The following is a 141,527-nucleotide window of genomic DNA, read 5'->3' as shown; positions in this document are numbered from 1 at the left end:
TGCAGGACTCTGCTGCTAACAGTCAACAGCTAACTAACTCTCTAAGGCAGAATTATTGTTCACCAGGTAGCTCTGGGGAAATAATAAGATGCGTCTTCTGTTAATCGAGAGTTTGCTGTGTTCTTTCAGACTTTGAACCTATTCTTCATAGGTTTGGCTCTGAGTAGGGATTTTGAGTAGCCACATCACTTTCTTCCTGAAGGTGTCCCACTGATGACGGGATGATTCTAATCCTGAGGCATGTTTGCAAGATAACCTCAGGCACTAAATGATCTACAGTTTGAAAGTGAACTTTAACCTCTACACAACAAGTTTATTTATTCTCCTCTCCCAGTCTCATCAAATTCCTGGTCTCTGAAAGATAAGACATGACATGATAAGACATGCTAAGTGCCAATAACACTAAATGCTCTTATAACTGAATCGAGCCAAAACTCTGCACAAAATCTTCCAAAATGAAAAAAAGGCAGCATAGAGATTCAACTCTTTTTTTTTTTCTCCCCAACGCTGACTATGTAAATTTGTCCTGCTCTCTTCCTCCCACCTTTTCCAGGAGCATCTGAAATTTGAAACACTGACAATTTTATGCACACAAACACGAAAGCTCTCATTGCTGTACCAGATTCAGGCAGGACGCGCAGATCTCCGTCCTTATAGTCGTCCCACAGCTGGTACATGTACAGCACCGGGTCCTTCTCGTAGGTGATGTAATACCAGTGGGTCATGATGGGGGCTCGGGACAGCACCATGCCTCGCCACTCGTTTTTCTCACCGTCCTCCTTCTCGAACAGATGCTCCACAGCTCGGCCCACCAGCTCCTCCGCCCCGGGAGGCACCTTGATCTTATTGTTCACTGCAGGAAGAAGACACTTTGATAAGCCCGTTAACTGGAAAACTTTATGGCGCCCACATGGCACATTATAGTACGGCATTAAAATATTATTACAATATCTTACAGTGCTGAGATAGCACCACTAAAATCCCTAAAACAGACAGACTCGACAGACTATCAGTTTTTCTTATTATCGGTTTTATTTTAGGTCACAGAAGGAAGGCACTTGTAAATTTGCCATAAAAAAAAATTACATTGACTCAAGTTAAAAATACATTCTTTCACATAAATAGTCCAGTATCGATTCGACTAAAGTGTTCACGTTGTCAGAAGTTAAAAATACCAGTCCTCAATTCTTTACAGTTTACAAAATGCACACCAAAGCAAAGCTTTAATACATCCACGATAGAAAAAGAGATGCTGTAGCACTCACCAACTTTCTCGGCCAACACCTGCAGGTTGGACACCCGGCTATCTTTGAAGAGCTCGATGCCGTATACGCAGTCGAAGCCGTCATATTTCACCATGTACAGGGAGCTGTTCACAGTCAGGCGCTCCAGAACGGTGCCTTTCCACTTAGTCACGTTGCCCTTCTCCCTCCAGGTGTGCTGAATCCTGCGGCCCAGCAGGTTGTCAGGGTCCGGGCTCAGGGTCGACGCCGAGCTTTCACTCAGCTCTCCACTGCTACGCTTCCTGTGAGCGTGTAAGGAAAAAGGTCCTTATTAGTATCGATGTATTAGCTGTAGATCGAAAGTAGGATGAATATTTTATAGCTATTTTATCGATCAATATTAGTGTTATGTGAAGTCTTAAGATAGGAGATGAACTGGTACTGTACCAAACACACAGGGCCCCAAATGGAGAGCACTCTATTCTATGGAAACGTTGAATATGCACTCGAGTGTCAGAGGATAGGTGCTACAGCTCATCCAACTGGTGTCATATTTAGTCATCATCCCACTGATGAAAACTTGCTTTAGTGCCTCTAAACATCACAGTGTGGGTAGCAAACAATCTCTGTGAATATTCATCCGGTCCAATATTACTGTTAAATGTCTAATTTAGCTTATGAAATAGTGTCTGTAGTGCTTATGATGTGCCAATGCCTAAGACCCCACAGATGCTTGGCAGATTTAGCATTGCAAACACAGCCCAATCACACATAACATTATTCTTAATCATCATCCAAGTACAGAGGCCAAATATGCCAGACTGAATTACAAAGAGTGGATCACAAAATGAAATGATGCATTTCATAAACCCATTCACTGTAATCTACTCAGTCTAAATTCAGTTTTGCTTTGGTTCAGAGCTAAAGTGCATAAAATAAAGTATGTCAAACTGCTGTGGAATCAAGTTTAACAACACTAGGCTAAGTACAGTTTTTGCATCATAAAAATACAAAAATGTGTTTGCTTTTGGTCTGAGGGTCGCATTAAAGGTGCAATATGTAAGAAATGTGTTTAGAAATAAGAAATTACAAAAATTACCACCAGAATATGAAGAAAGAGGGGTTTGACATCATGTGAAAGTCTATGTACTGTGTTGCAGAGACATCTACTGGAGCTTGCATGCTAACAAGCTAGCCCTGCATGTCTTCTCTCCTAATGCTGTCAGCACTGTTTCTGAGCTCCCAGTCAACACCGCTAACTGCTGCTAACTGTAGCTGCTGTTAACTAGTTAGCTCAGTTAGCCACTGGACGTTACAATTATACCTGCACAAAGCCATGGAGGCAAAGTCCAATTCTTTCCAATGAGAGCTGCTCAGTGGTGCACGAAGCCAAAATGATTCGACTGTCTTCCGTACTGTGGAGCCCACAGAGCGTGAGCACTAAAGATTCAGGCTAACTTGAATTGAGATATAATAATTTTATCGTGCTGCTCTTCTGGACTTTCCAAGCATTATCCGACCAAATGGCTCAAATTATGACAGTCAAACGAATTATGTCATGGGGGTTGTGACGCTAAAAACAATATATACACCGTTTTACAGATACTTCTTTCACAATGTAAGCTTATGGGAAAAAGTGTTTTTGGGACCTAGTGCATCACGTGACAAAGTAATTACACGGTTTGACTACTATTAAAACTGTCTTCAAACCCCGGCGCTCGTCCTGGGAGCCTGTGTTAGCCGTGCATCTAGTGGTTACTATGGCAATATGCTGCCCAATAATAGTTTGGAGCATGAAATCCAAAGGAGGCCAGGTCTTACATAATGTGCATTTAAGTGTTCATTTTGGTCCTCCTAGCATCAGTGGTTTAGTGAATAAAATGTCCATATGAGGCCAATGACACCTTCATTCATTCATTCATTTAATTCAATTTGTCCAACAGATCTTGCACCACCTATAAACGATGGTTTCTGCTTCAGAGGTATTTATTTAATTTGTCTTTTGATCATCTAACAGATTAATCGACTAATCCTTTGCTAGTTGAGTTGAACCCAAGGGGATTAAAGTTGTTGTCAGAGTCATTAGGATTTGTTTACAGATCAGTGCAGAGTCTTTCCTGTCGTGTCATTAAAAGGTGGACCAAAGGTCAAAAGGGTTGAATCAGCAGTGATCCTACCTGCCCCGTTTCTTTGACATGTTTCCATAAATTCACACAACCCTGTGAGACACAAAACAGACCGGTTAGTGAATATGACAGGACCACATCACCTGACAACTTCATTTATATAAATAAAATCACATTTAAGCAGTTATGAGTGCAGCAGACAGACGTGTCACACTAAACTCAGTCAGCAACAACAATGCAAATTATCCAACAGCCCGCATTACCGGATGTAAACAACGTAACTGCGGCAAGCCCAATGCTAATGCTAGCCGACGTGGCTAAATGCTAAAGAAGCATAACGTTGCAGGTTTAAACATTTGCACAGCTAACATACAGCTGATAAATGTTCAACTTCACCGAGACGAGCGGAATAAAACGCCGACGTGTCGAGTGTCGCTGGTTGTGCGTCGCTCCAGCGGGTCTATAAATGGAAGCAGCTCGGTATCCAGCGTTAATGAGTCCCTTCAGTCACTGTTTATTTTTAATGAGTTACATTTCTGAGCACTCGGCTGCTGTATTTCGACACATCAGCTAGCTGAACAAAAGGAAACGCATTCGCCATGTAAGCGCTGATTTTGCACACTGGCTGGCAGCTTTCTACATTTGCGGCACAAACAAGAACTGACGGTCAGAAATTCATTGACATCTTTAATGCGGTCGACGAGTTGAAAAGGCGGGAACCGGCGGAATAAACTGTTTGCCCTACCTGATCAATAATTTCACATGTGTTTGTCTTTGCAGAGCAGATTCCACCACCTAACGTAGGCTGGATACACGGAAACGACCCCGCTGACAACTACAACCACCAGGAGCGCCGCTTTCGCTCGCAAAGCACTCTGGGACTTGAAGTCAGTTAACGTTCTTCCCTTTGATTGAGTCCAACTCTGGAGCCAAATTATACTCACCTGTACACACGCTGGTGTTTAATGTATCTGAATCAGTTGGATAGTAGATTAAAAACATTTTGTTCTCTTTTGAATGTTTTGGATACACATGAGTTTACATTGTCGTGGAACTACATTTCCCATCATCCCCTTTAGATTCGGTCCACATTTTTCCCCTCTGTCTGACTGCCTCACATTTCCAAGGAATTTCTGTGATAAACGCCTCCCAAATACCAAGTAAGCAGTAATTAGAGTCACATACAGAGCTAGAGGCCTTTAAAGGCATATTAGTGGATTTAATTAAATAAACAAAGACAAAATTCCTCAGGCAGTAATGTTTAGGCCACAATTATATTCTTTTCATCCACATGGTTTATCCTTTATTTATACTTGTGTACCCCCAGTGCATGCATTTGATCTCTTGCTGTAAGGAGAAAACAATGTAATGTCTTTTAAATTAATTTTGGGCTTAAAAACATACAATTGATTTTTGTGTTAGCCTATGAATAAGTCAGAAAAGCTGAATAATTAAAGATTATTTGTGATTTTTATAATACAAAGGAGTAAAGAAGGTCACACCAATCTTCATGGCTCTTATATCTTCTGTTGCTCAAGTGTTACATATGGTTATATAGCAACATAACATTTATTAATTTAATCTGGTATTTAATCAATCATATGGTATTTGGATCTTTTATGAAAGGCGTGGTTATACAGTAAAACACACTAGCACTGTCACACTTGGATGCTCTAAACACTGAGGGAAAGGTCGACTTCCATGATGCTGAATTGCTTATTTCCACCACAAGATGTCATACTAAACACAAACTCTCTGCCACCGGCTGCCCTGACCGACTTCAGACGATGGACTGAGCAGTGTGGAGAGTGAATGATGCAGTACCCTTGGGTGCCTGTCTGTGTGCTTTTTCAGGGTGAAAGCTTTTGGTTTTATCTTGTGCCAAACCACCTGTATGTGTATGACTCACCTGTGATGTGGAGGTGAGAAAAAGCAGTGCCTTAACCTCCTGGTACTGGCAATCGCAAGGCAATCAGCAGCAATACTACATGTACATTTATGATTGTGGGCCCACTCCAGCGACAAAAACCTCCTGCCAGCTTTTGTTTTATTTTTATTTGTTACAGACGACCCATTATTCATTAATTTAATCACATGTTTATGTTAATTTCTCTTATTTTAGTGTAAAATGACAGGACTTTGAAACACACAACTGCCCTTTTACCAAACACAATACACACTTTAAGACAATCAGAACATTGAAAAGAAAATAACTAAATTAAGTACCATGAATATTGAAGAAAAATCAATCAAATAGCACTCCAAATAACCTAGGTTGATATGCCACTGTGTAAGTGCTTTAAAGGCAAAAACATCAAATTTAAATTGAAAAAGATCTCGACTTGAAAAATAAGAAAAAGATAGAGCGCTCCAAACCTTTTTCCTTACCGTGTGAAAGCTTTGCCACAGCCGTAACACTTTGTTTTAAACGGAAACAGACACCTTTTTCAACTTGCCCCCTCCAACTGTTCCCCTGTTGTATTACTGTTGGTGCCGCTGGCGCAAACACAGTGTTAGCAACATGGCCACCGCTAGCAGCCTGGCTACGGTCCAAAGCAGAAAAACAACTGTAAGAATCCCGATTTGACCAAGAAAACCCTGATCTCAGTGCTTTGAAAGGGCAAAGTAACACACTCGGTTCTATTAATAAGTCTGCAGGTTTTGTTGCTTACTGATCTAGTACACAGAATGCCGGTTGTGGTTGTAAGTCCTGGTTGTAAGAGAGAACACGTATCAGCGAGGGAACAAACTTTGACACAACATCGGCGCTCTTGATCGGGTGAACGCCCGTCTGCTCACTCTGTCTTGTTTCACCTCGGTTTCCGTACGTCTTTCTTTTTCATCTCTCATCTCTCCATCAGTGGGTTTCTTTTCATTTTGTAGAGTTTCCACAGTTATTCCAATTGTTCCACCGTTACCTGGGGATAGTGACCGGGGAGAACAACGCCTCTTCCTGTTTTAGTTTCCTTTGTGACGCAATGCGACCTTCATTTTTGCAGGGAAAATATTTATAGGGACCTGTGACATTTTTCTACAGCTATTAAACTGTGCAATCAGTATTAACTCCAGAATGACAAGTTAAAGCAAAAACATTGTCTTTGGCCAGTTTAAGGTCCTTGTTATTAGCATTAGGTGTTAGGTAATATGCCGTTATAAGTCCTAGTGGTATATTTATTTAAATAAATAAGACTGACTTAATAGTAGAATAATTATAAACATAGATTACATATAAAAGTCAGACATGTTTTGCTTTACAGGGCAATGTTAGCGCTTTGGATCTGGTAGAAAGCATAGTAAGTGTGTGTAGTTTACTGCTATAAAATACATGATAAATGATGTTTGTAATGCTCTTACAAGTTTCTCATCAGTTATTATAATTATGTGTTAACTATGCTTTTATTAACACTTATATAGTCATAATAATGTTAATGAGCATCTTATAAGGACTCAAATTATTAATTTATTATAAAGCAGCAACAAAAAAACAGGAAAATTGTTAATGTTGGGTTCAAATTTTGTGATTGGATGAAAGGACCAATATTTGAAATTTGTTTCAGATGTAATCTTATTTCTTTCATTACTGATGATAATGTTATTTTAAAAATTTCAGTCAAACGTTGAGTCTTTGTCATGAACCCATGAATTTCATGATATCTTAGTATCTGGTGTTTCCCCTCACACACTCACGCTGACGTGCCTCATTTGTACAAAACCGGATGACTCATGTTTTCCCAGCGTGATTTGACATCGTTCCACAGAGCTTCTTGTGTTGTCACAGAATGCTGAGATAACATGAGTGAAATGGAAATATATATATATATCTATTTACATTTAAAACAAACGTAAAAAGAGTTAAGACCAGTGGTCTCAGACTTTTTGACCCTGCATGTCTGCCGTAGATGCTGGGTGAATTTCTCTGCAAAAACAATGCAGGTAGATGTCTCTTTTCTTCAGTTGAACTTCTTGAACTTAACAATCAGCCTCACGACACTCATCTATTGCATTGGACTGTTTGTTCCCAGCTGAATCTATTAACCACATAAATTTACCACCAGACAGAAAATCTGCCGCCTGCCATTAGCAGCTGCGGCGGTCTGAGCGGTTGCAGCCCGAATTCACTCTTTCTAATAATCCCATTACGATTCTGCATTTAAACAGTTTGACCGCAGATATTAACGATCAGTCCGCCACAGACGGAATGGCTGTGAGGTGCTAGTCAGTGCTGTAAGGCTGACAGCCTTCAGTGTTGTTATCGACACAAAGCTGTCCGGCGTCCAAGGTTGCCTCCTCTTGTCCTTGTTGTTGTCACAGCAACAGAAAAGGCCTGGATGTTGGAGAAATGGGCTGACTTCTTCTTCTCTCCCCACCCCCCTTTTTTTGGTTACATTTAGTCCCATGATGCTCCACAGCAAGCGATCAGTAAATCAGTGGAGGTCACTCAGTTTTAAGGGCAAGAGGAAGTATAAGCACGCTCCCTACACCACTGTCAACACCTCTGCCACTTGGATTTGCTCATTTATACCGAACGCATCGCACTTCCAAGGCCCCGAAATCTGAAATCGTCATGTTTACTCGTCTGTGAATGACATCCTCTCCTGCTCTGTCTCTTGCAGGTTTCTCCTGCGCTGCCATCTGAGGAGGGGAGCCCACAGCGGCCCTCTCCCCCGGGACACCATGAGAATACCGTCTCCAAAAATAGAGGTCTCCTCCCCTCCTTCCAGCTCTTCCGCTCTTCCAGGTATCTGTCACTTCCACTCGCATTATTGGATGGAGGGCACGCTCGCAGATCCTCCACCCGCAGACATGAAATGATCCTGCACCCTGCTGAGGAGCGCTGTTGATGTTTTTTTTTTTTCGTGAAGTATTGCAGGGAGATTGCGTAGCAGACTGGTAAAGTCAAGTCAAGGTTAAGCGTGTGAGTGTTTTTGTGTGTCTCCATTGATTAGATACCGCTATTATTAGCAACACACCAATGCAACCTAAACTATGGTAGCTTTAAAGGGAGGGCATATCATGGCTGTATCATGCATGTGTGGAGCCGAATCGAAGTTGACTGTGATGTGTGTGTGTGTGTGTGTGTGTGTGTGTGTGTGTGGTGTCGGATCTAAGAGAGAGGTGTGCTGCTGTTGACTGTTTCCAGCTCTAATTAGCAGGCTTCTGTTTCCGTCTGGCTCACCAGCTCACCTTTCCCCTCTGAGGACAGGATGGCAGATATTAACACGTTAGACAAAACCCTGCGAGCCAAATCAAGACCAAACGTGACGAAACAATATCTCGAGTGTTGTGATTTGGATCATGAAGCGCTTTAAAGCGAGTCTGCGGGATCAGGACAACAACATGAGCCTGTGTGTTCGGCTGGCTGCCGGCTGGTTTCCCGTTTTTCTTTCATGTTCGGATGAAAGCTAATTCCCCTTCATCGCCGAAACTCATTCACATGTTTGATTTTTGAATATATATTTTTTTCAAAGTGAATCTTTGGACGCATCCATCCCAGGAGAAATGTCACCCTCGCTGAAGTGTCTAAATATATTTTCCTAGACTTTGCGCAGGGAGCCCGTCTTCGTATCTTCAGCCTAATAAATTCAAATCCCAAAAGTCCAAAATTCGCCGTTCCTGGGGAGAGAATGAGTCACCTTTCGATTGCACGCGTATAATTAAATCTCCTGGTATATGTGATGATGAAGTGTTGTATCGTCATGTTGACAGTCCGGGCCTCCCCGAGGTGTCTCTCTCATCTATTCTTCACCCTCGTCCGCAGCCGACACGTGAACTCGCGAGCCTACAAGATTTATTGGGCCTCGTACCTCGAGGACGGTGCGCTTGTTCGTATTTCCATCCTGTTCTTCCTTTTGATTACACATGCAGGTGATTTATCTAGTGCTGGCAAAGTCCGTGTCAGCCGTTTTTTTTTTGGAGTCCCAGCAGGAAGTCGATATTTGTAAAGACTGAAGCGAGACTTTATCTGTCGATCTATCCGCCGATTCATCCATCTATCCAACGTATGGAGTGTCTCAGAGACACAAACGCCATCAGCTCGTGACTGAGGCCACAAAGTGTGAGTAAAAGTGTCACGGAAATAACTTGAACGATGAACAACGGTCCGAAGCGAGCATCTGCCATCCAGCACTTAACCATAACACTAAATGATTGAATGTAATTATGTCCCGTCGGTGTGATAATAAGTAAATCCTCTCATTAATTGGGTCTTAGGATTGTGTAGCTCTTGCTGTCACAGCTAATTGACCCCAAGAATGAGGTGGAGTACATCTGCCTTCATTTGTGCACAACTCTAATTAACACCACCACCAGAAAAGGTACACATTTGTGTGTGTGTGTGTGTGTGTATACATGTGTGTGTGTGTGTGTGTGAGTGTGTGTGACATGGGATCTCTTGACCCCAATCAACCGCACCAGACCATATGGAGAATTACAATTTAAGTCTTTTTACATTCCATCCTATATGATTACGCCGCTCGTGTCCTATAATTATACGGTACTCAAACTTGCCTGTGTTTTATTCATGCTGATTTAGTAACATATTAACTGCTATATACTTTGTAGCCGCGGCCCTCAATCTTGTTTCTCCGACATAAAAACCCACAATCCTTCACTCTCGCGTCTGTTCTACTACCGCTCACTGTGAAAAAGCTGGTGTGTTTCAGCTCGCTTGTTTTTTTCGACTACTCTCAATTGCGTCGTTTGGTGTAAAAGTGTTACAGCTGATTCAGGTCGATGGCAAACTGAGTTTTTTTTTTGGGCTACAGGGACACAAGCCACCTGCATTTTATTACCTTTGAATTTAATATGCAGCTTGTTTGCACACAGAGCAGCATTACAATTCATTTAGAGTTGTGTTTCTCTCCACCTGACGAATGTACAGCGAGTCCTATTCAGGATTTCTCGGTGATGTCCAACTCCTGAGGGGGAATCTGCCTCTTAAGCTGCTAAATGCTCCATTATGTTCACCAGCTGGTTGCTAACTTTCCCTTATCTGCCACAGGGTTGTTTGGCTGCCTGCTGAAAATAATGCTGATAAGAGCAAAAACAATAAAGTTGCATTGAATTAGCCACCGGTCCAATTCATACTCCAAACAAACAGAGTAACTGCTGCAGCTGCCGTTAGCCGTTTAGCTCAGAGAGTTGTGCACTTAGGGAGAAGCTAAGGCTAGCTGGTTAGCATCTCTGCAACACAGTATAGACTTTTTTTTAATAACGCCAACACTGTTTTTTCTTCACATCCTGATCCCCACTTTAATAAAACAGCCTCTTAAAGAGCAACATCACGCTAACTTGTCATCATTTTCGCGTTCCTCTCAAAGACAAACACATGTAAACAATTATTATTTTATGAGTCAGAATTCCTCCTTTTAAAAAACTTGGTAAACTAAACTTAAAAGTAGACTTTTTTCTGAAGAACACGTGCTCTTTTAAATTAATTTGAAGGTCCATTCACTTGCCGCTCCCGTCCTAAGTGACGTGAATTCAACGGGAAGGGGTTCAGCCTCTTGCTCAAGGACACTTCGACGGGACTCTGTGTTATTGATGGAGACACCAGCAGTGGTGGAGATGTAATCTGACACTGTCTCCTTACGGGACAGCCTCATTTACCGCGACACAGCCACCTTAGAGGGCACAGAAGTCTCTCCATCCACTCCGCACACCCTAAGAAACAATTCCCCCCGCTGAGGTAATTAACACTGCTGAACATATTGATCATTTCACCCTTCCGAATGTTGATTGCGGATTATTCCGATGAGTAACACTCATGTGTTACTGTCTGCAGTCGCTCCAGCAGGCTCCTGGACTTTGTGGACTCTGTATCTGTCTGCCCACGCTTTCTCTCCCTTGTTCCTCAATCCTTTAATCTCTCCATAAACCCACTCTGACTTCATAGCCCTGAGTCATACTGTATCACATCAGACTCCTCTCCTCCCCTCTCCCCCTGGCCTCTCCCTCTCCTCTCCTTTTAAAACCAAAAAAAAAACCTCTCCTATCCTCTCCTCGCCTTCCCTCTCCTTTCGTATCCTCTCCTCTCCTCTCTTCTCCTCTCATCCTGGCCTCTCCTCTCCTCCCCTTCTCTCTCCTCTCCTCTCAGTGAATGTTTGTGTTGTCACAGTGTTTCACAATGTGTGTGTTCTTCCTGTCACCATTACACAAACAGCAGGGGGTGCTGCTCTGTCAATTGATTGCTGATGCTGCTCGCTGATTCCATAGGAGCAAATCTGATAGTCTCCCACTTCCTCTGTGTGTTCAGGGCTGTATGTACGTACGTATATATATATAAACTTGTGTGTGTGTTCAAGTGTTTGTGTTCGACACAGTTGGTTTCCCACTCATGAACTTACAGTGAAGATAACAACAGAAGCAGAAAACACTCCAGCTTCTGACAACAGAATAAATGCCTTTGCGAAAAATAAGAAGCCGATTGGAGCCTTCATCGATATCATCAGCTAATTATTTTCAATTTAATGCAAAGTGTATTGAGTCTGACTACAGAAAAATAATAATAATATCCACAAAGAGCACATTAAAGCTGCAGGATGAGGAGAAGCAGTCTGCTCGTTCACGCATTAAAGAGTTTCAGTCATGCATTTAAATCTAAATTACTTAATTGCACCTTATGTGTTTCTGCCACAAGGTGTCTCTCAGTCTAAATGTAATGAAATAAGTAGGTAGGTTGGGATCACGGGAGTTGTTGTCTTCATTTCTAAACAGCCTCTGTTGCTGATGATAGTCCTCTGAGGTGACTCACGGGCGACATAATGTTTTAAAGTTTAATTCACAGTAAATTCAATCAACTTTACTTCTTTTTTCTTTCCCGTTACTCTCTCACTCTCCTGCACGTTACGGCGACAGGCGATGAGAAAAAAACCGCACCGCTGCCTTGAATGAAATGAGGATTTTTCTGTGTTTAAACACTGTGAGAAGCGTTAGATGACGTGAGTGCACAACTCTGCAAAATATACCGTATAACAAAGGTTTGGTTGCTTTTTAGACAATTGTTTTTACAATGCATTTTTATTGAGCATCAGCATTGAAAGTTGTACATTAACAAAAAAAATTGCAAAAGAGTATAATGCTCAGGAAACAAGCAAAACAGAGAGGGAAGGAAAAAGACAGAAAAAGTCAAACAAGTCTAACAAAAAGTTAGATAAATAAATAAATGTAAAGGAAATAAGAGACAATAAAATCATATAGTTCAAACTGACTGATGTCTGGAGCGGCTATAAAAGATACAAACCGTATGCATAGTTTGGCTTAAGTTCTTTATAGAACCTCTAACAGACAACCTCAGTGTTTCCAGCTTTACGTTGTATGTAATTTCCTTGATCCGCGGGTCATGAGATGGTAGCAAAGTGTGTTTCCAGTCAAAGAGAACGAAACATCTGCGAGCAAGGAGCTGAAGGCCGAGACACAGCGAGACAACCCAGAGACCCGTTGTTAGGTGGGACACCAAAAATGGCAGATTCTGAGTTGTTGGTTAAAGATAATATCTTTAGGCAAAGGTATAAACAAGACTGGAACAGTGGAGCGTATACCTCCGCCAAGGCTCAACGGGCCCCTTTTATACTCACTCATATTCACCAGCCACCTACGTCTGGTGATTATGTCAATGTTGAAGAAGGTGAGAAAACATTCCTTGATCCGTCCCTTTCTCAAGATCTGCACAGGAAGTTAACAGGGTCTATTCCGGACTGATACCCATCCTCCATCCAAGTGGATATCTGTTCAGTAGTTTTTGTGTGATCCTGCTGACAAACCAACCAGTGGCGGTTCTAGACCAGTTTTAACAGGGGGGCCAGGTCGGGGCCGACTTTTTTGTAAGGGGGCACATACAACCCGGAAAAAAGGATAAATCCCTCATTCAGACAAAGCAGTGTTTACAATTTCAGCAATTTTGATTGGGTAGTAAACTGCTGAGACACTTTATTTCTGCCTTTCCCTTCAGAACAAAATCATTGCAAGAAATCTGTCATTGTGTTATTAATGCAGACTCACTGTCAGGGGGGCCACAGGGGGGTCCAGACTCAGAGTCACGGGGGCACTGGCCCCTGTTGGCCCCCCCCCCCCTAGAACCGCCCCTGAAACCAACCGAAGAAACCATCAACCAAACGCACACAAGTGAAGACATAACCTCCTTGGCGAAGGTAATAAATGTATATGAACTTTCAAAAGTAATCCATTACGCAGCAGAACGCCCCCTCGTCATGTAATTTATCATCTGATCTTTATTACGGATACGTGAGCAGGGCTTTAACGGCGTGGTTGTCGGAGGTGAAGCTGCTCTTAGCTGCTCTACAGACCGTCTGCTTTCGCTGAATCAGTGCGTCACGTATCTTCATCACACGCCTCTGAAAGTAACTACAGCTGTGAAATAATTGTTGGTTGCTGTTGGCACATACTACTATAAATATAATCCATCCTGACCAATCAAATAAATGCTTTCTGCCCACTGAGCAGTGTAATAGATAGGATTATCAAGCTTTGCCAATCACCGATTTGCTCACACTAATTTCTGCTCCGGAGGGCTGCAGCCTCCCAGTAAGTGGAGCATGTGAGTCTGATTTTTTGCACCATGTCAGAGGTTTTGTAGCCGCGGCACAACGTGTGGGACAGATGTGTCGGACGGGGGGGCAAATCCCACATACATCAACAATGTGGTCAGCTCGACAAAATGCCATCTGTGACCGGAGGCCTCGGCTATTAAAATGACATTACGCCTTCTTCTTTCTTTCTCTCTTCCTGGCAACTTGCGACAACGTGAGGCCCGTTTGTGATGTGATGTTCATCAGAACCAGGATGTGATGTCAAATAAACGTCACCCCGACGGCAGAGCGGGCCTCCCATCTGCTGCTGTAGTTTTAAATAAATGCATGACTTTTCTTTTTTTTTTTCCTCTTGTTTACGGCGATCTGCTTTATTTTTTATTTTTTTATGAGTCCGTGTGACGAAAGCACGGCCGACACCACGGGATGGCTGCGGAGTTAACAATATGCCTCATCCTGTCTTTCTGCCCCCATCGCTCTTTCTCTCTCTCGGGTTGTGTTGAGTGCGTAAGTGTGTGTTTGGCGGTGACGGTGGCGGCGGGGTGGGGACACAAGCTGTGTGTCTTGGTTCGCCGCTTGTGGGTGAGGAAAGAGACAGAAGGAGAAAAGAGAGCCCGGTCTGCAGCTTTACTCTTCCAGTGACTCAGCAAAATTTCAGAGAGGAATTTTTTTTTTTTGTGTAAATAATCCCCCTCTTCTCGTCGCTGCTCGCTTCGCTCCTTATCCCCTTTGCCCCCCTTTTTTTTTTTTTCCGCACTCCGCCGCCGCCTCTTCCCTCCTCGCTCAACATAATCGTTTGTGTCTCATTACTTAATTGCTTTTGTATGTAAAAATAACATCTCATCACTGTAATGACTCTCAATTAGAGAAAAGAGGGGCAGCAAATTTGAAAACTCATCATCACACATCCATTGTCTTGTTACCGCTCCTTTGCGAGAAAGAGCGATTGAGGTGGGAAACATAATCTGGTGGAGTAAAAAAAAAAAAAAAAAGGGTAGAGGCATTATTTAAATTCAGTTCTTCAGCTGAATCCACATCACTGACAGCTCTCATCTGTTTAGCGAAGAGAGAGACGTCAGTGGCACTTTGCTGAAAGCAGAGAGACGCAGGGACAGAAATAGACCATACTGGGATATCTGAGCAGAGGAGGAGGAGAAGGGAGAGGCCCTGGGTATTCTGCCATCCTAGATAACACCGACTCGTCGGCGTGGTGGGGTGGAGAATTAACGCCGACAGAGACAATGAGGAGCATGAGCGTGCACTGGGTCATGCGCTGAACTCGCGTGTGTGTGTGTGCTTCTTCTGGCCGCAGCGTCGGTGGTCTGATGGAAGACAGAGAGAGGAAGGGGAGAGGAAATGAGCTCCCATGTCAGGCCTATTAGATTAGGAGGAGAGTCTATAAGAATCACGGGGACACTGGAGGACGTCCGCGGAGCAAGAGAGCAAATGTGTCGTGGATGAAAAATGTGAAGTCAGCAGAAGAATATTGAGCAATTGCCTAATTTGGGGGTTTGACACATTTTGGTTTGAGGACTGACTGGATGCTCGCCAGTTTGACATTGTGTTGATAGAAGCAGATTTGTGTTAAAGAGGGCTGAGACTGAAGTATCTGTCAGCTGACGCTCAGTCGTCACTGAAGCAGAAGCTGTTTAGTCACGCTGAAACAAATCTGAAGAAAACAGCTAATTAAAGAGCTGTTATTTCTATATCTACAGGACCAATGATACAAAAAAACAAGATCTTTGTCAGTTAATATGGTCACTGTGTCAGATGAGACAGTTATATAGTCACAAACTCTACAAAAGTCCAGTAGGGCTGATATCTTTTAGTCAAAATTTGGCGGTCTACAACAATGCTTTTGGCTCTGTGATGCTGTATTTGGTATTTAGAAGTAAGTTGGTGCTTTTAAGTTAATGCTAATGTTAGCATGCTAACAAACTCACAAAGACAACAAGCATGCAGATGTTTAGATGTTTAGTTTACAATGTCCACCAGCTTGTTAGCATGCTAATTAGCACGAAACACAAATTTCAGGAGTTGTTGAACCGTGCTGCCAATTTTGTCATCACTTGCAGTATCACAGCGCCAAATTCAAGTAACCTCTAACCCCGAGATTCCACCAGATACGTGTCTGCTGCGTTACGGCTCCGATCCAGTTTTGCTCTGCTGTCCGCCGTCGGCAACTCCCACCAGTTGAATTCTGAGGCCGCCACTGCACAGTACGGTCGACAGCTGGCATCGCAAGACCAAGGAGTTCCCGAGATAATCACATAATCACTCATGACTGCAGTTATAGGTATGAGTAATAAAAACACCACAAAGTGTTCCCGACTGAAGGATTAGCAGAAGAGCTTGTGATTGTCTCTTTTTTTAGATTTGTGTGCTAATTTCAACACAGAGTGTTTTATATTTAACAGTAACCGGAATATATTGTTGTTCCGGTACGTGACTTCTTGTCTGCTCGGTGCTAAATTCAGCTGAATTGCTGCTTTGTGCTCCGGCATCCTGCGTATTTGTGCCGGAGAGCTTCGGACTGCCGGAGCTGGGCGGAGCAGATACGCAGCGCAGCAGACCTGGTGGAAGTTACACATAGATTGGAGTGAAACCTATCTGGTGGAATCTCGGCGTAAAGGTTGGTAAATGCAGTGAAATAGGCAAGTGACCGGCATCAAGTGGGGTCAACTAGATTTGCTGCCAGTTAGCACGAATGCTACTAGTAAGCCAAATTATGCAGGCTCTAAATCAGTGGCTACGTAACGTGTGCCGTCCTGCGTGCTCTGTATATTTTCCTGCTTGTTTCACTTTGTCAGTCACACGCCTGCATCGAGCCACACAGCCTGTACAGCTGCGTCGATCTCATTCATGCTCTCGGACATTTTTGCCCAAAAGATGAAGTCACATCGCCAAACCGTAAAACATTTGATTGTTTTGCCAACCATGATAAAATCCATCACTGAGCCAAAATTTACACAAAACGGAACATTTGCACAGCAGCACTGACGTCTGTGACCAGGCTGACGTTACACAGGAGCTCCTCAGACTGGAAATAATGTCTCTTGCCAATTTAGTCCAAAGTCACGAGGTCCCGCTACATCAGAAGGGTCACCCTGACTTTTCTTCAAAGCCCATCTCCCACTCTGTCCTATTACTCACCACTCTTTTTGAGTGATGAAGGACCGACATGATGTAAAAAGATCACATTTGGATGTGTCCAGATGACACGGGTTTCAGAACGAGATGAATAAAACAGAGATTTTCCAGCAGATCAGATGTATATAAAATGTTATTAGTAGTTTTTTTCTCGCTTAAATACTTTCTTCGATGAACATTGCAACAAAATTTCTAGCCAATTATTCGGATCAATGCATTAAAAGGGACAGGAAATCATATTTTTCCCCTCTCTTTTGCTGCAAGACTTTTTGGCTTATTTGTCCAGGTTCCTGTAGATATTTTAATATAATAAGAAATAAAACCCTGAATGCAACACTAATAACGGAATACAAGACTAAGAATTAAACAGACACAGGCCAGAAGCGACTACAAATGGTGGTTCTAGCAGCAACAGCAGAACGAAACAATTAAGAACAGAAAAAAAATAAATGACTAAAAAAAGAGTTCAGAGATTTACCTGAATTCCCCCGGACACTGTGGATAATTAGCTGGGGTCGCGCTCCTTCCAGTTGCAGGTGATCCTGCTCACCTTTCAGATGAAAGAGGTCACAGCTCTGCAGATAACATTACTGTAATGATCATAATTACAAATGTAGTGTGCAGGAGAATCTCTGGATCAACGGAGCAAAACTGGTAAACAGAAGTGTTGAAACGCGTGAATTCAAAGCTAAAGTACAGTATATTGTGAACGTGGAATTCGGCCCTACTGAATCTCGTCACGTTCACACACACATTCGTACACTGATGGCACCATAACAGGAGCCAACCCGCTCGTTAGGAGCAATTTGGGGGTTCAGCGTCCTGCCCAAGGTCGGTTTGACGTGAAGCCGGAGGGGAGCCCGGGATCCGAAACCAGTGGCCTCGCAATTACTGGACTTCCTGAGCTACAACCGCTACCGCTGAAAAACACAGAGAGCCAGCCTTCTGTCGGGTCAAGTTGACATTCATTAAAACGGTGTCTGGAGTCCACATCTCTGCTATCAACACAGTGAGGTTTTTGGTAAATAACCATCAGTAAGACAAAGCGGGTAAAGACGAGTGTAAGAACAAGCAGAACAGTCTGATAAGTTGAGAAAATCACATATCACAATCTTACGGATCCAAAACCGAAGACGATATATAGTCACTTCCATTCCTTTAGATTGTAGGAGCGCCTCCATCTAAACGTTTAGCTGGAAGTCAGACACTGCCTATAAAAACCCAGACAAACGCCTCCTCGTAAAACAAATCAAGATAAATGTGTCCCGTCACGGCGGGAGACGAACGCGTTGACAACGCGGCTTACAGTGCAGGCTCATTGGACACTAAAGCTGAGCGAGGAGCCTTCAGACATTTCTCCCACATTTGTTTGTCTTAGCGGGACTTGACCGAGGTCTGCTGACTCCCAGGTGAGCGAGAGCGTTGAGGGTACTGTCAGGACCCAGGGGTGCTCTGTACGAAGGTGATGGATGCTGTGGGGTTTCTTTTATCCTCCCGACAATTGGACCGCCGCCACTTCGCCCCCCCCCCCCTCAGACCCAGAAACAACAGTCTGCTCGAGACGCCTCAGCACACAGTAATCAATCTCTTCTAAGGCCACTTAAAATCACCACCAGAGATTATGTTTCTGCGCAGACTGCTGGAAATTCACTCGAAAATGCAAGACCTCACCGCAGCATATTAGTGATTATGGTCACATAGCCAAACACGGTGACAGAGCAGAACAGACTGGCCCCTGGGCTAATGCTCCGGAGCCCTACACAGTCAGAATTAAATAGCTCTGTTAGAGGGTCACAGCAACAAACAGTTTGTCTTGTTTATAGTTTTTCTCTGTTTTCCATCACTTCCTCTCCGCCTCGTCCTCGCTCCCAGTCATCCTGAGCGGTTGGTTAATAGTTTTCACGCACGCGGTGAATCTGCATCAGCTTTAGGAAACAGGAAACATGAACCTGTGATGCGACGACAGAACGTCCATTTCTGGACCTTCCTCCACTGTGGAAATCTGGGAAGGGCATGCAACATACGTATGTCCAGGTGAGTCTCCAAACACTTTACAGATAAACTTTAGTTTATAAATCTATCTGCAGCTCGTTCAGATAGCCAGTTAACCCTGAACGTGGATCCGTAGTTTTTATATCTGATCCAGATGGAAGATTTCCGTGCATTCCGCTTGAAATCAGACTACAATGATTATAATTGACTTATGTAAAATGTGTTTCCAGCGTGTCAGGAGGCCCGTGCTGCCCGCTCTGTTTTCAATCTGTTTTATTTGTAAGGGATGTTGTGTTTGATGGATTAGCTTAAAGCTAATTTTCATCTGCAGTCCCCTGGCAGGTGATAATTAAAACATGAACACAAGCGACCGAGCAGCGCTGAACAAATGTGACAAAACACATCAGCCTGATATGAATGAAAACACCAGAATAAACAATGAAACTTTGAGACTTTTAAGAGTCAGTAGCTTTTTTTTAATCAGTGTGGCTTTCCAGCTGCTGGTGGACCTGCAGCGTGCATCGACTCCACCGTAGAGATGAAGGAATTAGATCCCTTTTTTAGGGAAGGGGAGCCAATTTCTGTTTTTGTTTTCAATCACACGCAAAGGCAAGACAGGGAAGTATTTGTTTAACGTTGTTTCAAACGTGAACTCGACAGAATGTTGTCTTGAATCTCTACGACGGTGCCGCAAAGTTAGCATGACGCGTACTCTGAATGGACCCAATTACGGGAAGTATCATATGTGTCTACGCGAGTAGCCATGCATTGCATTCCATTAGCATAGCTTTGCATTATGATAGACGGGGCGTTGTGTTCCCCGTTCCTAATTTGCATCAAGTTGAGTTGATGCAAATCACGGGCATCTGTCTCTGGAAACTCACAGAATAAAACTAACCGTTCCGTTCCGTTTTCTTTTCCGTGAGGGTCGCGGGATGTTGCCGCTTTTTCCCCCCTAAGGGGTTGCGGGGCTTACTGGGGCCAAATCCAGTTTCACTCTAGGGGCGTAGGCCAGGGTTCACCCCGGATGAGTCGCCAGCTCATCGCAGGACCCCCACCGATGGCAGTGGCTGCCTTCACACAAGGTGCCAACTGCACATCAGGAGCAACTTTGGGGTTCAGTATCTTGCTCAAGGATACTTCGACATGTAGCTCAGTCCCGCCCTGGGGAGCCGGGATTTGAACCAGTGATCTTCTGATCACCAGTCAACCAGCTCTACCCACTGAGCTACAGCCGCCCCTAACCGTTGTTGAGTTAAAATAAAACAACAGATTCAACCTCAGGGCAGAAAATGTCACACGAAACACATTTTAAGTGAACTATTTTATAAGAGAAAGTTTCCAAACAGGCCACAAAGTTGGACCGACCTAATGTTGAAGCTCACGATTAGCAGCCAGTTAGTGTTCGTGTGGTTCTCCGAGGTCGTGGCCTGTGTGGGTCGAGCGTCCATAAACGTCCCCATGTGGACACGCACCATTAAGCGCGATCCTGACCTGATGTCCGCAGGCGAACCCGACCCGAGGCCGACACAGTTAATGTGAGAAGAAGCGCTGAGTTTGTGTTTCCATGGTTACAGACGTGTTCAGCGTAGGTGAGCGTGAAAAGTCATCGTTCTACGCACTCGGATGTAAAAGAAAAGAATATATGCTCGAGTATTTTCCATCTGCAGTCGAGCGCGTACAGAAACGGATCGCCTGCTCCTGTCACCAGTCGGCTCTTCTCTCCAGGACACATTTTGTCGGTGAGCCCTGACAAACATTCAACAAAGCTGATTTCTTGATCGTTTTAAACCCTGCGTTGTTTCCCCTCCGTGTGTACCTGCTCCCGCAATTCCTCTGCTCTGCTTTTGTTGGCGCGTTGCTAAATTTCTTGGCACGCCGCTTCCACCTGTAGACGAGTGGAAACTTTTGGCAGGAAACGCGCATTTTGTCAGCGGGAGCCCGACAAATCGGAGCAGCCAACACATAAACCGTTCCTCCGTAGCACTACAAGTGGTCAAAACCTCCTCCGGGTACCTTTTAGATTGAACAGTTCTGGTCTGTAAGTGATATAATAACACAACGCATACAGACGGTGCGCTAACTTCAGCTGGTTCTGTTGCACTTTAAACATCTGATGAGTTCATAAAAGCTTTACAACGAGGGGGAACGCTCAGATGGAGAATATTTTTGTCTTTCGTGTGTGAGTGTGTGTGCGTCTGATAGCGTGTGAATGTGTGAGTGTGTCGGCTCTGATGAATAGCCACAGTGTCACTGAGTACAGACCTTGACAGAGCAGAACAGATGAGATGATTCAGAAGCCAAAGCATTGTCCTGGCTCTCATCACTTCAGTTGGCGGCCCAGAGCAAATATTATCGGTGGAAGGCGGATGATGGAGCGAAACCACCGAGCAGGGGGGGGGGGGGCCTTCGCTTTCTGTCGCTAAACAATCACCGCCGAGGGAGCCTAAAGACCACGGGAGATTAACCGTCTTTTTTTTGCTAACGAAACGAAGTGAGGAATGAAAGAAAAAAAAGGTCATCAGCCTGGAGATTTCTTTCTTTTCACCCATCATATTTCCCGTTCTCGTATCACTGCTCTGCTTCTTTTTTTTTTTTTTTCACTCCGTCCTCCTCCATTCGTCTCCCGTTCTCGTGGCCAGAGGGGTTCATGGACGTTTCTGGGTCGTCTGTAATGGGAAGTGTTTAGCAGAGCAGATGCATGGAGTGCTGCTCGGGCCAGCTGCTCACAGAGCGCCCAGCAGCCGCCCTCCCGGCCCAGCCTGCTTTCTCCATTTTCAGCTCCTTTTTTTTTCTTTCTATCTTTTCCAGAGAATTTAGCAACGCAAAAAAAAAAAAAAGTTTAGAAGAAAAAGAGTTGCTGAATTTTCATTTTACTTTGAGAACAGCGTTCAGGGACTTTCTCAGGAAGGCTCTTTAAACAGCTCATAATTAATGTAAATCATTGTATGTATGAGCTGTATGCTGCGTGCAGGCTGTGACCTTGATACTGCTGTTGGCCTCCTCCTCCTCCTCCTCCTCATCCTCCTTCTCCTCGTCCTCCTCCTCTACCCCAGGAGACAAACTGCTCATTACGTAATTTGTAGCCGTAAGCAGATATACGTTACTTGATAAGAGATGTTGTTGAATTCTTGACTCAGTGGACAATTTGACTGTTAAGCTGAAGTCACATCTCACTACGTGAAAATAGGAAATTATTGGTCATGTAAACCAAATTCATATGGATTTAAAACCATTTAATGCTTTATGTTTTAGATCACGTGTAACCTAATATTGTTTATAAAGAATGCGTTATCACATAAGCATATTTATTTGAACTTCAGTTACTAAACGTATACTTATTGGATAAAATAAGGAACCGGATTAAAAGATATGTATTGATTCTGATGATCAGATCCGATTGTTGTCATGCTGTCGATCCATCGATGTCAAAGTCCTGAGTTTTAGTTTTTGTGATGGCCCGTTTTCTATGTTCTGCTCTTGTGTCATGTTTATTGTTACTTCCCGTCTTTGTCTTTTTCCTGCTCGCCTGCGTTCCTTTAGTTAATGAGCCGCTGCGTGTTTCAGTCTGTTTTCTCCCCTCATGGTTTCCCTGGTTCCTCTTTCTCGTTATTTTTTCTCTTGGACTCTCACTGACCTGGTTTTGCTCCTCTTCTTTTTGTCGCCTGCATTTTTTGGATTCCAGCGTTGTCAGTAAAGCTCGCCTGCAGTTTACTCACCTGCCTGCCTCTGTGTCATTTAAATATATATATAATGTAATTTCACACGTACGTTTGATACTCACATGATAAGTAAATATTATATCACACGCTTTTTTAATTTTTCTTTATAAATTTGTCTGACTTTCACTGTTACATGTCGAGCGGTTGAAGATGACGCGTGTTAATCATAAATTCTTCTATTACTGTCCGGCTCCGACAAGGAGGTAAAAAGTGTCAAAGCCGTTTCCTGTCTTTTGATGTATGCGTGCAGTAAGTGTGTCGCTGAATGGCGGACGGATTTACAGTTCGGCCGAGGGGGTCGCGTGATTTATAGGCCGAGTGTCCTTGGATTGGAGGCCGCACTGATCGGCCGGAAGGAAAACCTCCGGAGTAAAAAAACAAAGCGAAACAAACCCCCGCAGGGACCGGAGACCAAAGGGCCGGCAAATTAAATTGTTGGCCTTTTTTTTTTGCTAATAAGATGACTTAGCTTGTGGGAGATCACGTGACGCTCCCTCCTGTCTCTTACTGTGTGTGTTTCTCCTGATCGTCTCAGCTTGACGCACTTCTCACTTCCTCCCCATCAGCCGGCCCACTGTCCAGCAACTGTGATGTTACTGAGGCTGCCGGCGGCTGTAAGATGATTTACTGTATCTCCCTCTCTCCCTCTCCCTCTCATTTTCTCTCCCTCTCTCTCTCTCTCTCTGTGTCCTGCTCACTGACTCATTCATGGACTCAGAGCTCGGACCAAATGCTAATCCTGGCATTCACATTGGAGCCGTGTTCTCGAAGTTGCTCCCCAGTGAAGATGGACATGGCTGAGGCGGCTTCAGCGGAGGGGAAATGTGAGGGCAGAAGGGTGAGCTTCTGTTTCTGCCCGTGTGTGTGTGTGTGTGTCCTTTTTCCTCAGTCCCACACACACACACATGCACACATTCACATTCAACAGCACCTGCAGGTGTTACAGCGAAAAACAAACTGCACCTGTCCTCCTGAGTCGCAGTGGCTGAAAATGCAGATTCGCCCGGGAACACCCCGGGGAAACACACAAATGTTTCAGCTCCTAACGACGGACAAAACGGGAAGTTGGGCGAAAGAGCAGATACCGGAAGGAGATGGATGGGAGGGGGATGAAGATGGCAGTAGGAAGCTAAATAAGCAAATTGCCCTCTGGAGGTAAACAGCCAGGGGGGTAGCGCAGGAGATGCTGATATGATTAATTGAAGTAGGACAGCCAGGGACACGGTAGAGGACCGGCACTGCAGAGGAAACGAGGTAGAGGACAATCCTCGGCCACATACAGGATGAAACTATACGCTCGGACTACATATAGCTTCACAACTTGGTGTAGTATCCGCCTGCAGCCACTATCAGTACATTGCTTCCTCATTGAATTACAATGAAATGGATAGAGCGAGAAAGAGTGTGTGTGTGTGTGTGTATGTGTGTCAATAGAGCTGAAGAGAGAGAGAGAGAGAGGACATTATGTTACGTCAAGGTAAAACTACGTACGCGCACTGCGGATGGCCTCACCCACATTTGTACCAGCCGCATGAGGAGGCAACATGACCGGTGTGAAGCTCTGTGTCGAAACCTCACCTTGCATGTAATTTTAATCTTTCTATCTCAGTGTGCCATGCATAATCACTGAGGATCCAGACACCAGTGTGTGTGTGTGTGTGTGTGTGTAAAAGGAAAGGAAATAGACGGAGAGGGAACGGGTGGGTGCTGCTCCCAGGCTGCCAGAGGAGTGTGTCCTTGGACTGCCCTCATCTCTGACGCACACATCCACCCACCCTTTCACACACACACACACATCCACTCATGCCACCGGTTCATTTACTCTCTCTCCGTACCAGACAAATACAAAACTAGGGCTCGCATGTGCACGCACGCGCTCGCAGGTACAGGAATAAATAAACTTGCTACACACACACACGTGCACGCGCTCGCAGTGGAAAGCTCTTAGACGGAGCTCAGACATCTCATCAGGGATGCAGCAGAGCCCCTGTCTGCAGAGAGAGAGCGAGAGAGGGAGAGGAAGAGGGAGAGATCTCATCTAATGTGGGGTAGAACAAGGGTGGAGGGGTTGCTGGCTGATTTACAAGGTTGAGGTGTGTGTGTGTGTGTGTTTGTGTTTGTGTGCACATGTTTGCAGCTACAGATGTAACTCCGGGAGGTGCGTCAAGTGTTCCCACCGACAGAGAGACACGGCAATGAATAAAAATGCACACACAAAGAGATAAGTATGCCAATGCGCTCATCTTTTTATTGCACAACAATGTATCGTCTTTTTACGAACGCTTAAACGACATTGCCACTGACTGACAGACCAGCTTATTGAGAGAGACCAGGGTGTGGCTCTGTGTTCTCGGCCAGCAGAGGTGGTGGACAAGACAGCCTTTTGGACGCAGGCTCAAATCAGCCCCGCCGCCCTCGCCGCCAGCTGTGCATCTCAGCCTGAAAGGACTGGACGGCGACAAACATCACCAGCATCCCGAGTAAATTCCCCCCCCACCCAACCCCACCACCCTCCCCGATCCTTTGAGATCGATTTGGAAGTGCTGCGGCTCGGGCTGGGAGCTGATTTGTCCCTGGACTGTAGACATCAACTTAGACAGCGCTGGCGTTCTGAGATACTTTTCGTTAAGAGCAGAAGCCGAGCACAGCCTGAGATGGTTGCAGATTGGACTCCATAAGGAGAGAGAGAGGAAGAGAGAGAGAGAGAGAGAGGACACATGCTGTGTCAGATATCTGTGCTGTTGTCTACATGGTGCTGGTAAAGTGTGTCTGGATGCCCACACCGAGCCGCTCGTGCATGCCATGGAATGCTACTAAGTCTAGAGATGTGCTAGAGTCGTTTATAGGAGCATTACAGTGTCTGGGAGTTTGTTTTTGTTTTTTTTTCCTTTTCAGAACAAGTGGAGTTGTGACCGTGTAACACTTTCCAGCTTGTGCTGGCGTCTCTCTCAGCTTCACCTGGGTTTCAAACCCCTAAATGGCATCATATTCTCAAGTGGGACCAACATTATAGAAGGAAAGGCACAGGAACACACACACGCACACACAAACTCAAGCACACAATACACAGAGTCCTGAAGCAGAGAGAAGGCTTAGGTAAGCTAAGCAGGCTACAGTAGCTACGACACAAAGGTTTAACTGTTAGACTAAATAAAATCATTGTACAGTAGTTGGTACACGACAGTGTCTAGATTTGAAGGTCCCACTAAGAATCGTACACAGAACTCTGCTTAGATAAGAAAAATACGAGCATGCACTCTGCTGTTTCCTGTCAAGGTAACTCAACCGGGAGTCAAGCTTGTGACTGCTGAGGCTCCGGAGCCAAATTCAGCCTTGGAGAGATCTTTTTTTTTTTTTTTTGTCTTTCTTTTAATGGTAAAACACCAGATCAGTGTGCAACCAGCATCAGAGTTTACAGACCTGTGCAACAATACGGTTTGAGGAAGATTTTCCAGCATGTGCACATCCTGGTTATGTTTCTCTTTTGATATTGTGCAGGCATCGCCCACCATGTTGTCGATCGTTTTTCTTTGTTTAATTTTTGGCTCTGTGCAGCGAGCAGGTCATCTAAGCTAACGTCTAGACTGCCGATATCCACCAGAAGCCTGTCAGAGCTCACCCTCTCACTGTAGAAAATGTTTTTGATACAGCAGGTTGTGGTCAAACACAACAATGTGCCCCACATCTCTGTGTATACCATATGTACAGAACATGAAAGTACAGAGTACAGCGCGCATGGTGTTGGAAGGCTCAAACCAACAAAAATGTGCAATTTTGTGTTTCCCAAATCAGGGAAAATTATATATACTGACATTGTCATTTAAATTCAGCAATACTAGTCTTCATCTAATGTTTTTTTTTTTTTTTTTTTTACATATATTGCAAGTTGAAAATAAAAACACATATTTGCATTTTTACAGGCACATACATACCACAAAAATAGACTATGTGGAAACTAGATATACTAGGCACAAGGTATATACAGTCCATGTGCATGGGGCACATTGCAATAAAACAAGAACCAAACAGAAAATACCAATAAATCAAAGACACTTTTACAAACAAAAAAATAATACCCTGATTTGCTAACATATCAACACCAAGGCATTCAGTACCCTTAATATCTGGTACAGCAAGAATGAGAGGTTTGAAACTTAGAGACTCTCAATAATTGTCAGTCAGTGTCAAACATGTATGAGGGATTTCAATCCCACTTCACAGCAAGGTCCAGAAGAAGAACCGTTAAACAATCGCACTTTGAACCCCCCGTCATCAGGCAAATACAGCGCCATATCACACACACATGCCGACAGCGGCTGGGACGCCGACTGACTGAACACACTTGTGACACAGACACAAAACAGATAACCGACAGAAGTATGTGCTTTGCCCGGGCTGTATCAGCCTCATGGCCGAGGGTTGAAGCAGAGTGGTACTGATCAAAGTGTCCGGGATGCCAACCTTTGAGTGGGAGTGGATTACACACTACAGTATCTTACTTGATGGATGCAATGAAATAGAGACGGTGCCTGATATTGCCTGAAACGTTAGCTCTTCAGCTCTCCTTCCATCTTGCTCTCACTGACTGTGGACCCATTCAAATAATATCAGCACAGTCCTGATAGCAGCTTAATAGGGCAAACTCTGGTATTAGCACAAAGGAACAGGGAAGAGGACCAATTGATTGCACTGGAACAGTATCGAAGCACACAACAGCTATTGACTCAAAATGGACTCGGTTCATTCACAATCGCATTGGCATTTTGGCATGTACCTTTCCCATAGGAAAAAAGCAATACAAAGTTCCCGTGTTGCTGACGAAGCGGGTTGCAGCACTGTGACCCGGGTGTGACAAAGGACGAGGTTTAGTGCATGTTACCGATGGAACAGAACGTGAAAAGAGTGCGGCTACATCTACAGGAACAATGAACCATGTTTACAAGCCATATAATGAAGCCCTTGGATAAAAACAATCACCTACACCTTGTTTCGAGATTTAAACAGCCTCTCGGGAAAAGTGATCAGAACCAAGCGGGCGGCGAGTTGTACGAGTGACAATCTAAAGGCTGTAACTTCATTAGGTCCTCCTTGTTTTTCTAAGCCAATCAAAATTCAAGGGGAATCTTCCAGCATGGTAAAATCAACAAGTTGATTATGGGAGGAGAGACACGTCTACATAAATCGATGGAGAGCCACGCGGCGGCGATCAATACATCTCTCTGGAAAGGTAGCGAACCTGAGTGAAATGTCCATCGCATTGATTTTACAGTTTGGCTCCGGATCGATGCTCAGCACTGAAGAAGAAGAAAAAAAAGTTGGACGCCGTGTTTGTTTAACACATTGAATCAGCTGCCTATTTTCCGTCCCGATTGGATTCATTTTTTTTTTTCCCCCCGTCCTACAGTTTAACCAGATAATGGGTCCAGGACAAGTACTGCAACCGTTTTGTTTTTTTAAGAGAATAGAGCAATTGATTTTTTCATTTTTGATTACAAGGTCGAAGTGCAACGGAAGGTGCTTTAGCTGAATGTCCTCGGTGCTCGCGTTGGACCGCCGAGTTCAAAGCGGTCACGACTCGCTCTCGTTCGCGCCCCCCTCGTCGATAAAATGAACTTTAAAAAATGAGTTTCCTCTCGGTGTCGTGGTGCGAGGAGGGGGAGGTGGGGGAGTAGCATACAGGTTAAACACGGCAACGTTCTACCCAGAGAAGCATCATCGGAAACTAAAAAGATCGCACAGACATTCAGCAACACATGCGGCAAATGCCCACAACCCCCTTTTGCATCATAAAAGCCTTTTTTTTTTTTTTTTTTTCCAAATCCTCCGTCCCTTTATTTACATGGCAGTTTATATCTGATTAGCTGTCTTCCTTCTCGTATGGCATACATTCAGCAAGAGAAGGCTTTTTAGGTTCAGCAGGATCAGAATATTTAGAATAAGTGAAACCAAAGCCCGATTCCCAAAAGATTTTGAACGATAGGATTGTTTTGGTTGTGGATCTAAATGTTGAGACATTCATGAGAGTTTTTGGGGTGATACGGGGGCATGTGGAGACTTTGAAGAGTTTTTTGTTTTTTTCACAAGTGAGGCTTTTTGTCGCACCCCACCCGAACTCCCCCGTTCCTTTTATAATTTTAACATCTTCTAATGGGCTTTAAAGTGACGTGTTTGTTTTTTTTGAGGGTCTGACTTGCTGAACTCAAAGCGTGGAATCCTCCTGTGACTCTAAACCAGTTTTTATTCCCGTCCGTGTTTTTTTTTTTCTGTTTTTTTTTTTGTAGTATTTTTTTGTGGTACGAAAAATGACACTGCACGTCCTCTCATTCCCTCAAACATTTTTGGTTAAGGTAACAACATGGTCACTGGATTACAATACCTCAAGTGAAGCCACAATAGCTGCTGGATTCTTTAAGATTTCACATTAAAAAATGAAAACAAAAGGAAAAAGAAACAAGTTCACTTTCCTGTACAGCATATGTATAGATATTTATATTCATATATATTTATATATAGGCGGGGTAGAGTATTGCAGAATTATATTGCATGTGTTAATCAATAAACCTAGACAAAACAAGCAAGTATACAGTATGGGTTGTTCACAAATGTTTCCTTTCGATAAAGCTCAGATTATTTAACCACCTTTTGCCTTCAGGGTTACAATCAGTGCGCTGACCAAACAGCTGACCGCCTTCCAGGTGTTTCATGAGAACGGGTCAGGGCCACCGTCAGCGCGTCAAACCAATCACGCCGGACAAAGCAGTGTAGAGAGTGTGTGAGTCCATTCTCTGGAAAATAGAACCGAAACGTACCAACAAACTCACGCACGCAAACTTACACCCACATATACATACACACAAACCAAATATATGGCTTCTAACGTTGAATCAAGGCAGTTAAATAAATGGCATTTTCTTCTATGTTTCTTTTTTAGTTGATACAGACACAACCAGACTTTGTGTTCAAGCTCAACTTTGGTTTGGGTAGATACAATGAATATAATATCCCTCCGTACTTTTTTCGTCAACTATTTACACATCGATGTAAGATCGACCAGCGGTCTAAAACACTATTTTCACTACTATTTTAAACAATATGAAGAGCAATGTGTTCTTTTGCTACGACAGCTTATACGGAAAAATTACACTCAAAACACTTTTTGAACGCTTAAAATGTCATTGTCATTTGACCTCAAGTCCCTGATTTTCATTTTTAAGTCCAGCTCCTGCTAGATTGCATTGCATGGATTCTACACAGTATGCAATAGTTACATTAATCGTACTTTTCTTCATATCTTTACAGTAAAGACAGCGATATACAGTAGGTGTTTGGAAGCAGAGTGTAAGGGGTGATACTAAGACTAAAGGTGCTGGCACAGTAGACTAGACCAGTTCAACCTAAAGTTATACTAGTTTAATTGTATAGACTCCTCCTAGCCAAAGTGTCTCAAGACTCTGAGTTGCTCTTTTCCTTCTGCGGACACCAGCACACAGTGCATCCAGGTCGGATGACTGGTGGCGTCGGCGGTAGCTGATTGGTCGTTTAGCAGGCTGACAGATCAGCTGGGCTGACCTAAAACAAACAGATTCTCCTACAAAAAAGGCCTCTTTCCTGAACTCTACCAGGGTCACAAGTTGGAAGACAGCCGGGATCTGGCAGAGTCTAGCTCTGGAAGGCTGACAATTGAATCTTTCTTGGGAACTCCAGAGTCCGGAGGTCCTGATCCAGCAGCTGCTGCTACTGCCCCCATTCCAGCAGGTCCACCTGGAGGAGGTGTGGAGGCAAAGGCCACCCTCTGTTGAGCTCCCGCCGATCTCCCCACCCCCGAAGGCCCTGGCAGGCTGGGGTGAGGGGGCTGAGGGGGACCGATGGAGTTGTTGGAGGTTCGGGTGGATGTTGGAGGGCTGGGGGCTGCTGAGGCAGCTTGTGGTGTTCCGTCCTGGGGGAGTGAAGGCTGGGAGGCAGACAGGGCCCGGGTATCCTGGCTCAAGCTACCTGTATGAAGGGAGTGGGTGCTCTTGTGTGAGGCAGGCCTCTGCTGGGTCTGTGTGGGACTTGGTGCATGGTGCTGTACTAGGGACAACTGGGAACCAGAAGGTCCTGCGCTCGCCATGTACTGGAAAGTCCGTCCTGGAGCTGCAAGCGGGCTTTGGACAGGTGGGCTGGAGATTGCAGATCCAAACGCCCCTCCGAACGCCTGAGGGGGTTGAGACTGAAGAGGAGACATGGAGACGGGGCTGGCGATGTTCTGCATCACCTGGAACCTTCGCACCATACGGGGAGACTGCAGAGTCCCTGGACCCACCAGGGGACTCGCCATTTGAGGACAAAAGCTCATGGCCACAGCCTGCTGTAGAGTGGCGATAGCTGAGCCTGACGCCGACTGGCCGGGAGGAGCAAAGATACCGCCGATGGAGGGCGTCATAGACATGGCCCGCGGCCGCTGCAGGTCCACCAGCTTCACCATTTCACGGTCATACTTGACAATCTCCTGGATCATCTCGTTCTCCTGGTTGTTGAAGACACCAGAGTTGAGATCGTGCTGAACCTTGTGCATCAGGATGGAGTTCTTTTTACCTGCAGAGAGGGAAAAAAAAACGATTGTTAAACAGCTACAGAGAGAAACGAGAAAGGACAGGACAGAGAGGACACGGAGCAGAACAAAGCATGCATTTATGGAAACAAGAGGATTTGGAAAGGAAGAACAATATGAGTTAGATATAGCATGTGATGTCCTTCACACCAGGTACATCCTCTAGCAGAACAAGCCCGGAGGAAAATGGATGTGTCACCCTGTACTCTCATCTACTGTTACAGTGTCCTGTGTCATTCTGAGGGAACAGCACAGCTCATTTTACTGCCTATTTCAACATTAATATTCTGGAAACATCTTCAAAATCCAATATTATTTAATTATCTGTATGTTGGGTTTATTTGAGTTTGATTTATTTGTATTTTTTTAGCTGTATGACTGGTTGAGTGCATTAACGTGTCAGCCCTGTTACCTATGCGGTCCAGACGGTCAATGGCGACGGTCTCGAAGGCTCGTCTCATCATGGGATATTCTTCCAGCACCTCATTGAAGTGGTCGACAGACAGAGAGTAGAGCCGGCAGTAAGTCTCTGCTCGCACGCTGGCCGTCCGCCGACCCCTCGTCAATAAGCAGATCTCTGAAACGAGGAAGGGGAAAGTTTAACAGCCGAAAGTCGCAATCGGCAGAAAAACAAAGTGTAAACCACAAACTGTATCGTACCTCCAAAATAAGAGCCGTCGGAGAGTTTCATCGCCAGAGTGCCCTTAGTGATGACGCTGCAGACTCCGTGCTGGATGAAGTACATTTTCTTCCCGATGGTTCCCTCTCTTATGATGTAGTCGTGTGGCTGGAACACCTCAAAGCGCAGCTTGGTCAACATGGCCGTCACAAAGTTCGGCTCCGCGTTGGCAAACAGCGGCATGGACGCCACCAGCTTGCGACAATTGAAGTTCACGATTTCCTGAAAAAGGACACATTGTTCAGTGAGAAATATTTCTCAAAATTGCAACTGAGGTGCTGCACTGCCGTCAGGTGTCTCGCATAAATAGTTCGTCCAAGGATTTATGCGGTAAAGGTCTATTTCCATGTATTTTTGGATTATAAAGAAGATCTAAGTATCAAAAAGCTCAATACATGGAAAAATGCACATGCCGCATATTCAGTAACTGGCTTCAAAGCTGTCAGCACTTGGGTGGTGGGCGGAGCCTGCTCAGGCCTGTGAGAGCTGACCAATCGTAGCAGTCTGGGCTTTTTGGGAGTGGGGGGACTTAAAGAGACAGGCGCTTAAATGGAGCATTCAGACAGAGCACGAATAAAATTGGACAATATGGGAGAAATAATGTGTTTTATCAACATTAAAGCATTTAAACATTTCCTCCTAGACACCATAAAAGTAAGCACCTGACAATGAGAAAATTATGGGACCTTTAAGAGCTTGTTAGCATGTCAGGCACTGACTACAAAAATGAAGCTAAATGCAGGTGCTACATTTGAAGTTGATACTCGTCTTACCTCTCTGAGAGGCTCGCTGAGTTCTCCCAAAATGCTCTCCTCGTCAAACATCTTGCCCTGGTATCTGTGCTCATAATAGTCGTGGATCTTCTGTCGGAAGTCGGCCGGCAGCTTGTGGAAGGACATGTACTGCTCCACTTGTTTGTACTGAGCGGGAGCGAAAAGACAGAGATAATGATCTGTTAATACACTGCATGGAATAACTTTGAAAACATCTTTTCAAGTGTAACAATGTTTAATTGTATTGTCGCCGCTAGGAGACCAAAACCAACAATGCATTGATACCGACAAGTATTGTCTGCGCCGTCAAAGCCTTATGGAGCTTATTCATCTGTGGCAAAGAGCTCGATTGTTGTCCAAAAAGACACTGAAAACACATCATTGAGACAAACAGTCGCTCCGGTATGATAACAATCTGAAGTTCATCCTGTACGTACTTTCCTGCTTCTGTTGAATATCCACTAAAGAGCTAAATGTGTCTTCCTCCGCAGCTAAACAAAGTCCCCAACACACTTTTTACCCCTGTTTGAGAAACATTTGCTGCAGACTACAGTACCCGGCTCTTTCAGGTAATATTGAGCCTCTTTATAAAATGGAATAATATATTTTTGACCATCTTTTGAGGACTAACATGTTCACATGGGCTTGTGGCTAAGAGTTATGGACAGAAAAGAAAGTAATCAAAGAAAGAAAGTAAATAACTGAGTGACACAAATTGTTGGTTTGGGCCTTTACATGGAATCTGTTGACAATAAGATAAATTTAGAATACTGACAGATTTAGCCTACAAATAAACCAACAGATAAACAAAAATATATATTTTTTTAAAAGGCTATGAAGAAAAGAGGCTATAACATATGCCGAATTTACAAGAAGGCCCACATAATTAAGAATTTGTCAGAAAAAGCTCTTCATAACATTTATAAAGTTACTCATAACTCAACAACTCTCACAATCGAGCGATTCTTTAAGGGAGTCTGGTGAATTTCTGGTTGGTGTTCCAGTGTGCCGTCTGCTTTAAAACAAAATGTTCTCAAACTGATGTTAATTGTTGTTAATAACGGTTAGTTACATGTTACCCTGACCATTCAAATGTGAAATTAATATGACATCATTAAATAGATTGACCTCCCAGCAGCCCCAACTGTGTCTGACTTCCCATGTTCCTGGTTACACATGTTTTAAAACACAGATCAGATCATGTGTTCACACTTTTACATACGAGCAGGGATCGGAGTTGACATCCAGAGATCTCGTCATGTTTTAGGATGTATCTAAAAAGCACGGACAAATATATTCTTTGATATGAAATACAATGAGTAGCAACACCTTTATTTCTTAAACCCAACAGCCCTGCAATAAATCCTCCTTCATGAAGGTTAAAAAGAAACTGTTGAGGCGCTGGTTCAGATTTATGGGCATTTTGGAGGCTGTAGTTTATAGCGCTGTTGAGTTGTACAACTATCCTCAGAGGTGTTTTCCAGTGTTTTGTTTTTCGGACGGATGAAATATCATAAACACAAACTACAGCTTCCAAAAGGGATTTCGGCGTATCACTGAAAACAAACAAGGTATTACTCTGAGAATGAACCAGTGAGTCAACAAAAAACAAACAAAAAAACCTCACAAAAAAACAGTGCACGCACACGTCCTTCAGCTGTCAACTGAAATGAACACACTCGTCCCCCCTCCAAACGATGCTACCTAGAACTTAATCAATGCCGGATCGATATAAAGTGACGCAACAACAACACAAACAATCAGCTCCCGTTGTTAAAATATGCTAATCTCAATCCGTCCGGGGTGAACGCTGAGAAACCGAAATCCGCGCTGCGTGGAGGACAGAGGCTGATAGATGTGCCGATAAACAGAACCGACAGTAAAAAGTGTTGGGAGATAAAGGTTTCTCCTCGTGCTCTGCTGTCAAGTCTGTGTGCTCTTCAACTCAAACGGAAAAGCTTCAACAAGACGCACGGCTCAACATAAAACTGTCCGACACACAACTCTGAGAGACAGCTCGGCAGTCGGACGACTGTGTTCTCACAACTTCCAGGGACCGAGGAAGTCATCATCGTCCACACCGCCTCAACCCCACCGGGAACAAAACTGTACTCTGCACAGGAACTGTCAGCCGGCATCAAGCGACGTCTCCTGACAGTCTTCAGCAGGTTGGCTTTGTAGTAGCGAGACCGCCCCGAGAACCGGAAGGACCCGGGTTTACTTCTGCTTCAGACAATACTGCATCCTGTCAGAGGCCCCTAGGAAAACAACGAGGGTCCACCTGCTCAGACGCTCTCAGCAGCATCAGATAAACGCCTGAATCGGACATTGTTTGTCGGCTGAGACAGACAGACCGGCGCCTTGTTTGCAAAAGAGAGACGTATTTGTCAAACAAAGATTTCTAGTTCCACATAAGTGAATTCTTGTGTACGCGGGGAGGATCCTGCAGCACGGGGCCGATGAAATCCCCGCTCTGCTGGCTTCATTAAAGCAGCACACCAACTCACTTTTTGAGCTAAGAAACAACCTAGAACACCCGACTGTAATGTAATTCCAGCTCCAGATTTTTACATAATAATGCTCAAATTAACACCAGAAACGCAGTTAACTGAACTACAGTGTTCACAGCGCAGTCCATCAGGAATACTGTGTTGCATTGTCGGCTCTTTACCTCAGAACGCCGGATTTGATGTGAAATAAAAACCTTTGGGGGATAAAGTTGCTGACTCTCAGTGATTACGTCCACATCAGATGACCTGTATGTTTAGTGTACAGGAAGTAACAAGTCAAACACAAACTTAAACAGTCGTCCTGTTTCATATGGTGGCGAATCTTTCACTGTCACTGTGCCGGCTGGACTCTCTGACCTGTGTACATCAGCAGACGCTTGGCATCATCCCCGCTGACGCTCTGCCAGGTTTGGTACTGCAGCTTCCTTCGGTTCTTGCTTGTTTCAGGCACTTTTTAGGTTCAGTCTGGTCTCCAGCAAATGAAACATGTGCTCAGTTGACACTTGGACTAAATGTTTGGGAATATTATCCTGACTAAGCGCTTCATCCAATCCGCTCATCCAATATGAAACCAATAAAACTCTTTTTCCGTCACCCACTGGCTTTTAGACCGTTTTAGGCCTCAAAATTGGCGGTCTTTGGAGCCAGAAGTGACCATATTTGGGAGGAGGGGGCGGAGCTGGGGAGGATATCCGGATCAGATCTGACTGAGAACCTGAGGACACGACGCGGCGGGGACAGAAACCTGCTTTATGGTCAACGTCACTCTGTATCGATGAAGACTTGAAACAAGCAACTGAGTGAACTCATTAGGAAGCTACTTGCTGAGAAGTAGGGTCATTTTCTCATAAGCTTACATACAACCAGACTCCTTTTTGAAACCGGTGGCACTTTCAGATTGGTTTACAACCTCCGTCTGTATTTTCGGACAACATGTTTTCAAGGAAGTAATAATCTGCTGAACTGCCATTTTGTGATCTGTCAGTGAGAGTGGAACACTTTCGAGCTTTAGAGGAAGGTAGACTCCATATTTTCAAGTATATTTTGGTGATCTCCTGACTCACAAAACTAACCCGCTGAACTACAAACAACACTAAACACATTCCCATCAGCTTAAAGTTCCTCTTCCTCATCTCCTGCACCAACTACAAGATGTTAGCATGCTGATGTTGCCGTGGTTTGAGTCCTTGGTCCTGTCCTCGTGTGTCTTGTTTTGCTTTTCATTTCCTCCTCTTGTTTGTTTTCTCGCTCTTTTCACTCCACACCTGCGTCCATTAGTTAATCACCTCTTGTGTACAGAAGTCACTGCTTCCTATTTTCTCCTCGTCAGTTAGTCCTGTTCTGTGTTCCTGTGTCTGCCCGTCCCGTCTTCTGTTTCCTGCTTGTGTTATTTCTGTTTTGTGCTTTGTGTTGCTTTTGCTCTTGATTTTCTGCCGTCTGCCTTTTGTGGCTTCTATTTTTGGATTTTGGATTATCAGCTTTATGTTAATAAAGCTCGCTTTCTGTTCGAATTACCTGCCTGCCTGCCTGTTTGTGTGTGCGTGCAGCGTTCGGGTCCCCTTTGTTTCACCATGACGGACATGTTGAGGTTTGGTGACCGGGTTAAATACTACCTGCTAAACATCAACATGTGAGTGCTGTCGCTGTGAGCATGTTGCACTGCTGCGGCTAATGTTGGGTTACGACTGGACGCACGCCACCAATGGAAACAAAAAACAGCCTTCTGTTTGCATATTTAAACAAAACAGGGGCGGTAAAAACCACAGATGAGGTACGCATTTACACATTTCATCCTCCGGCACTTTCATACATGAAAATGTAGTTTCTGGGCTATCTTCATCAAAGATGTCGGCGTGTAGTATGTTGATAAAACAACAATTGCGGAGGCCAGGCTGGGTGGAATGAGAGCAATCTTTATTGAAACCGATCTCAAATGCCTGCATCCGAACTGAGTGCGGCCGCACGTCTGGTGTTCTCAAATCTCGCTTCGATCTTAGGAATTCTACCAAATACCACCACCTTTCTCTGGTGTGTGGGGCCTTTTTAGAGCCTATTGTCCATAACCGCCCACTTCTCCTAATTGGTCACCTTGATAGATTAAAGGTACATCTATCCAATGGGAAAGAAAAGAAGGATGGGTCTTCCTAACATCCCCTATGAAATAACTCTTGTGTGTGTTACTTAACTTTGCTGATGTCAGCTAAAGTAGACAGGATGGTCTCTCTAAACTTAGATGACAATGTATAGTTGAGTCAGCTCCAAACCTCTGGTGTGGGCTCCTTCCTGTAGCTTATCTCTGATGCCCACCTCAGAGCTGATCAGGGACCCTTGTCCTGTCGTATTCCCACACTTGTCTACAGGGGAGCATCTGCTACTGTCCCATCCTGTCTTCCCCCTACTCACTATTGTCTTAGAACCCAGGATATGTAAGAAACACACAGACACTACAAAAACTCATCTAAATATCACATTTTACAGCCTGATACAAATACACGATATACAGCCCACCCCCTCTTCATGGCTGCTGCCTTGTTTGCACTGCTTTGTCATTAAATCAGGGTTTACAAGTAGGAAGTCCGACTTTAAGTGGTGCTCAGTTGTACTTTTTTGGAGTAGGAGGTCGAACTTTTGGCTTCCGAGTCTTCTGGAGCGAATCCTCGCAGAGCCGCTAGCACGTCTACAGCTGCGCGTGTGACCGCTCTGACTGAAACGCAAAGCGCCTGAGCCGCAGATGGCTGTCAAAAGTCTACGTAATGCCTCCGTCTCACATGAGGAGCAGTAGGTGGTAAAAGCTTAAAGCCTCGTGCTTCCTGCTCTGTTTCAAATCCAATGCGCTGGATTACAGAGACAACACAGCGGAAACAAATTCTTCCCCACCACCAGAGTCGCGCCACACACTGTGTCTGCAGAGGGGATGTTGGGTCGCCACTCAGTGCCGGAACAGTGTTGTCACTCTGCCCGGTGTTTCCTGACTGATACCCGCTCTGCTCCAACATAAACATAAATAAACCCAACATGCAACATTTGAATAATTCAGCCTCCACGTGAAGGAGAAGTCTCCCCGGCGGGAGGCGGCTCCTCTGACGGAGTTACACAACGACAAAGTTTCACCTGCATGAGTGACTCTGCTTCCTGACATCTGCAGATGGAGGGTGGCCCGAAGAGATGACCCCGTGTCACAACTCTTTACCCGGCGTGTCAGAGCGAGCGCTGCAGCTGCTGCGCCTTTCATAGAAAGGAAGTGCTGATTGTGAACAAAGTGTAGGTGTGGGGGGAAACCTTGCGCTCCCCGCAGAGACGCAGCGGCCAAGCAGCTGTTGTTCCGCACAGAGCTTGTTCCGGCAGATTGTGACACGGCTAAAAAAAAAAAAAAAAAAATGTGAATGAATGAGGCAGCGAAAAGCCTATCTGATTGTACCGAGACAGTGGCTTTTAATGCCTTGACTTTGAGGGCCGTATCGATCATCGGCAGGCCAAACTCAAATCACTCCCGTGTCACAGAGGAGAGGGCAGCGAGCGTCGCTCACGGGACTGACAAACGCCAGAATGAGAGTTAAACAGACGTCCATTTTGTGTCACGCTGATGACGGCGTGCGTGCGGCAGAAAAAACGCTCTTCTGACATTCTGTCATCTAAACTGCAGCTTTGTGTCATTTGTTATTCAGAGTTTTGATTTTCACTTAGATCATATTTTCCACCTTTCATCCCAATAACTACTGACCCAACACAGACACCTGATATTTATACTACCTCCCTCTCATTTACTTCCTCCTCTCCTCTCTCCTCTCCTCCTGTCACCTCTGTTACCTTCCTCGCTTCTCCTTTCCTTTCCTTTCCTTTTCATTGCCTTTCCTTTCCTTCCATACACTTTCTTGTCCCCCCCATTTCCTGTCTTTCCTTTCCTTTGGCTCTCTTCTCTTACCCTTTCCTTTCTGATTTCATACCTTCCATTTATTACTTTTCTTTTCTTTCCCCTTCCATCCTCTCCTCTCTTTTTCTATTCCTTTCACTCTTCATGTTCTCCCTTCCCTTGCCTCTTCTTTCCTCTTCTTTCCTTTCCTTTCCTTTCCTTTCTTTTGGTTGACTCTCCCCTCTGCTCCCCTTTCCTCTCCTCTCCTGTCTTCTCCTCTCCTCTCCTCTCCTTTCATCCTATCATTTCTGTTACCTTCCCCTCCTTTCTGTACCTTTCCTTTCCTTGTACTTGACTCTCCTCTCCTCCGTTCTACTAGTATCTCCTTCCTTACCTTTGGTTGTACTCTATTTCCATTTCCTTTTTCATTTCACTCCTTACTTTGGCTTCCTTCCCTTTCCTTTCCTTTCCTTTAATTTCATTTCATTTCATTTCATTTCATTTCATTTCATTTCCTTCCCTTCCCTTCCCTTCCCTTTCCTTTCCTTTCCTTCCCTTTCCTTCCCTTCCCTTTCCTTCCCTTTCCTTTCCTTCCTTCCTTTCCTTTCCTTTCCCATCTACTCCTTTTCGTTGCCTCTCCTCTCCTTTCACCTACTTTCTTTCCCCCCTCCTTTCATTTCTTTCCCTCCCTTTGGCTCTCCTCTCTTACCCTTTTCCATCCTCTCCTCGCCTCATTCCTCCCACAGCTTCCCACCATCGGAAGGTCTAATTCGGGTTCATCCCAAACGGCCATGTGGATGTATAATTCATTCACTTAATTCGCTGCAAAGTCGCCTCATTATACTATGAAGCACATCCACCAAAGAGAAGCAGATCAGATAGTCAGAGCTCGTCTGGTCTGTCCTCGACTCGGAGATGTGTACACAGGCAGGAACAACACACTGTGGGGTCTCACGCAGTACAAAGTCTCATTAAATGAAATGGGGCTTCTGAGGGAAACACTGAAAATCCCATAACTCAGTCAAAGGGAGCGACGACCAAAGGAGCCCGGCCGATAAGGGTTTGTTCATCAGACGCTCTCCCTGACTGAGCGGCGAGTATCGCTTGGCACGACCGAACGGACGCTGTTTTTGTTGTAGACGCTGGCGGCGGAATCTCTTTGGCCACTGTGTTTGCAAAGTCAGCCTGGTCGTGGATAATTGGAGCGATCAGTGACAAGCAGTCTGGCTAAGAGAAGATAGATCACTGTTGTTGGTGGTGGCGGCACGGAGAGGAGGAGGTGGAAGAAAACAATCTTGTATCCTGTCCTGTGCACATCACGGCAGAGGGCTCAGACTGCTCTCTGCCTTGCTGACTGAGATTAGTCTCCTGACTCCCCGTGAGGCCATTAAGAGCTGATTATTGATGCAAAAGGTGTGTGACTAGTCTACCGTCTGACGCATGTCTTAAAGGCACGAGCTGGGATTTAAAGGGAAGCCTGAACACACAGCACGTGCCACTTCAAAAAAAAACATGACGATTGAACGGTCTGTCATCGTGTGCAGTGTTGAAATAATCTGAAAAATGAGTTGCTGACTAAGAATATTCAGGTGAACGCACCTTCAAGTTGGAACAACTCAGAAAGTCAGCAAGGATTTGGAAGAACTTTTGATGTCGTGTATCCCGGTCTAAGATGTGTTTTCGACCTTCTTCTCAACCAGCCAAGAAACGCCAACAACATCATTTTTATAATTTGTTCATTTGCCGGTTGAAAGAGAGACGATGTTAGTTCATGTAAAAGGTGTTTCTCCGAAGTCATACTGCACTGGTGGGTGAAACGTACGTAATTTCATGCGTCAAACAAAATGTCAGAAATATGGAATAATAAGCTGTGAGCTGCCTGAAACTTCCAGGACATCGTGATGAGAACATCTTGTAAATAAGACGCTGCTGTGATGACGTTACAGCTTTGACTACTGTGGAGAAAAATGCACAAGCTAACAAAATAAATAAAGGCCACATACGCCAGAAACATAGCGGCTGTTAATGATTTGAAGATTGGCGGTTTATATTTGTTATTGCTTTAAAAAAAAAACTTTTATCATCTGTAATGTGCGAACATTAGCATGTCGTCATTTGGGAGCCTGACTAACAAACCACATCCAGTTTTCTGAGCTGAAAGCCAGCGAACCCCGAGGAATACGATCCCAATGTGAACGTTTAATCAACGTCCGGGATGCAGAAACGTGCCGGTCGTGAGTAAATGTTTGGTTGATGGTAAGAAGCTTTTTAATAATTGATTGCATGTCTATTTTTTGCTCACATGGAACTTGTAAAACGGCGGGTTGTAACCCTCAGCTGGTGAGTGACCTAAATTGAGAAAGGTTATTTATTCACATCACCCAGATAAATATAACTTTCTTTGTAGTGTGAGTGTTTCCGCATTACAACCAAAAATCTCTTGAACACATTAAAAGTCAGAAGAGAAAACCTCCCAATTACATTCTCGCTGGGAAAAGTTTTCTTAAATTAATAATGTTGTGAATAAAATAGTAAAGTCGCCTTTATTATCAATGTTGCCACACAAAATGCCGACTTTATAATGTGATTTACAAACAAAAATCTCCAATTATGTGAACTTTACACTGATAAAAACGACCCAGTGGTGAAAGCACAGGTGTGGAGAATGAAAATGAATAAAGAGACTGAACCTGACCTCGACGTGCTTTAGTTTCACTTTAGTTTCTGCTATTGTGCCATCAGGCTTGTTGTTAGTAACACTTGTGTTTCTCCTACGATGGCAAATCAAAACTTCTGGAAGCCGGAAGCGATGCCGCATTTTTCTGCAGCAGCTTCTGAGTGACTGAATTAAACGCAGCTCGCGTGTTGATCAAACAAGCGGTCTCTGGTTGCACACAACAACCCATTTTAAATTCAGTTTCTTGAGACATCACGTTCATGAGTGTCAACCGGAATAAAGGTGCAGATGTTTGTCTTGATTTAAATCACAGTGCACACAGAAATAAACTGTGATCGCCCTGGTTGTTTCCAAATTACTCTTCCATAAAGAGTTATGAAGTGCTGATGTTCTGCGTGCTTAAATAAAACAAACACTAATTGATGTAAATGTTTGAATGTAATGTTAACACTCCACGCTATAGAGGTGTTTGGTTTGGCAGAGTATGAACGTAACTTTTTCATTTAATCAGACCTGCTGGTGGAGCAGGAACTCGTGTGCATGTGTTGTGCAAACAGTTGGAGTAGCAGCAGCAACAACAACAACAACAACAACAACAGCGACCCACAAAGTTGTGAATTATACAGCGTTTTTCTGCCATTAACCTCTGTCACTGACTGTCCTTGCGCTCACTGCAGCAGCGCGGCATCCTTCCCTCTCCGCTGCTTTTCATTACGTCGCTGTGCATTTACACAACGAGAATGTAGAGAGCCACAGCAGTTCAGTCAGGTCGGATAAATGAACGGGGAAGTTAAATCCGGCGCTGTAACGAGGCCGCGCACACCTACACGGTTGTTTTCATGTATTCTGGTTCGTATGAGCCCAAAACTTTCTTCGTGAGCTGATACGAGTGATAAAGGTGCGTCGTCTGCCTCACAAGCAGCTGCAGCAGAGCTCATCCGAGGGCCAGACAGACGTCAGTCAGGCGCAGCGCCGCAAGCCCACACAGCCGCAATTTCACATCGTGCTGTTAAAACAAAATCAGAGTCGAAAAAAAAAAAATCCACCTCCGAGTTTTTTAAGCGTTCTGACAGCGACGACTTCTCCGACTCGGTGAAAAAGAACCACATCAGCATGCCAGCTGAAAAATCCTCCTACAAAACCCTCGTCCCTGAACGCTGCATCTAAATGAAAACCAATATTAACACGATGTGAAGGGAAGGGTTTGTTTATACCGGCATATTAAGAAACGTCTTCAAATACACAGCAGCGCAGGAGGAGCAGTCGAGGGGAAACATCTCGGAATACCGCGTGAACTCGGGACGGAACAACAGCGAGGCTTTCTCCTTTTTTCTTTCTGATTCTCTGGGAGACGTGTGAATGCAGGATGAGAGGAGGTCTCATCAGGCAAAATCAGTGAAAACACCTGTGTGGGAGGACTGTGAGCGTGAAGGGCCTTTTAATGCAGCATTTTCTGGTGACGTCGCAGTGGATTATATAAAACCGAGTAATCACAAAGTCAAAATCACAGAATGCGACGCACCAGAAAAGTGTTTCCGCGGGCCGACCGTGCAGGTTTCGCAGGCCGCGCGTCGACAAAGCAGCGAACTGCGAGGCGTAACTTTTATGGAAAACGCGTGACCGAATTTGTCATTTGCATTGTTTTTTCGGCGGTGTTTCTTCCAGCGCAGGTCTATCCGCCCCTCTGCTGTGTGTCAGTGTGCACTGTCACCGTGTATAAATAACTCACAGGTCTCTGCACCAAAAGCCACCACGCAAAAGATTCTCCCTAAATTTAACCAGCAGCGGATTGTGAGTCTGACATTACTGCCTGGCCCTGAAATGTGAAAAAAAAAACCTTCCACACACAATGCTAGCTGGAGCCTCAGCGGGGCTGTAACAGACTGCCAGCAGACGTGTTTCGCTAACGCGCTCTAAATGATAAAAATGTCACTCGCAGGCCTATCTGGAGGCGTGGCGAATTCAGCCGGCAGCATCGGCATCAGCCTCGCCTGGCACGGCTGGCACTTTCCTGCCCTACACATTATAGTTACTTTATTTATTTATTTTTTTAAATAAACACATCTTCAGCTCAAATACTAATCCTCACGGAGCTGCGGAAAAAAAAGAAGAAAATGTGACAACTGGCCAGAAAGAGGGTTCTGGGGGAAATGCTCTCTCCTGCCCTCAGCAGAAAAAAATATATATATATTCTGGGATGGTGGTGAAAAATGTCTGAAGAGCACACAGCATTAATTTCTAATGTGAGAGCACGTTTCTCCTCAATTTATCGTTGAACTGAAGCGAACATACAGGCTGCTTGAGGATTAAACACACAACTAAAGACTTCAAATGTTGTCAGTTTTCCGGCTTCCAGGAAATAAACTTTCCAAACCCTCCAGCTCGCTCATTTCAGTGACCCCCCCAACGTCGGAAGCAACCATTCCTCAAACACAACGGGTTCCCCTCCATGCCTTTTAACTCCCATCACCCAGGACACAGCGCACAGACAAGAGCAGCGGTAAGCACTTTACTTGCTGATCCGTTGTCTTCTAAACCATTTATTGGACATGATTCATCCCCCCCCCGAGTGTCCGGCCACATGGCTGAAGAAGCCTCTGTGGGCAGCTCCGTGCGATGCTAGCCAGACACAAGGCCGCCCAGGACGATGCGAAGGAGGCGGCGTTCAGATGTCTCGCAGTGCACCAGGACTTGTGTCGACAAACAGGGCCCTCCCGTCTCCCACAGGTTTTCCCCTCCCCCTCTCTTTGCTCCCTTGTAGCAGACAGTTAGCAGTAGCGCTGCACCTCTCAAGGACACCAGAGAGGATAGACAGAGGGGAAGAAGAGGAGAGAGAGGGAGAGATCCAGATTCAGAGGATGGGACGGAGACGAGAGGGAAATCAGGTGGACATATTGAAGAAGAAGAGGGAAAAAAAAGGGGGGGTGAGATGATACAAAAGGGGGGGGGGTGGGGGGGTAAAGACGCATAACAGATGATACAGAGTGCAGGTAGAGTAAGAGCCAGTGAGTGAGTGATCAGAGAGAGAGAGAGAGAGAGAGGCGGCCATGTTTGCTTACGTCACCTTCAGGATGACATTGGCAGGACACACAGGTCTGCTGCCTCATCAATTCTACCGCTGCCCAAGGGGACATCATATCACACACTCTCTCTCTCTCTCTCTCTCTCTCTCTCTCTCTCTTTCTTTCTCTCTATGTCTCTTTCTCTCTCGCCCACATCAGCACCCCCTCCTCCACACACACACACACACACTTACGCCCAGCCGCTGGCGACGTGGCTCTACCTGGCCGAACACACCCGCAGCCTCTGATTGGCTGCTGAAAGCCAGCAACACTCCCCCTGCTCCCCAGCCAGCGAGACTCTGCTTGGAAACAGAGATGGCTGCTGCACTGTTACCACTACAGGCCACTGCTGCAGCGCCGCTCTGATCTCCCCCCCCCCCCCCCCCCGTCCTCGTGTCAAAAAGATGTCTGATAGGCTGTCTGACGATAATATATATGAGAGGTTGACAGCACCTGAGAGTGCGTGATTGAGGTCGTGGCGCTAAAGGGAACGTGTGTCGGTGTTGACCTCTGTGCTACACTCTCTACACGTTCCAAAATTCATATTCATCACATTCAAATCCTGCGTTTTGAATACGTGAATACAAGAGAATGCAGGAAGGAGACATTTACACTTCAGCGGGAACAAACAGTCAAATAATGTAAGAGCAGCTGCGGCCAATGAACGACGACGAGAGCGAGAGGAAGTGCGCACGAGTTAATGAGCTGCACCGCTGTTCTGATCGACTAAGAATTTTTTTAAAAACTGACCCGAGGACCAGCGGGGTCAGTCACGACAAAACTCACAACCTGCAGCGACGCACAGTTGAAATCCGTCCAACTTTTTTGGTCCCCGACAGATTCTGAAACCCAAACTGGTATCAGCAGGTACTGAGTGAGTAATCCCTCAAATCTGCAGATGTCTTCTACGTACGGTAACATGAGGCTGCGACGACATGTCAGTTGTTTTTAGCAGCATTTGCGAACCTTGCACATCACGGTCAGCACTTACAGTTTCATAGTAAACACCGACCGCTGCCAGCAGCTAACTGGTACAGAGAGCTCTGACGACACCACGGGAGGTCGTCGTTCGTCCAATCCTGTTCACAATGATCCGCGACAAAGACCATCAGAGCTCCAGCATTCGTCCTTCCTGCAGCCGAACACTGAGACTTCTGGCTTTTGCGTCATCGCTTGTGTTGGGCAAAGCGTGGCAACATGTGGTAATGCAGTTATGTGATGCCAGAAGAACAGAGAAGCACGTCGACGGCTCACGTCAGAGATCGAGGAATGAATAATTAAGAATCACTGGATCAATTTGGTTGTTTATCTTTTAAATTTATGATACAATTTCAATACTTGGTTCAATTATTAAGGTTTACTGAGATACACGCCCTTTTAGCTTCGGCTGGGCAGATTTTAGGAATATAAAGAATTTGAAGTTACTCCATGAAATGACCTCGCAATAACTAAAAATACCAATATAGGCACTGGTACATCATACTGTTTCGAGTTCATAGTTGATGTAGATTGACGCAGATCCAAAATATCACTAAAACACACGTCATTTTTTCTAACTTCTAGTAGAGAGACCGAAGTTTCCAAAGATACCAAATGTGTCAGGCTGAATCTGAGTCCTGGCTGTGAATCTTTCATATCTCAATGTTTCAATCGAGAGCTGAAACAAGCAGATCTAGTATACTTGTGATACTCAGGGTTGGCACATTTAAAAATGTTTACACTGGTTTTATATGAGGCCCAAAATCGGACCGGACCAGTAATACAGAACTCAAACAAGACAGTTTTAACAACCTAAAAGTTACTCAAAGGACAAGTTAAAATGTTTTCTTACTGTGCCTTGATTTATATTTGAAACCACACTTGTGTTGAGCTACAGGTCCTGACCGAGGCATCGTTCAGCACACAATCCCCCTTAAGACAGCATTTTTTTCATTTTCACACTTCAGCCTTTGACATGACGTGCTAATTAGTAAACTTTAGAGGTGCTGGGAGGCAGATTCTGTTCCCTTCGGATGGAGCCAGACTTGCTGTTCCCACCTGTTTCCAGTCCTCATGCTAAGCTAAGTTAGCCACTGCTGGTGGAAGCATCGTATCCACTGCGCAGACGTGAGGCCGCGCTCATTTTTTCTCGTCTAACTCTCTAAGAAGGCGTTTTTCCACAAAATGTCAAACTTTTCCTCTGAGGGTGAACCTGCATGTTAAGCGGTTAATAGGAAACAGCAAGCAGAGAGGTGTTGAGAACACGGGGAACGCAGATGATTTAATGAAGCTTCTCACCTTTTCCTGATACTGCCGTCTGGAGGAGTCCAGGGACTGAATAAGAGCTGTTGCATGGCCAATGAAAACAGCATAGCAAGTAGCTCCTACAATCATACTCAGCATGGTGAGCCAGATGTCTGATAGACTCTCCGGGGCCTGCCGGCCATAACCGATGCACAGCATGTGGCTCATGGCCTTGAACACGGCGAAGGAGTACAGCTCAGACCAGGTATCATTCTGTGGAGAGAGAGAGAGAGAACACAGGGAGATAAACAAACAGGTAAAGACATCAATGTTACATAAAACCAGTTTATGGAAGACAGAGAGTCGGGGGCTAGAAGAAAAGATGGGGGACAGCGGGGTCGTGGAATAGCACTTACACAAATGAGAACTCCGGGGACGGCGTCGCATTAGAAAGAAAGACGGCGGAGGAGGAAATGACATCAGGGGAATCCTTTGAGGCCTAATCAGTAAAGTAGAGATGCTTTGGAAATTATTTCCTCGGAGGGGAATGATAATGAGAGGTCATTAAATATGCCCTTTCAGAGCCGTGTGAATAAGAATCTACTACGGGCGGTGACAGCCGGCCGGCGGTCACCAGGCTGCTGGTGTCGGGACTCACGAAGGGACGAACCTCAGGTTGTAGAAACATCACGAAGCATTAGTGATGCAGTTGGATCACTTTGTCCACATCAGAGCAACACTCGGTATAACATCCCTAAATAGCTAAAAGTGGCTCGGTGTTGTTCCTCTAATGCTGAAACTCCCTTTATCGCAAAAAAAGCAACCAAACAAGCTGCGTCGCTCTGAGACGTTTGTGCACCGGGCCTCCTTTGTATCCCTTTTTTTTTCTTTCATTAGCTCTGAGTGCTGACTGCAGTGACCTCGGCCTGCGCACACGCACACACACACACACACACACACACACACACACACACCACCGCTGATGCCAATTAATTCAAGGTAAAGCCAAAAAAGCCAGGATTGAACCCTCCCCCCTCCCTCCTTTTTTTTTTTTTTTTTTTTTTTGGTGGGATTTAAATTAGTCTGGCAGAGAAACTAGTATCCTGTGTAATGAAACTGTATTATTAAGGCTTCTGTCCACGAATGGAAAAAAAATGAAGTTATAAACAGCATCCCAAAAAACCTTTTAGAGCCTGGTCTCCAAAGCACAACGCGCACACACACACACACACACACACACACACACACACTCTAAATTTGCACAGGGCTACACAGAGGTTACAGTCTGCACTCAGATAGGAAAGGCAATCAACTATATCCTCTCTTATGGCTCCTAGTGGTGCATTAGCAGACTATTAGTGCGTTTGCCGTCACATTGTTAAACACACTTTCCTTCCCCAGGCTTAGCTCATGTGACTAAACTCGCCCCGTCACCGTCCTGTTAAATCCCTGTAGCTCCAAAACTTTTCATGGGCTATGAGAAACAAATGTGTAAATTTGTGAAGCGCTTCAGACTCGTGTTGATGGTACAGTGTCTGTAACAGGGCGAATGTTGTCTCTGTCTCCATCACTTCATCACAGGATCACAGCGTTACACACATTTACTTCAAGATGTTTTCAACTCATAACATTGTTATGACGTGAGTTCCGTTTGCAGTTAGCACCAACATTACGTCTGACAAACTGTTACACACTTGGGGCTTGACCATTACAGAACACCTCCGTTCATGTGAAACATTCAAAGCTACCAGTGCCAGAGATACACGGACAGCTGAAAAGTGACGATATATCAAATAAAAGCGACAATGACTCTTTAAAAAGTCTGAATCTTTTGTGCTAGCAGTGGTGTTAATGTTGGTGGGGACACAGGAACACATGTTCCAGGAGAAAAAGTTGTGAGGGAACACTTCTCCCGCTCAGAGTTAATGTTTTTTTTAGGGTGGCTGGAGCTCAGGAGTAGAGCCAGCGCCTTGTTATCGGAAAGTCGCTGGTTCGATTCCCCTTGTCTGCATGTCGAAGCGTCCTTGAGCAAGATACTGAACCCCAAACTGCTCCTGGTGTGCTGGTCGGCACCTTGCACGGCAGTCATCAGTGTATGTATGAATTACCGTGAGTCGCTTTGGACAAAAGCTTCAGCTAAATTCCCTGAATGTGAATATTTCAGGCTGCTGCTGTCCGTATTGGAGAAATCCTGATATTCACTGATTAATTCATACTTGCTCTGATGACACTGCGCTTTCAAGTCTGGTTAAACTTCCCACTCGATGTGCCACAAGTGCAACAACTCTTCCGCATGTCAGGATGGAAACGCGTCTCTCTTACGTACAGATTGAGCGTTGTACGGACTGCCTGGCTCTGGTTCCTCTCTCGTTTCCACCTCCACCTCAGTTATGTTATGTTATGAATGCTAAGAGCCTCGAGCCCACGCAGAATTAACTATAAAAGCATGGAGTGATGATTAAAAATAGCCGCTAATTGTTTTGATATATGAATACGGTCGAGTTCACAGAGTCGGTCAGAAATGGTTGTTTAGAAATGCACAACTTGGCGGCTGCAGTCAAAAGGGACGTAGCAGGTTCCTGTTTCCTATAAATAAATGACATGATATTAGATCAGGGCACCGACTCGTGTTCTCGCCGATAACGATTCCAGTATTTTAGGCAGTACCTGCGGCAGTTCCGATACTTGTATCTGTATCGGAACAACCTTCGTTATCATAGAGCAGTACACAGCTGATCAGATAATGAATCGATTCGTTGATTGACAGAAAATTCATATGATCCCGGTGTCAAGTGTTTTCACAATCAATAAACGGTTTTGTATATCAAGTTGTGTTACGTAACAAGCATCGTTACATATTCGACGTATTTTGACAGCTTGGGCTCCCGGGGGGGGGGGGGGATCGTAATCGATTCAGAGACGAAGAGATCAACAAATACGAAAAGACTGATCCATCAATAATTAATCGCGAAACACATGTACAAAACAACATGCACGTGTGTTTCTGCTCAGTGACCTGTTAGAGGGACGGCGCGGTGATGGAAGGACTTCACCGTCATGAGCGGAGAGAGAAAAAAAAAAAAGTGAGGAGTCCAAAAATAAATACAGCTCCACCAAGTGGGCTGAGGCTAAATGGTGTATGTGAAAACAGAAAGAGAAACAGTGGAGTGAAACAGATTGAATAATAGATGAACGATGAGCACTTTGATTCTGAAATAGCACAGGCAAGAGAGAGGCAGAGCGCGACTCCATATCCTCATAAGTCTCAACAGCCCTCCCCGGAGGCTCCAGTTTGGGAACTATCCGTTGCATTGTTGGTAATCACCGTCTCCATTAGCTGCAGATAGTCTGTTTGAAGTTGGCTGATAACGCAAAGGTTTTTGGGTTTTTTTATTATTATTTCCCCTCCAAGCGTCCTAAAATGCCTTTTTTCGTGGATGCAGCTGCGACCTCGCCGAGCGGCCGGCTTCACGTGTCTCACACAGATCCACACAAACATACATTTCACCTGCCAAACTGAGCGGCGGCATACATGGCGGTCAGGCGCCTTCCAGAAGTGACTGAATGTGGCGGCGTTTGGCTACGGAGGAGAGTCTGAAGTCACGCTAGCAGCTCTGTGAGCCTGTAACACTCATTTTCCCACATTAGTCTTTAATCTTCAGCAGAAATAAATGTCTTTGGCAATTGTCAGGTGGATTACTGTGTGAAGACATGCGCGTGGTAGTATTACAAAGTTGAGGCTACTTGTCTAAAAGCAAAAGAGTCAAAGTGAAATGTTATGGTGTAACAGGTCGTGTTGGGTGATGTGAAGAGATGTGAGATATAGTCAGAGCTTTGTATGAACAATTATACATTGAGTAAGTTTAATTCAACCATATTAATGTAATTATTTACTCCGTTACCACCTGAGGTTAGCGTGTCAGCATGCTAACATTTGCAAAGCAGCACAAAAGCACAAAGTATAGCTGAGGCTGAGGAGTGTTATTAACTTAGAAATCGTCTGAACACAGGAAATAAACTGTATCCACGAGGTTTCCTCAGGAGGTCACTGGAGAAACAATTACAGGGGATATTTCAGATGCTCCATAAATCTAACGTGAGTAAGAGTGTATTGTGATAACCGACGCACTGGCGGCACATTCAAGGTTTTAGCAGCATTAGCCAAGTGGGCTAAACAATAGCTGTAGTGTTTTTTGGATTCACTCGATTAAGTTGCTAACAGAAAATCGCTCCATGATAAAGGATTAGCTTCGATTAGCTAGTTACCAAAGGGAACACTGGTTCCGGTTAAAGCTGCTGTAAGTGTTGTCATCATCTTAGCTAACTTCCTGTCTGGTTAGCAGTTAGCATTCCCCTCCCTGTTCTCTGCATCCACACACTTGCACAACTCAGCTCTTTCTTTTCTTCAAGCATCTAAAAGCAACTTTAACAGACAGGATACGTTGGAAACACGCCCATAATTCACGTTTATAATTGGGGGACAGGAAGAAGTTCGACAATCCTGTGATTTGCCAATTATTTCAGTTGGAATTCTCCCCTTCTGCTATCTGTGTGCTACCTTTTGTAAGGGCACCGTCACCGTCATTATGATCAGTTTAGAAGAATATAAACAAACCAGAGAGTTTTTCCCCATCGTCTCAGAATGATAACAGGTTGAGTCAGACCTTTTTCCAGCACTGGCACGGCACTAAAACGAACTGTGCAGATAGGTCTGGCTTTGCAAGTCTAATTTGAAAGTGACCATCTGCTCCAAAATTGCAAAGTTCCAATCCAATAGTTGTCAGTTAAGGGTCAGTTAAGGGCAACGCATTCATTAAGATTCATCCTCAAGGGACCATGAATTTTATGGCGATCCATCTAATAGTTGATATATTTCAATATGGATCTAAACCAGTCAAACGACACACAGCCGTCCCTACAGCCCGGCGGCTAGCATGGCTCAAAGTGCACACAAAGAGCTACACAGGGTGAATTTTGCCCCGTCACCGCTGCCATCAGTTCACACCTCGTCGCACCACGAGGTGAGTGACTGAGGCTCTGTGTCGGCCTGAGAGGTGCAGGAATGGAAGGAAAAAAGCCGAGACAGTGTGAAGCAGATAAAGGAAAATGAAGTTATATCGCCCTGAATGACTGATCATTGTGTGTGTCCGACGGCAGCCGATAAGCTGGAAATATTGAAAGAGAATTGACACACGTGTAACAACGCTGGTCCCCGTCACACACACACACACACACACACACACACATCGGTTTATTTTACAATGTCTTATCCGAGTTTCTTGTGCAGTCAGCTCTGTCTCTCTCTCTCTTTCTTTCTTTCTTCTCGTCAGCCTCAGTGAGTCCGAGGGGTCTCTTTGTAATCTGCAGGACGGGCGGTGAAATATTAGCTGCAAATTAATTAGCGAGCTGCAGAGGTGAAGGCAGGTGCACTTTTCTTTCACTTCAACTAGCTCGTTCTAGTCTTGAAGTTAAGGCAACGATCCCCCGGCACTCGCTTCACACATGACACGCGGTAATGAGAGTGGGATTGATAAAAACGTAAGAATATTTCCCAAGAATGTCAAACTATTCTTTTAATATTGAAATAAATTCAAATGAATTCACTGACTGTGAATTTTTAATTGTACTTCTCAAGTGGAACTCCAGAAACACATTTTTTTTAAAAAAGGTTACAGCAGAAGGACTTGTAGTCTCTTGAATGATTCAAGCTCCCAAAACATGGAACCCTACATTTCCAACAAACCTGCTTAATAGCTTAAATGCTTGATGAATGCCTGTGTATTTTAAGTATCATGACCTCGAGCAGAGATAAACCCAGTGACATTATCGGGGGGCCATTTTTGTAGACTTGACAAATAGGGCTGGGTATCACCAGTTACCTCACAATACGATGCTATCACGATATTTTGCCCACGATAATGATAATATCACGATACAGCGATTCTGCGATAATCTTTATATTGCAAGAAATTTCATCCACGATACATCACCATATCTGTGTCACTGAAGAAATTCAGAATTTATTGACTGCACTGAATCCATTTCACAGGAATTACAAAACATTGTCAATCAATTTCACATGAATGACAGCCAAGTAAAACAAAGTGTATACTGCACAGTGGCTCTTGTTAACACACACACTGACCGCAATTTAAATATTATTGAATATCGATATTTGGCGCCAGTATATCGATAACGTACCTCAAGACGAAATATCGCGATATATCGTAGTATCGATATTTTGGTACCCCCCTATTGACAAAGCTCCTCCAGAGCAACAAAACACACATTATTCTCCACAAGCTGAGTAGTAATGAAAATAAAACTCCTGTTCTCCTGTTAACGTCGACACATGAGGTAAGCTCATTCAGAAATGAAAACTCAGTCATTGTCTAAGATGGAAAGTCGGGTGAAGTTTTGTGGCCGATAAAATATTTCCGGAGCTTTGCTGCAAAACAGCGTCGCAGCGTTCTCTTAAACCACTGAAGTGGACGGAGAATGGAAGACGGATGGAAACCAACTGAAAAGAAACATAAAATGGCTCCATACAGCTCGTCTAGAGTCCAGAAATTGATTTGAAAAGGCATTATTTCCACGGACCAGCTGTATGTAGCCATTTCATGGTTATTTCTGTTCCTTTTTTCACACTTTAATCACACTTTAAAACAACCTTCCATCTATTTCTGTTGTTTCAGAAAACGCCGTTCTGCTGACTACCGAACTTCCCCGTCCATCTGAATCGATGATGACTAAATGTTTTCTTTTTACGTGAACGGTTCCTTTAATGTGTGAAAGGCTGACCATGACAAAGTAACCGTTACTCAGCTGCAACATTTGCACATCTGCTCTCCAACATAAGGAAGCCTGAGCACTGTTTGAGTGCGTCATGCTTGAGCAGGATACTGCGGGCCTGCTGGTCCTCAGCGCAGTGAGATCCCTGAGAACACCTGAGTTCCTCTGGGACTGAGATAATCACATCCTTCCCCCCTTTTCCTCACCCGGGAAGCAAACACCACCTAATTTTCTAGTCCATTCTCAGAGGTTAGACATCTGCTTTCACTCCTCATGTTTATATGCTCTTAGCAGCTTAGTGGGTAGTTTAAATCAAATTTGCGACGTCCAGCAGCAGACCTGTAATACTGTTTGGTTAAAAACTAGGTGTGGTGGGTAAACAGATTGTGATTTAACACCGGCTTATCTTCTCCAAGAGAGCAGACCACTGTGCTGCAAAGCCCCCTCCTGCTGATGGCAGCGGGGGATCATAAAGCGACGTCTCTGTGATGTGAATACAGTAAGGGATGGGTACACACGGTCGTAATTACAGCGTTGAAACTATACTCCCTGTGTTTGTCAGTTGGCTCTGCTGTCACTATTATTACCCGGTCGCCTCTGTACTCAGCGAGGCTCCTGCCGCCAACCTGCGCTCCGCCGTGAAAATGAAGTCGGCGGCTGCGTGAAGCTAAACGCTAAAATATAAACAAAATGAAATTAATGTACGGAAGTTGAGGTGTACTGCAGAAACAACCTATGTTCCCTGAGGTATTACAAGTTCGAGTGCATCCAATTACTGGTCGGTGGATGTCATCCGGAGTTACAGAGTGTTCTCGACGCCCTCCATGGGTCCTGCCTGTGGGCCCCACACCACCAGAGCCTCTATAGGGTGCGACGCTTGATGGATGGCCTGGCTGCAGCACAATGGCTAATGTTACAAGTTGTCAGCCACTCAATAGGGGGGCGGTCTCAGGTGGCTGTAGGCAGCCTGTACCGTGCCAGAGTGGCCCTTTAGCTTGAGAGTGACGGCTCTCTGGAGACGGACTGTCTTTGATTATCCAGAGAGAGGGAGCGCGACAGAGGAGTCAGTGGCCTGTCAGCCCCCAACTTCATCAAACTCTGCACTGTACAAAGCACAAGGATGTCCTCCTCGGTCTCATGTACGCTATAAAAGCCAAACTATTTAAGGTTTCTCCAAAGTTAAGGTTGCTGTGCCATAAAGCTTGTTCTTTATCGGGAAGGTCAGCATGGTTTATGTATATCTGCATGTCAGCATTTTGATATCACGTCTGGGAAAGCAAAGGTTTTAAAAATATATATATTATTTTAATTATCAATCAATCTTTAAATTATATTCCTTATTAATTCGCTGATCATTTAATTTACATAATATCAAATTACTAACTTCTCATGGCCCAAGATGGCTGTTTTATAAAGGTTCTTGTGCATGTAAAAGATCTTGAAAGTTAAAGAGGTCAGAGTCTGCCCCCTCTCCCACAGAAAACACAGGTCATTAAACGCCTCGCATTAGTCCCGCCTTTAATTCTGTGACTTTGTGACATCACACTACATCACAATGCCACATATTTGTGTCATTATTGCCTAGCAGCTTGTTTTGCAAGTAAGAATTGATTTAGCATAGCTGCTCTGTTGTTGTTGTTAGCGGCTCTTGGTCAGGCATGTGTGAGCCGACCAATCACAGCAGACTGAGTGCTCGGGGGGGCCTTAAAGAGACAGGAGCAGGCGTCTGGCACTGCCAACATGGCGACGACCGGAGTCATCACACTGAGCAAAATGGTTCCTCAGAAACTTACTGGTGATATCACAGAGACGACATCCACGTAAACTGAATGATTTTCAATTCACAGTGATGCAAAACAGAAAAGCAGTTAATTATAGATGTTTGAAAAATGACTGAAATAATAATCAATCAAAACAGTTGCTGATTGAATATTTGTCCATCACTGACGGACATTTTCAGCTCTTATTACATCAACATATCTCTCAGTTGAGCTTTACAATATTTATTAACAGCCTTTTTCTTTTTAAAGAAATGCACGGCTGTGAGGATTCAGCATTAACTTTGCTTTGTAACATTCACTGTCAGTGTGTTTCAGCGGAGGGTAAAGAGTTGAATGATTCAGCATGACGGCGTTTTTAATAGTTTATAACATCAAAGACTTGGTGTGGACATCCAGAGTCGGCCTCGGGGACGACAGAGCATTCTGCTCATTGTAACAGTGACGCACATGAAGCTTAAATATATTCTCTTTTATTCTCTGACAGGTTACAACTGCAGTGATGTGAATCTACTCTCTGAATTTAAATGTTTTTTTCAGCTCAGTGATATAAATAGCAAATGTCTATACCTGTTTTGCCACCATAAAACATCTTCAGTAGTTTTTTTCCTGACAGGAGCTAATGTTGATTGAATATTACATGAAAGCTCCATCCATCAGACCCAGAATATCCTCACATTAGAAACCCTGAGCGCCTGAGTCAATATTGTAATATATGGTTTTGCCAATACCATCCAGCTCTGCACACACGTGCCTGTAAAACGGCTGTACGTCTCCGTCTGAGAGAGGAATTCCTTCCCTCTCGCAGGCGTGAGGGAGAGAGGACATTCATTCTCAGCGCCACATTAACTCGCTGTAACTGGAATTAATTTCTGTACGACAATAAAAAAACAAGGGTCGGCGCTGCCATCCAGGGAATACTTCAAACCTAAACATTTACAAGTAGTCGTGGCAGGCCCTCGCGGTGTCGGGGAGCGGGACCCAATCTGTTTAAAACCCCATTTGGACCCGTGCCTCATGTCTGGGTGAGCGTGGTCTCCCCTCACTCAGTAAAAAGGCCGGGCTGACAGACAGACCTATAAACAACCAGCTTTTATCTCTCTGAGAGAGACGTGGCAACAAAGAGCCCAGCTGCCTGGCCATATCCCCCCACCTCCACCCCTTCCCTCTGTTTTCCTCTTTTATCTTTCCTGTCATCACCCCACCGTGCTGAAGAGGAGGTGTGGGGGGGGGGGGAGCTGGAGGTGCGTTTGAATCTTTCTGTTTCGCAGCTTCTTCATCGGTATCCTACGGTTGTTGTCTGTGTCTGGCACACCGGCTGAATGCTACTTCAGAGGGCAGTGATATGAGTAATTTTCTGGATTTGTTGGAACACAGTACTGACTTTTTCCGCCTGAATCCGGTGATAGCATAATTGCAATAAGCATCACTTAGGGTAATAGTGGCTCCCTGAATAGTGCAGGGCTCTGTTTTCAAAGTGGACCATATTGATCTAAATTAGAGTATGCACAACTATCACCGCTAACCTGGAGCACTCTTTCGTTCTTTTAGCAACGTTAGCAGCATCGACTCTGGGGATGGAAATGCAAGTCCAAGCTGCAATAACAACTGTTGGATGGATCGTCGTGACATCTGGTGCAGACGTTCATGTTTCCCAGAGGATGAATCCTAATGACGCTGGCGTTTTTCTACGACTTTTCGTGTGGCACCATCATCGGATCAGAATCTAATTGGTCCAGTATTTTGGTTTTGGTCCGATATTTTATGTAAACACTAATGATATTCCCCTCTAAATCTGCAAATGTAATCATGCTAACAAACCGAATTAAGATTTAAATATCATCATTTCAGCATCATCATTGTGAGCTTGGCCGAAGATTTTTTTTATAAACCCCACTCCCAAAAACATTAGGACGCTGCGTAAACTATATATGAAAACAATTTACAGTTTAATGGTTCTGCGTTTCAGTTTCTCGTTACTTCCTGGTTAATGTTGAAGGAGACGCTCCTCGTGTGTCATGTTTTGAACTACACTTCCTGTCTTTGTCTGTTTCCCAGCCTGTTTTCTGTGTTCACCTGCGTTTCATTCGTTAATTGTTAATTGATCCCTGTGTATTCAGTCGATGTGTTTAACTCTTTCAGTCGTCTGTTTAACAATGCGGTCCTGCGTTTACTCCTTGTGTCTCATCAGTGTTCCTGCTTATTGCCTGCAAGTTGTTGCTCAACCCGCCCTGGTGCATTCAGGTGACATTAGGAAATATCCTTTAAACAATCATGTGGGTCACAAAGTGGTGGCTGTTCATGACCTGACTGTCATATTGGGAGGTGGAGGGGGATGGAGGTGCAGTTACAGGCCAGTAGCCTCAGTTTGAGACCCCTGGATACTTATGAGGAGACTGTGGGACAATTTCCACGTGTGGTTGTGGTGACAAATAACATATTTTTGTAATGTAAAGTCGCGATATCTTCAGCCGTGTTTGTGACAATCACAACAGGTTATCATGAGCACATGAAATACCAAAAGAAATGTAAAGTTTCTAAATATTGTTAGTGTTCAGAATTTGCCGTCTTTTATTCTGGAGATTGCGTTTAGCTGATAGCTGTTCATTTATCACTGCTCGCCCTGATAAAGGAAGGAAGACTAGATTAATCAATATCTTCCTCCCGTGCTACAATAAAGATGAGTTAATAGGAAAATAACTACATGTTCATTCACACAAAGTTTCCAGGGGTTCCTCTGTTGATGACAACATCGTTACATGAGCGCCGGGGGCCTCCGTTTTAGTTTATCATGGTCGCAAAATATTGATTGACATTCAGCCAATATTTTCTGACGACCCTCAGTGACTTCAATCAATATTCTGTGACCACTGGTAGCTCTTTCCCAATCAGCGTCGGAGTAAAAAGGCCCAAATCCAGTTCCGCTGGGGGGAGGGATGTGACACTTGGTATGCACAGACATGACTCCCTGACACTTACCTCCATCTTGTTGAGGGACACCCAGCAGTCTGAGGGGAAGTCCTGCAGCATGGGAACCAGGAACTGTAGGCAGCCGTCCCAGTGACACAGCAGCAGCATCATGCCAATCAGGTTAAAGATCCGCATCACCGCACTGGCCAGGTCGTAGGTCATATGGAAGATCTGGAAGCGAGACGATAAGACAGGGAGGGGAGTTGGATTTTGGAATGTGAGCTTCAGTGAATGTGGCTTACGTGAAGTTTGTCAGATACTTTGAATGCATGTCTCAGTGGCAGGACTGGCTCCCTGCTCGGCCCCACGGTCTCCTCTGGACTATACCAAGTTTGATTAATGAGCAGGGGAGACAGGTTCCCATCAGTCCCAAATCAAGCACAGCAGGAGCGGCCAAGACATTTGTTACAGGGATACATGACATCAATCAGAGGCTCAAACACGCACACGAAACGCTCACGCATGCCTGCGGGCTCACGGTTACACTAACAACACGGACAGACATGCCAACACGTACACGCACACACTCATTCAAACGCGCAGAGTGATGGACAGCGACCATCATGATCCTTAACAACTGATAGCCTATGTCGTCTCACACATCAATCACTCTGAGTCACCGGACAGTCACTTAGGCCAATCATCTATCACCTCGCTGACTTGAAGAAGCAAGGCCTTGTTGGTGCTCTGACGGCATTTAATACCATAATTATGTTAATAGGGTCCAAATCTGTTCATGTTCCTATACTTTTCATAGATAACCATGAAGAAAGATCTGATAGAGTCCACTATGAAGGAGTGAGTCAGTGCAGCTGAGGGAGAAGTGATACACTGCGATGGGAGTGATGAGGAATGAGACTGGACATGAATCACATGTGCTGATCTTTCTAAATGTCGCTTTAACCTTTATAGGGTTTTCACTGTCACTTTTTATCAATCAGAAACTGACAACATAGACTCATTTGTCATATCTTTTTCACCGAGGATGGAGCGTCGGTTGATGGAGACGTTCAGCACCGTGGACAGCGCTGTGAAAGTTACAGGAGCTGAAAGCATCTTATTGTTCAGGAGCCTCATTTATAAAAATGTTCTTGGATTTATACTTAAAATTAGTCTGAAGTTAATTATAATTGTGTGTCTTCAGTGTTTTTAGTTCGTCTGCGTGTAAAATCTCTCTGCACCAACAGAAGCTCCTCTCTCCCACAGAAAACACTGCTCCTCAAACGCCTCGTCAGTAGTCCCGCCTTTAATTCTGTGACTTTGTGACATCAGACTACATCATCATGTCACACATTTGCTTAATTTATGCCTAGCAGGTAGTTTGGCACATAGGAATTGATATAGCACAGCTGCTCTGTTGTTGTAAGAGGTGCTGGCTCAGGCTTGTGGGAGCTGACCAATCAGAGCAGACTGGGTATTCAGGTGGGCGGGGTCTTAAAGAGACAGAGGCCAAAACAGAGTGTTTCAGACAGAGGGAGGAGTAGACTGATGTGTTTGAGCATGTAAACCTGTTCTAGTAGTAACACAAAATAATATCATGGACCTGAAAATGAACATCAAATGACAGATCATTTAAAAACTGGAGCAGCGAATAATGATTATTGTCATTGCCGATTCATCTATCTATTATTTTTGCAATGAAAATTTCAGAAAGTAGAAAAAATGTCGATCAGTGTTTCCGAAGATGACGTCCTCAAATGTCTTGTTTTGTCCACAACTCAAAGATATTCAGTTTATCGTCACAGAGAAGAACAGAAACCAGAAAATATTCCCTTTTAAGAAGCTTTTTTTCTTTTTTAAAAAATGACTCAAAGTGATTAATCGATTATCAACATAGTTGGTGATTTATTCAATAGCTGACAACTAATCGATGAGTCGCTGCAGCTCTGTCTGAAGCCGGGCATTTCATGTGTCAGCTGTCCACCACGTCTGCACTCTCATTCTCCATGCATGCCAAGTATCACTTCCCATCACGCGCCGCTGTGTGTGTGTGTGCGTACGTGCGCGCATCACATCATATCTTCAGAAATCCAATTATCCAAAGGTCAAGTTAGCAGCCGAGCCCCACTGCGCTGCTCACCACTGCAAAATGCCAACACCAGGCTGCCAGCACTGACATAAACGAAAAGTCGAGTGATCTCGTGACATTGTCGGACCTCCCGTCTCCCGGCCTGCTCTCCTTCGATTGAGGCAGGAGTCTGGAGGAGAGGCCGGAGCAGGGAGGGCCTCCCCTGACAAAGTGCATCCCTCACAGAGCACATGAAAGCTGAGCAACCGGGCAGGGCAAGGCTGGCTCTTCAGTCAACGCCGGCACCCATTTTCACATCCAAAGTCTGGCTGTCGGGGCCTCTGAGGAAATGCCAGCTTATCTTACCTCTTCAGTCCCTTTAAATGAACAATTAGTGACATATATAATCACAGTCAACAGCCCCCTAGCGCTGCATATTATCATCACCCTCCGCCCCACCTGCTCATCCTCCAGCGCCTTAATTGATTAACTGTGTTTGCCCTGTTAATAGGCCGCTTATTAGCCCCCCTGATGCCACCTGTGAGACTGCCAGGTCAGACAGAGAGACGGAGGGGTACGGGAGGGAGGAGGGGAGGAGGGAGGTTGTGTGACAATAACAGTAATTAGAATGCAAACTTTGTTAAAGCTCAAACATCCTGCTGACGTTAGACATTTCTCACCAGGTGGCAGGTGAGAACATTAATATGGAGCCTCCAGGCGGAGGAGAGCAGGCCGCTCGGAGCAGACAGAGAGGCAGATTGTTGGTTTGGTCACGAGCCAACAGCAACATATTGGAGGCAAATCAGTGACCTTTTATCACTGGCTAGATTGGGTGTTTCTTCCTCTGTGATGCGGGAGAGACTGTGTGATTAGGTTTCACATATTTACAGTCGGGAAATGTGCGCTCTTACCTCTTCCCACTGGTGGATGTAGCGTATTAATCTGGAGAGCCGCAGCAGCCTCAGAAGACTCAGGATCTTGGTGAAGCGGACGATCCTCAGGGCCCGAGCGGTCTTGTACACCTCCGAGTCGATCCCTTTCTCCACTATGAGGAATATGTAATCCACTGGGATGGAGGAGATAAAGTCCACAATGAACCAAGTTTTTAGGTACTTCTTCTTGATGGTTTTAGGGTCCAAAATGATGTCTGAGTTGTCCTCGATGATGATCCCGGTGCGAAAGTTGAGCACCAGGTCCATGAGGAAGAAGGTGTCGGAGACCACGTTGAAGATGATCCAGGGCGTGGTGGTCTCTTCCTTGAAGAAGGTGATGCCCACGGGGATGATGATCAGGTTGCCCACCATAAACAGCAGCATTGTGAAATCCCAGTAGAACCTAAAGCAGGCATGTGTGTGTAGTCGTTGTGTGTGCACATGACAGTGTGTTGACATGGGTACAGGAGGGGAAGAAGGGAGACGGGGGGGGGGGGAGACAAAAATAGAGTCAGATAAGAAAAGGGAGTTGCTGTGGAAAGTCGATAGACACAAGAGACTTCCTAACTGGAGATGGAAAAGCGTAAACAAAGTGGAGGAGCTGCCCGGACACGACGAGCGCTCAACTCACACGCTTATAATTGTTTGTTAGAGGCAATTTCTCCCCCATTCAATTTACACTCCTATAATATAACAAAATGAATCTCGTGATTGTCTCCGCTCAGCGAGCTTAAAGAACTTTATGTGAATTGCTGATGAAGTTTTTCTTTTTCTTGTGTCACGATAGGGTTTTCTGTAACTGAAGTGATCTTCACGCTGCATTTTCAAGGTTTAAATGAGGAGTTAAAAGATGGAAAGCTCTCTTCTTCACCCTTCTGTTTGGTTGACAGCAGGTTTTGCTTTCAGATAATCCACATCTCAGGATGAGATGATGGAAGAATTGGTCGTGGATCGTGAAAAACATGCGCAATAAGTCTTCGTTTTCATTATGGAGGTAATCGCGAGTATCCTCACATGACTGACTTGAAAAAGCTGTCTAGCTGGCTGACCTACAGACCTTTATTAGTTTTCTGAATTATTTTGAATTTCTAAGCCTGTCACAGCGGCTAAAGGCATGTCATTGTGTAATCCCCCGCGAAAAAACAGTTAAATTGGATGAGTCCGAACCAGAAACAACAAGTTTATTCGTGCGGGAAAACCTCATGATCTGATAACTTATTTAAGATTCTTCTCTCTTATCAGTTATGCAATAAAAATATTAGTTTTCTTACTGAATGTAAAGTTAAAGTGATTCCAGTACACTTTAGTACAAGAGTTTTTAGAATATTCAATAAACAATTAATATATATTGTTTATCAGGATAATATTGTGAATATTGACGGGGTCATCGTGACATGCCCGTCCACTACTGTACCTGTTTTTCTTTCACAGAACAGGAAACTTGATTTGCTTTTTTTCCAATTATTTTCTCTTCTGATGTTATTAAAATACCATTTGTAGAAAAACATTATAGTCATTCTACTTCTCTTTGCCACAAACTACAGAAAAGACCATAAAACAATTAAATATATTGTTGTTGTTGTTTCTGTCACACGTTACGTAGTTCATAATGACTTTTGTTCGGGTTTGGGGAGTAGCAGAATAAATCCAGTGGGATTATGTTATTAGGATAAAGAAAGGCTAGGAGATTTTTCTCACACAACATCACCTGATACAGTGTGTTTTTTCTTAGAGAATACAAACTCGATATTTAGATTCCTGCTGATGTTTCTTTTCTGTAAACTTTATTTTCACATGTTTGGTATTGAGGTGATCCAAAGGTAAGGGAAAGTAATCAAGTTACATTAATTTAATATTTTGTTACCTGGATTGTTTTACTGACTACATTTTTTAAAGAGGTAATTAGTCAAACTGCTTATGTTTGTGGTAAATTAGACCTCTTCTGGACAAACTATGATGATAATAATATATTTTGTTCTTCTATCATGCTGAGTCAGTGTGAACGAGTTAAACAACTAAATGTGAGGGTTTTTTTTACTGGAGACAGAAAAAACACCTTGAAAAACAAAACTTTGATGTATAAGAACACTTGAAAAACACATGATGTTTGTGTATGTTAACTTTATATGTCATAACTAAACACACACATACGGTTTATATAGAAATCTGCATTAATTTAAAGTGGTCAGACAAAAGTTGTTTCATTTTTTCAAACTGACTCAACGTGACAGAAAGACTTTGCACTGAATGTGATCTTTAAAGCTGCAGTATGTAGTTATAAAGGGAAGAAATGTTAATCAGAAGAAGAAGAACTTCACTGACTGAATTTTTATCATGTCTGAACAAACCTTTTGTTTTCACGACTGAATAAACTGAATAAACAAACTGACCTTTCAGGACAACATAACTTCCTACGGTTTTACTTTGTTTACATGTGGCGGACCCTGCCACCTTCCCAGCTCATTTTCCTCTGAGAACATCTTGTTTGTTCACTTATAGACAAACTAAATATTCCGAGTTTGTATTTCTACCTCATTAATATTGTAAAAATGAAAATTCTGATTTTTAATTTCTTCTAGAAAACTGCATAGTGCCATTTTAGAGGGTTTTTTATGTTTATGCTCATTTTTTTTCAGTGCAAGATCAAATATGAAATCCAAACAGACTGTTTGAGATGTGCCAGGGGCAGCGAACCAAAACCCTCCAGAGTCTCTGAGGCACCGAACAGAAGTCATTCTCTGCAGACTAGATCATGTTCATCCTCAGCTCTCACACGGTCATGAAGAATTAACCTGATGAAAGCATGTTGAGCGTGTTTCTGTGGGTCTAAGCCCTTAAACACATCACCAGGGTTCATTAATAAGTTGCATGTGGAGCTGTTATCGGCCCTCCGGTCCACATGGAGACCAGGAGGGTGAGTGTGTGCTGCCGGCGGTGATGTGGCACTTTGTGAGCGGGACGGAGAGCAGAAAGTGGTGGAGGTCTGATCCCGTCAGAGGAGGCTCTGCAGGACAGGTGCAGCGCTGAGTCATTACACTGCGACTTACGCAACGAGCTCTGACTCCTCGGCTCCACGGCGACGACAATAACCGAATTCACGAACGCGTGGAGCAACTTTGCCGCCTCAACTTTGCATGAATTATCAGGAGAATGGCGGCTGGAGCTCCACACAGCGACCCGAGCGGCGCGCAGGAGGTGTCCCGGGGTCTGATCACATCTCTGCTGCTGGATTCATGTCTCGAGTGTGGCCTGTGGTGGTCCACTGACTCGGCGTTATGTGATACAAATGGGCCAAACATGAATGGCGCTGTGGTGAAGGAGGAGGAGGAGGAGGAGGGGAGGAGAGGAGGAGGAGGGGGGATGGATGGATGGATGGAGGAGGAGGAGGAGGATGGAGGGGGTTTGAAGGTGGCGCTCAAACGCGCGAGCCGACTCCAAATGAGACGGAGCTGTCCACTCGTGGTGGTGCTGAAAGGCGAGCGGGCTGATATTCTGACCCAAATGCGCTTCAGCGGCTGATACGTGTCGAGTAAAAAAAATAAATTATAATAATAAAAAAAAGGGGGGGGAGGGGAGGTTGAGCGCATTTGTCACGAGGCGTCTTGGCTCGTGGATTTCCTTAAATATTTGTCAGACCATAATATGAGCTGGACGTCCAGCCGGTCCGCTCCGACCGAGCCGAGACTAACAAAGCATCCGTCAATAAGATGCGGGATCCGGGGAGCCGAGCGGGCGGACACGTCTCCAGTGAGCATGCTTGAGGTTTTCGCACACTTGGCTCAAGGTGACATTCCATTACTGAGTGCACACACACACACACACACACACACACACACTGACACACGCTGTCTCTCTCTCACACACACACACACACACACGTAGCCTACATCCCGTCAGCTCTCGTCGCAGAGCTCCTACTGGAACAATAACCAGATCTGTTGTCATTTATTTATTTTTTTAAGGAACATGATTCTCAAATCGAGCCTGAATTAGCGTCGGCGCGCGCGGTCCTCTGTGTTCGATGTGCGCGCACCGCACACGAAAAGTGGAGCTGTGTTAGCAGGCCGGGGCTTGTTGAGCATCCCAGACATGCTACTGTACAAACACACCGGAATAGGATTTGTTTACAACCTTGAAAGGACACTCTTTGCTCAAGTCCATCTGCCTGACAACAGGTTGTTGGGAGGGGGGTTAATGGCAGCACGCTGCAATGCATCGATTCAAATCTCTACAGATTGGATCGTTAAAGGGGCTGAAAAGGGGAGAAATCAGCAGCCTGAAGCCTGGAACAATGAGCACGCGTGTGTTCCCGCGGAGTCGCGGTGGTTACTCACTCTAAAGTGAGTTGTAGGTGACAATGAGGATCCAAACGGGCCCCGCATGACTTTCAACGTGCCACCAATGGCAGCCCCCAGCTCTTACCTGAAATCGCTGTAAGGGTGGATAATCCAATTTCCAGCTGATTTGACCCTCTCCTGCTCTCTCTCCACTGCTTTCTGACTACCATACATGCGTAAGGAGAATTTGTTAACTCCAGGCTGCAGCATACTACTAAACTGCCGCTGCATGAAGCTGGCTTGGCTGCCCCGAGGCTCCGCATCCTCGGCGGGCACAATTGGCGGTCCATCCTCCGGCTTCTGGAAAGTGACAGAGTTCCTGGGCTGCTGGGTCTGAGTCTGAGTCGGGCCGTGCAGCGAGGACGAGGCTTTCCGGCTTGGTGCGTTGGAGAAGGACACCTTGGAGTCCTTTTTCTCGGGGACGCCGCTGGACACGGGGGTAGTGCCGGGGTTTGCGCTCTCTCCTCCGTGCGCCCCGGTCAGGGACCCGCCTGGCGTGATCGAGCCGTCCATGCTGGCGGAGGTCGAGTTACAGGCTCCTCGCTTGGCGCTCCCTCCGTCCTCGGCCCTCCCCGACCCTCCTGTCGGCTTCTCCTGCTTGGAGATGATTGAGCGCAGGCTCCCGGTACCCGAGTCCCTCCTGCATTCTCCGTTTTTGTTGCATTTCATGCTGGAAATTGGAGCGACGCTGTTGCAACCATCACCCGCTGTCGCGTTTAAAACCTCGACCGCGACCGCTGATTCCGACGCCTCCGCCCCAGATGCTCTGCTGGTCTGGCCGCGCTGGGCAGCATCGCCCGGACAGGGTGTCTGGGTCTGGGTGGCTCTGGAGGCAGCAGTGGGCCGTGGAGCGGCGGCAGCGTCCTCTGTGTGCGTGTGGTAGGGCTCCTTGTTGGAGTTTCTCCTGGAACCCGAGGACGCGGCTCCCCCTCCTGGCGTAAAGTTCTTCATCCTGATACTGCCGCCGCCTCCTCCTCCTCCACCTCCGCCGCTGCCGCTCCCCCCGGCTCGGCGCAACCGTGGATGCTGAAACTTGGACTCCTCTTCTCCGTCCTCCGTCTCGTCCATCACGACGTTGCTGGCCGCCCCGGGCTGCTTACCGCTCGGTGAGGCGGAGTCCAGACAGTTCTGGCTGCTGCTGCTTCTTGTGCATTTGGACGTGGCAGCCTTGGGTGCGCTGATGTGGCTGCATCCGCTGCCGCCCACCGCCTTCTTTTTCATGGTGGCAGCAGACGCCGGTGAAACCTCATTCCTGTCCATGACATTGAGCATATCAAATTTTGCCTCCAATTATCTTTGGAGAAAACCAATCAGAGGGAGAGGGGCGATGGAGAGAAGGAGAGGAGAGGGGGAGAGAGAAAGGAGAGAGGGACAGAGGGAGGGGTGGACGTGACTTCTTTGCAAACTACTGCGCTTTTACTTTCTCTCGTCATTGTGTCAAAGATGCTCAGGCATCAAACTAATTGAGCCCTTTGACTGCGTCAAATATCATCAAACTATTAGCGTATGCTGCTGCTAATCCCGCCGCAGCTGCCTCCAGCTGAGGCCTCAGTCATGACCTACAGCCTCACCGGCCTCCAGGAGCTCGCTCCGGACCGACACATGAACCAGGAGCCTAGCATGACGTCAGTGACGGCACACGCGAGCATCAAAAGTTAATCACCACGTGTTAATGAAAACTCAAATGATGTCATATGTTTCAGAAGGTGTTTTCAATGACAACCTTCCTCAATTGATGTCACACATAGTTGTTTTTTAGCGCCTCCTAGCGGCAGCGCCGAGGAGGTGCAGGAGGTGCAGGACAGCTGCTCAATATTAATGTGACACCGGTGTCAAACTCTGTCCAAGGCTCGTGATCAGAACCAGGGAGAAGGCTCCAGGTCCAGGTCTGGGTGCTTGTGGTGCACTTACTGTCACACACGTCATCTTAAAGGGAACATTTTGTGCCTTCTGCTTCTCACAAGACACATTTTTGTTTTAAGGCACATTTCCTGGACCCTTTTTTACACCAGAGAAGCTCATTATTCATATTATCTTTCAACAGCTGACAACCCAAAATGCTTAAACACTCAGAGGCAGTTACTGCATGATCCTCACAGACACTGTGACCGTGACAGCGGAGGCGTCAGCGTCGCACACACAGTGGCACTCAGATTCAGCTGCTGCATCACTGCTGGACTGTTTGGTGCTCTGGTTTAAGCTGCATTGTGCAAGAATAAAAACATCTGGTTCTATAGCTGTAGTTCAATAGCAGGTGCATTTTCATCAGGTGTTAGCATCTCTGTTGGAAGGAATAGTGTACAAGAAAGCCTGGATGGAAGCAGAGCTGCAAAAACTATTTGAATAATCAATTAGTTGATCAAAAGAATATTAATCGCCAACTTATTTGACAATTGATTCATTGTTTCATTCATTTTTCAAGCAAAATGTAGAATCTTTTCTGGAGTCAGCTTCTTAAATGTGAAGATTTGCTGCTCTTCTCTGTGAATCTACGAGTTTTGGACTGTTGGTTGGACTAAAGAAGTATGAAGACGTCAATTTTGCTCTGGGAAACTGCAATAAGCATGACATCACATAGATCCAGCGAAGAAACAAGATTGCAAAAGGTGCAAAATGTACGAATTTTAGTTGAAAACATTCATAAAATTGCTTGAAATTATCAACAGAATGTTGTGATGTTATGATGTCCACGTGTTGTGCTGCAGAGAGATCTACCAAAGTCAGCATGCTAACGAGCTAGCCCCGATAGGTTCTAGACCAGTTTTAATAGGGGGGCCAGGTTGAGGCCGGCTTTTTTGTTAGGGGGCACATACAACCCGGAAAAAGGATAAATCCCTCATTCAGACAAAGCAGTGTTTACAATTTCAGCAATTTTGATTGGGTAGTAAACTGCTGAGACACTTTATTTCTGCCTTTCCCTTCAGAACAAAATCATTGCAAGAAATCTGTCATTGTATTATTAATTTAGACTCCCTGTCGGGGGGGGGGGGGGCGGTTCTAGGGGGGGGCCACAAGGGGGTCCAGACTCGGAGTTACAGGGGCACTGGCCCCTGTTGGCCCCCCCCCTAGAACCGCCCCTGGTGCAAAGCTTAGGTGAGGTTAGCAAAGGTTGCCGTAGCAGTGCAAAACTATTTGAGCTAACATGCTAATGGCAGCTACAGTTAGTGTGATATGCAGCGGCTTTATTTGTTTTCAGTATCTAATGGAGAGGTGGCCAGTTCTTACATACTGCACCTTTAAAGGTCCAGTGTGGGAATTTGCAACTTGTCAAAAAATGACGGGTTGGGGTTGCGACCCGACTCGACCTACGACCTCAAAGCGTCAGTATTTATATCGAGACTTAAAAAATCTACGTTTTGTCTTGATGAACTAGGAAAAGCTCACGTGTAATTCACAACATCTGTGTAACATTTCTAACATTGTGACATAAATGATGGCTGCATTCCATTCAGGTGAGCTGGTTTCAGGGCTCGCATATCGTCTGCTCACTCACTGACATAACATACTGGGGTCGCGTCCAACTCTGAGAGAGTCCTGTGTGATGAGCTCACTGGGACACTTTTGGACGCCACTCGGGGTCATTTTCTCTCCCTTAAACGCAATGCATGATGGTACATGATGCTCAGCTAGTTACTATCAGTCTCTCACTTCTTTTTTAAGATGCATTGTGGGATACATTGAGTCAACTACATAGGGTGTCATGTTTCCCACTATACATTCAGGCGGCACTTCAAAATGGCAACCGTTAACCGCCATCGTTAGCGTTACTGGTGTTTGTTTCCTGCTCTGACGAGTCCAGATGTCTGAGCGCTGAGCATTATCCCTCCCACTCCCGAGGATGTGGGCCATGGTAATCGAGTGCCCTGTCACTTCACAGGAGATAAAGTAGTTAGCCTATTTTCTTTGATCTAGATTCGGTCAGAGGCTAATTTTGGTCACATTTGTAAAGGAAAGCTCGGTTTTTACACACAAATAACTCACACAGGCCGACGTGACAACAGCAACACGACGGTGGGACATTTCCAATCGCCGGGTTTATAAGATACGTCGCCCTGTTGCAAGTGTCTTCCCCTTTTGACATCAGTGCCAGGAAGTCATCAACATCCACTCTCTCTCTCTCTCTGTCGCTCGCTCTTTCTCCCTCTCTGCCATCTTCTCTCAAGGAGCCACTTCATTACTCTAAACTACACAGCTGCACCGGCGCTCAGTTTAATTTTTCCTGGAAGGGTGATGCATCAGTGTGACGCTCTCAGGTTGTTTTCAACAAGTGACAAGGGACAGAAAAGGCACAAAAGACGACATATGGGCAGGCGGTGGCGATGTGAGCGGCCCCAGAAATGTGTTAGTACAGCAATAAACGGGAGCTAAAGGGGTTTATTTCATAATCAAAGTAAAGAGTGTTAGATTTTATGGTTGAGTTTAAGTGACGGTGTTATTGGGGTGTGAGCAAAAGACTCGTAAAGGTCCAGACCTAGAGTGAAAACAAGGAAATTAGGAATCATTTCAATCGTGGGCCTCTCGTATGTATCGGTGCCTCTGTCCTCTGTAAGGTCGTGCAAATAAACCATTAAAATTATATTTAATGGCTTTTTAGAGCCCCTTTTTTTAATTAGCATCACTGGCAATTTTGGAACCCATCAGAAATATAAAAAATCAATTTGTTATAATTTATCTGATTATGAAAAGCTCCGCTCGTCTGATGACTCAGCCGCCACCTGCTCGCTAAAAATGTCCCGTGCTCGCTGGAAATGTCAAACAAATACGTCTTTAATGCAACACTGGCGCGCTGCCTCGTCTCAACGAGCCGCGTCGAGGCTTCATTTTATCAGCATTAGTTTTTAGAGGTTTGCCAGCACCGGAGCCACAAAGGAACAACAGAGTCTATAAAGATTACTCATCCGGTGGGAGGTGGGTTCATGTTTTTTGCCTGTTTATTGCACTCTGTACTCTCTAACACCCGCCCTGTGTTGTGCTTCTCACCCAGTTGCCGGGGAAGGTTTCGCCTCGATACTGACTCACCAGGAGTTGGACTTTGGAGATACATGTGTACTTATACTACAATCAACTGCTGCCTGACCACGGACATGTGACATTTATAACCAAGTGACCTGTTTCACAGCAGACGGAGAGATATATGCTGGAGCAGGAACTTAAAAAATCCTGATCTCCTGTTTCCAAAAAGTACTACCCACCTACCTACCTACCTACCTTTCTTTCTACTTATCCATCCATCTATCTACCCATTTCATTAAGAAGTAATTGTCTGATGCACACATGTCCTGCCATTGTCGTACATTGAAACATTTCCATGTCTGAAAATGCCATAACAAATATCTAAATAATAGTAACTGTTGCCTCATTTGTTGTTCTCCCTTCTCTGTACTGCTGAGGGTTCAGTCGTGTCTACACCTGCCTAAGAGGCCTCAGCTTGTCACGGTCAGACACGTTTTTCGCCAACCTTCTGGCGTTGTGCATCCGGAACGCTGGAGGTTAGAAGTGGGAAATTCCAAACGGAACTCTGCATTAATGTTGTTACGCAGTGTGCCAAACATACCACGATGTCCTACTGCCAGCATGCCTCTCTGGCTGTTCTGACCCACAATCCTCTGCACAGCAAAATAGAACAATAGGAAAAGAACACAGACGGATGAAAGCTCACCGTTTCACTACATGAAACCGTACGTAATTTGCGAGGGCAGCTTAAGTACGAACTAAAAGTAGAAAGAATGCAATTTGGAAGTTGGCTTCTGTCAAACAGCAGGTGTAAATAACATTAATGATGGTTTCAGTCCTTTCTGTGTCCCAGTAAGACACGCCGAGGAGCGAGCACAACCTCAGCAGAGTCCAGCCATCATTACTGTCGTCAGTTCCACCAAGTCAGCAGGTATTTACTCTTGATCAGTGTGAAAAGAAGCTACATTAACTCTATTTTGATTCAGTGTTGAGGCCATAAAATATGACAATGTCCAAAGTGGGTTAATGCTCCTTAAAAATGTAGATTTTTGTTACTGGGCATGACATGATCGGTAAAAGGCTTCAAGAAGTACACGAGGCCAACTTTGACTGAACACCTCCTGACAATATCACTCGATCAATTTGGACATTAGAGCAAAGTAAGCCTCAGAAGAGACCGTCCTGATCCAGAGAAAAGCAGGTGAGAATAACATCCTGATCGATTACTTCCTACTTCTCACCTTAAGCAAGTAAATGGCAAAACTGTGGTCTTTCTTTTTAAAAAAATCAATATTGAAGCGTTATTAAATGTGTAAAATCAAACTGCACATTATCAGCAGAAAACAAATGTGTTTGTTTAAGCACTTTATTGTGACCGTACGAAAAATCAGTAAATAAAATAATAAACACTTGTTTGGTGAAACACATTTGGTCAGTTCCATAGAGGTAAGATGATCCCATGCCTGTTTTTTTTTTTTGTTTGTTTGTTTTTTTATGCGTCTTTTTTTTTTTTTCTCCTTTTACATTGCTCAATTTGTTGTTTCTTGGGCAAGGGTTCAATAAATAAGTAGGTCTGTGGATTAAAAATGTGTCCACTGTTGAGCCGTGTGGATCTTAACCTTGTCAACACACACCAAGTACACCGGACCAAGCATTAATAAAGATGATCTAATTTTAAAAAAGAAAGAAAGAAAAGAAACGAGCCCTAAAGGACTCTTTCCAATGCAAAAATGTGAAAAATCTTTTTTTTTTTTGTCAGTAGTTTATCCAAATTCACATTATCAACATCAGACAGAATTTTGTGCAAAATTAAAAAAAAAAAAGGTGCAAATAAATTAAATCTGATCCAAACACTCCGCTCGCCTCCTCTCCACAAGGTTTAAGTTTGATCCAGTAGCTGTACAGTGGCTCACAGTTCAAAATGAATTCTCTATCTACACATCTATGTACTCTGCACCACCACAGGAAATGTTTGTTTAAAAAAAAGAGCATTTTGTCTTTTAAATATAAAATGCGTCCCGGCCTCGTGGCAAAGACATGTCTCAGTCAAAAAGCAGTCCACTCCGACTCAAACTCTGCTCCGGTTCAGGTTACAATCCCAATCTTATTATCACTATTCACAGCCTTTCTGGATCCTCCATCATCACTGCCCGATCCCCCCCCCCCCCTCCTCAATTACTCAGCAACAATAGCAGCAGGACCTGGACCCAGCATCCGATCAGCACAGGGGGAGGGATGATGACTAACAGTCTGCAACAGAGTTCACCTCGACTCATATCGTCCACTTGAATTGAGACGGACGACTGTCCTGGAGCCGTTGGGTCGTATCTGACTTATGTTGTGAGGTGTTTTCGGATGTGAGGTGGCGCTGACGGTGAAAATCTATGAGTTGCTAGCAGCATTCTCATTGCTAGGTGAGCTAGGGGAGGAAGAGGAGGAGGAGGAGGGAGAGAAGTTCATTCCTGATAGCCCCGGCGGGTCTGTGGCTGTGTTCTGACCGCTAAGACTCTTCCTGCACACAGGACACGTGTCATGCTGTCAGAAACAAAGAGAAAAGGAGTATTTTCAGTACAGCTTACAAAAAGGGGACATACCATTGTAGCAAATTCTACAATACAAACGTATTGAGCACACAACGTCAAACAATTCACATGTGATTGAACAGCTAACATTAGCATGCTTCCAAAGCTCTGAATTGCCGTCCACATCTGAGATTAGTTCAGGGTTATATAAATGGCTGCTGCTGTTTCCCTTTGTTAAAGAAAGAGCTAAGTAATTGTAATTGAGAACAGGGATGTCAACATCTTAGACCGGCAGCTTACTACATTTTGTTAAATAGTAAATAATAGCAAAATAATAAAATAGCAAAAGAAGTGGATGACGAGTTGTTTTACAGCCACTTACTGAAGACTACTTCCTCTCAAATTGAGAGATTTCTTTGATCAGTGAAAGAAGAGTCAAGCAAACGGCTTCCAGCAACCAATATCAACCATTTACAAGTGTTAACTCAGAATGACAACAGCAGGACTCACACCTGACTCACTGCAGATTGATTAGAGCAAAAAAAAAAACAACTCCCTTCCATACAAGAGAACAGCAAACATGAACACAGTGACTGGGTTGACTGAAGGAAATAAAGAAACAAAAAAAGGAAATTCTGTCTAATAATAACTCACATATTATTATGTTTTTAGTGTCATGTAATGAAAGAATAATACGACAAACACGTCTCTCTCTGGATCCTTTCTGTAATTTCGTCAGTAGAGCCCCACAGACTTGTATCAGTCACAAATCTGCCATTATATTGTTATAAAGTTAGTGTAGCTGATACCAGTCACATTACTGATAGAGATACGTACCTGTTCCAGCCATGGTACTATACAGTCATTGTGAAACAAATGATTGCACGGCAGTTGTCTAACGTTCTCCTCGACGCTGTAGTCTTCTTTGCACACGGGACACTCTAAACCAGCACCTGCACAAACAGAAAGCAACAGTCTGTTTGTGTGTCTGTGTGTGTGTGTGTGTGTGTGTGTGTGTGTGTGTGTGTGTGTGTGTGTGAGACCCACGATCACATGCATGGAAGACTGTGTTCACACCGACTGTGTTTATTTAGTTAACACGGTGTAAAGGTTAAATTCAAGCACGTCACCTCTCCACCACTAACAAAAAACATGACAAAAGTTCAAATAGAAGCGTAGGAATCATTCACATTAGTATAATAATATAAAGAAATAAAAGAAAATATAATTTCAGTACATTTCAGAGGCAGTTATTGTCAGATTTCTACTCATAGAGGAAACATTGCGACTGAATTGACTTTTGTGTTATGACAGATAACCAAAGCAGCCACAGAGTTGTTTTTCTAGTGTAGAAAGGGTGAGAGACAAGGAGTGAGTAACAGTAAGTGAGAGTCTGTGAGGGAGACGTGGACTTACCCACATGTTCCTCTGTTATGGAGATGGTGGGTAAACTCTTTATCCTTTCTCTGTCTGCAGGAGGGGGACCCGTGTTCTCAAACTGGTTCAATAACTGCAAGTGACAGAGAACAGAATCACAATAAATGACTGCGAGAGTGAAGTTGTTCTGGAAACGACAACTTTAAAGACGTTCTCTTCCAAAATCTTGCTTATCTATTCGTCTGATTTGAAGAAAAGTCTCACCAAAGATTCATTTTGTGCAACAGAAGTGCATTCTGGAAGAAAAAGTGTTGTTTAGTGCGAACAGAGTACCTTCCGTGTTTCCTCCATCCTATCTAAAAGGCCACTTTCTTTAAAACGCATGAACCACTTTGAGGTTTTTGGATCCTGGTATCATTATATTGCTGTAAAACAATTTATCACACAATTCAAACATACTATATTATGTAAGGGTTAATGTATAGAGCGGCGGTCACTATCGGGAAAATAAGTCCCGACAGGATGAACCGGACCCCGACTATGTTACCGTTCATAGTGTTTTTCAGCAGAGAAATATAGTTCGCCAAACCGACACCGTTTCGCTTCTCCCTCTTCGCTGCTTTCCTCTCTTTTTCTTTTTTGACCGGTGACGACAACTCAACCTTTTGCCAAGAGTTGAAATCACCGTATTTTCCAAGAACATGAAAGTTAATGTGAAACTCATCCATACTAGTGGCCTAGGAGTACGTTTTTTTTCGATATGAAGTAGACTACAGATCAGCTGACGTCGCTTAGCGACCGAAGACGCTGGGGTGATAAGTGACCGGACTACTTGCGGAGAAAAGGTTGTAGAGCACGAAGTCCACCGAAATACGTGAATCAGAGGCAAAAAGGCCACTTTCCTTGACGACGGTCGAATATCCTTAGCAGCGGTCAATTATACGAAAATAATTGATCGCCGAACGTTGGGAAGGCCCATTCAAGTGAATGGAGCATTCTACGGCATCAAGAAGAGCCGTGTAATAACTAATAATATATACCTGTGTAATGATTGCATCAAGACCGTTGGCACCCCAGGCGTAGTCCATTGGATTGGAATGTAGCATACCCCTGAAAGTCATGAAGGTGGTCGACAAACAAGGAACAACAGTTAACACAGTGAGCCTCATTTTACATGTTTGAGCGTGCAACACCATTTATTACACTTACCATGGTCCCATCCCGATATTTGGCATGGCTGTAGGTGCTATAATTCCATTTACTAGCTGCTGGATGATTCTGTATCCAAAAAAAACATCACAGACAAACAGTTACAATAAGCATTTGTTCAATAAAACAGAAAAATTCAACTTCACAAAGAAAATGTCTGTATATAATAAATGAATGGTCATAAAAACATGTCAATGCTTCACACAGTGCTTTTGGTGTGAGCCAAAGCAGATCGCTTCAAGCCAAATGCTACATTATGTTCAAGATGTACCGAAACACATTATGCCACCATATTATAAAACTGGGAATATTACTGTTTATGTGTCTTATACCATAACATCTAAAAGATGTATTACTCACACAATAGAAGCAAATCCTCTACCTGTATCCTCTTGTGTCCCACCACAACCTCCCACACACACTCTACTGCCGAAAATGTCTCACCCCTCTAATGTGGGCACTCCTTCATGGCGCGTACCCTGTCGTCGAGGAACATGTCGACCCCGCGGTTGCCGCGCACTGTATCGCTGCCGTGATGCCATTTCCCTTTCTCTCCTGTTTTCTGTCTCCCTGTTGTCCTCTGCAGGTAGCCGCGTTCGAAGGTCGAAGTTTTCGTCAAAAATCCCGAGGGCGAACGGACCGTACCCAGAGGGGAATGTGAATAAATGTTGGTGATCCATGTTCTAGTAGAAAAGGCAAAGACAATGTCAAATCCTAGTGCCGCAGGGTCAAAATGTTTTCCCTGCGACAACTGATAGAACAAGTCACACTGACCTCAAAGGCTGGGCGGTTCTGATCACTGGTGGAGGACGTGGATGCGGACTCATTTTCAGTACTGAGCAAACACAGAAAGCAGAAAAACTGGTTCTCAAATGCGTCTGCTTTAAAACATCAAATTGACAAGACACACAATAATCCTCCGTACCTTCTCTCGTCAGGCAGTTCCTCAATGAAGCCAGATTCACAACGTGGACAGGTGTAGTCCTACAGTGAAAACAGAAAGATGAATATCTACTATGTAAAACACCAAAACCAACACATACAAAGTCATCTGTTAATTCAGTACACCCGGTAGAACGAATGCACGCTTCTACCATCATGAGGGCTGTGAGGTGTGTTAGAGGTGTTGACCAAACTGTAAGGTCATTTTGGAGGCTGTGTGTTACTGTTAATTTGTATTATGTTAGAGGTGTGTCGAATATATATAGTCTAGTCTAGTATAGTGTTTTCCCAATATACTGACTTTTCTAACTGATTCTATTCTATTCTAAGTTGGGGCTGGGCGGTATGGTCTTAAAATAATATCAAGGTATTTTTAGGCTGAACTGGGATATCTCAATATTTTTAAAATGTCCTCAAAGGCTTAAATGATTAAGCTTCAAATCACAATAACTCCCCCCCCAAATAACTCTTCGGTATTAATGTTGTGGTTATATTGTAGGGATTACTATTACCAGTACTTTAGCACAATAAAATGTATGATAAATAATCATCAGTAATGTGGATATGATGATTAAAGTGAAACTCTCGCCAAAATGCAACCTAGGCTTTTTTTGTGAATGTATACGAGTCAAACCTTCGTGTAAAAGCATAATTACGACGAAAGAGGCACTTTTAAGATTTACCGTATGGGTCTGGTAAGTTCAGGAAATGACATTACTTTCCTGTAACGCATTTTTCAAACCAGAAAAAGACAACACCTGCCATAATGTGATATAACAATATCCAGTATATATCATATATTTTGCCGAGCCATACTCAAGAAAGTGCGAAGAAAAGCCGCAACTAGTATTGGTGTATCGATACTGCGAACAATCAAGACCATTTGAAATATTCAGAACCAACATGTATTGATATATACTGGAGTCTATGCAGTGATCTGATCACTCATTACTTATCTATTAGTAATTGAGCCTGTTTCCCAGCAGCATCCCTTACACATGTGCAACATAACAGATTTTTTTTCTGCACACGTAGTCAACATTTATACACACGAATGTTGTAAGGTGTTGATTCAACCTTTGGCCCCTTTTGGAGGCTGTGTGCGGCTGTTAAATCCTCCTGTATCACAGATACTTCTAACATCACTGAAATAAATTGGATGGACAACATTGGAGGATTGCCTGTCAGTGTGAGGCAGTTCAATTCTATAGGACCACAGACTGCAGCCTCTATAGATGACACATTATGAGCACCTTCAATTAGTATGTATGCTGTCACACAGGTGAGCAGCTGTCAATAAAGTAACTGTACTGTAACGTTCAAGAAGCTTCCCATGAATGGCTCGACAACAGACTGCTGTGGCAGGCGGGCTGTTGCCTCAGCAGCAGTGTTCACTGACTGAGACTGGCTTTCTGTATAGTGAAAGTTTTTACCTCTCTTCGCGTTACAACCACAATACACAAGCACCAAGTGTTACATGTCCATATAGAGCTTTCATATTTGCTGACTGGTCACCATTAAAATACAACACAACCTACTAAACACCCTAGAAACCTGACCTTTATGAGAGAAACTACAGTGAACCTACGCTTTCTTTACTGTGTTAGCTTGCCTGCTGATGTTAAACGCCACCACTATGAGAGCTGTCAGGCTGTGGAGGTGGGCTGCATCTAGTTACTATTCATTATACATATAGGTGGGTGTGATTACCTAAAACACAAGATCATAACACGAGTGTAACCGCCAACTTAATTACTACCACTAGACTGTCACTCTGGACCGTTGTTGCCTAGCTAGCTAGCGTAGCCGAACAGCAGCAGTGAGTCGACGTGACTGGGTGTGCGTGTGCGCCAGAAATACACACACAGAAACCCACACAAGCCCCAAATTTAATTTCTCACCCTACGAATAGGTTAGTATGTCTCTTAGGTTCTTACCGGTAAACGGGGACTAATCTCTGCTGAACACCGGTGACAAAAAAACCGGCAGGGCCGTGGGGGAGCTTCAGCCATTTCTAAGCAGGAGAGCAGTTCGTACGATACGGACGGATAGCAACAAGGGACAAGAAAACCTGACTTTTGCTTTGGGAGAGTCGTGGAAACGGAAACATACGAGCGCCTACGTAACGTTACCATGGCAGCTAGAAAAACTTACCAACAAGAAGACTTCCGGTTTGATATTTACGTTCGAATAAAAGCGATCAAATCTTCACGTTGAGAAATTCAAATATACATATTTACATAAAAAAATAAAAAAAAACACACACACTTTCATCATAACTAATTTTTTAACAGAAGAGGATGTTGAGCACCATATAAATTGGGCACGAATGTTTTTCTGTCACTGTTCTTTTCTAGGAGTCAATACTTTCCATAGCACCTGTACATACACACTAAGATATAGTCTCCAGTTTTTAATGAAAGGCCCTAATGGCGACACCAACAGACTCAACAGACTCAACAAACTGATCAGGAAGGCTGGCTCTGTGATTGGCTGCAAACAGGACACTCTGGAGGCTGTGGTGGAGAGGAGGACAATGAAAAAACTGTTATCCATCATGGATAATCCTCTCCACCCTCTCCAACTCACACTGGTCAGACAGCAGAGCACCTTCTCCCGAAGGCTGCTTCAGCTTCGCTATAGATACAGGAAATCTTTCCTGCAACAAGCCATCACTTTATACAACAACTCTCTTACCTCTGCCTGACAGAGAACTCTGGTCTCTCTACTGTTTGTATATATTATTATTGTTTATAATATATTTTGCACATTTTGTTTTGTTGTATATATTGTTATTGTTTATTGTTTATAGCACACTGTGCATTTTATATATACACTATGTATATATTGCCTTCTATTTATGTTATGTACAAAGTGTTTTATTTGCGGACCCACTACTGCTGTAACAAAATAATTTCCCTGTCTGGGATCATTAAAGTAATTCTATCTATCTATCTATCTATCTATCTATCTATCTATCTATCTATCTATCTATCTATCTAATTTTCAGACATTCATAACTGACATTCACATTCAGACATTGCTATGATTTCCAAAAAATAGTGTATACAAGGGTACAAATGGGTTTAAGATGAAAAACGTATTGATAAATTATCAAGTGACTGGATTTAAAAAGCGTGTCATGTTTTACCATTTACCTTACATCTTACATTCATAATCTATGAGTCACAACGCAAAAAATGTTATTCATCATTTTAAGGAAGGTGTCCTTAAGGCAGAAAATTACAAAAAATATTTGACACATACTTCACAACCAAGTTATCCTGATGTCTGGGAGTGCAATCATGGGTGTACAGTGTGAACAGGAGGGAGCTGAGAACACAGCCATGGGGTGCTCCTGTGTTTTCCGGAGGTGTGACTGCCAATTGAACTGTCTGGGGTCCAGTTGCAGACTGTGATGAAGGTACAGTCCTCGAGCATGTTTTGCTATATTTGGTTTGAGTTGCCAGTTTATTCAGTTTAATCTTATCCAAGTCATTACCCCTGCAATATCATTATTTTTTTACGTTTAAAGTTAAAGTATAGGGGTGTCATTCTGAGCACGCCGTGTTCAACATCTTGACAACACAACTACACTGATGATTTAGACAGGACTATTGTGCTGGATTGCATTACATTGTACAAGTAATTACTTGAATGTAACAATGTAATGTACACTGGATTGAGCCTCGGATCTGTGACCTGTGATTTTTCACATTCATTTCGCTTTTGTGCAACACTGTGGTGTTTTTGGTTCATGTCTGAGATACTGTGGATTTGCAGAGATCATAATCTAAACAGAGGTGATGCTTTTATTCTGAAGACGCTGCGACCGGAAGTCTTGTCATTGCTTCTGCGAGCTTCTCGTCTGAGCTGCTCTCATATCGCAGCTACTGCGGTAGCAGGCAGCTGAAGGCCTTATTGTAGTCCGTTAGCGTTGTTTTCGAAATATATTTTAACCCAGCTACGCCATGGAGTCTAGCGACCCAGGTACATATTTAATGTTGATTTACCGAGATGCTAAGGCTAAATTTGTCGCACCTACACTCAGTAGCCTAAACACTACATTTAGCCAGGATATCGGTTAACGTAAACTAGCTAACTTGTGTAGCCGTTGGTCAGCTAGGTTAGCTTGCTGGCATAACTAGCCTACAGCCATAGCTAATGGTTAGCTCTTGTGGAAGTTACTAGATATGTAACGTATTAATCAACGGCACGCTTTGCATTAAATGTACTTCACCAATACCCACATTTCCTTCAAGTGCTTTTCCACATTCAGTTAACTAAAAGTCGTAACGGCTGCCAAAAGTAACCCTGTATAGCTACTGTAACAGTGTATGTCCGGTTCAGAGAAGCACTCTGATATGCTGGTATGCAATACAAAGTATAAGCTTAACCCTACTAATATCTAATAACTGCGTGGGGCATTTAATAGGACATCAGAAAGTGTGTATTTTGAAGCAGCAACTTCCAGATACAATGCTTTATAACATGCGTATTGTTTTCATATATTCCAGTTATCCCTCTTATATTTTTTAGGGCGAGGAGGATGGAAGCCCAAGCCTGGCCAGCCACAGAAAAACAAGATGAACATGAATATTCTCCGTCAAGAGAAGCTGATAGCTCAGAAGAAGATGGAGATTGAGGCCAGAATGGCAGAGAAAGCCAAAATGAATATGCAAACCCCAAGCAAACCCCTGCCCCCCAGGTAACAATATACTTTTGGATCTGCTATCATGGCACTGACGCAAAAAAATATGGTGTAATGCCTGGTGCTGTCAGTCAGTATCCATGAAGGTTTTCTTTGACACTAACGTCAAACTCCAATTATAATTGATACTTTGTCTTCTCTGATCTCAGTAGTTCTCCCACTCTTCAAGGACCTTCGTCAAACAAATTTGTGAACGATGGGAGCTTCTTACAGCAGTTCATGAAGATGCAGAAGGACAAACCCAACAATGTGTCTGGTTAGTACCTTGATCCACACAGTTTTGAACAAAAGGTTACAGTCAGGGGTATTATCACAGCGATGCTGGATTGTGAAATTACGTACAGCAATAGGAACTCTGAATAATAGCTGTGACCTTGTTGTATTGGCTCACATTGAAGACAGATAAAGTGGCTCCAAGCTGTCTGCAGAAAATCCTTGACGGCTGTACAGTCTTGGACAAAGGACATCTTGACCGAAGGCATTCGAATAGGGACTGTGAACGCTACTTTCTTGCGATGGTTAACTGCCAGTTGTACTTTTTGAGGAAGAAGCCTTATTGTCTTTTGCAAAATTACAGTTGCATTTACCTGAAGGCTTGTGCTAGATACTTTAAATGTGTGTCTTTTGTGCTCTTTCTAGGTTCAGCTAGTGATACCAAAACTTCCTCACCCTCAGCTTCATCACCAGGAGGAAATGCGCTTCAAAAGAAGAGCATCCTTGTGGGCAAGCGGCCCGGCCTCGGTGTCAGTAGCATGCTCAGTCAGTTCAAGAACTACTCACAGTCCAAGAAGAATCCTGTTCTCAGCCAGAGACCGAGTGTGTTTTGTTCTCCGGATGGTGAAGATGAAGAAGGAGAGGCTGATTACTCCAAATTCTTAGAGATGAAAGGTAATTCAAGGCCTGTGTTTTTCAGTGTATCTCTGGACAACTCAATGGCTTGGACAATTCAGTGCATCTTCTGCCTACTCCAGTGGCACAGATGCCTTGTGACTGGCATTTTGTCATAGGTGCCCTTAGAGTAAATGTACTCATAGCCTGCTTAAAGTCTCTCCCCCAGAGGATTCAGACACCAGACTCATTATCGACAAGATGGCTTCTTTTGTGGCGGAGGGAGGACCTGAGCTGGAGAGGAAAGCCAAGGAGGACTACAAGGACAATCCTGTTTTCATGTAAGTTCAAAGGATGGTTTAGCTCTTCTAAATGTATTTGCAAGCGCAGTATTTTAAAACTCATTTGATTTCAAATACTTTCTTTGCCTTTCAGGTTTTTATATGACGAGAACAGCATGGAGTATCTCTACTACAAAAAAAGAGTTGCACGATTGAGAAAGGATTTTCTAAGACCTGAGAATACATCAGATAATGGTGAGTTTCTCTCTTCTCACACTCAGTCTTCTGTCACTGTTGTGTTTGTCTTGCTTTCCCTCTCAGAAATTTTGCAAAAGAGGAAGACAGTATGTCACAGCCTGTCAAACCCCATGTCAGTCAATAGTCACAGTGTAGTCTTATAAACCAGACTAAATGTGACATTAAATGAAAACAACAGGAGCAAAGGACCAGTTCAACATTGGCTGTTAACTGGAGACTTTCACCTGATGGCTTTGCTAGAAGAATTACTTATTGTATTCTTCATTAAATTGTAACAGCCTGTTCATATGCAGGGTTTCTGAAGCTTGTATGAAATACATATACATATACATATCCTTAGTAATGTTTTTTGCTGGTATGGACACAAAATAGGTCTTCTGTTGCATTCATGATCTGAAAAAGGGTTTTAATTTGTTGAAACCTGTAGAAACCCTGCATGTGATCTGTCTTTGTTGTCTTTAACTTGAGTTAAACTGTTATTGATGGAAATATTCAGTTGCATTCTGACAGACACTAACTGTTATACAAAGATAATTTCAAGTCAAGGTGCTAATCTGGTTCACCATCAAACTGTTTGTTATTTATGGCTGTGAATGTACAGGACGTGGCTTCTTCAGTTTATTCGCTGGTATTTTTGTAAACCACATTTGGTTTTGCATTCGACTTTAAAAGCTGCAAATAACGTACTTTACTATAGCCACTTTTAATTTTCAATTATGATCTACACTAATCTGTTAATACACATCTTGCCTTAGTTTTTCCTAATTAAGTTTTATTAGGATTTTGAAAACAGAGTAAAGATTATAATCATAACCTTTAACATGATGAAAGGAAATTCACGCTGTATGTGCTGTAGTTTCTGTGGGCTTTATATGGTTTTCATTTGTTACAGTAAAAGCCTCACATCCATACAGTTCCCTATTCACCACCCCTGTCCCTCCTTGCTCCTTCCTCCTCTTATCCCCTATTGGCTCTAGACTGGTGGTGTGTGAGGGCCAGTTGAGTACGGTACAGTAGTAGAGTGTGAATTGAGTCCCAGTACTGATAGGCTGCTTAAAGTCTCCCCCCCAGTGGATGCGGAAACCCAGCAGGTGGCTGAGAAGCTGGCCAGGTTTGTGGCTGACGGTGGTCCCGAGGTGGAAGCCCTCGCTGCTGAGCGCAATCGAGACAACCCTGCCTTCAGGTCAGTCGCTGTGTATGTGACTCTGTTTCTGATCTTCACTTTATTTCTCTGTCATTTACCTCACACAAAATATCTTCTGTCCTTCTTCAGTTTCTTATATGACCAGCAAAGTCCAGCCTTCCGCTTCTACAAAGAGAAAGTACAGGAGTGTCGTGCTGCAGCGTCCCAGAGCTCTTCACCTCCAGCAGCTGAGTCAGGGAGAGACCTCCATCGACCAGCTGCGCCGCCATTATTGGGAATCCCTCCACCGGTGAACCACGCTCCTCCACCCCACATTCAAGAGGGAGAGACTCCGCCTGTCAAACGGAAGAGGAAGAGTAGATGGGGGTCCGAGGATGACAAAGTCGAATTGCCCATTCCTCCCATCGTTATCCCTCAAGAGCTCACTGTTCCGGATCCCAACACTCCCTCTCTCTCTGGTACTAAACTGCTAACATTACTTAGTTTTTTAAATCACATTTTAATTTGTCATTTTGGCCACACTGTCAGCTGATCCAACAATGAATCTATGAATATAAAAGGTTGGTGGTGATGTCTGTTTCAGCTCAGGAGCTCAGAGGTCTCGGCTATAAGAAGGGGAAGCCTCATGGACTGGTAGGAGTGACCGAACTATCAGAGGACCAGAAGAAACAACTCAAAGAACAACAAGACGTATGAAAATGGCAACCAAATACATTCATTGAGTTAAAGTTATCTGTACTGCTGTTTCATCAGTAATCAGTAAATGTGTTGCTCACTGTGTGTGTAGATGCAAGAGATGTACGACATGATCATGAAGCACAAGCGTGCGATGGCAGAGATGCAGCAGATGTGGGAGAAGGCCATCAGAGACCACCAACACGAGTACGACAGTGATGAAGAGGTGGACCAGATGGCAGGCACCTGGGAGCATCGCCTCCGAAAGATGGAAATGGAGAAGACTCGAGGTAAAGCACGCTTCTGCTACACTAGCAGCTGTCGGTGCTTCATAATCAGCTCTCATCAAGGTAAAGTGACTGTTTGTTTGTTTTTTGTTTTTTTTTTAAACCGTCTTGTCTGTACTTTTCCAGAGTGGGCAGAATCCCTGACAGAAATGGGCAAAGGGAAACACTTTATTGGTGACTTCCTGCCTCCTGAGGAGCTGGATAAGTTCATGGAGACCTTCAAGGCGCTCAAGGTCAGTTTCCCTCTGAATTCACTTGTTCCCGAGCCAAATATGGAAGGAATGTGCTGATGTACCAGCAGTAGGATTGCCCTTATCCATTAATCTCAGTTTTAGAGATGAACGCTCCGAACTAATGTAAATAACGTTTTTCAGATGTCCCACGGCTCATTAAATGTTTATAATGTGTTTTTAAGAGGCTTGTTGTGTACAGAGAACATAAGCAATTATCAGCACAGTCTCCTCAGAGAACTGTTAAACTTGTTGCTTGCATCTTCAGTGGAATTTGCAGTAACTATAAGCCATTAAATGCGTGCTTTTCCACTGGAAGGCCATGCATAATTTAGTAGAACTAAGGTCAGTCACAATGTCTGTAAACAGGATTGTAATCATCCATCCATGCCTGTGTTGTCAGGCTGCTCCTCAGGGTCAGGGGCACTGTGGCAAAAGCTAGCAGAGCAACTCCGATGTGTCTTTTCCCCTTTTTTTCCTGCAAATTCTTTTAGCTCCTCCAGAGGGATCCCCAGGAGGAGACTGTAATTGCCACTTGTTTATTTGAAAGTCTGTTAAATTCAATTTGGCACTGTTGTGGAAACCACACTTTTTTTCCCCCCTTTTAATAGCTGAAAACAGCACGGTGTGTCCATAGAGATTTCTTGTGTAATGAAAATTTACAGCCAGACTCACGAGAAGTTATTGGAAAGTCAGCAGTCACAAAGGACCCAGTATGTAATTGTTAAATGCCACACAACATAGCATTTGAGTATATTAAAATAAAGAGAAAAGCCTTTCTGGGAATTAAATAGTAAAAATAAGTTAGTTAGTTAGTTTTTGCTGGTTGTACTGAGTGAAGACCACCAGTATGGAGGAATATAGAGACACACCAACTCTTCTGTACTAAACACAATCAGATATCAAGCAGTCTGTCTATTTTCTTCAAGTTAAATCAATTAAAAGATGAAAATCCTGCCTCATCCATGCTAAATCAATGATCAATAATCTCCCCAACTTCCCTCTCGGTCAGTCAGATCCGACTGAAATGTTATTCTACAACATAAATAGAAGACACAAAGAGAAAAAGATAAAGTTGTATTGAAGCAAAGTATTTCTGAGAAGGTACAGAGTTTGAGACGGTGGAATTACGCAACTTTAAAGTGTTAAAAGTCTGAATGCACAACTTGAATCTTCTTGACTTGCAGGAGGGTCGGGACCCGGACTACTCAGAATACAAAGAGTTTAAGTTGACGGTGGAGAATCTTGGTTTCCGGATGCTTATGAAGATGGGCTGGAAGGAGGGCGAAGGCCTCGGCAGTGATGGACAGGGAATCAAGGCCCCTGTCAACAAGTGAGTACATCTTCATACATTTGCTTTTCTTTGAGTCATGTGAGAAAATATACCAAATCAAGTGTTTTTTTGAGTGCAGTCTGTACACAACAGGCACAATTTGAGTTTTTATTTCCACTAACAATGTCCTTCTTAATCTTAACCCGTGATTTTTTTCTACAAGCCAGAGAGCAACACTTACGCTCTGCGCTGAAACTACCAGACTGAGATTAGAAGAGAAGCTAATTGTCCGTCTCTCTGTCTCACTCCAGGGGAACAACAGCTATGAACGGAGCAGGGTTCGGAATCGAGCGTCCGGCCGAGCTCACAAAAAACGACGATGAATACGACGCTTACAGAAAGAGGATGATGCTCGCTTACCGCTTCAGACCCAACCCACTGGTAACCTCTGTTTCATATTGTTTACTGATTGTATGACATGTTTGTTTGCTGATGTTCATAGACTGTAAAAATCTACACTCATTGTTCTCCTTTGTTAAAGTATTTGAATTTAATCCGGCGTTTCGTTTGTGTTTCCACAGAATAATCCACGGAGACCATATTACTAATGTAGACGACTGTTTTTGTTTATCCTTGTTGATCATAAATTAAAAGCTGTTTTTTTTGCAGCTGTCACGGCCGTGCTCGGTTGAAGCACGGACACTGTTGCACAATAGACATTTTAAGATTTTAAGTGTGTGTGGAGACGAAGTAGAACGCTCGGTAGACGATCCCTCTTGTTTGAGATTTAATTTGGATTGGAAAAAAATACAAGTATTGTCTTTCAATAATGGAACCACAGTTTTGTTACATTTCAGTTTAAATACTGTAACTCCTTTTAGATATATCGACCTGCACTGTCTGACTTCTACATTTGATTCCTCTGTTTAGCTCGTGTTCACATTATGTTGGCTGTCAAAGCCTTGGACGACATTACAGACCTGACTAAATAACACTGTTATGTATTCGTACAAAAGTTTCTGTATAATTCCTGCATAACTTTCCTCATTGTGCTGTAACTAATTTTTGCTTCCTTTCACTCCAACCATCAGTGTTCACAATAAAAACAAAATGCATCTTACTGAAATGAGGAGTCACAGATATGTCTGCTGCACCGATGTGTTTATTCACTGTTTATTAGGAGCTAAGTTGAGCTCACCTTGTTAACGGTACACTGTGTGCAGGTTCTCTTCCAATCATGTTGTAACTGCCATCGGTGTTCATTTCTGTGTGGCTCTGAACAGCAGGAGGTCACCGAGTCGAGTTGACCAGGCCGAAGCGGTCTGCGATGAGGAGGGTGACAGATCAGTGAAATCAGACCTTCAGCTTGCCATTCCCAGGGGGGTTTACACGGGATAAATATAACTTCAAAATCCCAGCTAAGCAAGAGAGACGGTCTGGTGTTGGCCACTCAGTCAGACGCAACTTAAGCCACAGCAGGAGCTAAACCAAGGCACAGGGTGGCTAGTGACATGGTTGGAGTTGACCCTGTTTGACCCATGAGCCAGGCATTGTATTGTATTACAAATTAGCATCACAATATATTGCTGCTGGAAAGTACAAGTTGAATTTCATGCAAAGCGCATATGAATGCATGTTCACACTGTTACCTTTCATCTCACTACAAATAGATAGAGCAGTTCTGTTTCACTCTCACTTTCTGTCGGTCATGAAGTCACACATCACAGCAGAGACTCTGCACAGGTAGAGGAGCAGTTAGCGGGCGGGCACAGGAGAGACACGCACCTGTTGTATTGATTATTATTGTTGAGATGCAAAATAGTGCTCAGGTTCTCTTAATCGACTGACTTGTGGACACATCGATTATTAGGATCCAACATATTTAGAGAGCATTATAAATAATATTTTGTATTTTTCTTTTAATGTCAGACTCAGAGCATTGTGAGAAAAAAAGTTTCATGCCTATAAAGGTGAAAGGTGACGTAATAAATCAGTGATTATTAAGAAACACCTTGAGGATGAAGTACAGCAAATGTGTCAAGAGTTCTGTTAATATCCCTTTAATTCCTATATACATTTCTCTGACCCTCTTGTCGGTTCTGTTGGACTCTCGGTGTGTGTGTGTGTGTGTGTGTGGGAGGAGGACGAGAAAGTTTGATTTGACGCATTAACGTATGGGCTGTCCGCGCGGAGTTCTGGGGGGGGAGGTAAACAAGATGGCGACAACCTGAGTGGCAAGAGTAACACGAAGAGTCAGAGAATTCAGCTGATATCCTGCTGAAGCCGAGGGGATTTTCATCCTCACCGAGGACGGGTGCACGGAGAGGAAATCAAACCTTGCTAACGGAGACGAGATTCATGTGGATTTGAGGTGAGACCCGGTGCGAGGAGTTAACTAGTTAGCTTGTTAACTAGCTAGCTAGCAATATACATTGGAATCTGAACGGCTTGCTAGCGATCGCAACTCCGGCTAGCTTGCGTTAGCTGACTGGATGTGGTTTGTTTCTCCGGTGTCGCGGGTTGGTTTTGGATTTTAGAGCTGATTCTCGGTTTCGTTTTTAGGTAAGCAAAAATGCTGCACACTAAGAAAACAATGCCCGTCGCCTATATGCTGCCTGTGCTCCACCGGTAAATGAGCTGAAGTTCGCTAACGCTAATCTAAACGTCAGGAAAGCAAAGTTGGCTAGCTGTCGCTGCACAGGCACTGTTAGCCACAGTTGTGTGACGACGTTTCGGGTATCCTCCCCATGTGTTCGCTGTTAGTCCACATCTATAATACATTAGTCGCCGCTGTTTTCAAGCAGGCTTTTTGAGGTTATAATTTGCAGTGGTGGACGAAGGTCTGCACGCAGAGGAGCTACAAAGTGAGTTAATGCTGGCAAGCTAGCTTAGTTCATTCAAGCAGACGTGCAATTTTAGCCTGTCAGCTAGCTAGTAGTCAACACTGTCAGAAATGCATGTTAGAACTGAGCAGTGTAAATTCTAACATACAGACTGCTCCGTTTATTAAAGCCAATGTGCTTTAAATGTTCTAGTATCAATGATGGTGCCTTCATGTACGATTTGAACCTTTTTAAAGCAGAATTGAAACCCAGTAAGGTTAACCGGTCAAGTGTTGATGTCTTGACAGATTGTTTACCAAGAGTGCAGACTTGGTTCAGCTGTCCATTTATTTTTAAATTAATGTTTGAATCACTTTTTGTTTTTTTAGGAACCACACAGCAAGGACCGTGGTGGCATGGAGGACACCTGAGGACGGTTGGACACATTGGATGGCTCAGGCGACCTCCGGGAGCCAGGCTGACACTGCTGCATGCACTTGGCTTTATATCTGTGCATTGATTCGGTTCAGCTGTTCACATATGAGTCCTGAGGAAAGCGATGCTGTGAAGCATGGACCTGTGACAGAAATGCTGTGCTGCATGGGCTTGAACCAGGACTGTTTGCCTCTACTTGAGGCTTTATGGTATTAAATCCATCTATCTATGATCTAGAGTTAAGCGGAGAGGACTAACAATTTTAGAATCCAAATTTTCTAATTTCTGTTCACCTGCACTTGTCACTGATGTAGTAAAAAAAAAAAATGTACAGTATAAAGCACTAACTTGGCACTGGACCCAACAAGTTGTCACATCTCTTTGCACCTCTTGAGTAAAAAAGAGCCCTAATGTTTACAAAGTGGGATTGATCCCTCACCTCATCCCTCAGCTCTCAGGCCTGATTACTCGCTCTCCCATGTTCAGTATTTTGTAATTCACCTGTATTCCATCTTGTGGAATTAAAATACTCGGCTCAGAGCTGCGAGGCTCCTGGTGGATTTACTCTCCAGCAGCAATTAAAGCTATTTGCAAATATATTTGCACAAGAGGCTTAAGCTGCAGAGGCTGAACTATCAGCCATGAGTACCGGCGAGTTGCATCATCTTGACTATCTAAATGAAAATGAACTGATGGAGATGGATACCTTCATTCACCGCATTGACTCTACAGAGGTGATCTACCAGCCCCGGAGGAAGAGGGCAAAGCTGATAGGAAAGTACTTGATGGGAGACCTGCTCGGGGAGGGATCTTATGGCAAAGTGAAAGAGATGCTGGACTCAGAGACACTTTGTCGCAGGGCTGTAAAAATACTGAAGAAGAAGAAGCTGAGGAGGATTCCTAATGGAGAAGCCAATGTGAAAAAGTAAGTGTTTTTTTTTCCCCCTTTGTTTAAACCCTTTATCACCCACTTTCCTGTTCACCCTGACAGTCCAAGTCATAACACCAGTGTCACTCACTTCTCACCTGTACACTGTGATTCATGCATGGTACGTTGCAGGGCTCTCTCAGTTAGGCACAGTCAGTTATCCTCCTTAGATTCAATAGCATTGGCTTGACTGTAATCCTTGATCGTAATAGGAGATAATTAATTTGAATCGCCCCACTGAAATTTAAATGAATCTGACAACTGTCAACACGATTTCACATGACTGATCCCTCAGTGGCCCTTCATGGCTGTTCTACTCTCTATTAAACCATCACTCTCTGTGCTGAACAGGACTGTGACCTGCAGTTCAAATATTTCAATTTCCACTAATATTTATGATAATTGGTAGGGTGATTTTTTTGCCTTTTCCTATTTTGACACATGATGTGCTTTTCGTGCTCAGGAAAAATGGCAACAATGGCCACGTTTCAGTGCCAGAACCAAACTAATGCAGTTTTGATGACTTGCATTCTACACAGCAGAACTCAACTTTACACTTTACATTTCATTTCTGACATATTCTGATTGAAGGTTTCATATCTTAAGCAGGTTTGACGAGCATCACTGCGTCTCTGTGTCACTGGACAGCTTTCAGCCCTCATCGCAGCAGATGCCATTCAGTTGGTACTCAAAAGTGTTGAGGTTTAGTTCTTATTCAAACAAATGAGATGATAATTTGTAGTGATAGCTGTGACACTTATGTGAGAACGTGACCAGTCTCAGCCTTTACTCACAGATGTGGAGCTGTGTCACAATATCAACGTGGAGAAATCATAATCTGACAAAGAGCAGGACACACTTCATAGTCTTTACGTGCACTTACACGAATGAGTCATCATCAACATTTTGCAATGACCCAGCTTTGAAAGCATCACTTGGACCAGAAATGTAGCTGCTGTAATCGATGAAGGTTGAGATAAACTTGGCTGACACAGCTGGGTCTTCACTAGAGGAAGCGTCTTAATGACTCTGTGATTTGGCTGTCATGTCTTTATACTCAAACTTTTTTTTTCTGCACCCCCAGTTTCCTGATGAGTATCAGAAGTTTTAATCACACAGTAGTTTATTAAATATTACTCCAGTCTTTCGCTGTGGGCCTGTGCTAATTATAGAGGAAGCTTTTAGAAAACTGTCAAAACGAGTTCGCACAGAGAAAGACGAGCAGCAAGATGGCGTGTTTTTAGGCCGCGGTAAAAACGGCAGCACGAGAAGGATGAAAAGACCGTGGTGACGGCTCAGTAAGAATAATTTTGTTGAGGTTTGCAGTTGCTTGTGTTTGTCAGGTGTCCAGACTGACGTTGCTGAAGTCTGTCCAGAATATTGTGTTAACAATTCTAAGATTGACAACTTTAAGAACTTTGAGAAATACCATATTTTCTCTGCTTAGTCGAGAATTATTTGGGACTGAAAGCAGCCCGTCAGCAGCTCGACAGCAGCAGCTGCAGTCCTCCATCAGCGTATACAGCGGATCCCTTTAACCATACACTGCCCTGCACTCAGAAGTGTTTTTAGAGCTCCAGCAGTCCAATCCAACATTTATTAACAAGATGAAGTTGGGGTCAGTAAATAGACTTGAAGCCTAAAACAACGCTTCAGGTCACATTAAGACGTGTGACTCACAAGCTGTTATTCAAAGTGTGTTTCACACGTTAGATTGAATAAAACTAAAGTGTGTTTCTTCAGACTGCTGAAACACATCTTGTGTTGAAAGAGCTAACTTTACTGCAAATTACTAAAAGGCCCAACAATAAAAAATACATTCAGAAAATGCAGTTAACACATAATGTTTACCATTTATAAAATACTTGATTTGTTTGAAGTTTTACCAAATCCACATGGCGTCTTCGTATGAAAAATAATATAGATTTGTGAAACCAGAGGTGCATTTTCCTTTACGTCTTGTTCCTAAAAAATATTCACATCTAGACTATTGCACGACATTGGATACAGTCATTAAAATCCTTCTGACGAGGCCTCTCAGAGGCAGCAGGGTTATTCTGCATACTGTGCATGCTACAACTGTTGAAAGAAATCTAGCACAGTAATTGGTGGATGGTTAGTGTTGGGCAGAAGTGAAGGTAGAAGGCAAAATTAAAATAGCAAATTGGAGAAATGCCTGGCGATTTAACCAGGGAAACAAACGACTCCATAGCTACACATGAATTACTTTAAAACAGCTACATTATTGTCCTGGAGGAGTCATATCTAACACCTCTGCTAAATCAAAATGTGTGGCTCAATATAAAACGTACCGTGAAGTCCCGGTCCTCATGTTGTCTAACAGGTTGAGCAGCATTTCAACATTCAGTGATGAGAATCTGCCAGGTTCAGATGTACAAAGCTGATTCTGACCTATCAACATAGACTCAAGGTTGTATTTCCTGACACAGGGGAATCTAACATGTTCTCACGCAAAGGTGATGAAAACTTAAAGTCTATAATTTTATGAGGGGTTGAATACCAGGCAGTGAACAGCAGCCAGAGAGCAACTTTATAGGAAAACTAGTCCCAGTCCCGCCTGTTCTCAGCCATGTTGCCATACACGTTAATCGTACACAATAATCCTTTTTTATTCTGTCGTCCTGAATTTGTCCCCAACATTCAAGATGGATGATTTTTATCTTCCCCTGGGCGACAGTGTGGCTCCTCTGGAGCGGTGTTCACGCTTTTCTTCCTGTCAAAGCTGTGTTGTTTTTAAGCCACCGCACCGGTGACAGGTCTGGCCAGAGGCTTTATGTTTTCAGGTCGCCTGTCTGTCCCAAAACGTGATCGTGATATCTCAGGCACGCCTTCGGGGAATCTTTTTTCAAATATGGCGTAAATATCTGCTTGGACTGAAGGAAGAACTTTTTTGATTTGGTGGTCCGTTGCACCTCACAAGACACGTTTTTGTCCAAAACTTAGAAATTTACATACTGATCTTTCCAAAATCTCACACAAATGTTGACTTGGATTAAATGATAACATTTGATAATCATAAGGTGAAATGTCAACTTTTCCTGCCACTATTCAGAGCTGTTCCTCAGGGTCGGATCAGTTTGTGACCATTCTTCACATTTGGTTGGATGCTGAGGTGATGTCAGAGATGTAGCGATCTCCCGTGCTGTCAGATTTCGCACCTGTGAAGCATCCTCGTTTTAGTTGAGTTTCTTTGTGTTCTATAAAAATTAACTTATTGGTTAAGCATGTGAACACATACAAGAAAATGTACTAACACGACAGACAGCAGTAGCCCGACACAAGCTCATTGGTTTTGCTGATATTGAACTTCAGGCGATCGTCATTGCACTCTGAAACTAAGCACTCTGTCAGTCCTCTGTATTCCTCCTCTTGAGGCAAGAAAGCGTGTTTCTCACCGGAAATTATTCCATTATTATTAAAGTATTCACTACATATCTTATTAGTTCAGACAGACATGGATGTCAATTGCAATGTGACTGGATGGCATAAGCAGACAACCATGAGGTGGTAATTCTACTTTTTATCCAAGCTGTATTTATATTTTTAGCACAGCGCTGCAGTGGTAGACTGCATGGTTTTCTCAGTCCGTTAATAATGCCACAGCAGTGCTCCTTGATGTGTGAAATTGATTTGTCTGTGTTTCCTGTGGTGCTTCTACATCTGTCTCCCTTGGCCGAGGCCTTATGTTTCCCAGCCTGAGGAAGCTGGATCCTGGAGCCTGTGAAGGCCTGTCTGTGAGTGGATGCCATAGTAGCCCCCATCCTGAACCAGCCAGCCCCTGTTTAGCATTCCTGTCCGCCAAACACTTCCTGCTTTTACAGGGTTGCCATGGGGATGAGCATGCTCACACTGGCATTGATTGAGCAATGCCACTCCTGTTTCTACGGCAACAGCCCAAGAATGCCGTGCCCTTGTTTGGAATGACAGGAGCGCACATGGACACACACACGCACACTGAACTAGACACAGACTCTGGAGCAGCACAGTGCAGATTGTGATCAGTTGTTTATGTTGCCACTATGTGCCAGAGTAGCTGCCATATCGCTGAGTGCTGAAATCCTTTCAGCTCTGCAGTCTGCAGGCCTTGAACGCACAAGGTCCTACGGTGCACATTTGAACTCGGAGACTGCAGATGGACTGCAGCAGTCACTGTGCCTCAGTGGCGGCGCCGCCTCTTTTATGATTTGTTTTAAGGATACCAGCCGTGATGCAGGTGCGGCTTGGTTTGCTACAGGTCATCTGCATTTGCTGAATAACATTAGATTTACATCTTTAAAAAGAGGCTGCTCATTATGCGTGCCGTGTTTTTAATCACAGTGCGGTTTTATTTTTATCAGTACAGTGATGCAGCAGTAACTCTGTGTGTCTGTGTGCAAGCGAGGAGCTGACTCTACCCAGAATGTCCATTCGTCAGAAGCACAATTGTGGATTAGGCAGAAAGACTGAAGGGGTGATAAGGGACAGAACAGCTCCAAAGTGTTTTTTGTGAGATTGTGTCAAAGTAAAAAGAAGACAGGATGTTTCAACACTGTAGGAGCCGTGAGATTTCTGTTTCTCTTCAGCACAGACGCACTCCTTTTATAGCTTTGACCAGTTAATGCATGAGACAATAAATCACTTTTTTATGGGAGGGTTGGAGGAGAAATCTATTAAAGTTTTTAACCTTCCCGATTCTAGATATATTCACAGACCAACATTTTATTCTGTCATACAGGACCGTCGGCGTCAGCTGGCATGGTGCTGCTAGCTGTGATGCTATGGAGAAGGAAAATTATTTTTTTAGCAGCGCCGTCATTCTGAATTTTATTGTCTATAAGGAAGAAAAATCTCAACATGACTCAGTGTCCAAAACCTTAAATGGGTGGAAATGTAATGGATTCCAAGCTTCGCCCTCCCACCTCCGTCACCACCAGCTAACTCTGCTCCCTGGCATTAGAAAGGATGTTCACTAAATTAAAATGTGTATCCTATCTGAGGCAGGAAAAAAATGTGTTTCTTAAAAATATTTTAACTAAAGTGAAAGTGTGTCTTTGCATGAGATTATACTATAGAGACATACTGGATTTTCAAATCTGTCCGATGCCTAGATGAAAGTAATTGAGAATAGTATGTGATAGCCTTTATTGTTTTAATTTAAAAGGGTTAATGTAATTGCTGCTGATTACATTAGATGGCAGTAATGTGAATGTGGCAGGGAGACAAATGGGAATGTTTGAATCTAATCACCAGATTGTCGTCGCTAATTGAGAGACAGAACCTTAGTTTTCCCTCCGTGTTTGGATATGGGTTGTACGTCTGGGGAAGTCTGTGGTTTGTACATCGTGCTCTTCCCACCTAGATCCAAATTCATTAGTGTCCTCACTCACGGCTCTCTGATGAATGCGGAGTCTCCTGGGTTGGGTCTGCCATGCTGGTGATTTAAACCTCCTCCCCTCGAGTAGCAGGGGTGAACTGTCAGGTTATCGGCGTTTACAAGACTTTTGTAATTCACTGCTGCTGCACTCAGGCAATATCAAGTCTTACAGTATCACCAGAGCAATTCTGCTTTCTACAACTCATCTTATTAGAAGAGTCTCTCATTTGTTTTACTCTTAATTTAACTGATTTGGTGTGTGTATACTAGTTTACATCAAGAGAAATCACTCAACATTATTTGAGTTGCCAACAGTTATCACTCCTGGTCAACAGATTATTAGAAATGCCAGTAATGAAATCAATAACACCCGTGTGCTCGTGCATTACGGTGCCATATGATGCCGTTCAGCTGATGTGTGGCAACAAGCCTTTGGCCTGCATTCAAAGCAGATCAGGGCCAGTATTGAATTATATATCAGCCCCTTTGTTCACCTTTTGCATGTTCTTTGTTCTTGTGTCCATTTATAGGGAGATTCAGCTGCTAAGAAGACTCCAACACAAGAATGTGATTCAGTTGGTGGACGTGCTCTACAATGAGGAGAAGCAGAAAATATATCCTTCAGTCACTAACAGGGTGTGAATTAGTTAGTTTTTTGATATTTAATGGTTTTAGTCGCTAAGGGTTGTTGTTTGTGAGGGTTGTTTCTATGCCCAAATGTTTATCAGCTTTATAATGGGCTCTTTATTAAAGGATCTGTTTGTTTGGTTTGGCAAATCCCCTTGACTCCTGACTTACGTATATGGTGATGGAGTATTGCGTTTGTGGGATGCAAGAAATGCTGGACAGCGTCCCAGAAAAAAGGTTTCCAGTATTTCAAGCTCACGGGTAAGTCTCTGTTATTCTCTCCTTCTCCACTCCCTCTTTTTTTTCTCTGCTATATTTAGTATGAGTCTCTCTGCAGCCAAGTTTAGATCCAAGACTGCAGGGCCTCTACTGTTTCAATAACTGACCATAGAATGTATAAATGTCCGGTCATTGCTCGGAAGCCACTCAAGCTAAGTGACTAAGTGATGGATGTTATTCTGACCACGGTGATAAATTGTTTGACATGATGATTGTTGTTGTGTGGAAGACTTCCATTCCCCTTTTTTATTGCATCAGCAATCCCTTTCTTTTTCTTTTTTTTTCCAGGTACTTTTGCCAACTCTTAGATGGCCTTGAATATTTGCACAGCCAGGGAATAGTTCACAAAGACATTAAACCAGGGAATCTGCTGCTGACCACAGACGGGGCACTTAAAATCTCCGACCTGGGAGTAGCAGAGGTGAGTTCACACTGCAGCATATTGGTGTTTGGCCTCTGGGGGCCTGTGAGATTGATTGATTGATTGATTGATTGATTGATTGATTGATTGATTGATTGATTGATTGATTGATTGATTTATTTATTTATTTATTTATTTATTTATTTGAAAGTATTGTTGATAGATTTGCTTATTACTTCCAATACGTTGATATTCTTTGTGTACACATGGATTCCTTTATCCATGTATCAACATGTCTGTCAGTTCTGTTCTCATGATTTTTATTTCTGGTTTTAGATGCAGAGAAATACGGGCTAACATTCATACTAATCTCACTTGCTCTATCTTTTTTTAGGCCCTTCACCCATTTGCAGAGGATGACACATGTCGCACCAGTCAGGGCTCTCCGGCCTTCCAGCCTCCAGAGATCGCCAACGGACTGGACACCTTTTCAGGGTTTAAAGTGGACATTTGGTCTGCTGGAGTAACACTGTGAGTAGTTACAGTCTCACAACTTCAATCCTAAAAGTGAGAGAATGCTTTAAATTTGATGCCACTTTAAAGGCCCACTTATAAAAAGGAAGATCTGCTAAGTGGTCGTAGAGAAAAAGGCTCTTTGTTATGGGGCTTCTCCATATGCATGTGCTGGCCCGGCTTGAATCGGCACAGCAGGGATTTGCATTTCCATCACAACTGGGGAAATGCCTGTTTGATGGTGCGTCTTCAACCAAAGATGCGCTTGTCTTGAATAGTGGCGTAGGAGTGGCTGTGAACACTCCTCCTCCCTGCAGTATTATCAAAGAACCGCTGCTAGAAAATGTATTCCAATTCTGCAATGAAGACGTTGAAGTCTGCACAATGAAATTCCCACGTTATTTAGTTATTTAAAAGCTTTTACTTTAAAACATCAGAGTCAGGACATCTTGGGGTTTCATCAGCAGTAACATGACACAACTCCTGAGATAAAAGCAGGACAAAGCGAATGAAGGAGAGACGGAGAGATTCGGCTAGGAGCTACAGAAGTACTGAGAGCTGAACACCAAGACACTTTAAAAGAAGAAGCGGTTTCTCTTTGGTCTCCTGCACAGGCGTGAATCTCATAAATGGCAACACATTCTTGTTTTATGGGGGTAATCAATGGTTGGCTGCGGTTGTGAGACGTCACTGCAGCCCGCTTGGAGGTCTTTCCTGTCGCAGCTTTGCTCCACTTGGCACAGTTATACTAGTAATGGAAAATGTTGGTGAAGGTCACAGTAATTCTAAATTTAATGTCGTAGGCAACTGGACTTGAAACATTAAATATGCGTAACTATTAACCGTGTGCTGGTGTGCGGTTCACTCACAGTATTTGTTCACTGCCCTTCAAATCCATTCAGATACAACATTACAACGAGTCTGTATCCGTTCGAGGGGGACAACATCTATAAGCTATTTGAGAACATTGGAAAAGGAGACTACACTATTCCCGAGGAGTGTGGACCCCTGCTGTCAGACCTGCTGCGAGGTGAGTGTGCTTACATACCCGAACCGATTCATGGTGCAATGTAGTTTTAATCCAGTGACTGTTGTGAAGAGGTTTGCTCTTAGTTTGTGTTGCCTTACAGAAAGGGAGGCAGAATAGCTGGAATTGGTCGCATATAAAGGGAGAGCAGTAATAAACCACATAAAGATCTTTCCTGTGTGCGTCCACTAGGTGGTGCTGTGACATCGAAAGTCACCGTGACTTCTCAGCATTCGAGGCTTCCTCCAAACTGTAGAAATCCCTCCAGCTGTTGACGTAGTTTCCATTGATCTGAGGCCAGCAGCGGAATACTAAACACTTCATAGTCAGGCTTTGCTTCTCCCGAGTGGAATGCTGCAATGCTTCTGCGACTCGCGAAAAACAAAAGAAACAGTCGAGAGTCTTTTATAGTGAAACCGATAATCGGCTGAACGGCTGTAAAATCCAAAAAGAATGTCGGGGAGATTATGTTTGGAGCGACTAATCAAACGCCTGCGTGATGCTGAGTGATTACTGTTCTAGCTTTATCTGTTATCTCACTTCAGTCACAGTGAATTGATTGTTTCACCATAAATAGAGAAAAAATGCTGCCACATTCTGGTGCTGGTATAACTCACCAGGCCTCCACCCCCCCCCCCCCCCCCCCCCCCCATTTTGTGTGAGAGTGTGACGTCTGTGTGTGATGACGCAGCACCTAAGAGATAGTCGGTCCATAATTACATGGTCTAAAATAAGCCCAGTGCCACAAAAGGTGTCCTTCAGCAGGCGCAGCACTACTATCAGCACTCTGCATGCTGCCCCTCTCTGCCTGCTGGGAGACAATTACATTATTAGGTGTGGATAGGCGCTGCATCACTGCTGCCTTATCACGCTGACATTCTGCTTTTCCCACACATTCAGCTCGCATAATTATAATTAAGGGACAAAATCTTCATTACATCGCTACAGCTGTTATGCTACTCATAGTGATGTTTCCTTACTGTACCTCATTGACTCCTTGAGCTCTGCAGGATGCCTTGACACACGGTGATGAATGAGATTATTACCCGCATTAATTAAAGTTCTCGAACGAGTCTGTCTGCTGTCGGCTTTTCCTCTCACTGCTGTAGCCACCAGTTAATGTTTAACACTTAACAGAATGAGCCGTGAGTGGAGAAATTGATCGCAATGGTTGCAATTCAATTGACGTTTTTAATGTTTGTTTTTCAGGAATGCTTGAGTATGACCCTGCAAAGAGGTTCTCCATACAGAACATAAGACAACACAAGTGAGTGATTTAGTATATCCTATCAGACATCTTATATTCAGACTTGTAAAAGAAACAAATAGACCTACAGTGAGCATTTAGAAAGCTTAGCTACAGGCTGATCTCTCACTTTCGGTCCCTTCCAGCTGGGTGCGTAAGAAACATCCTCCGTCTGAGCCCCCCGTGCCGATCCCTGCCAGCGCTGAGAGCAGGGATCCTTGGCGGAGTATGACGGTGGTGCCCTACCTGGAGGATCTGCACGGCTACACCGAGGAGGACGACGACGAGCTCTACGATGGAGAGGACGAGATCATATACACTCAGGACTTCACAGTGCCAGGTAAGCAGCAGCTCTGGCCATTCTTATAGTTGGCCTCAATTTTTAAATTGTGATTAGTAAATGTCTTTTATATTGTTTATGTTTGTCCTCTATTCTTTCTTTTTAACATCCAGGGGATTAATGGCTGCTGCTTTCCCCTTTTGTATGATGACACCGAATTGTTTTTCTGAGAAATGCGCTACAGAGGAAACATTGTCCTATGATAATAATGATAATGGCTTGGATTTCTATAGCGCCTTTCACAAGACCCGAGGACACTTTACACAGCGCTACAGAGTAACTTGCTCAAACTGCAGCTGCAGTTCTACATCAAACCACTTCCTTTCTGAATTCTCATCTGCACAATCACTCATGTAAACCAAACTAATTTTAGTATTAGAGATTAAACCACCACGTCATACTTAATTCTTGTCTCCTGGCATCATAATTAGCAAGCATAAGATAATCATGATAGAAACATACAGTCAAAGTTAATATGAACAGCTGGTAAAATAAAATAAAAAAAAGGGCGGCATCATACACTGACTGCTGTTGGTGTGAAGGAATTCTGTAAACCTAATTTTGTGCAACTGCATGATTTAGTTACAATTTAGATTTGATGATAAAAGGCTTTGGTAGTCTGGAAATGTTTGGTTTAGGTACTTGTAAAGGCTTATTAAGTGTTAACTCTTCAGTCCTACAGAAAGCCTGTTGTGGCTTACCAACACTAAGCTAATGCCTTAATAAAAACTATGAAACTATAGTTTCCGTTCTTCACTAGAAAGTGAAAAAAGCAACAGCAGTTAACGGCAAACATTTTCCGTACATGGACAGTTTGTTCAGCTGCATCACTCTCAGAGATGCTTGTTGCTTATTTTTCTTGACGACAGTTATCTCTGTAGAAACATGACGTCCCCATTCTCAAACCCACTGTACACTTAACTCGATTACTGATAATGGACATCTCATCAGGCCGTAATGTAGTTTTATAAAATGCAGAGATGTTTCTCGTCCTGAACTGTGAACAAACCTTTCCAGAGCGTTCAGTGACTTTGGGGTGAACAGATAATGACGGCATCTTTTCCATTCGACTTAATTTGTTTCCCAACTCTTCTTCTTTTATCTTTTTCCCCCCACAGAATTCAGATCCTTTATCTGTTGCTAGGCAACAGCCGGTAATAATAAATGCTGCAGTCTGTGTCGGGTATCTAGAAGTGGTGCCCCACATAGAAACCAAACGGAGCCGTGGAATGTGAATGAAGTGATCTAAAAATAGTCGGGTTGAAATTGGTTTTGGTGTGGGAGTATGAATGGTTTTCCAGGGTTCACTCCCACACATGCTGAGCACTGTCGCTCGTAGGATGCTCCAAATGAATGAAATAAAGGAGCGTATGATAAATGAAACAACAGCTTGACCTGATGTTTCTCTGCTCAACATCTCACCTCTGTTAATATTCCCCCTGAGTGTTACTGTTTATGAAGTGTGGGGCCACAATACAAGTTTTTTCATGGCTCCAGCTACACACACACACACACACACACACACACACTCTTCACTGGAAATGAACAGGTCACATTAAGGTTGGAGCCTGTTTTTCACTCTGCAGATTTCCTGTTGTTGTAGGTTAGTGTTCCTCTTGTTTTTCCTCATGGTTGCCTGGCCTGACATTTTGCTGCTGATGCTGACGAATTAGCTTTTAAAGGTCCCCTCTTAAAATAAACATGTTTTCACAGCAGCAGGTCCGTGGTAATTCACATCCACGTTACCACTCGTAGTGTAAACTTGTGGTTACCTCATGCGTGCTCAGTAAAGCAACTGTCAAGTCAGCATTCACAATCCTGAGGTGTGTTTTTCTTTTTTCTTTTCTGCAGGACAAGTGGCCGAGGAAGATCATGATCAGGGGCACGCAGACCACAGTCCAGCTCTAGCCAAGCCAGTTTGTGTGAACGGGACAGAGGGCGGGACTCTGAACAGCAAGGCCAAAGCGGAGCGCCGATCCTCCTCTTCGTCCAACCCCTCACGTAAAGGAGTCTCCACAGCCAGCAAGATCCGCAAGCTCTCCACCTGCAAACAGCAATGACCCCCTCCCCTTCCTCCACCTGGTGAGTGTGCAGACTGCCGACATAAACTCCAGCCGAGTTGTGCTTAGAGGACGTCCTTTTTTTTCACAGTAGAAAGAGGAAAAAGATGTAGAAGAGAACAGGTGCAGCCGATCCAGATGAAAAGATCAGAGGGATGAGATGAGAATGCGTTAGAACAGAACAGAGATGTGGAGATGAGTATCGGGCAGCACGAGGAAGAGGAAACCAGGGAGGGGGAGAGGATTTGTGTTGATATTCAGCAAGCAGTGCTCTGACTCACCACCACTCCCCAGGCAAACACATGGGCGGTTTCCTTTACAGTCACAAAACTAGATCTGGACTGGTCTGGTTTTGGAGCATGTTTCCTTTTTTTCTGTTCTCTGTCAGGATTTGTCAGGATTGTAACCATCCAGGGGCTCGTCAGAGGCCCTAATTCAGGCACCGAAGTGGGGCAGATTTCTGCTGCGAGCACACACACACACACACAAACTTAACAGGTCGTCCTCCTCATTTTCCCGCTACCACCCACAGTTTGCTCTTTGAATCTCTCGCACATACGAACCACTCATGAGCAGTGTGAGGCTGTTTGTCATGGGTGCACTGCAGAGGAGATGCTGTGTATTAATTTGTTCAGGCGATGACTCACCCTGGATGAGATGAAGTGGGCTGTGGGATGTTTGTCTCTCTCATTCTCACTCTGTCGGGGTGAGAAAACAGCACCAGCTCCAATTAGTAGTTTTCTCGTTTTATTCCCGCGACGCTTTTAACTTGTAATCTTGTTCATGTGTGTGTGTGATGAGATGAAACAAAAAATCCACCAAATGTCTTGTTACAGTCCTCCGTCTGTGTCCCTCTCAGGTTGATCTGTCCCCGTCCTTCTATGTCCGGAGTCCTCACGGTTGTGAGAGAAACCTGCTGACGTTAATGCCCCCATACCTCCCTTGGACCACTGGCCTGCAGAGTCTTTTGAAGATGCGGTATGAGTGACGGGGAGGAGGAGGACAGCATGAAATGTTCTTTTTGCTCTGAGACTGAGGCACTGGCTGTGAAGATGGTGTTTTTCTTCTTCTTCTTCTTCTTTTTTTTTCTTTCTTTCAACTCCTGTCATCCAGCTCTGTCATCGAGTCATCGCCCCACTCCATCCCCTCATCCTCTCAGGAGGGCCAAGTGTTGCACCGGACGTTATGAACACCATCACCCGTGTACCCCCACCCAAACCCATCCACCCTCTGTTTCTTTGACTACCTTTGTTTTTACAGAAACCCTAATGGCAGTTTTTAAGACACATTGTGATGTGTAAAAAAAATTAAAGAGGAGAAAAAAAAATGACAAAAGTTATGAATAATTCTATATTTAGATCTATGATGAGAATAATTATGATAGTACTCTACTACCACCAACATAAAACTGCATGCTGTACAGAGCTGAACGAAAGGGAACATGCTTGGTTTGTTGACAGACTGATCGACTGAAGCCTTGAGATCCACCGCTGACCTGTTGGGGATTTATGATTTCCATTTAGGTTTTTTTTCTTTTTCTTTTTTCCAATGAATATTTTTTAATTATTATTTATATAAAATATGTCCCAAACAGGCTGTTTTGTTGGATGATCTTTTCTGTTCAACTTTTGATTTGAGCACATTTTTATAATGCGAAACAACCTCAGTCGTTTACGTCGTGATTTTAGTTGATTTATCATCTGAGTGTCCTTCACAAGGTTAGATTTTTAAGGGAACGCTACACTCGTCTTTCTCTGATGGCTGCAGCTAGTTTAGAGTCAGACACCCCAGAATATCAAGAGCCAGTGCCGCTCGGCTGCAGGCGGTGTGCCGTCACAATCGCCCGGTCGCCTGTTCTCCGGCGCTGCTCTTTGTTGTGCCGATCACATCAGCGGGAGCCCTGCCCCCCTCTTACGCAGCCAGGCCCATCATCAGCCCCTCGCTGGGAATAGATCAGAGAGCAGGTGAGTCACAACTCGGAGGGAGGGAGGGAGGGAGCAGCGCTTATCACGTCAGCAAGGTCGACACAAAGGCTCCACTCAACAAGACACGAGGAGAAATGTGGTGCGGATGAAGAGATGGTTCACATTAGGAGGAATATTTCAGCGGTATGATTAGTGTGTATGTTTGCTTCTCCATTCTGACGGTATCACGCAACACATCACCAGACATGAATCACATTATAAAATCATGCGTACGGGTGCAAGTTTGTTTTTCCTTCTTTTTTTTCTTTTTTTTATTCAGAAAAATGTTCAGTCCAAAATGAATATGTGCCTCAGTTGGTCCCGCAAGGTCTCGCCTTTGTCAAGGCTGCAAGACGTTTGGATTTTCTGCACTACTCGTTTTACAATCAAACAGATGGCTCACCGTGGATGACAAAGATATGAGTTTCATAAGATACACACGTGTACTGCAGCTCAAACTCAAGACCATGTGAAAGGAAAAGGAACAAGCTGTACCTACCATCGCAGTTTCCCAGGTGATAGTCGTCATCACACGTTATAACATGCAGCAATTCTCTTATTGACATGAATGTAGGATGAATGACGCATTACCGAGCGGGGAAAAGAGCCGTTTGGCCCCTGGGATCACTAGAATTTAACATGTCAGGACAGGATATATGTAGAATGATACTTCGAGGGTAAGGCTGGTAATATTCTATATTTTGTTTATGTCAAGAGATCTCATGAATTCAAAACCAGCGAGGTGTTTATCTCACAATGTTTATTTAATCATGTAGAAAGGCGTCATGATTTTTTTGTGTTCACTTTTATTCTAGATAAAACATCTCGGCACTGTCTGGGTTATCAAACATACTCCAACAAGAGGAAACAGTGTATATCTTGGGGCTCTATTTTCACCTATAGTTTAAAACATTTCCTTTTAGAAACAATATATGAGAGATTAGATTAAATAAAATGTGTGTTGCCGTGTTTGTAGCCATAAAGAAACACATCTACCTCTGCCAAGGAGGTTCTGTTTTCACCCATGTCCCTTTGTGGATCTCTTTGGTTGGTTTGTCAGCAGAACTTCACAAAAACTACTGAACGCATTTTCACAAAACTTGGATGGAGGACGGGTCTCGTCCCCCAGAATGGACCACATTCACATTTAGTGTGGGTCTGGATAAAGGGACAGATGCAGGATTATTTTTCTCACCTTCTTTAACGTTGTGAGGTGCCTCGGGGAATAATGCATGGGTCTTGATTTAATAAAAATCAGGCATGTTAAAATGGCTGTCATCTGTGAGCGAGTTAAAAAATCTGGATTTAAATATGTTTTTAATAGAGGGGTTATCTTTTTAAGATGTTTTATATTAGGCTTGATGGAATTAAAAGGGGACATTTTGGCCTTGGCAGAGGTATGCGCTCTACTGACCATTGGACAACGATGGTGATCAAAGATAAAGATGATACTACATGTGGCATTTTCAGTGGGATTAATTAAGTGTTTTTGTCTTTTCACTGCATTTGCTGACAGTAAGAAAAATACAGATCTTTTCTTCAGTAATACAGAATAACAACATCCTACTCTGCTTGGATTTTCGGAGCCCACGGTGCCGCCGCTATCGAGCTAAAGCTCCCGCTTTCACAGCCTCAACTCTCTTGTCACTGGACCATCTGTCTAAAAGCCTGAGAGGCTCCTGTGTCAGTCAATTTAAGTATCATCTGTCAGTCTCACCCTCAACAGAGTCCCAGCAGTGATACAACACTACACCCGGAGCCCGCGGAAGCTCCTGGATACCACCTCCTTTTAATCATGATGAATAACTGGAACGATGACTAACAAAAATCCTATAAAAATAGATGACATATGAGTATAAAAAATCCTCGATGCATGGTTTTTCAACTGCTGTGTCGGCTGTATAGTCTGAGTATCCCATCTGTTTTGTGTTTTTGTTTTTTTATACGATATACTGTGCGTAATCCTCCAGATCTGCTGATATGGTAGGCTGTTAATGAAAGAGGGAGGCAAGCACTGAAGAACGATTGTGATTTGTTTTTTTTTTTGTTTGTTTTTTTACACGGTCAGCTTCCGATCGAAGCTCCCATGGAGACATTTACCGTCATGGTGAACAAGAAGGACACTTGAGGAGGATGTGGGTTTTTTTTCAAATGAGGGAAAATGGGCGACAAACTCCATCATCATCTCTCTTCCCATCAAAGTGCTTTTTGTTTTCAAAGTTAAAACTGTACAGTATTCACACACACGTTGTCTGGACATACAGTAGCATGCTGAAAATTCACAGTTAAGTCTGAAAATACTTTGTTTTTCTTTTTTTTCTTCTGAAGATGGGGTCTATATTTTCAAAGCTATGTAAAGAATGCATTTTTTTTTTTTTTTTCGGATTTTGAGGAACAGTTACCAATAAAAAGGGGCATCACATGTCACATGGTGTCACAGTGGAAATTAAGGTCTGGATGGAGACGCTGGAAGAGACTGGTCGTCGAGAAGGTGCTTCAGTCCTCATAGATTACATGTTTTGATGCATCAGTTGTCCAAAATGTAAGGGACCAAGTTCCTAACACGCGGTGATGGTTTGAAGTGCTATAGACTGCTTCGTCCGAGTCCGTCGCCTATAGACAAGGGATCTGAAATGAAGCTGATGAGTGACACGTTACAGGTTATGTGGGACTGAAGCCAGGCGAGGCCGCGTGAGACACGGTAAGCACTCGCTCACTTCCTCCCTGGCCGAGCTTCTCTGAGCTGCGCAGTCCGCTGTAGAGCCGCTCCTCCACCGACACGGCCAGCTTGTCCGTCAGGCTGCTCTCTGATAAAATCGCTTGACTGCTGTTGTTGTTCCTGTTGTCGACCCTCGGATCCATGTGGTTTCTCTGTGTGGTCACAGTGGTCAAAGTCGGGCTCGTTGTGCTTTCTGTGTCCTTTTTCGCCGAGTCGTCGTCCTCGCCCGTCGACTCTGTGCGGCTTTTCGTTGTGCCGGTGCCTTCGGAGGTTGTGCTGGCTGTGCTTCCCGTCGCGTCCCCCGCAGCTCTTTCACTCGCCGGGTCTTTGTTCTCTGTGCTCTCCCTGGCTGCCTCCTCGCAAGCCGCGACCTCGCTGGCTTCTTCATCTGCAGCACTCGCAATGCGTGATAGCGTGCTGTGATACCTGGTGTCCAGAGGATAGCCGGCGCTGTCGCCTCTCCGCAGAGGAGTGAACCTCTGCCTCTCCAGAGACGGGGAGTACCTACCCCCGGCGCCTGACCCCGGGTCGCTGTATTGCTTGTGTCTCTGCCACTGTTTCCGGAGGTGAACTCTGGATCTGTGCCTGGCGCGCAGCGGAGAATCCTGCTGGTCGAAGCGCGGGTCATGACGGAGGAACTCGTTGAAAAGAGCATCCGTCTTCTCGTCGATGCTGTAGTCGCGGCGGCGGAGGCGGGGTGGGTGAGGACTAGAGGGCGGTGCGATCGGCTTGATCAGCGGAGACATCGGTTGCGATTGTGACTCCGGAGGTTTCTGAGGATGAAGGCCTTTCAGAAGTTGATATGGTTCTTGAAGGGTAATGGACTGGCTGCCAGCTTTAGATTTCGCCTTTAGTTTCTCCTCCGTCTCTGTGCTGTCCGTCATCTCATCCTCCAGCTCCTCCTGGAACAGCTTGGCCTCGATGCTCTCGCACACCGAACCTTTCCTCCCGGAGCTGGTGAAGAACAGCCTCCTCTCAGACGCCGTCTTACTTCGAGGAGCTCCGGGAGTCCCGAAAAGCCTCATTTCCTCGGGGGCCTTGGACGGTGCTTCAATCGAGGCGTAGCCGCTGTCCATCTGGAGGAGTTTACGGTTCCCAGCCTCGATCTCTCCTCCAGCTCCACTTCCCATCTCACCGTCCCCACCTGACGCCCCTCTGATTCCTCTCTCCGACACCTCTCCCTCCACTTCTCCGTCAGGCTCATCATCCAGGTCTTGGGACAAGCAGCTCTCCAGGCCAGAGCGAGCTCCTGCACCACCGAGGGACGAGACGCTGTCGGCATCGCTGCGGACGGACTCCCGATCTGTGCTGCTCTGGTCCGAGGAAGCGTACTGCTCAAGAGAGGCTCGCAGGCTCCAGATGTCTCTGTACAGGGAGGGAGGAGCCTCCGAGCTCTCCTGGCGAATCATGAAGGTCAGAGACGAGCCTGAGTCGGCCCTTCCTCTGGCCTCCGCTCCCAACACCACCTCATCTCCGTCGTCTACCTCAGCCTCGCTCTTTGTCCTCACATCTGATGCCACGAGGTCCATCTTTGTGTCTTTAGTTTTCCTCAACATGTCGTCGAACCTTTCCTGTATGGCAGCTTCTTGTTGTTCCCCAAACAAATCGTCGTCTTCTACCGACGGTTGCTCGACTTCTGTCCCCTCTGTTCTCGTAACCGCACAGAACTTTGTTTCTCTTTCTACTCCTGTTCCATTGACGGTGGCCTCCTCTTGGCTCTGGGCGCGACAGACATTTGTTGGAGAGCGGAGATCGTCTCTCCTGGCGCTGCTGCCACCACCTACCTCCACCATGGCCTCCAGTTTTTGCCTGCACAGACGGAGAACACTCGGTTAAACAGTAATTCTGGGAATTTCATGGTGCAAATCATGGGATTGTGTGAAGGGACATACCTGCTGAGGAAGACCGAGCAGGTGGGTGTGGTGGCGCTGTGAGACAGGGACTCTGCAGAGAGCGACTGGAGGCCACTGGTCTGGATGGGAGTGTGTGGGAACGATTCGACGGCCTCATCTCGGAGAGGAGAGGATTCGTCTTCGGTGTGATCGGTGGTTTCACTCGCTGCCCTCTGTCTCTGGAAGGGCCTTCTCTTCGGGGACCCTGCTCGAAAACACAGCTGTCAACTTGACGAGTCTCACCATTTCACTTGCAGTTCACAAATGCAGTTACAAATCGATTCAAACCTTTTGCGTCCAGGCTGGCAGCCCGGTGACTGCTGTCGAACTTCCACCTCCTGAAGTAAGGCCCCGCCCCCTCCAGACTGGCGTGGCGCCGCAGTTTAGAGAAGAAATGTAGAACTGAAGTCTGGCCGGGAGCTTGAGTTAACTGTCCTCTCGACCCGCTTTCACTTTCAGCCTCTCCCCTGTCCCCGACAGCCTCCATCTGACAGAAGAGATGGAAGAAGAGGAGGGTGGAGGGAGATGATGGGACATTAGGGAGGGGTTGAATCGTGACGGGCAGAGGCGAATCCCTCAGGGGACAGCAGTTTGTCATATTGTCACTCATCGGCAGCGATGACTGATGTTCCAGCGCGTCAGCAGGTCTGAGCCGGTGGCAGATGCTTTTCACAGCTCTGTTTATGTGTGATACAAGTGGATCAACCTGCACTGAGGCGTCCATCTGACCAAACAGGGGGAATCTTGGCTTATCACCCAATACTTTTACTGCAAAACTTCATTTGAAAGGTAATGTGTTCTTTTCATGTGAACAAAAATGTTTATACCTTGAGCTATAAACATAATAAATACGTCAGCCACGATTTAAAACTTTTCTCACAGCCATTCCCAAGAGCCTGATCCAAAAATAAAAGTTAATGAAAACACAGAGCTTCTCATGCCACGCTGAGGAGGTGATGAAAAAGACTCTGCAGCCGGGCTAACGCTGCATAGCAGCAGGCTAACATGCTGACATTTCAAACGTGTGTGTGAAAAGTTGAATTAGCGCGTTAGCATTTGCAGCACATCTGAGGCCAAAGGGAACATCGGGGGGTTAAAGGTAACAACACGTATTGACCTGTAGTCTGTAACGATCAGGGGCGGTTCTAGGGGGGGGGGGCCAACAGGGGCCAGTGCCCCCATAACTCTAAGTCTGGACCCCCCTGTGGCCCCCCTGACAGGGAGTCTGCATTAATAATACAATGACAGATTTCTTGCAATGATTTTGTTCTGAAGGGAAAGGCAGAAATAAAGTGTCTCAGCAATTTACTACCCAATCAAAATTGCTGAAATTGTAAACACTGCTTTGTCTGAATGAGGGATTTGTCCTTTTTTCCAGGTTGTGTGTGCCCCCTAACAAAAAAGCCGGCCCCCACCTGGCCCCCCTATTAAAACTGGTCTAGAACCGCCACTGGTAACGATCATCGTAAAACTCACAAAGTGGAGATAAAAGGTGAAACTCACTGTCTGCGAGCGTGTGTGCTGTGGCTTCATGGCTGCCGGCGTCTGTCTGGGGCTCTGGTCCAGGATGGTGGAGTGGTGCGGGTCTCCTGGCAGACCTCCACTGAGGCTCTGTCCCATCCACTCGGGGACTCTTCTCTCAGCGGGCTGCAGAGGGAAATCAAACGCAGGTTAGAGACGAGAGAGCAAACGTGATTCAGTGAGACATTCGGCAGGTGTGTCCAGTCACCTGGTAGATGGTGAGAGGCAGTTTGGGAGCTGCAGTCTCACTGATGTTGATGGTGCTGCTCTCTGTCGAGTCGCACTCCATGATGGTGAGGATCTTCAGGTCACACGGGGCCGGAGGCAGGTGGAGGTGGGTGAGCCGGGCCTTTTTCAGGTGGTGGAAGTCTCCCTCAGTCAGAGTGTACCTGAGAGAGTGGACGTATCATCATCATCATCGACAGCTCATCTGGATATTAATGAAAAATCCGCTCATTTAGATCGTTACCTGCGTGCTTTGTCCTGAGTCGTCTTCTCCTGTTCGTAAAGTGCAGATTCATTGAAGGAGACTCTGCGGCCGGTGGACCCGGTCGAGACGAAGCGTTCTGACTCTCCATCGTGACAGCTTGCCGCTGAGAGAGCGTCTGATTCATCCAGATGAATGGTGATCTCTGAGTGACAAAGAGCCAAGGACAAGCCGAGGGAGTGAAATAATGGAGTTGGTGACGACCGCGGACCAGAATAGTTGGATACACTGACTCGATGAAAACGCGGTTCTCACCTTGGGTGGGCTGAGAATCCTCAGCATAGGTGGTGTTTGTCTTCTCAAGGTCATCGCTGGCTCTGAGGGGAGGAATGAGTTTTACTTTTTGTGCTCTTTTCACAGAAGCAAAAAAAAAAAAAAAAAGAAAACTTGTCACACCACAGCTTTCAATTTCATATTCGACACAGCTTTGACTCACACCTCACTCAACCGGACCCAAACCGGGCCTGCTTGAACCCCACACACAGCAGTGTGTCACCTACCTGGAGTAGCGTCGCCCACCCATGCAGCAGCGGTGACAGAAGAGTAGCAGCAGGGAGAGCAGCACCAGCGTCCCCCCGGCAAAAACACTCAGCAGCACCAGCAGCAGCACATAGTTCTCCACCTGGCCCGCAGACACAGGCACATCCTGGTGGAGGAGAGAAGAGGTCAGGACACCAGCACCGGTACATCCACTCAAGTACTGTGCCAGGGAAATACTGTGATGTACTTCTGACTCATTTGACAGCTACAGTTATGACTTACGACATTTTTTGTTTTGTTTTACATCTAATCTACAGCAGTTAAAGTTTGTTTCACCTCAGGGGCGGTTCTAGGGGGGCAACAGGACCCAGTTCCCCCGTAAGTCTGGACCCCCCTGTGGCCCCCCCGATAGGGAGTCTGCATCAATAATACATTGACAGATTTCTTGCACTGATTTTGTACTGAAGGGAAAGGCGAGAAATAAAGAGTCTCAGCAGTTTACTACCCAATCAAAACTTTGAAATTGTAAACATTGTTTGAAGTCCCATTTATCCCTTGTTTGAATGAGGGATTTGTCTTTTTTTCCCGGGTTGTATGTGCCCCCTCACAAAAAAGCCGGTCCCAACCTGGCCCCCCTATTAAAACTGGTCTAGAACCGCCACTGCTCCACCTCTACCAGCTACACCTTTAAATCCCTGCCAACACATGACTTGTAATAATATCATGTATGTTACCCATTGTGACTTGCTTTAGCTAATGTATAATAGCATAATGTTGTTTTAGCAAAGCAACATGAGCATTAGGATCTCTGGCGACCAACACTAACACTGGACCGTCACCAGCGACTCCGGCCAATCACACACAAGAAGTGTTGTCATAATGTTTTCTGTGGCCTGAAATATTGCTGTGTTTTCTCAAATGTTGTGTTTGGACCCTCAGGCCCACCATAACTATCAATATAAGGATATAAAAAATGTTTTAAGTGTGACTGGAGTTCAGTTTATCTGCCACATACTGAACCATGTATGTACAAAGCGGGGAGGGTTTTACCGAATGACAGAAAGTCATTTGTCCTTTTTTATCCAGCAGCGACCGGGGCTGTCCCCCTGGTGCCTGACTACTAAGCCAAAAATGCCCTGTGCAGTGACCCTAAACCTCCCTTTTCCACCCTGCCAAGCAGAAAAACCACATCTGCACACAAACACAAAAATAGGAGCATTCCCATGCTGACAAAATATAAAAGTCACTATAAATACCAGCCTTCAGAAACAACACCAGCTGAACTCTGATCCTGAGTTATTTGCACGACATCAATCTGAGCTCCTATAGCTGATATTCCGATGGCATTGTTGGAGCCCGTAACTCATCCTTTAACAGCAGCAAGGCCGAAGCTTGCATGTCTGTGTTGTCATGTTTTGTCGTTGTGAGTGGGGGCTGCATTAGTCCTGCCGGGACAGTAATTGATTCTTCTCCCTTTTGAGCTTCACAGCGATGAGGAATCTCTCTGTCGCATTACTCTGTCAGATAGGCGGGAATATATTTAATAAGGAGTCGAATTAACGCTGGACAACTTCCTTAAGTCCCTGCTTTCTCACAGTGATTCTTATCCACACACACACACACACACACACACACACACACACACACACACACACTCATATACATCCTGCCTGCTTCCGCACACAGACGGAGTCGACAGCAAAACTGCCCTCTTCTACTCTCTCTGATTAATACTCTCAGTCTTGGCTGAGTGAGCTTGGGGATGCTAATCGAAACGTCAGCGAGACCCTTAATTCAATTTCCCAGCTCCTCTCAATGAGGGGGAAATGAGGCCTCTGCAGGCTAAAAATGGAAATCGGAGGAGGAGGATGAGGAGGAGGAGGAGGAGGATGCAGACGCACATGAGCAATCCCCACACCAGACTTTTTTTCCTGGCTCCTCTTCCGATGTCAGTTTTATCAAAAGAGAGCGTGAAAATAATTGGGTCCTTTGCACCAGCACAAATGGAACATTCATCTGTCGCAGCATTTAGCCTTATGTAATATACGGTAATGTTAAAGGATGTCATCGTGCGCGGCTCTGAAGGAGCGGAGGAGCTCCTCGCTGAGAGCAGACCGACCTTTAGACAACGATGACCTTAACAGCAGCAGAAAAACTCAAACCCCGCCGCTGACTGGATCGTTTTCATCATCGATTTATCTGCCTGTTGCTCTCTCCACCAATCATTTTCCTCTCATGTCAGAAAATAGTGAATAAACTTATAATTTGATGTCTTGAAATCTCTTGTTTCATGTGACGATCAGTCCAGAACCTCAAAGTATTCAGTTTAAAGGGATATAACAAAGAAAAAGCAGTAAATCCTCACAACTGGAGAGGCAACGATCAGAGGATGTTTGACTCTCAGGTTGAAAAATGACTGAAGCGATTAACCTTCAAGGATCTGGACATCTTATCCAACCCATACGCTTTAAAGACAGTTAGCAGTTAAAGGAGTTTCTCCGCTTTACAGTGATATCACATGTCTTGTTCGGACATTCAGTGGCTCCAGATAGTGAACGAGATTACATCTGCGTGTTCTGCAGCAGCGACTGTTCAGAGAAACCCACGTAGTCTCTGGCACAATGGTTGTAGCCGAGCTGCTTTTGTTGTTCACGTTCAATGGATAATATGTTTCTCTGAAAAAACTCAGTCTTGCTTCGATCCCATTTGTAATTATTTGACAACCGTTCTATTTACTTTCTGAACTGTTTTGGACACGTCTACACGGTCAGTCGATGAAATATAGGATTACACCTGTTTGTCACTTATAAATTCCAAAGATAATACTGTCATATATGTGTGTAACTTGCTTTGGTGTGGCACTTTTTTCTCCCTCTTTATTCTGAGTTTAAATTCAGGATTTTGAGTTTAAAGTCAGGATTTCTGAGTTTAAAGTCAGTATTTTGTGTTTAAAGTCAAGATTTTGAGTTTAAATTTAGTATGTCTGAGTTTAAAGTCAGTATTTTGTGCTTAAAGTCAGGATTTTGAGATTAAATTTAGTATTTCTGAGTTTAATGTCAGTATTTTGTGTTTGAAGTCAGGATTTTGAGTTTAAAGTCAGTATTTTGTGCTTAAAGTCAGGATTTTGTGTTTAAAGTCAAGATTTTGAGTTTAAATTTAGTATTTCTGAGTTCAATGTCAGTGTTTTGTGTTTAAAGTCAAGATTTTGAGTTTAAATTTTGTATTTCTGAGTTTAATGTCAATATTTCTGAGTTTAATGTCAGTGTTTTGTGTTTGAAGTCAAGATTTTGAGTTAAATTTAGTATTCCTGAGTTCAACGTCAGTGTTTTGTGTTTAAAGTCAAGATTTTGAGTTTAATGTCAATATTTCTGAGTTCAATGTCAGTGTTTTGTGTTTAAAGTCAGGATTTTGAGTTTAAAGTCAGGATTTTGAGTTTAAAGTCAGTATTTCTGAGTTTAATGTCAGTATTTTGTGTTTAAAGTCAAGATTTTGAGATTAAATTGAGTATTTCTGAGTTTAATGTCAGTGTTGTGTGTTTGAAGTCAAGATTTTGAGTTTAAAGTCAGTATTTTGTGCTTAAAGTCAGGATTTTGTGTTTAAAGTCAAGATTTTGAGTTTAAATTTAGTATTTCTGAGTTCAATGTCAGTGTTTTGTGTTTAAAGTCAAGATTTTGAGTTTAAATTTAGTATTTCTGAGTTTAATGTCAATATTTCTGAGTTTAATGTCAGTGTTTTGTGTTTGAAGTCAGGATTTTGAGTTTAAATTTAGTATTTCTGAGTTCAATGTCAGTATTTTGTGCTTAAAGTCAGGATTTTGAGTTTAAAGTCAGGATTTTGAGTTTAAAGTCAGTATTTCTGAGTTTAATGTCAGTATTTTGTGTTTAAAGTCAAGATTTTGAGATTAAATTTAGTATTTCTGAGTTTAATGTCAGTATTTTGTGTTTGAAGTCAGTATTTTGTGTTTAAAGTCAAGATTTTGAGTTTAAATTTAGTATTTCTGAGTTTAATGTCAGTGTTTTGTGTTTAAAGTCAAGATTTTGAGTTTAAATTTAGTATTTCTGAGTTCAATGTCAGTGTTTTGTGTTTAAAGTCAAGATTTTGAGTTTTAAATTTAGTATTTCTGAGTTTAATGTCAATATTTCTGAGTTTAATGTCAGTGTTTTGTGTTTGAAGTCAGTATTTTGAGTTTAAAGTCAGTATTTTGTGTTTAAAGTCAGGATTCTGAGTTTAAATTGAGTATTTCTGAGTTTAATGTCAGTGTTTTGTGTTTGAAGTCAGGATTTTGTGTTTAAAGTCAGGATTTTGAGGTTATTGTCAGGACCTGATCCTCCGTACTAAAGATGTAGAAAATGAGTCTAAAGCATCCATGTGCATCTTTGTAAATGCAAAAACCAAAGTGAGCTGCTCTTTGAGTTCACAGCAATTATTCGTGTAAATTCGGCCATTCTCACATGTAAAACTGAGCCCAGATTTAATCTGAAGGTTTACTGAATCAATGAAGTACGGCACGCGATGCTTACCGCCAGACTGGGGTGTGAAAAACAACACAGCCTAAATACAGGAGCGCGAGGTGCCCTAACCATTGTTCTACGTCTTTGAGGGTCAATGGATTGTGAAAATAGTCGCAAAAATGTTGTTCTGCTCATGGACAAATGGAGGTGTGAAGAACAGAGGGGGTGTGTGTGTGAAAGTGTTTGTAAATGCGTGTGAAAAAGAGCAAAAACAGCTGATTTTTTATTTTTTTTTTTTGATGACTCGGCTTCCGCTGTAAAAAAGAACGGTTAAGGTACTCCGTGTGAGCGTAAATCAATCTGCGTCCACTTCAATCACAAACTCACTCCGGCACGCTGCTGGACGGAAGAAGCTCTTATGAATTTCCACTTATAAAACCAGGAAATTAAAAATGCCCTTTTCTGCCTTTATATTCAACCCCAAGTTTAAAATTCTGGTGTTCTAGCTGCTTTCAGGGAGACGCAGAATCATATGTTTGACGCTGTCTGAATGCATGTCTGAGATAGAATAACACATCCATCACAGGAACAATAGCAAAGCACACACCTTGATACACTCACTATTGTGTGTGTGTGTGTGTGTGTGTGTGTGTGCAGCACAGAAACACACACGCTTTGTCAGAGCATCTGTAGCTTAATGAAATCTGCTGTTTTTACAAGCTCAGCCAAACAGGGAGAACAACACAATCAATCAGCCGGAGCCGGCGAGGCCTCTCGCCAGTCTTCGGGCCATGTTTCTAACACACACACTGTCGAGCAAACAACTGTCAATTCTCGCTCCACACAGACAGCTTTAACTGTCCGATAATCACCACCGCTGGCTCAGATAACCCCCCTCTCCCCTCTCCAGGCCTCTGGGGGGCTACATGGCACACAAAGCCTTCAGCAGCAGCACACTCAGTCCTGTTTTCGAGTTAAATCCTCTTTGGACACAGATCAGGCTGTCCGCCACCACCGGGATAAAAGACTTGGTGTTAACTCACTGTGTATTTTTGGCAGAGGTCCAGTGTGAAGTATTGGAAAAAGGGGGGGGTCGTCGCTCACTAGACGACGGACACACTGGCTGATGTGAAATGTGGGGAGTGTGTGTGTGGATGGACGGGAGTGCAGGAGGGGTGGAGGAGGATACTCACAGTGGAGTTCTCAGTCAGACTTGTAAGAACAGGCAAATCATTGCTCATGGTCCAGGTCAGCGTGAGTGAACCCTGCAGAGGACGGAGAGAGAGAGAGCGGGTCAGACAGAGCCGAGAGAACAGTGGTACGATCAGGCGACGTGCTGACATTTTCACAAAACATACCAAGATCACATCACATGTTTATGACCAGAATTTCATATTGGGCCGTGTGGAGGGGAGCCAGGGGAGGCAAATTCCAAAGGTTGTCACAACATAAAATAAAGAGATTTAATCTGAAGAAAGTTGCAAGATATCTGTGGTTTGCAGAAAGTATACTGCAGCATTTACTCCAATCCTGCAAACAAGGACCTCCATTGTTTAAAACCTAATTAAAAACCAATCAATGAGTCACACTGTTGCACCTGGAGACGTGTCTCTTCATCACGATGAACGTGGGTGAGTGCAGTTTACTGTAACCGGGTCCAATACACGGCATCCCGCTGCTGTAAATGCTCACTGGTGTTAAAAATGTGTATTCATCCACCGCTGTAATTAGTCCCCAACAACAAAAAAAACACTATTCCTCCTGTTTGAGCAGCATTTTGTTTGAATCCGCAGTGCTGGTGGTCTCAGGATACGAGTAAGCCTGTTCTGTTGTTATTTTTTTTTTAGAGATTTAGGTTGTTAGTAACGAATGAATGAGCCGCAGGCCGGAAAAGAATTGAGAGATGGATTAGCGTATTGTTGGTTCTGGTCTTTTCACGGGGTTTGACGATAGAACATAACCAGACTTATCCCTTGCTGACTCCTAATAACTGAATGATTGGATATGTTGTTCTGTGGGTCATCACGCCTCATCTATACATCATGATATATACAAACTGCACTACAAGAAGTAATTATGGCCTTTGGGAGACAGTGATCAACACTTTTCCCTGTTTTCTCACAAACAACTACTCACAGACTGATAAACGATAAAACTAATCATTGGTCGCAGCCACATCTCTCAAACTCCACAGTCCCAGTTTGAAGTTTGACATCATCGATCCAAAGTAAAGATAACCCTGATCACATCACATCAGCGAGCAACATGGAAACATTACACAACTTGTTCTTCTCCGCCTGGCGAGTAACCTGATCCACCTGTATACAATCGGTGTAATGCCCCTTTAACCCACTGAGGAGACACAACTGCGTGGCTGTGTGCGTTAGACTCTAATGTGTCCGAACACGTCTCCTCTCAACGAGCAAGAATCCCTGACAACAAACTCTCCCGTCAGTCCCTCGACTTTAACGAGCCTCCGCGAGACAGGAGGACGAGTGTGGCGAGAGGACGGCAGGAAAAAAGAGCTGACGGGATGTAATTATTTACACAGACTGCAGCTTGTGTAACGTCAATCCATTATCGCATTCCTTACACATACTGCGAATCTCTGCCGCACACCCCCTCGCCATGTGAGAGTCATATTTTTATGTAATATCTCGCACGTACCAACGGCTCAAGGTAACTCTGACGAGGACAGAAGAGCTCCGAACACAGCGCGAGCACACAGACAAAAGAGACACACACACACACACACACACACACACACACAGACACACACACACACACACACACAGAGGAGTGTTCTTCTAAACAGTATATAAACGTACCAAATGATTAAAACCTCTAAAATGTAGCTATTTGTAGATATAAGGACATTTTTGGGTTAATCGTTGTTCCTCAAGTCTCTATTTTCCCTTCGTTGCTGCTCACACTCACATCGAAGAGTGTTTCAAACTATTTATCACATGTTTCTGCACAATAAACACAGAGATTTTAACTGTTAGCTGAAAGAAAAAGGCAGATTTCCGTCAGTTTCAGCCGTTTACAAGTCGAGTCTGATTTTCTGCCTCCCTCCGGGAAGATGTGCCGGAAACATCTGTCGTCCCTCTGGCTGACTGAACAATAGTCAGAATGGTTTAAAGCCTCCTTTTGCAGAAGAGTTGAATGAAGCGGTCGTTCTGCTTTATACCGTTCAAGGTCTTAAACGTGTCCTCACTGGCAGTCTTGCGCTCTTCTTTTTCATTACAGCTTATAAAACCACTCAGCCCACGCTTAATGAAGACGTACGTTTAAAAGCTTTCAAAGCAGGAGAGCATTTGTACTCATTTATCTAACCAGTTAACTGTCAGAGTCACACCTGGTCGACAGGTAACACGTTCACTCAGCCGTCACTTCCCCTGATTGTGGACTTTCTATCATATCTGGACGGATAATGAAGATCAGTCCTGTCAGTCAGATAAATCCACTCATCCATTACGTCCGTGTGGCTGCAGTTAAACCAAACTTTCACACGGCCAGTCCTGAAATATGCACCGTCATACGTGAACTACGTCAGTCTCTGATGGGTCAAGCGTGGCAAAACTCAGCGACGGTGTTTAAACCCCATGACAGTCCCAAATGGATGGAGCGTGACTCATTCACACGACACCTGGTGTGTTTTCATTTGGATGAAACGCTGCAGCCATGACAACACAGAGTCATCGATATATTAATCACGTCAACATCTTACAGCTCTATACGTTACGTGAGGTATGTTCTCTGTGCGATCAGTGTGGAGTGAGAGGATTTTTCTCCACCCTTAAAACGACATGCAGGGAAATAAAAGGAGAAATGTGGATTTTAAGGAGATTTTAACTAATTTATTACTAGTTTTTCATCATTATTCTAACTTTGAGAGTCCCATTATGGATTGTACGCTTTGTTTGTTACATTTCTTAGCTAACATTTATAACAATAACCATTATTAAAGGAGCGATACGCAGTTTTGGTAAATACGCTTTAATCCTGTAAAACTGCACTCACAGAACAACACGATGTCATGCTGTTTTAATATGTTTATATATGGCGGACCCTGCCACCTGTCTACCTTCATGCAGCGCTCTGTGGACCTTTTGTTTTTTTAACTTAATGGAAAGATGCTCAACAAATAAATATATTTGTTTCATTGTCTGAGTTTGAATGTCTTCCCCCAAAACTACATAATGCACCTTTAATAAACTGGACATTATTTCACTGTTAACAAACAAATGTTTTATAAAACTGTTTATTGTAAAGTTTCATCTGATGTTTATAAACCCTTGCAATTGCTTAAAAAAAGGGTTTATAAAGCATTTTATTGTTTGTTAACACTAAAAAATGAACTATTAAGTAAATTCTCATTAACCAGCCGAATTATTTAAATTATGGTTATTATAAAAGTTCACAGATTTCATCATCGCAGCGTTGACTTGAAGAATAAATGACCGAAATCTTTTTAAAAAATATATATTCATATTATTCAATCACATTTACACAATTCATAACTATAATTAATTCACAGTAACATTTATCTAGTGTTATAATTGATCATCTAATCATCATAAATGGCCTTACAGCAGCCCCTAAAGCTACATGTTGTGTTTAATATTAATCAGGCTAATGACAGCTTGACTTCCAGCTTCACAACATCTCATTTGTCAGTAAACACTGTGGACAAATAACCCAAAATAAAGCTGAGAACACTGACCCCGACTGGTGGAGGCGCAGCGAAATACGAAGTGTGCGTGTGTGTGTGTGTGTGCGTGCGTGTGTGTGTGTGTGTTGTAATGACATGACACATCCTCCCATCATCTCTCCTATAACCACAGGCTATACATCAGACAGACAGACAGACAGACAGACAGACAGGTTCTAGTTCATTCCATCAGTCAGACTCTCAATGATCCAGGTGGTGTTTGTTCCCCTATAAGCCCCATCAGTGAGTGCATGGTGAGAGGTGGAGGTGGAGGTGGAGGAGGACGGGGGTAGCTGCACATCACCCCTGGCTGGATGGTGCTGATCTGTGTCTTACGGTCTATACAGGCGGTGTTTGGAGCAGCTCCCCTACAGCGACCCGCTGCAGCCGGCGGCGCTCAGCGGCAGCAGCATCCTCAGCATCAGCACCAGCAGCGGCAGCAGCATCGTCTTCCTCTCTCCTCCGAAAACCCGCCGATCGGGGCTGTCCCGCATCCCCGCGTCGTCAGCTCTCAGCCTGCGGGGAATAAATCACGATTAGTCACAGTGAGGAGGAGAGAGAGGGAGACAGCCGTCATGTGCCGGACACTAAATCAGAAGCGAAGATTATCCCCGGAGCCGAGCCGAGCCGTGCCGTGTCAGCTGTCCCTCATTTTACATAATGAAATAGTAGCACGTTACAGCGAGAGCGAGTCCCGGTGCGAGCCGGGCAGGAGAGCGCACTCACCCGGCTGTAGAGTCCGTGTGCAGCGGCGGTCCACAGGCAGCCTGCCCCGTCTGCATACTTTAATTTGGGCTTCAAATAAAGACTGTAGTTATGAATGAAACCACACGCGATTAGACACGCCCCCCCGCCCGCTCCCGACGCACCACGTGACCGGCGCTGATGATGGTGATGGTGATGGTGGTGATGATGTGAGATGGAGGAGAGGACCCGGCCTCATTCATGAATGGCAGCAGCTGGCAGCACGACTCATTGGTCGCCTGTTTTTTTTTTTTTTTTTTTTTTTTATTCTTTGTGTCCTGAGAGACTTTTTAATGAATGTTTTAATGTTTCACACCGGCTGCGTTTGAGTCTGCTGCTGTTTCCTGATGGGAGACAGAGAGGGAGACAGAGGGAGACACAGGGGGAGACACAGGGAGACAGAGAGGGAGACAGGGAGGGAGACACAGGGGGAGACAGAGGGAGACAGAGAGGGAGAAAGATGGAGACGGATGGAGACGGATGGGTGCTGTGGACGTTTTTGTAGTCTCAGGTTTCTCCACGTGGTGGCAGTGTTGCACCTTTATTTTCAGGCTGACGTACTAAAGATGGAAGTTCAGATCTCCAGAGGCTCCTAAAGAGTCTCAGTGGACCCCCAACTAAATAAAGCATAGTTTAATTTAACTTTCATTCAATAGAAGAAGTCCAAATTATGGAAGTCGTGGCAGGATGCTGGATTTTAAAGCTGCAGTAGGCTATATGAGAGGTAACCTGATGAGGGTCTAAACACCAAAACATTGTTGTTATTAAGTGAAGCTGGAGTTTGTTTGTTTTTTTGCATTAAGCTTTATACATGAAATGTCAAAAATGTATGTATCCCACTCTGGACTGCTAGCTGCACCGGCTAACTGAGCTAACAAAGCAAATGGCAGCTTTAAAAAGGCAACATGTAGTTCTGGAAAATACGTTGAAACTAAGAATTTTTAAATCTACAGTATCAATGAGGTTATAGTATAAACTCAGAAAAATGTATCCTCTCCACAAGTGAATAAACAAGCTGTTTTAGAGGACACTGTATGAAGCTAGGAAGGTGGCAGGGTCCGCCACATGTAAACAAAGCAAAATAGTATGAGACTGTTTTGTCCTTTAGTTTGTTTATTCACTTTACCAGTCCTGAAAACCAACAGATTTGTTTATTTTGCTTGTTCAGGCATACAAAAAAAAGATCTTTGTATTCTGATAAAAAATTTCTCCACCAAAACTTCATACTGCACCTTTAAATAACAGGTTCAGTCCTGCAGTGATGTGAGCAAACCTGTCTCTGTCTCTCACTACAGTTTCATGTGTAACATCAACGTTCACTCCATGGTGTCGTGCTTTTATTTTGATGTTACCACCTTTATAAAGAAAAAAAAAAAACAAAGAGTTATTTAGTCTTCATTTTTGTCTTTGGTTCTTTAACCTTCAAATCAAAATTTGGAAATGTGATCCATGCTGCCAAAAGACAAGTTGCTGTTGTTGAATCATATTTAGTTTTCCTGCAGCTTGACATCTTTTCCTTGCAGGCAGGAGACAGAGAGAAACTGAACACTACAGTATAAAAACATATTCGCTGTACAGCAACATCAACAACAACAGCCAGATTTCACAAGATTGATGTCTGGTTTATGTGTGATGGAGCTGGACTGGCTTGATTTTAGCCCTGATTACGTATAACATTTAAAATCAGTGAAGCTGCAGCGCTCTCTTACATCAGACGGATAATCTTTCAAGTTCTGTTCGTCACATATTTACATTTTTCCTGTCACTCACCAACACCAAACATTTCCTACACTATTTGCTCTCTAATCCAAATGTGCGTCTTGCAGTCGTCCCCTCTGGAAGTTCTCCTGTGATGTGGAAATGAAAGAGCAGCACAAATGGGAAAATGTGTCAGCAGCAAAGAGGCGGGAGGTTTAATCTGCGGCTGTCTGATAACAGAAAGCCGGCGTGAGTAAGACTTCTGAAGAACTCGTTTTATGCTTTTGCACAACTTCTGCAAAAAAAAACTGTAACTGCTGGTTGAGTGACAGAAACACATTTACATGTGAGCAGTTTGAGTCTGTTAAACGACTCACATGTAGTTAACCATCACACTTAGGTCCTCTGGATGGATGAGATGCCACATTTTTGAGATTGGCGCAAAGGAGATGCTGTTGATTCAGGAATGTGACCGCATGTGTAAACGTTTGCGGCCTCTCGTCTCCTCTCACGTTATGTATCTTACATTCCGGTACGTTCGTGTGGTATTTTAAGCTCGTCCGTCTCTTTCTTCCTCTCGCTTCTAATTTACTCGACGAGCGAAAAAGCCTGAGAGGCCTCTTCAAACATCTGAAACGTAAACACAGCGTATGGTTTTCAAGGATGTTTATACATTTTATGAGGAGAAAAAGAAATGTTTCCATTGAAGACATACAGTATTCTCTGACCCGTACATGTAATTATATGAATGCATTTATCATGGATGTTTATTACGGGTTTGACCATCTACACATGGAGAAGTGTAGGTTTCTGACTGGGATTGTTGCAAAAATAGAGACATTTCCGTCTTTCGAGATGTTTTCAGACGTTCTTTAGTAAAACTGAGTGTCTGTCTTTTGTCAAACCATTTCTAGCGTGAGCAGTTTAAAGGATAAGTTCACCTAAAAAGGAAATTCTCTTATCATACTGAACCCCATGATGACTGAGAGTTGGGTGAAGGTTTGTAGTCCACAAAACTTTCCTGGAGCTTCACAGCAAAATAGCTCATCCAGCGTGTTCAGAGTTCCTGAAAGATTATAGAATATTTGTTTTTGGCTGAACTTATCCTTTAAAGTTTGTCTGCAACATGTGTATGTGTGGTCCACTAGTGAATGTGTGAGCAGCAGTTTGTAACTCTGATTAATAATTAACTTAACTACAACCAAAATTACCATATAACAGCTGTAATGGTTGAAGGATTTTAGAGGCCTGGACAGAGAAGAGTTTGGGAGACACACAAACTACTAATTGTGTGTGTGTGTGTGTGTGTGTGTGTGGAAGAACAAAAGCGAAATGGTGGCTAGGGTTCAAAGTACCATGCGGCACGGCAAGGACAAAGGAAGACTACAAACAAAATGGCTCACGTCATGTGCTCACTGATATCACATGTGGGTGTGAGTGTGTGTGTGTGTGTGTGTGTGTGTGTGGGGGTGTCACGTGATGCCAAGTTAGAGAAGATGGTAAGTTGCGTGCGGAGACCCTGAGTCTGTGTGAAGCATAAGTCAACTAACACATTCAACGACACCCAAACAGTGAACAAACACATAGATTGAACACACAACAAACGTTAGAAGTCCCGTGCTTAGCCGTGCTATGCTATGCGATGCTACGCTATGTGCTATCTAGGCCCAGTTCAACATCAAGCCCTTCACTTTGCAAGGACAGCCGCTCGGTGCTAACTTGCTTCCCCAGAGGAAAATTTGACTGCTCAAAGCTTGCTCCTTTATGGCTATGGAGCCGTAAAGGAGCTCAGTGAGAGTTCTCATTTCAGTCTTGTTGTTTTTTTTTTCTTTTTTGGTCTCAAACATTTCTCATTTTTTTCTCCTAAAATTCCTTAGGAGCAATAGGTGAGACTTGAGACTTTACCGCTTAAACCTTGCTCCTTTCCAGCACTGGGGAGACATTCTGAAACTTCATTGAGAGCTCGATGAGATCTCCTTTGAAACTTACAGGGAGCCCAAGTTGAGATTTTCAGCACCTGTTTCTCAGGAGAAACAATTGAGAAACAGGAGAAATCAGCCACAGCTTCACTTTTGGAGATCTCTTTTCCAATTTTCGTTTCCACTGGGTCGTGTTCCTTGGATTGTGTAGCTAGCTGGTGAGCTTTGCGTTTCAGCTGCTGGCGCTAACCAAGCTGGAATACTAGCAGGAACTCCGGTGGCTGCTGTGAGGAGAAGTTCTGCGGGCCTGCTGGAAATGGCAGCGAGCAAACTCTCAGCAACTGTTGGGCCCAGAAGAATCCAGGAGTAGAGAACTTGGGGGCAGGCAGCCCTGAGGGGGGGAAGGGAGGTGGAGACGAGGGAGAACAAAGGAAGCAGCTGGAGTTTTGACTATCTGGTCAGTGGGGGGTTGACTTGTGACCAGTAGTCACTCAAAGCTGAAATTGCACCAAGGTGTTAAGACTGGGGGAATTCTGGGAAACTGCCCTGCTGGAGAAACCGGCATAGACCAGCACCAAAACCAGCACCAAAACACAACATATGCTGGTCACCAGCAAGACCAGCATATGTTGTGTTTTGTTGCTGGTCTATGCTGGTTTTTCCAGCAGAGTGTGTTCAGTTCAGGGTCCATTTTGAAATCCACAACTTCATCTGTGGGTCCCAACAAAGGCAGCAGCAATTTTACACATTAAAGTCTGTTAACAGGTTTTTGGGAGGAACTACTGAATATGTGAGGGAGGGAGCAGCTGCGATACCTGATTGATACCTCAGGTGACGACGGTGTTCGGCTCTGTGGACCTCGGCAGCCCGCTCTTCATCTCTGCTCGAGGTGGGTCAAGGCCACATGAGCCGCTCCTGGCAAAAAACCTGAATCCTTGATATAGGTTGGTTGTCAAGATGCTTTGTGGTAAATGTAGGCGCCGAGTCTTCATCCGCAGGTTTGATTAGGATGAAGAATGTTTGGATGAACACGACTGCCCACCTAATCTGTGGAACATATTGAACTGGTGAGCGAGGCTGCAAAAGCAAACTTAACTTTCAACTCATTCGAGACTTTATGCTGAAAAATACTTGTGTGCACTTCATCATCTTTTGGCATTTAAAGTGAAACTGTGATGTTTGCTGAACAGAGGCCACAGCTGACTGCATGGTTGAAAAGGGTAAATGCTAAAACAGAAGCACAAAAGAAGAGGATTACAGTCTGACTTAATAATGTATGATATCGAGCAACATACCTACGCTTCTTGTGATTAAAATCATTCATCTCATGAGGTGCTCAGTGATGTAGTCGTACCCTGGAACCTGTCAGGATCTCTGGCTGAGTAGCCCGAGGCGAGTATGAGGAACTGTACGGCGTCCTGTTGTAAACCCTCCTTTGGACGGACATCTTTCTCTATTTGGGGAATTAAGACATGAGATCAAGTTGAATCAGCTTTTGAAGAGGGATCGATCATGTAGTCATCAACCATCTGGTGCTTGTGTTGCTTCCTATGTATCTTCCTGATGCGTTTTTGTGTATTTGCGAAGGCCAGACGAGGACGAGGCACGAGGTTAAAAATGCTGTGGTATGCGGCCGTGGTGCAACTTGTCCCAATAAAAATAAACAGTCGACAATAAATAAGAAGTATTTCGGGAACTGCCGTGCTTTTTCCAGGCTTTTCATCCCACTTAGGAGAATGAACGAATGCATGTGAGATCAGTGAAGGGTCACACACGCTCCCCTCCGTTTGTGTTTCTGCAAGTCCGGACATTCGATGATTTTCTGCTGAAATCTTCAGCATGGTTTCCTCGAAAACAAATGTTTTTTATCACTGGAATTCCAGTGACTCTAAGGTGCAACATGCCAGAGGATTGAAACATCTGGGAAATGATGCCAAGAGAGGCTGTGTAAGGGTTAGGAGGAATGTGGAGGAGAGGGTGAGCGCTGTGTGTGTGTGTGTTCCTGGATGGCTGACGTCAGAGCTGCGTCTGTCCATGCTCTGGAGAGCAGGACATCCTGTGGAATTGTTCTCAGCGATGCCCGAAGAATGCAAAGCAGCCACCTCTCCCTCTCTCCCCTCGTCTCGGTGAGACGTTGGGAGTGAAGCGCTGCCATGGAAATGTTGGGGAGCTGCGTGGGGGGGGGGGGAGAGCGGGGGAGGATCCCCATCAAAATCTGACAAGGACATCGAGTTCACCAAGTAACCTAAAAAGGAGAGAGGCAGAGTTCAGTGAGGGATTCCTGTTGACATTCTGATTGCTGTGATAGCAATCTAAAGGATATCGCTCATATTTCGAGAGCCTGAATCTGTAAAGCATGACAGAAACAAACTGAGGGGACAATGTTGAAACAGCCATGCAGAGGGAAAAGGAACAAAAACACGGCGAAGATGCGCGGATTGCTGTTTTTCTGCACCGGTTTTCAGACACAATGAGACAAACATGTCTGCTTTTAGGAGAGTGGAGTGCAGAGGAGTGAGTGTGGGGGTGGGGTGAGGAAGGAGAGGGAGGTAGGCGATACGGGAGTGGAGTGACGCAGACTGGGATAAAAGGTGGGGGGGGGGTGGGTGTAGTTATATTTAGCCACCGTTAGGAGACACACATTAGCTGCATTTCTCTGCCCTCCCCGGCTTCCTACGTCACTTTACTCCAAGCTTCTCCGCCGTGCATCATGTGACAGGTGCAGCCCGAGAGCCCGCTGCGTGGAGGACCAGCAGAGGTGGGACACGAATACTAAACAGCCGGGGATGAAAAGCACCGCAGAGCACAAAGAGAAGTGGCTGCCTGTGAACCCCTCCTCCCACGCAGCAGCATCCACAGATGTGCGTGTGATGGACTGGTCAGGGTGTTTCCCTTCAGCCTGGTGCATGCTGGGAGAGCTTTTTCAGCGACCACAGAAAATGACTGAGAGTGCTCTTTAAAGCCTCTCCAAACATACTGAATTTGCTCTTCTTTTTAAAGCACATTTCGTATTCCAAGTTGTGATTTTGAGCTTGACTTGGCTCCGAGAAAATCCGCAAGCTGTTCTTTGCACCAAACATTTGCAGGACTGCAGAACACGCTGGATCTTACATTTTTATATCGAATCGTAGTTTTATATCGTGCTTTGTAAACTGCACAGTTTGTGATTAAAAGTCAATTCCGTTTTGTTTACGCAGCACAAAATCACATAATTGTCTCTAAGGGGCTTTAAAATCTGCACCACATATGGTCTTACGTCTATCTTTAGACCTTAACGGAGGGAAAAGTATTATTTATTTAAGATGAAATTGAGAATAAAGGTCTGCTTATGCTGGTTTTCTCATCGTGCTGAGAAAAGTTCCCTTCAAAAATGATGTGAAAAAACGTGAATACAAGATGTTTCCTGCTTTTAATGAGTAAAAAACTGTCAATGGAACCAAGTGACTGTCTAAGATCAAGTCACATTTACTTCACTATATTATCTAAAATATTAGGTTTAATGAGATATTTTCGACTAGAAATAGACAAATATATGTTGTCAGATTTTAAGTTTTTGCAGTGGAAACTTGTAGTTTCACACTGAAAAGGGCAACTGCACCTATTTTGCACATCAAAGTGAGTTTACAGGTCGTGGGAAGTGCTACTGCACATTTGAAAAGAGTCCTATAAAGCCTTTTGTGTCTCAAGAGGGAGCTGCGTTTAATCTGATAAACTGCCTCCAGTGATGTCACTCAGCGGCTAAACTGCATTGTGGGTACTATATACACCGCGTTTGAAAAATGAAGATATATCCGGTTCTGCTGTATCGATTTTGAGTTTTTTTTGTGTTTAAACCGTCCACAATGAGTCAAACAGTGTTATAGGAGTGTCATGTAAAACTGGTAGATTGCATTTTCAAAACCTGGTGCGAAACCTTCAAAAACCTAACCACTGACTGTGGAGGCAGTTTATCAGATTATGCAGCTTCCTCTGTAACCACAGAAGGCTTTCAGCTATTTTTTCACGTTCACAATTGCACTCTGCAAGGCCTGTAAACACACTTTAATGTGCACAACCCTTTATAATCACACAAATACAGATCTGTGGGTGGTTGATGTTAAAATGTCACACCTGCAACTCCTTTTTTATTTGTCAGCGCTGCCATGATCATCACATGAGGCATCATGGCACAGAAATACTGTTATTTATCTCTGGAAGCCTTCAATCAGGTGACTCATCATTTACAATATCATAAAATGACACTGCAGTGAGTCTCTGGACGTTTTGACATTCTGTACAAACCATAGTGGAGCTGTGCAGATTGCATCAGTTATGAATGGTGAGCGAGCTACTAAACCGGGTGGAGCCCCGAGAGGAAATGCGCGTTCTGATTGGTCGCCACAGGCGGAGCCGGTGTCGGAGCACCCGCTGATTGGCTGCGTGTCGCGGTGGGCGCGGCCTGCTCTCTGCCGTGACGCGGTGATCTACACTCGGTGGAGTAGAGCTGCGACTGTCACGGTGGAAAAGAGGAACTGCCACCGGCCGCTGAGATCTGTCACCTGAACTCCTGAGTGTTTAGAGGAGCGTCGACACTCTTCGCGGAGGAATGAGGAGCGAGAACAACAAGTTAAATTCACCCTGAAGACCAGAATCTGATTATTTTTACTCGGACATTTCACTGTAAGTCAGCTCGAATGGAGCAGCAGCAGCAGCAGCAGCAGCGGGGCCTCTGTAGCTTCACCCCGGGCAGGTCTGCATGCTGCGGGGAAGGAGCCTCCACCAGTCAGCCCCTCATGCGTCTGTCCATCATCTCCACCACCGGCAGCCCGGTGGAGCTCACCGTCCCCCGGGGAGAGACTGTGGAGGGACTGAGGACACACGTCTCCCAGAAACTCAGACTGCAAACTGACAGAATCGTCCTCCTGTACAGAGACAGGTGAGTTGTGTTCTTTTACATAGGCTATATATTCATTTTGTGAGACTCAGACACATTACCTGAGTGGCCCATAATGTAGTGAATGTATTCTGACTGGACTCTGGATGTGTGGCAGGCAGCTGACTGCAGGGAGACTGTTGGACCTGGGTGTAGCAGATGGCAGCAAACTGACCCTGGTACCTGTCATCGAAGCTGGTTTAGTGGTGAGTCAACTGATGGACAGATCTTACAGTAGTTTGAACAAAATAAAAAACATTTAATCACTCTGAACTGTCTGTGTTTGCTGTCACAGTGCTCGACTGTCAGAGCTGAGAGAACCATGATGGACGTTTTGGAAAGTTTAACAGAAGTGCAGGTAAGAGTTCAGTGTCTGATCCTGATTATACGATTGTGTATAAACACACACATTAGTTGGCTGCATTGATGAGATGAGGGGGAAAAAAATCCTGGAGTGTTTAAACTATGCGCCGGTGTTTGTTTTTCCACATATTTCCTGAAGTAGGCTGACCCGTGTCCTGTGGGATGTTTTAATGTTTGACGTGCTCAATACAAAAGTATTCCATTTAAAAAAAACGTCAGCTCTGGTTTCTGATGAACAAACTAGAAGAAACATGGATTTCACTAGAAAGTGAACTACGTATGATTTAGCTGTTATGGGCAAAACACAATCCCACATGTCCTTTGTTTTGACGTATGCACACAACATTGCATCATTGTCCTTGGAAAGCGGAAACACACACCATACCTGACAATCTCTCTCACACACACACACACACACACACACACACACACACACACACACACACACACATGCTGCTGTGCTGTGCTGTGACAATAAGATAATCTAAAGTTATAATCCTCAAGGTTTTATCAGAATCAGACTGGATTGGCAGTGTGTGCGTGTGTACACATTCTTAGAATTTCACTACAGATTTCATCGCTCAGTGTGATTCACAGTAACAGGCGTACAGCGAGGAACAGCAATAAGAACTGAGGAGATAAAGTTCAATGGGAATTATTAAAGACTTACCTGCTGGCTTGTCCCGGGACAAAACTCCCATGCACGTGGTGTAAACACTCCAGCCCGCCTGCCCCCAAGCTCTCAGTCTGGACCTCCAACTGCACAGCTAACTGAGCGAGTACAGTTAGCAGTTAGCGGTTGCTCTGGTATTATGCTGTTTTCTATCAACTTGGAGTTAGAATTTGAACACCAAAAGCCCATGCCATCAAAACTACATGATTTTGGAACCAAAGAGTCCAAATCAACTCCATGTTGTAAACAGTGCAAGTCGTGTAAAGAAGCAGTGCAGTTAGTGCAAAGAAAGAAATAATGAATATCAGATAAATATGCAGAAACAGGGTCGATGGGTTTATACTGATGTTATGTGCAGCTAGCAGGATGTATATTGTCAGTGACAAGTTATGTTAAAATCTGCATTTTAAAGCTGTACAAATATAGAATACAATAGACAATATTGAATGTCTTATCAGTGGATTTCATGTCAAACCTCACTGTGTGTGTTAGGCACTAGTCTCTATAGTAACCATTCATTCACCAAATCTACTTTCTTTACTTACATTATCCTTCTATGTGGCAGTTTGAATCGTTTCTGCCGGGGTACGCCATTCCAGTCATACAGTTTGCCTGCAGAGGAGTAGTTCATAGGTCACAATGCACACATGTGATCCAGCTCATCCATGATGAATTTGATCTGCATTCAAATATCGAGAGTTGCAGATGCACCAGTTGCTCCAAACTGAGCTCACTGTTACCATAGTAACCACAGGTGTCTCCATATTAACCAGGAATGACGTCTTAAGGATTGTAAATGTATTTGTTTTTGGTCCTGACAGATCAGTGACTTCCTGTCCGGGCGCTCACCTCTGACCATTAACCTGGGAGTCGGCGCCCATGTGATGTACGTTCAGCTCCAACTGTCTGCACAGAACGTGGCGGACCTGCAGCAGCACCAGGACTTCAGAGCTGGAAGCAGAACGTGCCTGCCCACCGCGGACAGGACGAGCCACCCGGACTCTTTTTCCCAAACCTCCACTACAGCCCCGGACTCTTCTGACTCTACATCCTCAGTCCAAATTAGTGCTCAGACGCCAAGAACTTCCTCTGACTCGACAGCTCCCGCCTCTGCTCCTGCTGTGAGCTGCCATCCCCCCTCACCTCCACATCAGTCCGGCCCTCCCCGCTCCACACACACAGCTTCTCACGGGATTTCAGCCCCAACTTTGCCGACTGGGTGTCCGCATCCCAGCTCTCCTCGACAGGCAGCCACACCGGTCTGTTCAGCTGCTCCCACAGGCTCCATTCCTGGACCCCAGAGCCCAGTGCCAGCCTCAACCTTCAGAGAGGTCAGCCTTTTATATTCAACTCTCAATCCACAATCACAACATTTTCTTTCTGGCATTGGAATTTCCCTGATTGATCACTATCATAAAGTGGGATGCATTTGTAAAATAACCATTTCAGAGTTCAAAATCCCAGGTTTTAATCATTCCACTCGTGTTTATTCCATATAATTGATGTAGAAAAGCAGGGCAACATCTTTTTCCCTTTTGTTTTACAGAGTGACGTTCATGCCTCATCCCCTGCAGAACCTTGCAAGCAGCCAGGAGCAGTCATAGAAAGCTTTGTGAACCACTCTCCGGGCGTCTTCTCCGGGACTTTCTCTGGTAAGTGTGTGAGCGGCAGAGGCCTGAAGATAACACAACAACACAGATGGACTCTAACACTTCATGATCAGTTTGATAAAGAAAAAGTCCCATAATCCAAGGAGGTGTAACAATCAGACTGCTTGTTTTATCCCACCATCAAAATGACCATCATTAAAACCTGAAGATATTCAGTTAAAGAAAAAAACTAAAAGGATCAATTATGAAGATAGTAGCATTCAAAATGTTTACAATTTAAGTTTCTTTCTCATCCACTCTCCTCCATCTCCCCCTCTCTTCCTTCTCCTCCCATCAGGCACTCTGGCCCCTTGCAGTCAGACCGGCATCAGCCACCCTCGGAGCGGCATCACCATCATTCTCCAGATCCTCAACGACCTGCTCAGAGCTGCCTGCCACCACCAGGGGGCTCCACGCACCCTCTCCCAGCTCCACTGTCCTGCTTCAAACCCTGCAGTCAGCCAGCTGCTTACAGCAGAGGAGCAGAACAAAGCCAACAGCCAAACGCTGGCGGACCAGAGGACTGAGCACCTCGGTAAAACTCCTGGTGAGCTTCATCATTCTGACCTCTTGATTCCCTTCTCTTTTGATTTATTCTCAGCTTTTCTGGGGTTTTCTTGTGCACATAGACCTTTTGAATTGTCATTTTAGATGCTTTCTGGTATTAAAAAAAAACACAATGTGTGCTCTGTGATGTCTCTTTACTCCTATTTCTCAAATATCTGCCTGGCTGTATCATTAAAGTCTTGCATAGAGACTCGGTGAACAGAGCCTGCTTCTCTCTTCATTTTACTCCTTACAAAAAAACAGAATTATTCAGGACAGGACACACCAAACGATACGTCTGTTCTCGTGTAGCAGGTCTAACATGCTCTTCCTCCCCTCTCCTGCAGGTAAGGAGAGCCGACCCCTCCACTCATCCACACAGGAGAATCGAGCATTGCACAGTAAGCTGGAGCGCCTGCAGTTTCTGATGCACCAGAGGCGTCTTCGCAGGCGGACTCGCAAGAACTGGCACCACTCGCAAACGTCTCACCCGTACCAGCATCGTCACCATCGTCCTTAGTCTCCTGGACGGAGAAAGATTCCCACCCACTGTGATAGAAGTGGTAGCCCTTTACTGAGCGAGGCCGCCTCATGGAACTATGTATAGGCCAGAGCTGATCTCTGGCCTTGAGGAATAGGTGGAGCAAAGAGAAGAGTCAGATTTCTGCGGCCGTCACTGTATTCAACATGTCATTTCATGTAACACAATGGCTCTCATTGTCACGTAGCCCGTCACAAAAGGTTTCGATGTACATTTTCATGTTCTACATCTCGGTGTTCTGTACAAAGACTGTCTGTATGTATTTCAATGCCTTAACTGTACGTGTCTTGAATGTAAACTGTATGTTTTGTTCTGTGCAGGGGATGCTCCTCTAAAATGTTTTACTTATGCAATATTAAGATTGTAAACAGAAAGAAGGAAAAAAAATATGCAAAGAATAAAAACCTTCAACAAATGTTTAAAGACCCCCGTTACAGTGATGTCTCTCTGTCATTCCTGATTTTTTTCCCTCATTCAGGGTCAGGTACGACATGGACGGTAAGAGATGCAATGCTGCTGTTATAATCTGGCACACCTGGCAGCTGAAAAGCAGTGATTTGAAGGAGGAAGGCGCTCTCACAGCCTCCGTTGCTCAGTCTGGAAAAAGCGAGCTGAAGTAAAAGTTTGAAATCACCAACTTAATGTGCTGAATGACTCCTGAGGTTTGGTTCAGGGTCTTTGCTGCAGCATTAGGTGGTTTGATCATTTTAAGGTAAAGAAAACAATTCTGAGATTTCGGTAAGTCTGTGTGCAGCTCGTACTACAAGACATTTGTTCTGTCAGTGACTGCTGTCAAATTGATTTGCGGGCGTACAAACAAATGCAGACGAGGTTTACTTATTGCAGGATTATTCCACTGGGAGAAATCCAAGACTGAAGCAAGCAGGTTATAATATCGTATAAAAACATGCACCAAGTCACAAACGATAACAAGTTAACAAAATCTGCCTACCAACACCTCTAAAGTTCACAACTCAACATTTATAACACAAACTTCTGCATACAAAAAAAGCACAACAGGCAAAATGTTTATATTGATGGACAGTGAGACATGAAACTGCAGGACATTAAAGATGTTTACTCCTTCCAAAGACTGATTTCAGTTTTGGAGTTACTGCACGGGTAACACATTTTTGTCTGTCTGTTGTTTAAAGTACAATTGCTGAGTGTTTCTCTCTCACCTGGAGATCTTATCAAAGTCTGTCCCTAAAGCAGCTTCTATTGAAATAAACATTACATTTAAGCGTGACATCTTGAACTGAAATTAAATGTTCTCTGTGTTTATATAGTATAGTAATATTATATAGTGTCTTTCAGGATATCCAAGGACGCTTAATGATGTTTTTGATAACTATTGATGGATTAATAGCTAATTTGTAACTACTATGTATAATTCCTTGTGTTATTTCCCATTAAATGATCAAATGATGACCTACTTTGTTTTTCAGTCATAGATTAAAAGACTAACAGATGTATTAAAGCCTACATTTATGGTACAATTAGTTAAATGCTTTGTCAATACTTCCGTGACTCTTGTGGTCCTCCACAGAAATGAGGTCACAGGCACACATGTAGAGTACTAAAACCTCCACGGCGGGATTCAAAGGCCGTGGTGCAGTACCGACCGGGACAGCAGGTGGCGCTGTGTCCCAACAGTGAACCTACAATAGACCGTAGAAGAAGAAGTCGCCTCACACAGCCTTGAAAGGAGGAGCGCGGCATCGTTCCTTCTCATTCGCTCTGCAGCTCCGCTCCTCTTCTGGTCGATACCTCCCGGAGGAAAAGGTAATTCATATTTTACAGTTTTTTTTATTTTATTTTAAAAGGCCTTGATTGTTCTTAAGACTAGCTTACTTGCATCTCTCTGTGTGTATAGGCTTGCTTAAAATAGATGCTATTACCTTCTTAAATTAGATATCTTACGTTTTCCGAAGATGTTTTCTAGCGTAACGGTTTAAATTTTTTTTTAGCAGTGTTACATAAAACCAACCGCGCTGAAATGCCTTGCACCTGCACGGTTTCGCCGGGAAGCGAAACATCGTGTAATACAGTTTAAAGTTTGTAGTATTCTGATTTGATGCGAACAATTATGTAACGCAGAGAATAAGACATCTAGGCGCACATGAAGCTAACCGCTAAGTCGGTCGGCGAAACAAAAGTGCGGACCTGAAGCTCGGTGCTACAAAATGGCGCTGGGTGGAAAAAATGATGGCTAACGCTAGCTAATCCGCTATTCAAACCACGTTTATAGGCCGCAGGCCTGGCTCGACGCTCGGCCAACAAAGGCCCTTTTCTTCATGATAAGTATTTATTTTGAGGATATTTTTAGCTCGACGAGGATTAGAGTTTATTCATTATTGCCAGCAAAACTAGAAAATACTTTTTTACGAAATGCGCAGATCGATGCAGCCACCTCGCATAACGGGACCGGTGACCTACTTTTCACTCAGCGTGCACCCACGATGTGCACCACGAGAGGAATCGCCTCTTTTTTATTTAAACGATTTCCACATGCGTTGGTACAGGATTTTTTTTTTTGGTTTTCTTTTAACATGGCGGTGATTTGTGTGTTCTAGCTACACTAAAGATGTCGGACGAGGGTAAACTGTTTATTGGAGGGCTGAGCTTCGAGACCAACGAGGAGTCTCTGGCTGCGGCCTTCGGCAAATACGGAACCATCGAAAAAGGTTGGTCCCCCGCATTTTTTCTGCTTTTATTTTCCTGCTTTAAATCATTGTTGGGAAGCACGAAGCTGATCTGTGAACGCCGCTGTTTGATCGCACGTTTTCTCGAAATGACCTTTCTTTCCCTCCATTAGTGGATGTGATCAGAGACAAAGAGACGGGGAGATCTCGCGGGTTCGGCTTCGTGAAATACGACAATGCAGAGGACGCTAAAGACGCCATGAACGCAATGAACGGCAAGGTAAACGAACAATGCATTCACAGCTTTAAATTCATTTTCATCTTTTTGTGCTTTTTTAGTCATTTAAATATTTTATGTTAAATCACGTGTCTGAGCTTAAGCGTGCTTGTATATGGGGGATGAGTTAATGTACATCCCTATTACACGTGTACACAACTCGTGTTTAAATTTAAGTTCATATACCCAATTAATTAGCCAAATTGTAAATTTGTTTTGGATTTGATATAAAATGTGTATAATTTTATTCACAAGTTTTAATTCTGAATCACTTTCTGTTGCAGTCTCTAGATGGTCGGGCTATTCGTGTGGATGAAGCAGGAAAAGGAGGACGTTCCAGAGGGGGTTTCCAAGCAGGCGGACGTGGAGGTGGGAGATTCAGCGGCTCAAGGGGGCGAGGTGGGCGTGGTTATTCCAGAGGTGAAAACCGCATGTCTGGACTGTGATTGTATTGGTTCGGTTGTTAATTCTTTCATTTCTTTCACTTGTGATGTCTCTACTATCCTGCTATTATAGGTGGTTACAACGGTGACAGGAGTTATGGTGACAGGAGTTACGGCGATAGGGGCTTCGGAGGTGAGGGGAGGAGCTTTGGAGGTGGCGGCGGCGGCGGATACAGGAGTGGAGGATATTCCTCAGGAGGCGGCGGTGGCGGCTACAGAGACAATAGGTAAGGGCAAGGGCTTTCTGACTAAGTTGCCTGTGTATACTAGAAAAAAAAATCAAAAATGCAATTTATTAATATGAAATCTTACCTTTTCCAGGGGTCAGGGTGGATACAGCGAGCGCTCTGGATCATACCGTGACGGATATGACGGCTATGGTAAGCATGAATGATTGCACTTATGTTTGTGTAGTCCTATGTTGGGGCTGTTAGTTTCAAATTTTAAACTGCTATCCAATGAACCTGCACGTAGACACCAACAGTTTACACTAAAATTAGTTTAATGAAAAATTGCACACTTAAAAAAAAACCCGCTGGAAAAAATAGATTTTGTTGGCTATAGTAGATTTATACGCACCCAATCCCACCAGGTGTCAACACTGAATTTAATTAAGACCATTTCACAGCCCCAACATATGAGAACTTGTATCATGTATGCCCCTAAAGTTTTGTACCTGAGCCCTAGTTGATGCCTCTCTGTACACGGTTGCCAAATTTTGCTAGCCCCGCTGCCCCACTCTGATAAAGAGGCTGGCAAACACTGAAATGCTGACTGTTGTTCTGATAATATCTAAGCTGATGGAGCCCCGTATTCAAAAACTGAGGGAGGGTTTTTGGACTGTCTGGTGGGTTGAGGGGATATTGTGAACTCCAGTGTTGGAACTTTCAGTGTCTTTACCTGTGTGCCCACTTCTTATCCTCAGCTGCACACGAGTAAACATCTCCCTGATTCAAGATCATCACTTGGCTGGCTGTATTTCAAAGATGCGCTCCTCAAGAAAAATGTCCACGTGTTATTGCTGACCTTAGTTTTGTAGTTCTGTTGTAGTAGCTCAAGCATCTTAAAAAAAAAATGTAGCCATGAGTTTTGGTCATTCCTTAACAAACCATGTTACAAATTACAGTTCAAGACTCTTGCCTTGCTCAATTGGGCATCTTGATTCCTCAAAGATCGTTTGTTAACTAAAGGCATCTGTATAATCTGATTATTACTTAAGTCCCAATCTGGGGATCAAACAACGGCTCTCCACATGGCTTTTCGTTGAACGGCCACTACCATCGCTGTAGACTTACTGTCCAGCACGTTAAAGTGTTTCCTGATTTTTGATTCCTTTTTTTTTGTTTTAGTTTTTGTTTATTTTTATACTGATATCCGATGGGGCTTGTTTTTTGTTTTTTCCTTATTTCCCCTTCAGTCTTCGACTGACCTACCTCTTGCCAGGTTTTAAACTGAGTGAGGAAAGGGAGCTTATTAATAGGCTTTTGGGGATTTGTGCTAAATTCCTTTTTACTATTAAAAACTTAGTTTAGCTGAGGCTCCTGTGTGTTCAATTTCCCAAAAGAGTGAATTCCTTTCAGACTGGTGAACTACACCTCCGAAGTGGCCGGCTGTTCATGAAGTCTGTCCAAGGTATCTGCTGTGCTCTGCTCAACATCTGCATTTTAAATGTGCTGTAAAATGGACTAATCTTGTTTAAGTGATCGAAAAAAATGTAACTTCGTTTCCCCAAAGTAAAATCTCAACCGGGAACAGTTTTGTACTTTATGTTCTTTGTATGATCAACATTTTTTTTTCTTTGTCAGTTTGGCTTCATGGAGCCTATTAAACAGACTGTGGAAAATAATCTTGATTCTTTTGCCTTTCAAAACTAACGCATGGGGAAGTTAATGCTGCGTGTGAACCAAGTCACTAGTCAAATCACTGAAATTACACATGGATTTCTTTAGGAGGGCAATTATAAATTGGCGGTTTAGCTGGTTCACTAGATAGTGGGATAAGCTGCAATTGGGTTTTTAAAAGTCCACTTGATTTGACAAGCTGCCTGTCTGGTTTCTTAAAGACTTCCAAACTAAAGATGGTTTTTGGCCCAGTGACTCCTGTTCAGGTCTCAAAACCATCAATTGTCCAAATGTATTAACAGTCAAGTTTTTCTAGTGAATTGAGATCAAACCTAGTGAGGTCTTGAACAATAAGCCCCTAAAAGTGGCGCATGGAAATGCTGGGAAAACATCAGCTGGTGTCTGGTCATGTTAATGCTTCATTACGTTCAAGAGGTCAGCCACTTCAAAAACCTACAAGTCCTTGGAGAGTGAAGTGTTGCGCCTACCAACAAGTGCTCATCAGAGATGAAAGCTGCTCTCTTGCCTAGGTCATATGTGGAGAAAGTAGGCCAATGCACGTGAGGTAAAAATCTCCTTTTGCTTTGCTCACATCCTTCAAACTCAGTTCTCATTGTTTCCATGAATACCTTCAAGTTAGCCGTGTTTAGTCCTCTGCTTCAGATGTCGCCTACAACATGCCATGGCCCCTTCCCCGATTCTGATTCGTAGAGATGTCCATTGAGAAATTGTTTCTGTGAAGCTCCTCTGGATTGTAGTGTTCCACCTGAGTCCACCAAAAACAGAAGCGTTGGCCTCTAAGTCGTGGGTAGTATTGTGTCCACTTCTGTTCACTGCACTAGTCCTAAAATTTGCTCCCATAATATCCCACAGCAGTCCTAATTGATGTTCACGGTGTTTAGACTCTATTCAGTTTCTCCTTGTACCCTTATTATGAATAAGCGGTGAGTTTCAGACTCATGAATAGGGTTGCATGCATTTGTATTGTGACTTGTGTCAAATATTAGTTGCCAGGCTTAATCCATCTCTTAATCCTTCTCTTTAGATTGAACTGTCAGAGGCCTGACTGGATCTTCTCATGGCTAAAGTTTGCGGCGTCAAATGGCAGTGATCGATGCAGATGCATAATCAGGTAAGATTGAGTTTTACTTCTGTAATGCAATCATACCTTGTTTTGTACACCTAAATTTGCCTAGCTGATGACGATCTCTGTGCTCCATTCCAGGTCCAACGTGCTGTAGCAGTGGTGAGCTGTAAGCGGTGGCTACACTAGAAGTTGAAGGCCTTTCTGAATGTCAGACGTTGGCTTGCCCGAGAGACATTTTTCAAATATAAGGGCTGCTTTCCAAAGTCCTTGATATCCAACTCAAGAGAACGGGCAGGTAAACAGACCTGTGCCCCATAGTGACTGAACTTTTTTTTTTAAAGTCACCATCATGTCTGAAAGCATTATTGTTCTGTTTGAACCTTTCTGAATCCCAATTTCAAAAATAAAATTGTGGGTAAGTGACAACTACAACGTGCTCACTGTTTTCTTTTTATAGATGCCTTTTTAATATTAGTTGGGTGATAAATATTGATCATTACGCTGATGTGTATTGTTTTCCCAGACTTAGTGGTGTCGATGTTGACATGCCTTTTACATTATGCCATTTTTCACTGGATTTGGTAGACAGGAGGCCACAAAGCTTGTATTGTAATCTTGCAGAAAAACAGTAACTAATTTGTAAAAAAAAATATCGCACAATCCAGAGAAAATAAGTAGTTGAGGCTTAAAATCCAAAGTACAACAAATTAAGTTGAACTCTGAGGGCCAAAAATGTATTGACTTGAAATATTACAAGTAGAGCTGTGATTATTGCAAGGTTCAAAATGTGAACTGGGAAAATTATAAATTCTGGATGTGTTTGCATCAAATGACCCACTTCCATTGAGTTGGTGTCAGCACACCAACTGAAGTCATGCTGTGTCAAACAATCTGTAGTAATTTGGGTTTTCTTATGTTCAATCTGGTCTACTAAAATAAAAAAACCTTTAGTTATGGTTAAAAATGTCTACTTTATGTACCCCTGGGTTGCATTAATAATTCAATCACAAGAGGAGATGCGTGTCTAACCACTGCAGTGGAAACCATGCACCAGTGGGTTTAAAAAGGTGATTCTGGAATAATGGTGAAATCCTTTCAATCTTAAGTGCTTTTCACTCTGCACTTAGCCCTCAGGCTAACACAGCTTTCACACTTGCACAATCCTGGCTGTTTCCAAATGGGCTAACACAGACTTTATGCCCAAGGCGTGCTTCCTGCTCCAAAGCAGGTTTATCCCCTGAAAAATCAAATTAGGGTCTTAAACACTAAATGTAAAAAAAGGGTGTGTGTGTCTATGGATATTTTACCCGGGGCTAAC

General features: G+C 44.1%; 8 protein-coding genes across 16 annotated transcripts in view; 4 read left to right on the top strand and 4 right to left on the bottom strand.

Annotated features, from left to right (window-relative positions):
- Positions 1 to 4,228, bottom strand: part of LOC115572282 (spindlin-Z-like) — a 6,496-nt gene extending 2,268 nt beyond the window's left edge. Inside the window, exons 1-4 of one of the 2 annotated variants that reach the window (XM_030402205.1) lie at positions 4,095 to 4,228; positions 3,401 to 3,442; positions 1,266 to 1,525; positions 620 to 853 (exon numbers count right to left, since the gene is read on the bottom strand). In XM_030402205.1, the coding sequence (XP_030258065.1) occupies positions 620 to 853; positions 1,266 to 1,525; positions 3,401 to 3,420 (514 nt within the window). In that variant the 5' untranslated portion in view covers positions 3,421 to 3,442; positions 4,095 to 4,228. Of the gene's footprint in view, positions 1 to 619; positions 854 to 1,265; positions 1,526 to 3,400; positions 3,443 to 3,745; positions 4,003 to 4,094 lie in introns of those variants that run through there. The other variant, XM_030402206.1, reaches the window with a different exon arrangement.
- A 26,156-nt stretch (positions 4,229 to 30,384) lies between these two features.
- On the bottom strand, positions 30,385 to 67,213 carry LOC115572276 (potassium/sodium hyperpolarization-activated cyclic nucleotide-gated channel 2). The gene is made up of 8 exons (XM_030402196.1): positions 66,027 to 67,213; positions 61,584 to 62,007; positions 58,674 to 58,835; positions 47,179 to 47,397; positions 32,803 to 32,949; positions 32,011 to 32,251; positions 31,763 to 31,927; positions 30,385 to 31,334 (listed from the first exon to the last, which is right to left on the bottom strand). The coding sequence occupies exons 1-8, from the start codon at positions 67,211 to 67,213 to the stop codon at positions 30,385 to 30,387; spliced, it is 3,495 nt and encodes a 1,164-aa protein (XP_030258056.1).
- Positions 67,214 to 72,246: 5,033 nt separating this feature from the next.
- rnf126 (ring finger protein 126) lies at positions 72,247 to 79,073 on the bottom strand. Its single transcript, XM_030401556.1, has 9 exons — positions 78,882 to 79,073; positions 76,928 to 76,986; positions 76,777 to 76,837; positions 76,447 to 76,685; positions 76,003 to 76,071; positions 75,834 to 75,903; positions 74,833 to 74,926; positions 74,254 to 74,369; positions 72,247 to 73,429 (listed from the first exon to the last, which is right to left on the bottom strand). The coding sequence occupies exons 1-9, from the start codon at positions 78,954 to 78,956 to the stop codon at positions 73,277 to 73,279; spliced, it is 936 nt and encodes a 311-aa protein (XP_030257416.1). The 5' UTR covers positions 78,957 to 79,073; the 3' UTR covers positions 72,247 to 73,276.
- Positions 79,074 to 80,781: 1,708 nt separating this feature from the next.
- sugp1 (SURP and G patch domain containing 1) lies at positions 80,782 to 87,757 on the top strand. Of its 3 annotated transcripts, none has more exons than XM_030403698.1 (14): positions 80,782 to 80,934; positions 81,484 to 81,652; positions 81,805 to 81,911; positions 82,295 to 82,543; positions 82,701 to 82,824; positions 82,919 to 83,019; positions 84,082 to 84,205; positions 84,296 to 84,624; positions 84,750 to 84,856; positions 84,954 to 85,131; positions 85,255 to 85,361; positions 86,546 to 86,691; positions 86,943 to 87,072; positions 87,213 to 87,757. In XM_030403698.1, exons 1-14 carry the CDS (start codon positions 80,916 to 80,918, stop codon positions 87,237 to 87,239), a joined length of 1,917 nt encoding a protein of 638 aa, XP_030259558.1. In that variant the 5' UTR covers positions 80,782 to 80,915; the 3' UTR covers positions 87,240 to 87,757. The 3 variants fall into 3 exon arrangements, with proteins under 3 accessions (XP_030259558.1, XP_030259559.1, XP_030259560.1); XM_030403699.1 differs by having other exon boundaries at positions 81,808 to 81,911; positions 87,213 to 87,412; XM_030403700.1 differs by having other exon boundaries at positions 80,825 to 80,934; positions 81,462 to 81,652; positions 87,213 to 87,412.
- A 1,028-nt stretch (positions 87,758 to 88,785) lies between these two features.
- Positions 88,786 to 104,239, top strand: stk11 (serine/threonine kinase 11). Its single transcript, XM_030402764.1, has 11 exons — positions 88,786 to 89,002; positions 89,843 to 90,813; positions 96,721 to 96,804; positions 96,989 to 97,078; positions 97,385 to 97,517; positions 97,852 to 97,988; positions 98,873 to 99,000; positions 100,207 to 100,264; positions 100,390 to 100,583; positions 102,435 to 102,665; positions 103,503 to 104,239. The coding sequence occupies exons 2-10, from the start codon at positions 90,530 to 90,532 to the stop codon at positions 102,641 to 102,643; spliced, it is 1,317 nt and encodes a 438-aa protein (XP_030258624.1). The 5' UTR covers positions 88,786 to 89,002; positions 89,843 to 90,529; the 3' UTR covers positions 102,644 to 102,665; positions 103,503 to 104,239.
- A 615-nt stretch (positions 104,240 to 104,854) lies between these two features.
- Positions 104,855 to 121,727, bottom strand: cbarpa (CACN subunit beta associated regulatory protein a). Of its 2 annotated transcripts, none has more exons than XM_030402761.1 (11): positions 121,598 to 121,727; positions 121,176 to 121,387; positions 117,351 to 117,422; positions 111,727 to 111,872; positions 111,482 to 111,543; positions 111,209 to 111,371; positions 110,948 to 111,128; positions 110,722 to 110,865; positions 109,507 to 109,705; positions 109,219 to 109,423; positions 104,855 to 109,135 (listed from the first exon to the last, which is right to left on the bottom strand). In XM_030402761.1, exons 3-11 carry the CDS (start codon positions 117,396 to 117,398, stop codon positions 107,269 to 107,271), a joined length of 3,015 nt encoding a protein of 1,004 aa, XP_030258621.1. In that variant the 5' UTR covers positions 117,399 to 117,422; positions 121,176 to 121,387; positions 121,598 to 121,727; the 3' UTR covers positions 104,855 to 107,268. The 2 variants fall into 2 exon arrangements, with proteins under 2 accessions (XP_030258621.1, XP_030258620.1); XM_030402760.1 differs by having other exon boundaries at positions 121,208 to 121,387.
- A 7,953-nt stretch (positions 121,728 to 129,680) lies between these two features.
- LOC115572565 (midnolin-A-like) lies at positions 129,681 to 134,342 on the top strand. Of its 2 annotated transcripts, none has more exons than XM_030402763.1 (7): positions 129,681 to 130,147; positions 130,263 to 130,350; positions 130,440 to 130,502; positions 132,002 to 132,511; positions 132,727 to 132,832; positions 133,128 to 133,364; positions 133,723 to 134,342. In XM_030402763.1, exons 1-7 carry the CDS (start codon positions 129,906 to 129,908, stop codon positions 133,893 to 133,895), a joined length of 1,419 nt encoding a protein of 472 aa, XP_030258623.1. In that variant the 5' UTR covers positions 129,681 to 129,905; the 3' UTR covers positions 133,896 to 134,342. The 2 variants fall into 2 exon arrangements, with proteins under 2 accessions (XP_030258623.1, XP_030258622.1); XM_030402762.1 differs by having other exon boundaries at positions 129,686 to 130,147; positions 133,128 to 133,376.
- Positions 134,343 to 135,602: 1,260 nt separating this feature from the next.
- On the top strand, positions 135,603 to 139,127 carry cirbpa (cold inducible RNA binding protein a). 4 transcript variants are annotated; one of them, XM_030402769.1, is made up of 7 exons: positions 135,603 to 135,701; positions 136,493 to 136,603; positions 136,735 to 136,841; positions 137,123 to 137,207; positions 137,355 to 137,508; positions 137,603 to 137,661; positions 138,207 to 139,127. In XM_030402769.1, exons 2-7 carry the CDS (start codon positions 136,504 to 136,506, stop codon positions 138,218 to 138,220), a joined length of 519 nt encoding a protein of 172 aa, XP_030258629.1. In that variant the 5' UTR covers positions 135,603 to 135,701; positions 136,493 to 136,503; the 3' UTR covers positions 138,221 to 139,127. The 4 variants fall into 4 exon arrangements, with proteins under 4 accessions (XP_030258629.1, XP_030258628.1, XP_030258627.1 ...); XM_030402768.1 differs by having other exon boundaries at positions 137,123 to 137,237; positions 138,862 to 139,127; XM_030402767.1 differs by having other exon boundaries at positions 137,123 to 137,237.
- Positions 139,128 to 141,527: the final 2,400 nt, after the last annotated feature.

This window comes from Sparus aurata, chromosome 21 (assembly GCF_900880675.1).
Source record: "Sparus aurata chromosome 21, fSpaAur1.1, whole genome shotgun sequence".
Lineage (NCBI taxonomy): Eukaryota > Metazoa > Chordata > Actinopteri > Spariformes > Sparidae > Sparus > Sparus aurata.
This window is presented reverse-complemented; position numbering and strand designations above follow the sequence as displayed.

Bases quoted from the DNA above. Each gene is read 5' to 3' on its own strand.
- LOC115572276 (XM_030402196.1), bottom strand. From the start codon at position 67,213: ATGCTCAATGTCATGGACAGGAATGAGGTTTCACCGGCGTCTGCTGCC. The intron at 58,836-61,583 runs GTAAGAGCGCAC...TCTCGCTTCCAG, and splicing joins ACATCCACCAGTGGGAAGAG to ATCTTCCATATGACCTACGA. The intron at 31,928-32,010 runs GTACGATACAGT...TCCTCGTTTCAG, and splicing joins CGACGGCTCTTATTTTGGAG to AGATCTGCTTATTGACGAGG.
- cbarpa (XM_030402761.1), bottom strand. From the start codon at position 117,398: ATGAGCAATGATTTGCCTGTTCTTACAAGTCTGACTGAGAACTCCACT. The intron at 111,873-117,350 runs GTGAGTATCCTC...CTCCTCCACCAG, and splicing joins GTCTGACTGAGAACTCCACT to GATGTGCCTGTGTCTGCGGG. The intron at 111,544-111,726 runs GTAGGTGACACA...TCCTCCCCTCAG, and splicing joins GGTGGGCGACGCTACTCCAG to AGCCAGCGATGACCTTGAGA.
- sugp1 (XM_030403698.1), top strand. The intron at 82,825-82,918 runs GTAAGTTCAAAG...TTTGCCTTTCAG, and splicing joins AAGGACAATCCTGTTTTCAT to GTTTTTATATGACGAGAACA. The intron at 84,206-84,295 runs GTCAGTCGCTGT...GTCCTTCTTCAG, and splicing joins CGAGACAACCCTGCCTTCAG to TTTCTTATATGACCAGCAAA.
- rnf126 (XM_030401556.1), bottom strand. From the start codon at position 78,956: ATGGCTGAAGCTCCCCCACGGCCCTGCCGGTTTTTTTGTCACCGGTGT. The intron at 76,987-78,881 runs GTAAGAACCTAA...TTTTCACTGTAG, and splicing joins AGATTAGTCCCCGTTTACCG to GACTACACCTGTCCACGTTG. The intron at 73,430-74,253 runs GTACGTATCTCT...TGTTTCTGACAG, and splicing joins TAGTACCATGGCTGGAACAG to CATGACACGTGTCCTGTGTG.
- cirbpa (XM_030402766.1), top strand. From the start codon at position 136,504: ATGTCGGACGAGGGTAAACTGTTTATTGGAGGGCTGAGCTTCGAGACC. The intron at 136,842-137,122 runs GTAAACGAACAA...TTTCTGTTGCAG, and splicing joins TGAACGCAATGAACGGCAAG to TCTCTAGATGGTCGGGCTAT. The intron at 137,509-137,602 runs GTAAGGGCAAGG...TACCTTTTCCAG, and splicing joins GGCGGCTACAGAGACAATAG to GGGTCAGGGTGGATACAGCG.
- stk11 (XM_030402764.1), top strand. From the start codon at position 90,530: ATGAGTACCGGCGAGTTGCATCATCTTGACTATCTAAATGAAAATGAA. The intron at 96,805-96,988 runs ATATCCTTCAGT...CTCCTGACTTAC, and splicing joins AATGAGGAGAAGCAGAAAAT to GTATATGGTGATGGAGTATT. The intron at 100,584-102,434 runs GTAAGCAGCAGC...TCTTTTCTGCAG, and splicing joins TCAGGACTTCACAGTGCCAG to GACAAGTGGCCGAGGAAGAT.
- LOC115572565 (XM_030402762.1), top strand. From the start codon at position 129,906: ATGGAGCAGCAGCAGCAGCAGCAGCAGCGGGGCCTCTGTAGCTTCACC. The intron at 130,148-130,262 runs GTGAGTTGTGTT...GATGTGTGGCAG, and splicing joins GTCCTCCTGTACAGAGACAG to GCAGCTGACTGCAGGGAGAC. The intron at 130,351-130,439 runs GTGAGTCAACTG...TTGCTGTCACAG, and splicing joins TCATCGAAGCTGGTTTAGTG to TGCTCGACTGTCAGAGCTGA.